Source organism: Camellia sinensis, chromosome 8 (genome assembly GCF_055761805.1).
Source record: "Camellia sinensis isolate YWXY chromosome 8, ASM5576180v1, whole genome shotgun sequence".
Classification (NCBI taxonomy): Eukaryota; Viridiplantae; Streptophyta; class Magnoliopsida; order Ericales; family Theaceae; genus Camellia; species Camellia sinensis.
Genome location: NC_138968.1, coordinates 17,601,516 through 17,713,844, shown reverse-complemented (window position 1 = coordinate 17,713,844; position 112,329 = coordinate 17,601,516). Strand labels below are relative to the sequence as shown.

Here is a 112,329-nt window from a genome sequence, read left to right as displayed (position 1 = left end):
ACGAGGCTTCTTGCGCTCGAGCGAGCCTTGTGTAATTTGCCTCTTCGCTCGAGTAAGGTTTCATGCCCTCGAGCGAGTTTTGAGGGTTCTCAGGTTCCTCTTCCAAATGCAGATTTCCTGGGGGGTAAAGTTCTTCACTCGAGCGAGGTTTCTTGCGCTTGAGCGAGCGTGTGCGTTTGTAAAACTTCTGAAGTTATGCATTCTGCGCTCAAGCAAGGTCACTTGCTGTGTTTGGTCGCTCAAGCGACAACTCCTTCGCTCGAGCGAAGGTTGCGTATATCAGTCCGTAGCTGGGCTATTTTACATCACTTTTGATTTCATTTCTTCCCAAAACCCTAATCCGGCACACTCTTTCTTTAAAGTTTTCTCTCTCTCTCTCTCTCCACAAATACTTCAAGAACCAAGCATCTCTCAACCCTAGTCCATATGTTAAAGAGTTATAGCATCTTGTGAGCTTCTTCTTGATCCGAACAAAACCGAATTTGGAGCATTTTTGAAGTTCTTCATCATCTCCTTTAAGCTTTTACTCTTGAGGTAGGGATATTCTACTTTTTAATATGGGTTTTAACGTAAATATTGGTCATTTTGTATAAATAGTGGAATTTGGGAGGATTTGGAGTGAAGCTAGGGTTTGGGTTGGAATTTTGAAAGAGGCGTTTTCTACATTGGGCTTCTTATATGTATGTGAGGTCTTGAATATAATATTACTTTAGAGTAAATGATGAAGTTTGGCCTTGGGTTTGATATTTAAAAAAAGAGAAGATTGCCCTAATTTGTGTTAAATAATTGTTTTGTATAAATAATGAAATTGACATGGGAAATATGAAATTGGAGAGGTATATAAATGAATGGTGTTGTTAGATTTGTTAAATCACCCACCTATAGAAATTTGATAAATTATCTATTTGATAAATTATATATCTGTTTAGAAATATCTATTTTGGGCTATCAGTGGAGGATATCTATGATTGTTATAGAAACTGCATGCGGATTAGGCGAATTGAAACCTATTTTATAATTTACCTGATTAAATATGATGGTATGATTGATATATTGAAAATGTGTTGTGAATAGTCATTATATATGACGATGTCGTTAAATACATTGTATATGTATTATTGTTTGGGAGAAGATAAGGGATGTACTCCATTGTTTTGGAGGAGATAGGGGATGGACTCCAATTAAAATTAAGTTGGCCGGAGTATCCAAGGTGAAAGTCCCGAAATCTTATATATATATATATATATGGGTGTCGATTCCTTTGGATGAGAATTTCATAAAATGGCAAGAAAATTGAAGTGTTTGAATAATGGTTGCTATTGAAGTATTGATGAATAAGTTGTAGTCTCGTTTGGAATTGTTTAGATAACAAGGGATTATATCTATGGATGGATTTGAATAAATGAATGGAAATAGTTTGAGATATTGATGTCGTTATTGGTTGGTCATGAAAAGATGTCAGTTGGTTTTAAGTATTGCACATTTATCTGATACTTATATCTTAGTTAAATTTCATCTACTATGTTAGTTTATCTCTGTTGGGTTTTGGTTCACTCTACTTGGGAAACCATTTTTCAGGTACAGGTGACATGCCACCTCCAAGGACATAGCTTGAGAGGATTAGGGGCTGAAAGCTCCATTTTTGTTATTTCTTTTGTGTTAAATGTTTATTCAAGGACATAGCTTAAGACTCTTTTGTTATAACCAAGAGATATCTTGGAAAGATATAAGCCCGTAGGGCATTTATTTTGTTGTTATCAATTAGTGTTACATGTTGTAGTTTCAGAATGAACTTTTATGAAAGTGTAATGCATGTAATATCTTTTGTAATATAAACTCTGATGAATGAAAGTATAACAGTTCCATTATGTTCATAGATCCTGTGAATGGTTTATTAATATCATATTTGAAGGCGTTACATTCTTGATTATAGATCTACCCCATTGATTTGGCCTTGGAAATTGTTCATCGACTCCATGAGAGAGGTTATATTGATGTGAAAGTGTGTGAAAAGAGGGTTAAGATGGTGTGCATACAAGTAGGGATGACAATTTAAACCCGACCCGATGGGGACCCGACCCCCCGACCCCGAATTGAGCGAGTTTTTCTTGAAAAATACCCCCGACGGGGCGGGGATGGTATTCAAAAATAAATCCTTGATCCGTTTCGGGCCAGGGATGGGGATAAGTGTTCTAGCCCCGTACCCGGCTTGGCCGTGTCCCTGTCCCCAGCCCCGTTTATCCCCTATGTGAAATTACTATTTTACCCCTATATATATATATATATATATATAAACCAAACCCTTATTTCAATGATCTCACTTTCACTTATCTCTCTTTCTCTCAGTCTCACAGCCGCGTCTCTCATCTCTCTCTCTCTCTCTCTCTCTCAGATCCACCACTACCGCCACCGTCCAGCTCGCACTGCCGCTGCACCTCCGTCGTCGACTCTGCACCTCCGTCCACCTCATCACTCTTGCACCTCTCTTCCACTTCTATCTACCTCGCACCGCCGCTTCACCTCCTTCGTCGTCCATCACGCTGATCTTCTCCATCGTTCGTCACAGTTCTATCACCTCCGTCGTCCTCTCTCTCTCTCAGAGATCTAAGATCTGTTGATAATTTTGTTATTGTTGTTGATGATGATTTGTTGATACACAGATCTGTTGATCTTAGATCTGAGATCTGTTGATGATTTTGTGTTCTTGTTTTGTTATGTGAAGTTGTGATTTGTCTTTTTTTTTTTTTTTAGATCATTGCTTTTTTTTTCTTCATTTAATATCAATGAATTAGACTGTACAATTGAACAAAAACATGTTCCTGAATGTCTACAGATTTTTTAATTTAAAAATTGTTTGACAGATTAAAAAAAAAAAAAAAAAAACAATCTGACCAGCTATTATATTTCGGGGAATTTGTGGGGTCGGGGATACCCGATCCCCGATCGGGGGACGGGGGCGGGGGGGGTGATGGGCTCCCCGTCGGGGATCGGGGGTAGGGGCGGGGAATTTCTTACTGTCGGGGACGGGAAATGTAGTCCTCGGCCCCGGCCCGCTCCGTTGCCATTCTTATGTACAAGATATGAGTTAAGGGTATGATTGAAATATTTGGTGTGTGAAATGAGAACAATAATTAATAATCAAATTACTAGGCCTCGTTTGGGAACATGTTTTTTTAGTAACTTTTGGGCTTTTGGCTAAAATATGATGTAAAAAAACTAGTATGTTTTAGATGACTTTTAAATTTTTTACGAAAAGATGTACAAAAAGTAGAGAGAAAATGAGAATATTTGACTTCTTAGTATAGGTTGTTGTTTTTTTGGTTTTTTAGTGACTTTTTGGCTTTTTGGCTAAAAAGTGATGTTGCCAAACGAGGTCTAAATATGTACACTGAGAAATGATGTGCACTGAGGTAAGTAGGTGTGTGGAAATAGAATTTCCCAAATGGTTAGCTAACATTACCAAAATATTAATTGATGGACAATATTGCCTTTACTGAAATCCCTTTGATAAATCAACAAAATTTACAAAAGAATTACGTTAGATAGAAAAAAAAAATAAGTTTTTGGAACCATATTTGATTTGTTGTTTAGAAAAAAATTTCAAAATTTCAAAATTTAGAACAAAAAATAATTTAATAAAAATAAATATGAAAAAATATATTTAATTTGTAAAAGTTATTTCTAACCACTCAAAAGATAAAATTATATAAAAATAATAATAATTTTTTATTTTTTATTTCCTAGGCAAATTAATTTTTAATTTTTTTAAAAAAAATTAAAAATAAATTTTTGGAAATCAAATCAAACATATTCTAAGAATTTTTTGACAAGCCATTTCTTGTGTTTTTAACTTATTTAATTATTTGTTAATTTTATGATATTTTTACCATCTGACACTACAATATATAAGAGTTTTAGAGACCAATTTTTTTGATCTCTAAAAGTAAAAATTTTGTTGCAACTGACATATAGGGATTAATTTCTATCGTCGTGAGGATAGTCGATAACAAATCGTTCTGAAAAATTAAAAATAAGGCTTTTAGCGATAAAAATTCAAAAATATCAATAATAAATAGACTTTTAGGGACAAAATAATTTGGTCTGAAAATGATTTATTTTTTGAGACAAAAAATTTGATACCAAAAAGATAATAATTAATCTCTAATGTTCAATTTTCGTTGCTAAAAATATAATAACGACACTTTTCGCAACAAAATTATTTGGTCCCCTAAAAATAATTTTGTCCCTAAATTTTGGTCTCTAAAATCTTAATTTTTTGTAGTATAGTAAGTGTTTTTCCATTTTAATTTTGCATTTCATAACTTATTTAAAAATGATAATTTAGCTAAACCTCAGGGGAAAATCTGTAATTTATCTAAACCTCAAGGGGTAGGTAATTTGTCCTTATTTGTCATAAGGGCATTTTAGTCAATTTATGATATCCGTTAATGGCGTTAATTGCAATGGGGTGAAATGTAATTTTTGAAACCTCAAGGGAAAATCTGTTATTTCGTTAAATTTCAAGGGAGATGTAGGTAATTTGCTCTTAAAAAAATTATAATCAAATACTATGGGATATTTTGGAAAGATAGTAAAAACTGATCTTTTTGATTTTTTTTGACTTTTTTTGAAAAAAATGTGTAAAAAATGTGAGAGATGATATGATCTAAAATGAGTTAAAAGTTAGAAGATGACTTTAAGCATCTTTCCAAAATATCCATATAATCAAATATTTCATGAGTCATAATTAAAATAATATCACAATTAAAGAAAAATATTAATCATAACTAAAAAAAAAAAAAACATAACTAGAGACATATATGGCACAATAAAATTTCCCATATTTATATCTCCAGGAGAATGTGAAAATGAGAGGTCTCTCTCTATATCTTCACATACCTAATATTATTATTATTTTTTTAAGAATATGAAAAATATTTATATTAATAAACAACATACATAAATAAAATCCTAAAGGCCATTTTAACCAAACAACAAAACAAAAAAAAAATGAGCAACAAAAAAATAAGTCTGCTAAAAAAATCAATTATGATTTGAAAAAAACTACCGATATTTTTAAAGATGTGATTTAAAAAATAAGAATTACATCAAACCAAGTAAGATCTGTTTAAAAGTCCGCTGCCCAACTCCGTTACCACCACTATCACTGCGAACTTTAGACATTGCCAAAAGTTAAGAGTTGAGAAGGAAGTAGATCTACAATGGTATGGGAGAAGTCCTAACTATTTAAATTGTAGATTTATTTGTTATGTAATTTTAGATTATTTATGAAAAAAAGTTGGAATCATTCAATAATTATAACTTGTGATTTTTTTAGATTTGTATGCATTTATGAAAAAAATAAGATGAATTTGATAATTATAATTAAGGTTTTTTTTTAAAAAAATTTTTTAAATTTTTTCTAAAATTTGTATGCAAAAGATAAACAGTTTATTTTTAAAAATTATCATTGTCTTATACCAAAATATCACTAAAACATCCAGGAATAATTATTGGATTGATATAATTTTTTTACATTAATGTATAACTGAATAAAATGGACAGTTAAGATTGTAGCAGTAGGGCTTGTGGTAGGTCTCATGTGGCCTAATAGTAAGTCGATTGGAGAGAAGATTTTCATTTTTTTTATTTTTCTGGCGTGTACAAACTAACATCAATGTTAAGAATACTGACACCAAACACAAAATGTAATTCACAAAGGGTGAGTTTCACATCATGTGAGGTCTTCTTGTTAGATATTTGTGTCTCATTTTGTATTTGATTTATATATATATAAATTTATTGTCTTCTTATTACACAATTAAAAAATAAAAAATATAATATATATATATATATTTTTTAATATATACATTTTTATAATTAAAATACACATATATTCAACTTCAAAAGCCCTAACTCTAACCATCTCCGACAAACTACTCGAGTCTCATATCTTGACCACTCTCTTCCATAATCTTCTTTGCCATCGTTGTTTTTTTCCCTTTCCCCAACCACCCTAATTCCTCTAAGCTAATATTATCTATCACAACCCCAGTCCAATTCCTATTATAGTTGGCCAGCGAATGTAGAGTTAATGATAGAGAGAGAGAGAGAAAGAGAGAGAGAAAAAAAAGAAATGAGTTCATAGTGGTGGGTGGTTTGTAATGGTGGGATTTTCGACGATAGCGGTTGCCACTAGTGGCAATGGCAGCCAATGGTGTGCGGAGGAGTGTATTGAGAAATTGTATTTTAGGATTTTAATTGTATTTTAGGATTTTGTTTAAAGGAATAATTTAATTAAGAGATAAAACCATAAAAATAAAATTGCATTAAACGCGTGAAGTGAGCATTTTTTATGTGTGAAAATAATTTGGTGAAAAAATAAAATTATTTAAGTTTCGTTTGGTATTGGCTAATATAATTAATTTTTTTGTGTTGAGACTTTTTTAGCCTCATTTGGTTCAAATTTTTTGGTTTTTTTTTAACTTTTGTGAAAGAAAAAATATAATGAGGTTCAATGTGATATTTTATCTTATTAACTTATTTATCCTATTTTGTTATTTTATGCATTTTTAACTCCAAAATGATAACCCAACCAGGACTTAACATGAAATGACGGATATGTCTCTACAAAAATGTTAGAGATCTCAAAAATTTTATCAAATGTCTCACATGGGTGTGAGACCTATATGGGACCCACATTCACACACCCATGTAAGACATTTGATAAAACTTTTGATAGAATATTTAAGATTTCTAGTATTATTCATGTTCCTAATCTAGTTAACGTGGGAAGCATTGAATATGGCTTTGGAAAGTGGTTGAGATTTAAATGTAATTTAATTTGGTGTTAAGTCACATTAAATGTAATTTGATGGACTCTATCTATCGGAAAGTTATTAGGTATTTTTAAAGTACAGTCACATGATATTTTAAAGTATTATAATTGATGGAGAAGATAGAGTTTACGATTTTTGTATTGAGTGATTGAGAAATATGAAGGGATATGATGAATGATAATTAGTGAAGGCGTATAGACATGTATAGTATTCCGAGAATACTCAATAATTTTTCCTACCTTAGACCTATTTCAGTTATCCAAAATTGTTTGTTTTATAAAATCAGTTGAGAAAATCAATTTATGTCAAAAGTAAGTTTAATCAGATATTGACAGTCACATGATCAAATTAAATTTATCTTAAAAAATAAAAATCATAAATTTAATTTTGAGAATAAATTGTTTATATTTAGGGGTCATTTGACAATAGGTAAAATTAGCTAAAAAGTCATTAAAAAAGTTAAAAAATCAAAAAGTTGTAAACAAAAGCTAAATATTCATTTCTATTCTCTTTATTTTTTTGCATGTTTTTTTTTCATAAAAATTAAAAAGTTATTCCAAAACACTTCAATTTTTTTAAACTTATATTTTAATCAAAAAGTCACTAAAAAAAGTTACTCTTCTAAAAAACCCTTAATGTGCAGGGTGATTTCCGCACTATAAAAATGGGTGGAACTTCAGAGAAGACTAGAGTACTCTCTGTTAGGGATCGGGGATCCGCCCAAGACCTTCCAGAAAATATACCAAGCAGTAAAACACACCCACACTCAAGGAAATATCATATTTAACGTGGTTCGGCCTTAATGCCTACGTCCACGGGAGAGGAACCGGTTACCACTATAACAATGGAGAGATTACAGAAAGATTACAATAGAGGAAGAGTTCACACTCTTCTCACTCATCCACTCACCCGTCTCCCTCGCTCACACCAAGAGAGATAGTCTCTTCGCCTCACATCTCTGACTCTCTTTGGTTTGCTCTCTTGGTTCTCTCTCTGATTGGTCTATCTCTCTCAACCCCTCACCTTAATTTATACATAAAAGAGGGAGTGCCTCATGGGTTACCACCTACCCTTCTACTAGCTCCATCCATTAGCTAGTGGGGTAGGTGGAGTGGAAGAACCACCTTCAAGGTGGGTTGGTGCTTGTAATGGGTTGAAATCCAAAAAATCACCCTCTCAACCCATATTGGGTGATCCACAATAGCACCTCCTGCTTGGAGTGCCCAGCACCCTAACAAAATCTCCATAGATAACAAACGGTGAGGCTGCTTGATCGAGGTTTGGTCAGAAACCCCTCCGATGGTAAAGTTAGGGGCTAGGGGAGAAGAAGAAGAGAGAATGCAAAGATCTTTTATATGAAAATGTTGTTTCTCCTCCAAGATCTTCTCTCTCCGCCGTTTGTCTTGCTTGTCCTATTTGTGATTGCCTCCCTTAGAGAAAGATGACCACTCCACCTAACACTTAGGTATAGGTCTATTGTGTGCGCATTTTATCCTTCTACGCTTCCATATCTCCATGTTTTGTTTAGATAGAGGGAGAGGAACAGAGTTGTTTATCTCTTGTTGTCTCAACAAATTCATTTCGGAGTGGTTGTTCCACCAAGAAGTCCAACACATTGCTTAACCTATTTCGGAGCAAGCCGTGCATGTTGGGCTGAGCTACCTTGCTTGCCTTGCTTCAGAGGAGGTGTTCAGTTGTTAGGCTGAGCTCCAAGCTTGTCCCACTTTGGTGCGGGTTTAGCGTTGGACCGAACTCTAAAACTTAGTTGGTTTCTACCCACTTCACTTAAGAAGAATATATAAATTTTTAAATATTTTTCTCATCTTAATGACGCTCATTAAAACTATCATGAACATAACCTCTTAAAAAACTGAAAGTTATACTTGTTCCTTGTTTAAATACTGAGATCAACTTAAAAACTTAAATAAAACCTAGCTTCCCTATTGTATAAGATTAAAACATATTATATTATATATAATTTATAAAACAAATGCAGAATATTTAAATAGGAAGTGAAAGTTCCATATTCGTTAATCTCAAGATCTGTCTAATTTTATAGAAGTTCAAGGAATCATATAGTGGTTGGTGACCAGCACAAAGATGCTAGAACAATTGATGACTAGTCCAATATTCTGGAATAAGTTGATATTTTTATTGTTCTTAAAGGAATTTGGGGAATCTATTTTGTCAATTAAAAAATGAGTTCAGTATGCAGATAGTTATTACAGAATAACAGAATGCTTAATTTATTTTAGTTTTGTTATCTATTATATTGAGAATATGCACCCTCTAGAGGAGTGTATTTCCACAACCTTGTCCTGGGGAAAAATGGAATTATGGCTTTATTTAGGGCTTGTTTGAGAATTAATTTTTTTAGTAATTTTTTTTTTTCTTCTATGAAAATACATATAAGAAGTGGAGAAATTAATTTGATAATTTATAATAAATTTTTAATTAAAATATTTGCTTTCCAAAACATATCTTATTTATTTTTTTAATTTAGTGTTCGGGCTAAAAGTTTAAATTTATATTGTTTCACCAAAAATCTACCAGCTAAAATTGGGAGCCTCTATTTGCACACACCATTTACCCTCTTTACACACACTTAATGAATTTTTTTTTTATTACATTTCAGTCCCAAAATGAAACTACCAAAATAACCTTCCTCTTCTCCCCCAACCCCCGTCTTTTTCAGTCCAAAAACCTAACCCTAACCCTAACCCTAACCATCATCCTCTATGGCCGCCGCCTCTCTTTTCCTCTATCATCGCCGTTACCTTTTCCTTCACCACTGCAACTCCCTTTCATCTGCGAACCCATTGCCTTCCCGCTTCTCTTCCCCACCACGTCGGGCATCATGGAATCTCCTCCGTTCGGACTACCAGTGTCGAACGAATCGCCTCCGTTCGGAAATCAACCATCGAACCAATGAATTTGGTTCGACTATCACCATCCGAACAAAGCACACTGGTTCAACCATCAACATTCGAACCCCTTTTCGTCTGCGAGCCGCCGTCGCCGTTCGTCTGCGAGTCGTCGTCGCCTTCTTTTTCGCAACTGAGAGGAAATAGAGAGAGAGATGGGGGGTCGCCGGTGCTGCATCGCCGTCGGCAAGGTGGTTGCTGCCTAGGGTAAGGGTTAGGGTTTGATCGTTGTTGGCTGGTGTGTGAATTAGGAGTGTGTGTATGGGTATACCTGGAATAAAATTGTGTGTGTTGAGTAAATTGCTTTTTTTTTTTTTTTTTGGTGTGTTAATTAAGAAAGATGTGTAAAAAGAGGAATGTGTGTGTGTAAATAGAACCACCCGCTAAAATTGGTTGTCATAACGACATGTTTAAGTTAAATGACTAAAATATCCCTTATATATATATATCGATTTTTGACAAACAAAAACATTCTCTCGTCTCTCTCTCTCCACCACTACCGTCGTTTGCCCCCACCGTCGTTCTCCCCCTACCATCATTCCCCCAACCACCAGCGCCTTTCCAGATCTGCTCAAATCGAGTTCGATTCGGCCGACACTGTTACCTCCGATCACCATCTCAAAGAAGACGTCATTACTACAGATCACCGTTGCCAGTGTCTCGCCGGACTTCGATCGATCACTCCGCCGGAGACACTGTGTGCTCAGAGTGCGATAGAGAGACGAAATCCCTCCAATCGCCGCGCCACTGTTGTGGCTCTCTTTCCTCCGCTGCGACAGGAGACCATCTCATCTGCCGATGATCTCAAATCTGCAATCTGAGATCTCAAACAAATCTGAGGTTCACTGTTAAGCCATTCTCTCTGTAACAAATCTATAACTCCTAGGTTTGGTGCTCTCTCTCTCTCTTCATTTCACTTTGTTACTCTATTCAATACATATATACATGTGTATATACATATAAATCTATCTATTTTGTGTCTCTCGCTTGCAGATCTGTAGAAAACTAAGGTTTTGAGAGACGAATCTCCCTGGATTTTTCATCACCAATTTCTGTAAATTTCGAATCAAATTTGATATTTTCTAATCGTTGTTTCGTTTTGATGTGTAATTTTTGTCGATCATTGTCTCTGCGCAATTTGTCAATGGAGACTTAGAGGATCGTAGAAATTCCTCACAAATTTATTTATTTTGTATATATACACACAAATATATACATAAATATATATATCTGTATGATAATTTTTTTTTTGGTCGTCGGTGGTAGTGGTTGGTTGTTGATGATGAAACAGATTGCAATAGATAAAAATGAACACTTTTTCTGTGGTGTATGCGCAACCTAAATGAACATATAGAAATGAACAGGTAGAAAATAATCTGAACAGATAAAACAATTAACAAATAGTTTCACAAGATAAAAATTTTTGAACAGATAAATTTAAACAAATAGATTTTATTTGGATAAATATTTGAAAAGATAAGGAAATTTGAATTGAAAAAGATTAAAAATTAAACAGATAGGGGAAAAAAATTAAACAGATAACAAAAAAGTTAAACAAATAGGGGAAAATTTTGAACAAGTAGGGAAATTTTTTAAATAGATTGTCAACAAAAGTCAACAGATAAATTAAGCGGTAAAATTGAAAACAGAATATCTTTTAAAACAAACAAAATGACTTTTCACTAAGCTATTTCACAAAGACTGGATTTAATGTCTTATACCCTTTTTAGGTTAGACTTTTCAACAATTATCTCCTTATTAAATTTGTGCTAGAGTCTTGTTGTAATTTTTATTTATAACTTATGAGACATAAATAATTTAAATAAGTTAAAAAAAATTGATTAATGAGAAATAAAAAAGTACTAAAATTTATACTTTTTGATTTGTAACAAAATACTTGAAAGAAGCAATGCATGGAACCTAAGCCTAGGGGTGGTCATCGACCCATTAGCATGTAAGGCTTATCTATAATTTATACGGTTTAGAATTATAATTTAGGTCCATAGGGGGTTTGGGCAAAATTTTTTAGTGGTACTTATTGACTAGTTCTGTTAAGTAAAATTATTTACCTTTTTGTCTTACTTATTTTTCATATATCTATCAATATTTTCAACGTACCCTCTCCACACATTCTTCATCCATATTATCAATAATATCATAACTCTTCCACTGCCCAATTATCACTTCTGGTTGCTGTTTTCGATAGCCAGAAAATATCTCTGACCGCCATTTCCTCTCTCTGATCGCTGGAGACCTCCAGTCTTCGACAATAATTTTCCAATGACATTTTTTTACAATTCTCCGATCATTTTTTTTGTCAAAAACAATGTCATCTCCACCACCATGACTTCCACCGTCACTGTTTTCTGACAATACTTGTTCGGTCATTTTTTAACAAAAATAACGTCCATCTCCACCACATCACTACCATCACTACTTTCTTAGATCTGATGGCGACAAAAGAATAGAAGAAGGAAAAGAAGAAAAATGAGAGAAACGAAGAGGATGAAGAAGAAAATGAAAGGACATACCAGAAAATATTTTTCCTCTGTGTCGTAGACCAACATAGTCTTACCTTTGCCATATGCTCTTTGTTCTCTTTCTAATGATAAATTTATCACTGTATCAATTCATCAATGATAAATTTATCACTGGTACATTTGTTAAAAAATTTACAGATGGAAAATTTAATTTTTTAGAGAGAGAGAGAGGGGGGCATCACAACATTTTATCATGAAGCACAGTAATCAAATACCAGATTATGCCTACAAAAATTTATATATAGATTAAAAAAATGCACATTCATAAAAGTGATAAATTTATCACTGATGACTTTATTCAGGCTGGTTCTTTCAATTTTTATACGCAGAGAAACTCAACGTTGACGAGGGTTATAATACTAGATTGGCATGTCGAAGTAGTCGATCAGCGTTGGAAATAGCCAAATTTAAAGATTTCAGTGAAGATCAGGGTAGAAAATAATAGATATGTGGTGAAGAATGATGGTGGCAGGGGTGCCAAATATAGTGGACCGATGATGGAAGAGAAGGATGGTGACAACATCGGTGATGGCAACGAGAGAGGAGGGCTAGTGTAAAGAGAGCAACGAAGACGGCGAGGGAGGGAGACGATGACGGCGAGAAAGGAGGATGATGATGATGAAGGAGGAGGAGGATGACGTTTATGGTTGAGTTGAGCGTCGTTGAAGGCGACAAAGGACAATGGTGATTGAGGCAAGCGGCGTTGAAGGTGATGGAAGACGGCGGTGATTGAAGTGATCGACATTAAAGGTAACCATGGCAACGGTGGTGGTTCGGTGATGGTGGTAGCGGTGGTATGAAACTGTTTAGAGAAATGGTAGAGAGAGAAAGAGAAGAGTTTTCTCTGTGTGTGAGAGAGAGTAGGCACAAATGGTGGAGGAAGAGAGAGAACAAAATATTATTTAGGATAATACAAAACACTCAAGGATAAAAAAGAAAAACAATAAATGGGTCATGTATGTGTACATAAAAAGTCATGACCTAATGTGTAATAAGTTCTAAAAGGAAGATCGGCCCATAATAAGTCCAATTTTTTATGCCTAATTATTATGTGGGTCAAGTTGGAAAAGTACTTCAAGCTTAGCCTGGCTAGGCCCACCCACAAATAATATTGGACAAACAATACGTTTTTATAGATATATATATATATATATATACATTTTATTTATATGTTTTACATTATTTAGCTTTCTTTTCTTATAAACATATATTATGTATTACTAGTCATGTAAGAGAATTGGTTAGAAAATTTAAACTACTAAGTTTGAATAGGTTAAACAGACTTTAAACCACTAAACTAATTATATTTTTGATTTTAAAATATATAAAAAATATTAAATAATATCCAAGTCAAATGAATAGATTTTGAATTTTTTATTTGTTTTTAGACGGGCTTAAAAATAAAGCATAGCCTTGATCCCAACTGAAATGTTATTGTATAATATGGCCCGGTCTGAATCAGACCCAGCCTGGCCAGGTCCACCCCCTACACAAGCCCAAACACTAATTTGAACAGTCGATGGACTTTTTAATATGCAGTGTAGGACTTGAATTCAAGTATTCAATCCATTACTGCTCCTGTTGCGGCCCAAGTGACGAATTATTATTATTATTATTTTTGTTTTTGTTTTTGTTTTGGTCTCTTATGCATTTTTAAATAATAACAATGTTTTACTTTTCACATATTTTACACTAAAATTTTAAAAATGATATTTTTAGAAAAATACACAAAAAGAATGAAAAAAATGAGTTAAAAAGCCTAGCATATATATTATGCTACAAATCTGTATATGTAGATCCTATTATATATATTGCTATCTACATACACATTGTACTCTTCACTTTTTCCAGTATAATAAAACTAGTATGAACCGTGAACATAATAAATAATCTTGTCAAACCGTGCAAATATGTGTCTGGTTTCTTGTGTGTAATTTCTCACTATTATTTGTGATTGAAATTTATTCCGCAACACATATATATAGTCAGCTCTTGAGTTGGTTTGAATTAGCTTGAGACTAACCAATGAATCGAAATAAATCATCCATTTGACTAACAGTTATTTTATGTACATATAATTCAATCACAGAATTGAACACCACTCTTTAATCTAAACAAAATCAAGAAATCTTTACGCTGTGTTTGGTTCGGGGATTTGGGAAGAGATTTGGAAAGAAAAAGGAAAAATGTGTGTGAAACTAGGTGAAATATAGGTATGTTTTATTCACATTTCACCTACCTTTACTATTTCTATTTCCAAATCTCTCCTCAAATCCCCCAACCAAACACAGCATTAGTGTTCAAAACTGAGAAATGCCCTGACAAAAGGGTGAATGAAAGAATGAATGAATATAGAGATACATACATATCACTCTCATCACACTCTGCATTTGCCAGAATTATTCAATTCCACCACCACCACCACCGCACTGATATTATCTTTGCTCCCCGAGCCATCTCTAGCTCGGTTAGTACTGCAGCTGCCTCAACAGCATGGCTTTCATTTACGCCCTCACTGAATCTGCTTTCGTTAAGTCTTCTCCTCTTCATTTTGCTATCTAGACATCTCTTGACGACCTAGCATGCAAAGTTGTTTGACACCACGTCCCATAAGCTGTCAGTTGCGAGAATCAGAAATTCATCTGTACTAGTTCTTCTGCTCACTCTGACTTTTGGTTTCGGTATTACAAATGGTTTGAAGTAGTGATCCCCTGAATCAATGGTTCATAATTTAGAAATATTGTTAAGTGTTTACATTTCTACAAAGCACCAAAAAGTATCTAGAAACAATGGTGAAATGGATTAGTGATTTGCTATGGTCTATGGCAATGCCCAACATGAACTCAATATTCAATAAAACCAATTTAAGTGCACAAAAGATTTCACAAAATGAAAAATAGATGAGAAATTGAATGCAATGCCTAACCTAAATGTTTAACATGAATATTTTCTAAAATAGAGATTTGGATGTTGGCATGGTTCTAAATAGAGATAAAAAATATGTTACCAGTTGTTTGTCACCATTTTATATCGCCTATTAACATGAATTCTTATGATTAATTCTCCCGTTTGGAGATAATTATTAAGAAATTAATGAAAACACATAACATCTTCTCATGTAATCTTTTTTTATTTTATTTACAGGTACATCGGAAATAAAAAAGGAGGGAAGAAGGTTAACCCCTCTCTCTCAAAATTCCTAGGATGTTCGTAACCAAGAGGCTGCGTATCTCCGTTGTAGGGTCATTCATTACAAGCAAGTCCTCCGGTTGCTTAGCTTCAAACTTTGTGAGGGTATTGGCATAAACATTGCCTTCTCTCATTGTCGTGTAATTTGGTGACATAAAATGATGGGGAAAAAAAAGGTGATATATGACAGTCCACTTCTAAATATTGGCATACCCATTTGTTTCTTTCGATGTCAATATACTGTAACAACCCCGACCTGTGATAAGCTACTAAACCTTATTTAAGAATGCTTAATCAGTAATTAAAATGAAGTTTTGAGTTAATTGCATGTGCTATGGGTTAATTGTGTTTATATCTATTCATGGTAGAAATATCTGTCTGTGTTTTTGTTTCGGTATGCGAATTGAAGGCCTAGTCGACATTCGATCATGAAATTGTCTAGGCTATGTGTAATTTGAGATTTTTAGAATTTTATGGTAGGTTTAATTAAAATTTGATTCGGAATCAAATTATTAGAATATAATAATGCCAATAGATTAGTCTTAAACCTAGTTTAATTAAACTTCACTAATTGACCTATATAAGGCTTATGTGTACACTTTAGAATCATCTCACCTTCATTTCTTTTAACACTAAAACGTGAGAGAGAGGGAGAGCTAGAGATTGAGACCAAAAAGAGGAAGATTGAGGAATTAGCTTGAACTTGAGCTAAAGACTTGAAATTTGGGAATAGCAACTTGGAATTCTTGCAAATTAAGACTTAAAGGTAAGACTTCAACTCTTTAGTTATGTAATTGAGTTGTTAAGTACATGAAATCAAGTGTAATAGGTGAATTAGCATGGGAATTGAGCTAAAAGAATGGAATTGGGAACCAATTCATGCATGCATGTGCATTCATGAAGTTTTAAAGTTATTTTCAAAAGAATTCTTTCATGCATGTGGTAATTCTAGTTTGGTTTTGAGAATTCGTCACATTCTATGTCATTTTACCTTATTTGATCATGTTTTGGAAGGTTAGAGTTCATACTATTGCATGCATATTATGTTTTCACAATTTCAAGTTTGATTTTGAACAATTGGCATGCTTTTGGGCCTTGATTTTGTGAAATGATCTTTAATTCATGTTGCTTTTTAAGTTTAGACGTGTTTTCTCAAGTTTTGGGCCCAAGGGATGCGTTTTGAAGCTTTGAATTTGAGTTTTGGAGCTTAGAGAGCAATCTGGAATTTCAGAATTCACACTTCTCGTATGAGCAGTGAGAGTTGCACTCGAGCGAAAAATGCAAGCTCCCAGTACTTTTGTAGAGTTTGGGGGTTGACTCGGGCGACAGAATCTGCCCTCGAACGACCACAATTTGTTTTGCACCTTGGCTTAAGCGACCAAGAGTTGTCTTGAGCGTAAAATTCGAGCTCCCAATACTTTTGTAGTCATGGGCCTAGGCTCGAACAACGGAACCTGCGCTCGAGCAACCACCCTTTGTTTTCCTTATTGGCTCGACCGACTAAGCCCTTCGCTCGAGCGTAAAATGAGAGCACTTAGAAGTTTTGCAGACCAAGGGGTCTGCTTGAGCGACCAAAGTTGCGTTCGAGCGAACTGTCCTATTTTTGAAAATTTGACTAAGTGTTTCAATTTACATTTTGGCATCCTCATTGTATCTTAGGCATTTCTAAGCATTAATTAAGACATAATAATGAGGACAAAGATTAGAAACACACCTAGAATGAGTTAAGTGTTTTTCGAGCGTGTGTTTCAATGTGTATCCACTATGTGTTTGTGTAGGTCACGCGCTATAGACTGTCTGATCCGTCTGTTCTGACTATTCTGATACCAGAACTATCTGTGAGTAATAACTCTGTAAAGCTATATTTGATTATAAATAATTTCAAAATGATAAGATATGATATGGTTTATGAAATGCTATTTTGTGAATCATGAATGAATGTCCAATATTCTGAAATGCATTTATGGCATTGTGGGGGCCGAATATTGGGAGTCGTAGAGATTCTGGAGAGTCGAACATTGAAGAATCAAGATTCGAAATATTCGGCCATTGCCACGGAAACTCGGACCCAACCTTATTCGGCTAGATAGTCGATTAAGCAAGGGGCCGAGTGAAGATCGGTTTATTACAAAATATGCCAAATAGGAGGTTGGATTTGGAACTAATCCTGAGGCCCAAAGAAGAAAAGATATAAATAGAAGAGACATCAGCCAGAAAGAGGTATGTGATAATTGTGGTGTTTAACTTAGAATACAAGTAATCTAGAACGAGAGACTGACTTGTCCTTCGGAGTGCTAATTCCGGCACCCCCGACCGGAGTGTTTATTTCCTTTCAGGTGCCTATCGGTGGATCACGAGCGTCCCCCAGGATTAGAAGAGTATTTCCAAAAACCACTTCCCCACAATTGGCACCGTCTGTGGGAATACTCAAGCATATCCATGGCAGACGTAACGGAGGACCCTCTAATAGTCACTGATGAAAACACGCAGGTAGACATTTTTACTCCAACAAACACGCACGGACCGGAGCTTATCCCAGCAAGACGCGTTTTGAACTTTGCCTCACCTTCGACTCCAGACCATGAGGCAATGCAAGCGATCATGGAGCAGGCAAAGCAAAATGAGCAGAGGTTGGAAAGCTTGATCGATGAGAACGAGCGCCTCCATCAGGATTTGGCTTTGGAGGTAGCAAAATCCAAACAAGCCGTGCCCCAAAATCCTAAGCGACCTTTGAAAGCAGGTGATCGACGACCTCGAGCCAGGCTTGAAGACACCGATAGCAGCTCCGACTTATTATCCTCGGATCCCAAGAAGAATGGACGATCTGAAGTTTCCAGTTCCTCCGAAGAAAGTCTGCATATAAAGTGGGCCCTCTCGTTCTACACCAGGCCATCAGAAGCGGTGGCACCTCCCGACACGACAAGAAGGGATAGACGGTGTGAATATCGTGAAGATCACGATCGTGACAGTAGCTATGCCATGAAAGACCTTCAGGAGTTGGCCCGAGATGTTCAGCCCCAGCACCATGCCCAAATGTGCGTAACCAGAGACCTCCGCTTGCAGTCATCCATATGATATACAGCTTGCCAACGCCCTCAGCTGTGTATACAATTCAAACACACCCTGCATCGCAAAAGCAACTCACGCCGGTGAAACGGCCGTATGAAGCTCTGAGTATCACCTTTGACGATTCTGATCTTATCGGCATAACAATCTCCCACATTGATCCACTGGTCATCGAACTACGTGTCAACCGATTTACTATCGAGCGCGTTCTCATAGACCAGGGAAGTACTTCTGAGGTTATGTATTACAAGACCTTCATCAAACTTGGCTTAAACGAATCAGACTTGTCTCCGGTTCCTTATCCATTATTCAGCTTCAACGCAAATCCAGAATATCCATTGGGGAAAATCATACTACCCGTCCGAACAGTGGATGTGGAATTCTTGGTCGTCAGGCTGCCTTCGCCGTACAATCTCATCATGGGGCGAACTTGGTTGCATACTATGTGGGTTGTCCCAAGCACCTATCATCAGTTTCTACGCTTTCCGATAGAATACGGCATCGAGCAGATCCGTGGTTCCCAACAATTGGCACAAGTATGCTATCTTCTCTCCGGAAAGACGCCAAAGGATTTGTAAGTTAATTCCATCAAGGTGATGGATCGTGAAAGCCTCGACGATGTCGGGCGGCTCTCGAATGAGAAAGCCACAGAAGACTTAGACCGAGTTGAGATTGACGGCAATCCAGAGAGATTCTTCATGGTCGGCGCCTCCCTGAATCAAGCCGATAGACAGCAGCTAGTATCCTTCCTGCTCGATAATCTTGATGTATTTGCATGGACTCCATATGAAATGCCGGGCGTCGACCCAACTGTTTTCGAGCATCGTTTGAATGTTGACCCTAAGTGCAAGCCGATCGTTCAGAAAAGCCGGCGATCTGCCGCAGAGCACACTACCGCCGTGATTGAAGAGGTTGACCGGCTGCTTGATGCAGGGACAATCAGGGAAGTTACCTACCCCACATAGCTCTCTAATACTATAGTTGTGAAGAAGAAGAACGGTACATGATGAGTCTGCGTTGATTTCACGAACCTAAACAAAGCCTGCCCCAAAGACTGTTTTCCTCTCCCAAGGATAGACCAACTGGTAGATGCTGCAGCACGCCATCAGCGCATGAGTTTCCTCGATGCTTACAGAGGCTACCATCAAATTGCCATACATCCGGAGGACCAAGAGAAAACCGCATTCATCACCCCAAGAGGAACCTACTGCTATAAGGTTATGCCTTTTGGGCTGAAGAACGCCGGGGCAACCTACCAGAGACTAGTCACCACCATGTTCAAAAAGCAACTCGGTCGCACAATGGAAATGTACATTGACGATATGGTGGTCAAGTCAAAGGTAAAGCAGAATCATATAGCCGATCTTGAAGAAACATTCGGCATCCTACGCAAATATGGAATGAAGCTGAACGCTTCCAAATGTGCCTTTGGAATCGGCTCTGGCAAATTCTTGGGATATATCGTCAATCACCAAGGAATCGAAGCTAACCCAAGGCAGATCACAGCAATCCTAGAGCTCAGCTCCACCCGATCAGTAAAAGAGGTGCAAAAGTTAATGGGGATGGTCGCCGCGCTCAACAGGTTCATCAGCCGTTCCATAGATCGTTGTTGACAATTCTTTCATACACTACGGCAGGGCAAGGCTTTCGAATGGTCCTCCGAATGCGAAGCCGCTTTCAACGGCCTTAAGACATACCTCCACTCAGTACCACTCTTGGCAACGCCCTCTCTTGGTGACCCGCTCATTATGTATCTGCCAATTTTCGACCGGACCGTCAGCGCCGTGTTGATAAAGGAAGAGCTGAGAGAGCAACGGCCGGTGTATTATGTGAGCAAGGCAATGGTTGATGCCGAAACATGCTACCTTCCGCTGGAAAAGCTCATCCTAGCCCTAGTCATGGCGGCGAGGAAACTAATGCATTACTTCTAGGGTCATAGCACTGGGGTGCTAACAGACTATCCCCTCCGGTCTGTACTACGCAGTGCAGAAACTTCCGGACGTGTTTCAAAGTGGGCTCTGGAACTTGGCCAATACGATATTCAATTTCTACCCTGAACCTCAATCAAAGGGTAGGTGCTTGCCGACTTTGTCGCCGAATTCACTGGTGTCCGGACCGGCTTCAAGCCTGACAAAATTCGACCGAAGCCAAACTGGAGGATTTATGTTGGGGATATTTGGCAGTTGTATTGCGATGGATTGTCCAATCAGCGGGGATATCACGATCGGCCAATCAAAGTCTCCGGATTCGGAGTGCCCTTCGTGGTTATCACGATCGGCCAATCAAAGTCTCCGGATTTGGAGTGCCCTTCATGGATATCACGATCGGCCACTCAAAGTCTCCAGATTTAGAGCTCCTTTGGCGTATGACGCCGTTGGGCTGGAAAAGCCTCCAGATTCGGAGCGCCCTTCGTGGATATCACGATCAGCCAATCAAAGTCTCCGGATTCGGGGTGCCCTTCGTGGATATCACGATCGGCCACTCAAAGTCTCTGGATTCGGAGCCCCTTCGGCGCATGACGCCGTTGGGCCGAAAAAACCTCCAAATTCGGAGTGTCCTTTGTGGATATCACGATTGGCCAATCAAAGTCTTCGGATTCGGAGCGCCCTTCGTGGATATCACGATTGGCCACTCAAAGTCTCCGGATTCGGAGCCCCTTCGGCGCATGACGCCGTTGGGCCGAAAAAGCCTCCGGATTTGGAGCGCTCTTCGTGGATATCACGATCGGCCAATCAAAGTCTCCAGATTCGAAGCGCCCTTCGTGGATATCACGATCGGCCACTCAAAGTCTCTGGATTCGGAGCCCCTTCGGCGCATGATGCCGTTGGGCTGAAAAAGCCTCCAGATTCGGAGCACCTTTCGTGGATATCACGATCGGCCAATCAAAGTCTCCGGATTCGGAGCGCCCTTCGTGGATATCACGACTGGCCACTCAAAGTCTCTGGATTCGGAGCCCCTTCGGCGCATGAGATCATCCAAGCCTGAGCTTGGAGCCGAATAAATACCTAAAGAAAATGCCGGATTCGGATTCTTATCAACACCGTTTTTGGGCAATGTAACGAGCATACTGAATAAATATTTAGTGACGTGCTCCATTAGGACGAGCCGACTAAAACCGTTTATTCAAACAATCTCTGTCCAATAAAGGACAAAACATACAAACATATATACGCCAAAGAATTACATAATTACGCAATTTGACAAGTAATTATAAGGCAACAGGAATATTAACAACATAGCATTTTATTCATCTGACAAGTAATTACATAATTTTCGACGCAATCCGCGCTTGAACATTACAACAAATGTTTTTATGCGGTCTCTCCCTCGTCATCGCTCTTTTCAACCTCAAAGGCGGAAAAGGGAAAATGATTGCGTCGATACCGCGGCAACGCCGAATCGACACCCTTTGCTTGAAGAGCCTCTGCGGCCTGATGTGCCGTGATCCAACCGTGCTTAAATCCCCGATTCTCGCATCGGCAGACCTCCTATGTAAGCTTCTCCTTCATTTTGTCGATCCCAACCTTCCGGCTCGCATGAAAGCCTTGCTCATAACCTTTGGATCTCGCATTTTCTATGGCAAACATGCTAGCCGTGTCTCGATCGGCAATGGCATGACTCAATAGCCGTTGGGTCACCCTTTCGTCCATGATTGGATTAGATCGACCCGCCATGTGCAGCTCGGCAGCTTTAGCCATCTTAAGCTCATTAAGTTCGCGCTCGACTTTCTCCACTCGAACCTCCGAACTGCGGACCCTTTCGTCCATCTTCTCTATCTCCTGCCGCGCGGCATGCAGGCGCATGCCGACTTCGTAAGTGGTGTACAGCCCCTTCATCGCCCCGTGGATTTCCTCTCGAAAGACGTCGAAATCTTGTCGGCCAACCATCGACTGCTGCACCTCCGGTGGAAAAATCTGTCGAGCAAATTTGACCGCCACCATTAGGTCCCTGATAATGGAGTCCGCCTCCGTCATCGGTTTGTTCCCCACGAAAATTGTGAAACTCAACGGTCGCGGTCGCGGAGAGCTTCCCCGTTGCTGTTTCTCCTTTTGGGGTGATCTGCTTCGACGACTTGGAGGCTGACATTTTTCCCGTTCTTTGGACACCCCACTTCCCGCACGGGTGGCTTCTCTGCCGCGATTCTTCGCAGTATCAAGCTCAGCCAAAGTTCGACCCTCGCCTCTGCTGTTGAAGAAAATTCTATTTGTCATTCGCAATAAGTTGCCTTGAAAACACAGTAAGCGAAGTTACTGGCGCAAACAGCCACCCCCTATTTGTTTCTAATACTTGCAGCGCCCCCGAGGCAATTTCATTAACGCTACTCTCCAAACGACAGGGTAGATTTATTAATCTAGCCGGCCGCGTACCCTGGCCTCATGCCGATCGATATGTGCCGCAGCCAGTTCACCAATTTTTGGCTTTTAAAACCTCCTAACTATCTAAACGGTATTTTTGATCAATGCCTTTGAAGTTCATGCACTGGTTGGGGCAAGGGCAGATTTATTAATCTAGCTGGCCGTGTACCCTGGCCTCATGCCGATCGATATGTGCCGTAGCCAGTTCATTCACCAATTTTTGGTGATTAAAACGGCCTAACTATCTAAACGGCAATTTTTGATCAATGCCTCTGAAGTTCATGCACTGGTTGGGGCAGGGGCAGATTTATTAATCTAGCCGGCCGCGTACCTTGGCCTCATGCCAATCGATATGTGCCGCAGCCAGTTCATTCACCAATTTTTGGCTTTTAAAATGGCCTAACTATCTAAACGGCAATTTTTGATCAATGCCTTTGAAGTTCATGCACTGGCTGGGGCAAGGGCAGATTTATTAATCTAGCCGGCCACGTACCCTAGCCTCATGCCAATTGATATGTGCCGCAGCCAATTCATTCACCAATTTTTGGCTTTTAAAATGGCCTAACTATCTAAACGGTAATTTTTGATCAATGCCTTTGAAGTTCATGCACTGGCTGGGGTAAGGGCAGATTTATTAATCTAGTCGGCCGTGTACCCTGGCCTCATGCCGATCGATATGTGCCGCAGCCAGTTCATTCACCAATTTTTGGATTTTAAAGCGTCCTAATCATTTAGTCGGTAATTATACCACATTTGACCCAAAGCAATTCCATTCATCAGTAACAGCGAGGTACAAAATGAATTTTCATTAAGTAAATTGGGCACAAATTGTAACCATTTTACATATGAAAATTACTAAGCAAAAAACTGTAAAAAGCTGAAAAATACACACAAATCCTAAAACAAAAAACAAGTGCCTTTGAAATCAGCCATCGGAATCAGACTCCAGCGGCTCAACCACCACTTGCTCATATGGAATTGGTGCAGCCAAAGACACATTAGCGGCAGCAAGGATTTTGAGCCAGCCATGTTTAAAGCCACGATTCTCAAACTTGGGGACTTCGTCTACGTATTCATCATAAGCAGATTTTTTCCCAGCATCAAATGCGCTGGAAGCCTTCAGGTCAGCTGTTTCCTTTGCCGCCTTCATCTCTTCCAACTCAGCCTTCAATTTAGAATTCGCCTCCTAGGCCAATTTAAGCGCGGGTCGCTCGCATTCGCCCTCTCCTCGGCGACCGATCTCAAATCTTCACCATTACGGGCTTTCTCCAACTCGGCCTCGGCACGAGCGCCCTCGATCTGCGCCCTACTCCTTTGGCCCTCAACCTCCGCTTGTAAACGGCCAATCTGCTCCACGGCATCATGATAGCGACGGCCCATGTCGGCTATCCTTCCGACGGTTTGCAAAACCAAAATAATGTGTAAGGAGAAAAGACAGAGTCAAGATATCTACCAAAAGAGCCGATTGCTCGGCCAACGCGATTGCGACCAGATCCGGCTCCGCCCAAAAAGTCGCCTTATCAACAGGCAGTGAAATGGACGTTGCCAAACTAAGTGCAACTGCTGGATCTTTGATTACCGAAGCAACGGAGAAGATCGGTGTATTTTTCATCTTCGGCTGAATAACAAAAGGTACAATCGCATCTGATTTCTCCAAACGAGGCTGTTTGTCGGCGCGATCTTCTTCTGAGCTGGTCTCGACATCGGCAGGTGCTTCTCCACCCTTTGCTCAGCTTCTACACTGGCCTGCACCAAGGGTTCCGTTTCAGTGCTTCCTCATTTTTCCGTCACTTCCTCAATAACGGTCAGGGAGGACTGAGACTGAGACTGAGATTCGGCAGCCTGAATCTCCTCCGCCCTTCGCCGCGCAGCTACCCTTTCCGCGTTCGCTTTCTTGGCAAGCTTAATGAGGCTCAGCCCAGCCATATCTTCTGGGTACGCGCCGGCAAGATCCTCCAGACCCTGAAAAATATCGTCAAGTGGACGGTCCTCTCGACTCGAAGTGGACGGATTATCAGCCGAATTGAGGTCGGCTTCCTCAAATGCTAATTTCAAAGCCTCATCAACCTCTGTTTCGGCTTCGTCTGATTCGGCGGTCTCAGCTATTTCCGATCGCTCCGAATCTGATTCCTCGCAACCGACTTGCCTCAAATTTTTGATGTCAGTCAAGATATGGGCGACAAGAAACTCCTTACCAATCGAAATTGGGATATTTTCTGCCGTCGAAAAGGTTGTATAAGTCGGCTCGTAGCGGAGCAAAACGTGGGCTGCCCTCCCTTGCTTTTGAAGACTCTATCGGCCGAAGTACTTGAGCGCAATCTTGATTTCTGAAAGGACGGCGTCGTCAGTTGAGGTCAAGATTTTCTTCAAATCGTTCCCTGCAAAAGCAAAACCATAAGGTCCCAAAAATGAAGCTTTATAAATTTAACAAATGAATAAAAGATGATACTCGGCCACCTGGTTCACCCCTCCGTCTAGGAATATGATCAAGGCGATCCTCTCCTTCGCCGAATTCCCAGTTTCCTTGGACGACGACCATAACATCATCGACTCGCTTTCCAGAGCTGGAAACATAGTCACTAGTTGATGGTCGATGTCTTTGGCTCTAAGGAAATAACGCCCGTGCCGACCAGAAGACTTAGCCAAGGCGTAGCAATGCCGAATAGCAGGGATGCCAAGGTTAAGCCCAAGGCGGTGGTTTAGTGCGACAATCCCCATCACAATCCTAAAGAAATTGACGTTGGGCTGCGAAGGGATTAACTTCCAATGGCAAAGCACGGCCCTAAGGAGTGGGTGAAAGGGGAAACAGACCCCGCCCTCTGCGATTGATAGAAGAGGGAAGACGATTGTGGTTTCATCAACTGTCACGACCCAAACCCGCCCCTATGGGTTTAGCACCATAACCGGCCAGTAATCCGAGATTCCCGAAGGCCTGCGTAGCAGTAATACAGTAATACAGAGTATAGGGGTTGGCGGAAGCCAAAACAGTAATTAAAAGATGTCCAATGAGTTGTGACAGTCAGCATGCAAAAAGACTTTTCATAACATATATGCATCCAGAACAAAACAGTATTTACATACCTATACAAGCATTCAGGACAGGGACCCAATCCCTATTAAGACAGTACAGTACAAAAACATTCAGTCTATATAGATTATAAACAAACAGAGCCAAAAAGGGGAAATCTAAAACACCCCAAGCAGCCTCAGCTTAAACAGTTCTGGAACCTCAAAGTGAGGCACAAAGGTTGGCTTGACAAAACTGGAGTTTATCCCGACGCTCCTAGCAACGGTCCGGTGCCTGTACACCTACATATATATATATGAGCAGTGAGCTAAAGCCCAGTGAATAACATATGCGTAAAGAGGTTAAGAATGAATGCCCTTTCAATATTAAAAACAGTCATTTAAACAGTATATCAGTCATTTAGTTTGTGGCTCATATTTCAGGCCATAATAGTCATTCAGAAACTATAATAGTCATATGTGGTACATCCAATAGCAAAACAGTACAGTAGGTCTTTTCAGACCGAACAGTCAGTTGATGGCCATCATATCAGTAAACAGTAGTGGTTCCAACATGGGAACCGACAGAGATCTCTGTGACAGTAGCAGTACAGTATAGTAACAGTAGGTTGCTATGGATGCCACGAATACAGTTCACAAATAGGACATCATTCATTCAGCAACAGTATTATTTCAGAAAACAGTACAGTTCAATTGTTCAGAAGGTAATCATTTTTGAACATATCTTTATAACATTGTTACTCACAGAGTTCTGGGCTACAGATAAGCTAGAGCGCGTCTCCGAATGCCAACCCTATACAGTTACAGAATGAACACACACTAAGCTACACAGTTGGAAAACAATAACTTAATCCCTAACTCGACTCGGTGTGGTCCTACATCAATATCCTCATTAAGATGCCTTAAACTAGGCCTAAGAATGTCTAGGATGAAATGAGGATGCAAGGATGCACTTAGAAAACATTTTCAAGATTTTCAGAAAACAGAGGTCCGGTATCAGAGCACTCTGTCATGACCCAAACCCGCCCCTATGGGTTTAGCACCGTAACCGGCCAGTAATCCGAGATTACCGAAGGCCTGCTTAGCAGTAATACAGAGTACAGGGGCTAGCGGAAGCCAAAACAGTAATTAAAAGATGTCCAATGAGCTGTGACAGTCTGTATGCAAAAAGAATTTTCATAACATATATGCATCCAGAATAAAACAGTATTTACATACCTATACAATCATTCAGGACAGGGACCCAATCCTTATTAAGACAGTACAGTACAAAAACATTCAGTCTATATAGATCATAAACAAACAGAGCCAAAAAGGGGAAATCTAAAACACCCCAAGCAGCCTCAGCTTGAACAGTTCTGGAACCTCAAAGTGAGGCACAAAGGTTGGCTTGACAAAACTGGAGTTTATCCCGACGCTCCTAGCAACGGTCCGATGCCTGTACACCTACATATATATATGAGCAGTGAACTAAAGCCCAGTGAGTAACATATGCGTAAAGAGGTTAAGAATGAATGTCCTTTCAATATTGAAAACAATTATTTAAACAGTATATCAGTCATTCAGTTTGTGGCTCATATTTCAGGCCATAACAGTCATTCAGAAACTATAATAGTCATATGTGGTACATCCAATAGCAAAACAGTATAGTAGGTCTTTTCAGACCGAACAGTCAGTTGATGGCCATCATATTAGTAAACAGTAATGGTTCCAACATGGGAACCGACAGAGATCTCTGTGACAGTAGCAGTACAGTACAGTAACAGTAGGTTGCTATGGATGCCACGAATACAGTTCACAAATAGGACATCATTCATTCAGCAATAGTATCATTTCAGAAAACAGTACAGTTCAATTGTTCAGAAGATAATCATTTTTGAACATATCTTTACAACATTGTTACTCACGGAGTTCTGAGCTACAGATAAGCTAGAGCGCGTCTCCGGATGCCAACCCTACACAGTTACAGAATGAACACACACTAAGCTGTACAGTTGGGAAATAATAACTTAATCCCTAACTCGACTCGGTGTGGTCCTACATCAATATCCTCATTAAGATGCCTTAAACTAGGCCTAAGAATGCCTAGGATGAAATGAGGATGCAAGGATGCACTTAGAAAACATTTTCAAGATTTTCAGAAAACAGAGGTCCCGCTCGAGCGTGGGTTTCCCCGCTCGAGCGGACATGCAAACAAAATTCTACGCTCGAGCGTAAACCTTCCCGCTTGAGCGGTCTGCAAAACGTGGCAAAAGTACTGGATGGGTGAAAATCACGCTCGATGGGCGCTCGACACTTGCTCGAGCGTGTGACACAACTCCCCGCTCGAGCGTACATTCTTCCGCTCGAGCGAACTGTAAAACAAATGAAAGTGCTGGGAACACGATTTTCCCGCTCGAGCGCCGGTAACCCCGCTCGAGCGGAAGTCCAAATTCTGGAAATTCCAGATTCGAACCTCAAGCTCAAAACCAAGTTTTAAAACACCAAATTCGATCCTCTTGGGCCAATTTTCTGGAAAACTCTTGTAAACTCATAATATAACATGATTCAAAGCTCAATTTGTAAAATCAAAGCGCAAAGGTAGTTCAATTAAACACAACTTCAAACCAATCTCATGAACATGATGTAAAACATAACATGCATGGATTTAATCAACCTCAAGACTTTTATTACAAGAACAAATGAGCCAATCCTTTCAAAATCATGAGGAATTCATGAACTAGAACTATAATATGAACATGCATGTGGAATTCCATGGACAAAAATCCTCAAAACTCAAGAATGGCAACATGCATGCATGAATTCCTATTCAATTCAACATGTTAAGCTAATTTTGACTCCAATTTTCAATATAACAAGAATCAAGCAAGAACTAACTTAAAGACAAGTTTAAGAAGGTGGATTCTCTACCTTAGACCTTGAATATCAAGTGTAGGAAGCTCAACTATGAAATCAACCTTCAGTTTCTTTAATTTACCAAGCAATTCACAAGATGGAACTCAATTTCTCTCACTCTCTCCCTCTCTTCTCTCTTAGTCGGTTTGTCTCAAGAAAATGGCTGACGAAAAGTGATGCCAACGTATGTAATTGAAGACTAAACAATAGCCTAGCTAAGTCCACTAGATGGCAAATTAGTAAAATGGCCTAACTTATGTAATTTAGCTTATTTAATCTAATTTAATCATATAGAATCACATTTCAATTAAATATACCATAAAATCACATAAATCCTAATTAGCATAAAACATTAATCCATTTCAGATTCAGTTGCCGATAAGGCCTCCAATCTGCAGTTTAAAGCATAAAACATGAATAGATAATTTAACAGTCAACAGATAGATATGCATTTAAACTAGCACATTCAATCGATCAGTTCAGTATTTCAGTCAGTCAGTCAATTAACATGCTTAATCGTAGATTAACACTAATCAGCAGTGTTATCAGTAAACAGTGGTGAGGGTTGTTACATCAACCCTCTCCATATCAAGGGTGTCGTCTGCCACAAAAGACAGACGGACGTCATCAAGGATGGAAAAATGTCATCGGAAGCCAGAAATTCGATCCGGTGAGAGGAGATCTTTTAAATGTTTCGCCATTCTCCCCAGCTAATATGATTATGCTAAGCCAAAGAAAAAAGCAAGGAAAGAAATTCAAAGCAAAGAAGGAGAGAACTTATAAGTGGCGAAGGAGGTAGAGAAGAGTAGGAGGTCGCAGAGGTAGTTCGGAAGGCAATCCAGCGACGGGCGTCTAAAAGCGTGTATCTATTTGAAAAGACGTCGAAATTTTAAATCACAATAAATGAGAGTGTACGAAGAGACGGGAAGTTGAAATGATAACCGAGAAGCGTGTGGACAGACATTCGCGTTGGAATACGGTCAGCTGCCGATTTTCGGCTCTGACTCTTCGAGTTCAAAGCCAAACACTCCGGCCAACTGCCGCTAGTGGAGTGCTTGGAGGGCGATTGTGGGGGCCGAATATTGGGAGTCGTAGAGATTTCGGAGAGTCGAACATTGAAGAATCAAGATTCGAAATATTCGGCCATTGCCACGGAAACTCGGACCCAACCTTATTCGGCTAGATAGTCGATTAAGCAAGGAGCCGAGTGAAGATCGGTTTATTACAAAATATGCCGAATAGGAGGTTGGATTTGGAACTAATCCCAAGGCCCAAAGAAGAAAAGATATAAATAGAAGAGACATCAGCCATAAAGAGGTATGTAATAATTGTGGTGTTTAACTTAGAATACAAGTAATCTAGAACGAGAGACTGACTTGTCCGTCGGAGTGCTAATTCCGGCACCCCCCACCGGAGTGTTTATTTCCTTTTAGGTGCCTATCGGTGGATCACGAGCGTTCCCCAGGATCAGAAGAGTATTTCCAAAAACCATTTCCCCATAGGCATCATTTGCTGACGTAGCCCTCGCTCGAGGGAAACAATACTGTGGCCAATATGCACGTGGCCCTCGCCCGGGGGAAACAATACCGTGGCTTATGATCATATGGCCCTTGCTTGGGGCAAACAATAATGTGGTCTATGTTCACGTGGCCCTCACCTGAGGGATACAATATCATTGCTACTTGTGCACAAGGTTTTGACCTTTATGGTCGTCGGTACCGGCTATACATGTGGGTCTCAGGACCAATTTGATCTGATAGCTAATAGATGTACCATATATAACTGCTTATGACTTTTGGATAAGTATGTGAATCTGAATCTGTTTCTGATATGAACTCTGATTTCTAAATCTGTTTTGGACATCATTCGTAAACCCTTTACTCTATTGTTATTCACTAGGTTCCAACTCACCGTATTATTTATATATGTAGGTGACCAGGTGCGTGACCAAGCTCAGAGTTGATTGCCTGGAGTTTTGTTTTGTTAGCTATCCACTGTGCCTCCTAAGGAGGTTCCTATTTGAGAAGTGGTCCAGTTTAAGACTTGTTTTTGTATTTCTTCTGTTATTGGCTGAGCATATCTTTTGTGTATCTATATATATGGTGACGCGAGGTTGATGTCACAAACTTGTAAATTAAGTTTTAAATTTTCTGTCCCATGTATGTCTGCACAGCTCTATGGATGTGAAATTTGTATATGAGCTTCCGTTAACCCTTTTTTATTTGATTATTGACAAGAGGCCTTCGGTAATCTCAGGATTACTGGCCGGTTACGATGCTAAACCTATAGGGGCAGGTTTGGGTCGTGACATATACTCTGTTATATCAATGAGAATAAAAATGACATGCATATCAGCTGATTTGTAATATGTATGTTCATAGGCAATGCATGATTCAATTCACAACCAATACGATTGGTTCATAGCTGATACAACCGATTTAAATGCTATAAAACTCAATCATGATTTTTCAAAGAATCAGCTCAATAACAGTTATTTCTAGGCAGGGTTTACAAAAAGCAGCTCAAACACAGAGAGCTAATTACATGGAGAACACAAATGTTAAATGGACACCAAGAAGACAATCCAATTTACCTAATCTAAAGCAATCAACCACTCAAAATCACAAAATTAGTTTTTGGTTAATTTGTTGGGAAACATGTATGATCTATGTATCAATGAAATCGTAAACTAAATCTGTAAATCATAACAACGTTTTATATACCTATAGATCTCGATATAGCAAGAACTCAAAAGACTCGACGCCCATTCCAGTTTATAACCCTTCCACCAGCACCTTCGATTCTCTCCAGCTCATCAGGTCTATTAGGCTGTGCAAAAAAATGATCATATCAACAAAAATAGTCTAGAATTGTGAAATAAGTGGGAGATTAAAATAGATCTTTAAAAAAAAATAAATATATAGGACGTTTGATTCATCAAAACCAATATATTGATATCTTGATAAGTTTATGGGTTTAGAGTTATTGATGCAATCTGTCCTTACAGATTAATTGATTATTCAATTTACACAAATCAAATGCATGATTTGTGGCTTGAATTTGGATCATTGATTAGGCTTAATCCCTATAATTACAAGATATGATCGTATTCTTCACCTATAAATATAGGTGTTTTCGTGTATGTAAATTATTTGAGTGAATCAAATATAATGTAACTGACTGACATTTTGGTTTGTGGGCATACACACAATGTGCTCAACTACATAAATTAGCGTTCTTCATTTTTCTTAAAACTTACATAATTAAGATCATGACTCATTCAATGAATAAAAATCTCTCATTCGTAATCACATTAACAAATTTTACAAGTTTTAAATTTTAATAAATATTATAAAATTATGATCTCTATTAAGATCAAAATTATACTACTTCAAATTACCTTATGATCATCGGATAGAGATATTGCAACACCTCCTCGAGACAGCACAACTCTCGAATCGCCGCAAGTCACAACCACAACCTCCTCCTCTCCCACCACCACCACCACCGCCGTCGAACCTACCGTCACCACCAACAACACCGCTGTACTCTTCGGCGCCCTTCCATAATCACACACTTCCTCATCCATCTTTTTAAAACACCCCACTATCACCTTCTTCCAATCTAACGATGTCATTTCCACTCCATCTTCTTCCTCTTCTTCAATCTCTTTCACTAGTAATCGGTGTAACCGGTCACGACAAGCGTGCGCGACACGTGAGCCTCCATGTCCATCGTACACTCCGAAGAAATCAAAATCTCTCGAATATCTGATTAGAAGCCCTAGCTTCACTCTCAGGGCATCCTCTATTTCTCTTCTTCGTCTGATCACCGAAATCGATCTATATGACAAGCACGTAATGCTCCAAGTCGAATCTCAAACACATGCATAAGCTAAGCCCAACACGGTATAGCTTAGCCCAAGCTTAGGATTAAGTACAAGTTAAAGTCTAAGACCAAACCTAGCGTATGCACAAGCACAAGCACAAGCACAAGCCTAGGCTCAATCCAAACCAAGACTAACTCGAAATCTAAGCCCAATTTTATTGATGCCCACTTTATGAAACAATTCTCATTCATAACTTAATAGTTTTGGCCCATCATTTTTATATTGTAATCTTCTTACTTAAGAAAATACAAAACCACTCGGACCCACCTCAATGGGTTGTTCGGTTCCACTTTAATTTAGAGTTAAAGTTGTTGAAAAATCATTCACTGTGTTTGGTTTCAATTTTTTGAATTCAATTTTCTGAAAATTGAGTTTCTTGTTTTTCGTATTTTTTTTTAAATTTTTATTTTTAGTGAATGTTTTAAAAATTGTAAGTATTTTTTTTTTACTTTTTTATATGCACCTTACTTAGATATATTTAAAAAGTAAAATATTTGTAAAAAAATATTTTAAAAAATCAATAAATACACAAGAATCTGAAAAATGTACTGAATTTTTATTTTATTTTATTTTTTATATTTTTGGTATTTAGTGAATTTTTTAAAGATTTTTTTCACAAATATTATACTTTTTAAGTGTATTTATATTAGTTGTATCTAAAAATTAAAAAAATTAAGTAAAAAAAAAAAAAAACATGAAACATAAAAAATTTCAATTTTTTGAAAAGTGAATCTTGAGTTTTAAAACCAAACAAGTTGATTAATTTCCAACACAACTACCATCCACTACCGACCACCCCTCTCTCTCTCTCTCTCTCTCTCTCGCTCTCGACTTCAATTGCTCTCAGCCTCTTTTACCTTCCTTTTCCTTTGATTTTAATGTGAGCAAGAGCCAAGAGATTAATAGAAGAATAAGAAAACAGAGTGGTGTGGATGTAACTATCAGAATTGTGGATAAAATATTTCTTTAAATTTAAATTATTTTAGGTGATGAAATCTCTATTTTGGAGGCAACACAACCCATCTCTGTTTTCTTACTAAGTTCAGTTGAGAGTAGTGGTTCTGCTTCTACAAACTAGGTTAGAGCAAAAAGAAAAAAAAGGTAGTTTTTGTGTGTGGAGGGGAAGGGGAGGAGAGGGGGAAAAATGTGGGTGAAAAGATGTGGAGTTTGTGTCAAAATGGAGGTCTTGTGGGTTTTGATCACTAGAGTTTTAAAGAAAGAGAGTGAACATGGTGCTTTTGAACCCACCATGTCCTACCATTCTTGTTTCTCAGTCTAGTGCAATGACTCGCGATCTACAATAGCAGAAAATGGGGTTCGACTTGCAATGACGAGGTTCATGAAAGAGGGTAGGTGGTTCATGGTGGTTGGTGGAGAAGTGACGGTGATGGTGTAGAGGTCAGTTCTCCAATCACCTATTCTTAAGAGTGTAAAAATGGCCCGTGGCTCGTGTGCGGCCCGAGATGGGCCTGATCCAATTAGACTCGAGCCCAGCTTGGGACAGTGCGCTTGGGCCATCATTTTGAAGCCCGGCCTGACAAATGGTCCTGGCCGAGGTCCAATGTCATTTTTGGTGCAAAAAAATAAAACTTTTGGTGAAAAAAAATAACAAAATAGAAAAAAATGTTCAAGTTGAGCCCAAGCTCGAGCGCAGGCCCACTAGCCAGCCCAAGGCCCAAATATCCCCCGGGCCTAGGCTTGGGCTTAATTTTTTGGCCCGTGGGCCGGCCTGAATTTTGGCGAGAGCTTACGAGGCCCAACATGGGCCTGTTTGAGCTTGGGTCAGGTCAAATTTACACCTCTACCCATTCCCTTCTTTTTTTCTTCACAATTCATATTTGAGAGAGGAGAGAGAGAGAGAGAGAGAGAGAGAGACCACTGTTTGTTTAAGAGAAAGAGAGAAAAGAGGGAGAGAGAACTGCTGGTGTAGACAAACAGAGCAAAGAAATACGTGGGTCTTTTTTTGCTTTTGTTGGTGCCACGTAATTTGGGCATAGTCGGGCTAAGGATTTTGTGTAGACCAAATATTATTGTTAAAATAACTATAATTTTACATTCATTTTTCATAACCATTAGATAAGAAATGAAAATCTTTCATTACATGAATAGAATGGAGAGTAAGTTTATGCAAAATATTGTTTATTTAGCAAAAATTGTTTAATTTGCACCGATTCACTTGGTAATTGCTAGTTAATTTGATATTAATTTCAAATTTATAATCCATCTATGAAATCCTCCCCTTCTACTAGGAGTGTCCACGATGTAGTTTAGTTGGTTTGAGAGTAAAATTATAACTCAAACCGTGAATAGTAGATTGGCAAATAATCAGATCAAGGTTTGGGCAGTTTGGAGCGTTTTCAATTTGCTAGTTTATTGAAGAATATTTTTAAACAATTATCAATTATTTGCATAATATATAACACTAAGTTGCATAATATATTTCATATACATAATACAAACTAATTTTACATATATTTTTCATAAATATAACTACTAATTTGTAATAAATTTCACATAAATCTCTCTCACACTCATTTTTACTTTGATATTTCATTAAGAATTGAAAAAATGTATGTATTAACTATAACAGAGTGGTTTTGAAGGCGAATATAAATTTCAAAGTTTAATCCGTAGTTAGTAGATGAAATGGTGAGAATTGGGCAGTTTTAGCGAATTACAGCCTTACCCTCTGCCATAGTTAATACGTATATACATAATATATATTTATTTATTTCCAATGTAATATAAAATTAAAATTAAATGTGAGTGATATTTGAGATGTAGAATTTGTTTCAAATTAGTATTATATGTATACAAAATATTATGCAAAATAGTGTTATATATTTTTTGCATACGTTTGATAATTGTTTAAAATTATTCTTCAATTAACTAACAAGTAAAACTGCCTAATCTGCAATTTGATTACTGATAATAAATTTGTCACCATCCACAATTTGGTTATAATTTTATCATCAAATTATACCACACTACACCGCAGAGAGTATTGCTATAATAATTATTATTTTTGGACGTTTTTTGAACTCACTAGTGTTGTTTTGAAAATTCAAATAATTCTTCTCTTAAATATTTGAATATAGGTTATTATTGAAAAAAATCATATTAGTAGAGTGATTGGGATGGAATTGTTAAAACTTTAATTCCAAAATAATTTACACTTTTTAAAACTAAAAAATAATATTCATTTAAATAAATTTATTTTTCATTTTTCATTATCCTAAAAACTAAAAAATAAATATTTAAAAAAAAAAATTCTACCGAAACAAACAAGGCGTTAGTGGTGTTGGAGAGTCCAGTACAGACACAGTGCAAGAAGAAGAAAAAAAAGTGAAATCAGCTAACTACTGTAGAAAAAAAGTGTAATCAACTAGCTAAGCAAAGCAAGACCCGTAAATCTGTACAAATTTCCAAGGATTAATGTGGTTAAAAAGAAAAAAATGTAACTAAATATTTTATTAGATATTATCATCCTATAAAATGCTGATCTTTTAAAAGATTTTTTTTTTTTTTTTTTTATGGAAAATTAATCTTTATTTTTTCCAACTTACTTTTTTGGTTTAAGGTGAAAGCTTTTTTTGTGATGTCTTATATTTTTACTACACATTCAAAATTACTATAAGGGGCTTTTTATGGAGGTGGAGGGTTGAAGTTGAAAATTAGAGTAAAAAGCCAAATCATGCTTCACCTAGGCCCATGCAGAGGTCTGAGGCAACACATCTGATCCAAAGTTTTAGAGGTACATGTCATATTTTTTTGTTAGAGCTTTTATTGTAGACTAGTTAAGTTCAGATGTTCAAAGTTCTGCAATTTTTATTCCAAGTAGTGGATTTGCTTTCCTTCCCTCTATGAATGTAACCATATTGACGAATCACGTTTAAATTATATTCTGTGTATTTAATTTATTTCTCTTTATTGTAAATGCCATAACTTACAATTAAAAATTTTAGGTGTTATTGTACAATGTCAAAGCAATATTTCTAAACAATGACAAATGAATCCAAATTAAACAAAAATTTATACTTGCGTAGCTCCAATCAAGCTAGTTTTGACTAAAATCTTTCATGAAAAATTGAAATGCAATCCAAAGGAAGCTATCTAAACGAAATACTAAGTTTTCATACAAAAATTTAATCTAATGATGCACATATAGTTTCCCCATCATATGTTTAATAAGGCGGCCTCAATAATACATAAGCAACAGAGGATACCAACCATTATAATTTACTTAAATATGAAGCATTTGATATGAGACCATTTAAGGTTCACTTACATTCAAAGTGATGGAATTTATGCATTCACCTGATGGCTGTGTCAATTCCATGATCTTCAGTTGGCATCTCTTGTGGGCATAGAAAAGGTTTGGGAGGCATCTGCAATTGTTCAACATTCCCTTCAAGCACTTCTACAACTTTGTTCATCGAAGGACGGTTACTAGGCTTCATTTGTATGCACCACAAAGCCACTATTATCATCTTCTTCACCATCTCCCCTTCCTCCTCATTAGTCTCTCCCATTTCTATGTCCCTTCCTTCTTTGAATTGATCATAAATCCAAGAAGGAAAGTAAATTTGGCTTGTATGATCAGCAAAGGCATTCAAATTCCTTCTCCTACCAGTCATTTCCATCAACAACATACCAAAACTGTAAACATCAGCTTTATATGAAACGCCTCCAATGTTTTTGTAGAATAACTCTGGAGCCATATAGCCCATTGTCCCCCTTGCTGCAGTCAAAGTCACAATGCTATCATCAGTTGAATATAATTTTGCAAGCCCAAAGTCGGAAACTTTTGGAGTAAAATTCTCATCAAGAAGAATGTTGTGAGGCTTGATATCAAAATGCAAAATTTGCATGTCACAACCCCGATGTAAATATTCAATCCCACGAGCCACTCCTAGAGAAATCTCATACATTTGCTTACAACTCAATGGTATATATCCTTCTTGAGAAAATATATACTTTTCTAGAGATCCATTTGGCATGAAGTCATATATAAGAGCTCTCTTAGATCTCTCTGCACAATATCCAATTAGCTGAACCACATTAGCATGATGAATCCTTCCTATGGTAGCAACTTCATTGATAAATTCTTGTCCATTGGCTTTGGGCTTGCCCAATACTTTTATCGCTACAAGATGACCACTTCTAAGCTTTCCTTTGTAGACAGAACCATAGCCTCCTTCTCCCAACTTGTCCTTGAAACCTTTGGCCATCTTTTTAATATCTAAGTAAGAGTAGCTAATTGGCATGAGGTGATTTTGACTTCGTAGATAACTTTCAATGTTATCGAACATCGATAAATGCCTTCTCTTAAACTTCCAGATTAAAAATGCAAATGCACATAAGGCAAATAGAATTCTTGTCAAAAGGATTCCTCCTGTATATAAAAATCACAAGATGACAAATTAAAATTTTTTTGTCCTGCCATTGTTAGAATTTGGAAGTATTTAACCTAGTGGTGGACAAACATCGGGTCAGGTTTAGACTCTGTTGGATTTAAGTTAAGAAATATATAGAAAATTCTTGTGCCCAAGTCCAACCTAGTCTGACTTCGGGCCTAGAAGTCTCAGCCCTAAACTATTACAATCCCGAGCCCACCAAACAAGCCCATATATTAAATAAAAACTAATATTATAAAATTCAGAATTAATAATTTTATATCGACAAAAACTAAATGTCAATCCATATCCTAGGTATAAATTTTCTATAAGTATATACATATTTTTGGGAGACCCCCACAAAAACTAAATGTCAAGCCATATTTTTTGGAGACCCTCACAACCCCCTTTAGATCTTAACCATTGATGGTGTGGGCCCCACACATACATCAATGGTTGAGATCAAAAGGGATTGTGGGGGTCATCAAAAAAAGGGGGTTCCAAGCATTTTTCTACATATTAATAGGTAATATCAAGGTAAAAAGGTGTGAACCATAAACAAGGTATAACATTTGTGGATTTAATACCCATAAATGTCATAACTCAATTCTATGTGAGTTATAATTATAAAAATAAAATAAAATTATAATCAAACATCACATAAGATATAATCAAAGAGTTTTTGGATCATAACTAAAATAATATCATAACTAATATTATAATGAGTCATAACTAACTCCACAATATGTATAACCTAATTATATAATTAAGTCATAATTAATACTGTTAGGTTTTTATTCTTGGCAATCCCCCTTGACAAAACTCATTTCAGTTGTATTTATTTTCGCACTTTTTATTTCAGTGAGGCTATGAGTTTTTAGATGCGAATCCAACCTGGTGTGACTTGCAGAGAAGTTTGTGATGCTAATATTTTCAAGATTGCCACTTTGCTGATTATAACGGGGATCGAGCTGCCCGGTCAGCTCGCGGGGGTCGAGGGGACAGCGCCCCTTGGCGGGTCCGGGGCAGGGCCCAGGCGGGGTCGAGGGGTAGCACCCCCGAAGCAAAATGCAAAACTGCATTTGAAGTTGCATGTCCGCCCTTGCTCGCTCGAGTGAAGTAGTTCTCGCTCGAGCGAAGGCTACGTCCGTATAAAAACCTGAAAGAGATGATTTCACGCTCGAGCGCAGGTTGTTTGGCTCGAGCGAAGCCACTTATGGAAAACACGCGTTTTTGGTTTCTCGCTCGAGCGTTGCGATTCAGATTTCTATAAGTACGTGTTTCTGTCAGATTTTAGGATTACTTTTTCAGATCTTCTTTTTGGATATTAAGGTTTATATCTGAAGATATTTTGCTAGTTTTCTTTGATGTTTAATTGAGTATTCAACTCATGGGTTAAGAAGAATACATCAAAGGCTTGTTTGTTCATTCTATACAAAAGAGAGAGTTGTTCTATGGTGGATTCTGAAGAATTTGAGCCTGAAGCTTTGGTGGATTCTGGAGTGGCTCATCGTCAAGACAATTTCGAGGTGAAGACGGGGTTGGAAGAGACACATAGGGGTTGGTTCAATTCGGGCGTGGATTCGCTAGGTAATTGAGAGTATACCTATGTAATTCCTTTATGTCTTTTTAGTGGATTGTTTTATGGCTTTTGCCCGTGATTTTTTTATCACAATTGGAGGTGTCCAATTGTGGTTTTTCCACGTAAAATCGTTGTGCCGATTTATCTTGATTGTTTGATTGGGATTGTTATATTTTGCTTAAAATTGATACATAATCACAAATCAACATCTAGGGGATTTTTAGATTTTTCAATTGGTATCAGAGCAGGTCGTTCTAATTTTTTTTTTTTTTAAAAATTCTTTTAGAACGAGATCTTGTTTGATTTGTGATAATGGATTCAATTCGTGAGGGAAATTCTATGGTTTGACCACCCCTACTTGGCGGATCCAATTATTCATTTTGGAAAGTTCGGATGAGATCGTTTTTAAAATCTATTGATGAAAAAGTTTGGCAATCTGTCATGTATGGGTGGACTGAACCAACGATTACCGTTGATGGAGTAACTTTCCCCAAACCAATTGATAAGTGGGACACAATTGATTACCAAAATAGTAGCTGGAATAGTAAAGCTATCAATTCTCTCTTTTGCACTATCACACCTGAAGAGTTTAGTCAAATTTGCAATTGTGAAGTCGCAAAAGAGGCTTGGGATAGCTTAGAAACTATTCACGAGGGCACTCCTTTTGTTAAACTCTCAAAACTTCAAAGGCTCATGTCTAGTTTCGAAAACCTTTCAATGAAAGATAGTGAGACCTTTGATGAATTTTATGCGAAGTTGAGTGACATTATAAATTCCAGCTTCAATTTAGGTGAAAAAATACCAGAATCCAAAGTTGTGGAAAAAATTTTGAGATCCTTACCTGATTGGTTCCAACCAAAAGTTACGGCTATTGAGGAGGCTCAAGATGTTGATAACCTCAAGCTAAATCATTTGGTTGGAAATCTCCAAACTTATGAGGCACATAGAAATTTCAAAAAGAAACAAAAAGATACTATTGCTTACAGTAGTGCTCATAAAGTTGGAGAAGATTCTGATGAGGACTGTGAAATAGATTCCAAGATTACAGATGCTTTTGTAAAACAATTTAAAAAATCTTTTTTGAAAAAGAATCCTAATCTTTTGGACTCTACTCATACTCATAAATCCAAAGGCAAAGATAAACTCAAAATTAATTCTATAGCCAAGAAGGAGAAAGGAAAGATACAAGGGAACTCTGAAAGAGTCCAATGCTATGAATGCTAAGGATTTGGCCACTTTGCTTTAAAATGCCCCACTCGTTTGAGGAAGAAGAAAGCCCTCGCTATCACTTGGGATGATGAATCAGAATCTGATGAAGATGAAAGTGACAATGAAGATCAAGGTAAAGAGGGACATAAACAATTCCTTACTTTCATGGCGTCTTTCGAAACTGAAGGACGAACAGAGTATCCGAAGAGGTCGGTTGAGAATGCCACTGATGATGAATCCTGGGAGAGTGATGATGAAGAGCTTGAGCAAACTTATGAAAAATTGTACAAGGAATCTCTTAACTTATCCAAATTGAATGACAAACTCACTACGAAACTCAAAGCATGTGAAAGTGAGAATGTCAAATTAAAGAAAGAGATTTCCGAGGCTAGGAATGATGCCCTTAAGATTTCTAATGATCGACAAGCTCTTTGTGCAAAACTCTTAACTTGTGAGACAGAGAGGAATGAGCTACAGCAAATCTATGCAACATATGAAGCAAAGATTGAAACTCTCGAGATGTCTCAAGTTGCTTTAGACGAACTAATGATCAAGAAAGAGAAAGAACTCAAGTGTGCTATGGCTACCATTGGTCTTTGGAACAGAGAATCAAAGACTTTGGATAATATTATTGGGTCTCAACAAATTTGTTTTGACAAGAGTGGCATTGGCTTTGGTGATAACAAAGAGCAAAAACAGAGTACATCTACATCTCATGATACAAGAACCCAAGGAAAGGGAGAACAAAAAATTCAACATAAGGATGGACTTCTCAAACTTCCTAGAGTTGGTAAGGTAAAACAAAAAAAAGTATACCCTGTACACCCTGTTTTTATTTGTCATCATTGTGGTATGCATGGTTATATTCGCCCTTATTGTTATGAGTTGCATGGAAGAGTGTCTTATAGAGATGGAAGAAATTTCAACATCTCGTTGGGTAGGAGACACTTCATTGGTGTTAATGAGGTTAAAGGTCGTATTAGACCTCGTTATTTTGATATGCTTGAGACCAAACATGGAGCGAGTTTGCATTTGCCTAGACCTAGGAATAGAAAGTTGGAAATCATGTCGAGACGGGTTCTCATTGAAGAGGAAGGGAACCACAATGTCAAGACATCACCCAAGAACCGCAATTCTCACAACTTTGTTCATACCAAAGCGATTTGGGTGAGAAAACTTGACTTATGTTAATCTGTTTATTCGTTTTAGTTTTTGGATTTCTGTGTGTTTTTTTTTTCTTTTTGAGTCGTTTAATGTGTGCCTGTTCGTTTTTTGTCTTGCTTTGTTTAGAAAAAAAATAAATAAAAAAAAAAATCTAAAAAGATTTTCTTAGTCTGGTTTTGCAAGCTTGAAATTTTTGAGTAGTCCTTGGTGCATATTGGAGTTGATGAGAATATCCATTACATGTTAATATGCATGTGCTTTCTGTGGTCATTACTCATTTCGGAGTGTGTGTTCTTTGATTAGTATGTCTCATTCTGTACACACTCTTAGATTAGCAAATTTTGGAGTCTTCCGCCTTAGTGATCATTTTTCTTTATGGACTTCTGGCATTGTATCTTTTGCTTTTCTAGAGGAATTGACCTATACTAGCACATCATGGGTGATGTTGAGTCTCTAAACCATCTTCCATCGTTTTGCATCTCCACGGCTTTCCCCTCTATTCTTTGTAGTCTAGCCATGAGGAAAAGGCTACCTCAGAGTCACCAACCAGGCCATCCTTATTATATCCATGCTTCTCTGGCTCGGTTTCCACACTCTTGAGCGTGTCAACTGTCAATGAGTGTGCAAAAGAAAGAAAAAATGTGCAAAAGAAAGAAACAAAAAAAAAAAATGTGCAAAAGAAAGAAAAGAAAAAGATGTGAAAAAAAAAGAAAAGAAAAAATAAAGGATTCATTGATTGAGGGGGAGCCTCCGTTTTTACTCAACAAATACCCCTTGATTCCTAGTGGTTTGACTTTCCGTAGTTGTGCCGAGATTCTTTTGTCGGAGGTCCAGCTTTCATATCACTACTAGGATTTGAAACTAGTGTTTGTCGAACTCCAAGAGTCACACACATACTTTTATCATGGGATCTATGCTTTTCACATAATACATCACTTTCTTTTATGAGGAATCTTCTAGAGGCTGTGCACATTGTGTTTTCAAGTAATTATGCTTCTTGGATAATCTTGTGTGTTCTAAGGTACAACTCTGAAATTCCTTACTTGCTCCACCATATTATTTTTGTCGTTTTCTTCTTGTTCACTGTTGTCAGTGTTTGTGGTTGCTTTTAGTGAGGGGGAGTTTGGTTAATCGTTATCATGTCATTACTTGGGTGTTTTATGCTTTTACTTTACTTGTTTGAGCTTCCTTCGTCAATTCGTGACAAAAAGGGGCGAAATGTTGTCAGGTGCATGTGTCTTAGTTTTTATATTTTCATGCTACATGTTCTTAATATCTCCAAGTCGCATCTATTCATGTTTTCCATCTCATGCTTCAAGATAATCAAGTTGCATCGATTCATGTTTTCTATCGTATGCTTCAAGATAATCTTGTCATATGTTTATTACTTTTTCATATACTCTTGTGGCACTAATAGTTGTTTTGGAGATTGTGGCACTAATAGCTGTTTTGCAGATCATGACCTTGAGAAAGAAGTTTGTTTTTGTTGGCTGTAATGGGTTGGGGTGATTAGGATTTTATTTGTTAGGTGTGTTTTGTCACGGCATTGCCAAAGGGGGAGATTGTTAGGTTTTTATTCTTGGCAATCCCGTTTGACAAAACTCCTTTCAGTTGTATTTATTTTCGCACTTTTTATTTCAGTGAGGATATGAGTTTTTAGATGCGAATCCAACCCGGTGTGACTTGCAGAGAAGTTTGTGATGTTAATGCTTTCAAGATTGCCGCTTCACTGATCATGATGGGGATCGAGTTGCCCAGTTAGCTCGCGGGGGTCGAGAGGGCAGCGCCCCTTGGCGGGTCCGTGGCAGTGCCCAGTCAGGGTCGAGGGGTAGCGCCCCTGAAGCAAAATGCAAAACTGTATTTGAAGTTGCATGTCCGCCCTTGCTTGCTCGAGCGAAGGAGTTCTCGCTCGAGCGAAGGCTGCGTCCGTGTAAAAACTTGAAAGAGATGATTTCACGCTCGAGCGCAAGTTGTTTGGCTCGAGCGAAGCCACTTATGGAAAACACGCGTTTTTGGTTCCTCGCTCGAGCGAGAGAGTCTTCGCTCGAGCGAGTATCGTGATTCAGATTTCTATAAGTACGTGTTTCTGTCAGATTTTAGGATTACTTTTTTATTTCTTCTTTTTGGATATTAAGGTTTATATCTGGGAATATTTTGCTAGTTTTCTTTGATGTTTAATTGAGTATTCAACTCATGGGTTAAGAAGAATACATCAAAAGTTTGTTTGTTCATTCTATATAAAAGAGAGAGTTGTTCTTCGGTGGATTCTGAAGAATTTGAGCTTGAAACTTTGGTGAATTCTGGAGTGGCTCATCGCCAAGGCAATTCCGAGGTGAAGACGGGGTTGGAAGAGACACATAGGGGTTGGTTCAATTCGGGCGTGGATTTACTAGGTAATTAAGAGTATACCTGTGTAATTCCTTTATGTCTTTTTAGTGGATTGTTTTATGACTTTTGTCCGTGGTTTTTTTTATCACAACTGGAGGTATCCAATTGTGGTTTTTCCACGTAAAATCGTTGTGCCGATTTATTTTGATTGTTTGATTGGGATTGTTATATTCTGCTTAAAATTGATACATAATCACAAATCAACATATAGGGGATTTCTAGATTTTTCAAATACTATAATAGGTCATAATCAAATACTATAAATATTGTAATTACAGGCATATTGTGTATAACATTTCTCATAATATATGTTAACAATTAGGTCAAACCTGGCCACAAGAAACATTCCTAAATCCAACCCATTTAATAAGCAGGCTTAAATAGTCATCCTAACCCAATTTTGTGAGCTTAAATATCAATCTTCAGTCTTAAAAAAACAAGTTTGACAGCCCATCAGGTCGTGCCCAACCCTAATCCACCTTAAAATCAATTGATAAAATAACTTTTTCCAGTTAAAAAGGGGAGTGATTTACCTATGATTGTGACCTCGTAACCGAAATAACGATCTATAAGAAAAATTAAACAAAAATTAGCCGACATGCATAAAATTTACAAATAAATTAAACTAAAATCCAGAAACGAAAAAGGAACTCACATTGACAATACTGAGGATTCATATTTGGAACTTGAACGTGAAAGAGACACACCGTTAAAACTAACCATAATGAAATATTCAATTAGTCTTAATTATCAAAGTGATCAAAAGCGTCTTGATAGGAATGAGAAAAGTAACCGAATGAGATCCAACGATTTGAACATTGGTATGATAAAAGTTCACAGCAACATGTAAGAGTTTTAGGAATTAATATTTTTGATCCTTAAAAGTAAAAATCTTATTGCAAAAAATATTAATTCCTATTATCGCAAGAATAATTGTTAAAATGTTATTCTGAAAAGTCAAAACACATGTTTTTAGCAATAAAATTTTGAAAATGAATAAGGAGCTTTTATTGTTTTCTTCCAAACAACTTTTGAATTAAATAGTATGCGATTGCTCACTACAATAAATAAAGATTTTAAAGATTCAAATATAATGGTAAAAGTACTTGTTAGGGAAGAAACATTTTTTTTGTCAGAAGTGTTATTATTATATTCTCAGCGATGAAATTTGAACATTAGTATTACCATTTTACAACCAAAATTTGTCTCTAAATTTTTTTTTTTTGGATCAAATTATTTTGTCACTAAAATGTATTTATTAGCGACATTTATAAAATTTTTGTCAGTAGAAGCCATGTTTTTGACTTTTCAAAACATCTTTTTAATGACTTTTATTACAACGATATGAATTGGCCCCTAAATATTTTTTGCAACAAAAATTTCGCTCTCTTATAGGTTGTAATGACTTTGAAACAAATATGAATGGAGAAGGGAGAATACTTACAGTAATAGTTAACAGCTGTAAGAGGGGCTAATTTGAGCCCACTAAATTATTTAGGCCCAATAGCCCAAGATTAGTGGGCCCGAATTCATCGCAAGTCCAAGAATCGGTGGACCCAGATTTATCGCCATTAAACGGATTGAATCGCTCTAAGCCTCGAAAGGGTTCGGATCCACGAACCTAGAGACTTACTCGAGCCCGGACTCGAAAGGGTATTAAGCAAGCCTAGAGATCCGAGGCACTCGGACTCAAAAGGATTCGGATCCACGAATCTAGAGATCCGAAGTACTTGGCTTCGAACGGATTCAGACGCAATCTAGAAGTCGCTCCGTTAATGAGTCCCAGAACACTTGCGGGCTCGGAGCTTTCCGGGGTCTACGTACCAGAACCATGGGCGTAATGGAGTCCGAACAAAGGACCCGATCCCGAGGACGGTGAGTGGAGACAAATTCACTCTTCGGTTAAACTAGCCTATACCCGGGTCGAGGTGGCACGACCCCGGGGGGTCCATGAGACTCGGCAATATTTTGCGGCAGGACGTCCTCTGGGACTACCCCTGACCCTTTGGGATGATTGGGGATCATTGGTTAGGTGTGGCTAAGAAGAAGGGTTCGCCGAGGGACTGATCTCCTCTTCGGGGTTTTCTCATCCTCGGAGAAGTAACCTCCTCGGAGAAGTCACCTCCTCGGAGAGGTCACCTCCTCGGACAAGGTGGTTAGAGAGAATATCCCCCATGTGCCTTGCACATGGGCTCCATCCTACATCATGAGGTGCCTATAAATAGCACCCACCCATAGCTTTACAAGGGATGGATTTTGGAGATTTTTAACTCTTGGGAAAGAACTAATTTCCCTTCTCCATTATCGACCTTGAGAGTGAAAGTGGGAGATCAATGGGAGAGCCTTGCCATTATTCTATTCTCTAGCCATTTTGCCTTCTTCTTCACCCAATCTCTTATCTCCATCATCTCCTTTGTTGTCGTGTTCCTAAGTTGAGATTATTGAAGAATCTAAGCCTCTCATCATATTCTAGAGAATTCGAAATTGTTCTTCAAGGATCTTCGAAGATCTTCGAATTTTCTAACTCCTTTCTTGAACCCTCTCCTACATTTTGGCGACTCTGCTGGGGAGGCGGATTGGTTAATGGTTTCAACGAGATCTGGAATCCACACAACTCCAACAAGGATGGTGGGAGAAGATGAAGTTCACCAACAAGGATCCTCTAATGGTGGTGACGACAGGACCATGGCTCCAGATCAACCACTTTTACTTGAAGCCATTCAAGGACTTCAAAATACTCAGCAAGAGATTCTTACCACTCTTCAGAATCTCACTCACACCATGTTGGTGATGAGTTCTAACTTTGCACCGGCGCCAAACGGAAATCAAACTGGTGGTGGAGTTATTCCCGCCGGAGCGCAAAATCAAATCCAAGGAGAAGTAGGCCCCAATCAGCCTATGGCTCATGGCAACACGGCCACAGTAACACATGCTCAAACCACAGTAGGCGGCAGCAGTTTGCCCATGCCCGGGCTCCATGGCGTGCCGAGCCAAGATCCAATGGTGACTAGGGGAGTTTCTGGTGTAATGAACGGCACTCCAACGACTGTTGGTGTCCAGGAAAACATAAGGAGCATGATGGCGCAAAAGGGAGCTATGCCCGTACCTAATCTTGTTACGCCACCAGTGAATGTTACCCAAGCACCAAGCGGGCCTCCTTTGGTGCCAACAACAAATCTGCAAGCACAACCCGGTATAGCGGCGCCGTGCGGTGGACTTTACGGGCCTCAATTCAATATCCCATCACCAACTGGCTTGTCTATAGGCGCTGATGGCCAATATCGTCAAATGTCCTCACCAATGATGAATTCGCAGCACCAGAATGGCCAGGACGCCCCTAGCTCAGTCCTTGGGTACATAAGCCAAGTCCCGGGAATACCACCATCAAACTCTCTCCCTCAACAGTTTCTCACTCTCGCCGATGTGCAGGCCATGTTCGATCTCGAACGGGGCAAGAGGACCTTACCCTCTTTGCCTGATCCAGACATCAAGCCGCCTTACCCCATTGAGATGCTGAGTTATCCATACCCTGAGGGGTATACAGTGCCGAAGTTCATCAAGTTCGACGGCAAACAAGGAAATGCCCGAGAACATGTTGTGCGATTCATCGAGACTCTAGGTATTCATGGTTCAAACCACGTCCTCCGACTGAGAGAATTCTCTAAGTCCCTCACCGACCGAGCATATAGTTGGTATGTTAATTTGGCCCCAAACTCTGTCCGAAGTTGGGAGGAAATGGTTAACAAATTCCACTCCAAGTTCTTTCAAGTGGCGGAGAAGGTGACCACACTTACATTGTGTAAAGAGAAGCAACAAGAAAGTGAAGACATCCTTGACTACGTCAAAAGGTTTCAGGACAAGGCCGTAGATTGTCATGAAGCAGTCGAGGAGAGTTATCTGGTTCAAATCTGTCTAGAAGGGGCATTGAGCAGATACAAAATGTTTCTAGTTAATCACAAGCTACCCACCTTCTCGGCATTAATAGAAGCAGCTCGGAACATTAGCATTCCTCATGATCAGGAGTCCGGATTTAAGGCCAGTTACAAGACTAGTTTCAAATCGTCTCGTGGACCTATTGTTGCTGCTGCCTCTGCCCCAGATACCCGAAATTCACAAGGAGGAGGTCATAGAGGCCAGAAGAGAAAGCAATATAATGGTGAAAAGGGGAATGTTTCTTATCCATGTGGAATCGAGGAAGTGAAAGCTCTAGTTAAGGAATGGGTGGCTGACGGAGAGCTAAAATTGCCTTATGTTGAAGAAATGCCATCAAAGAAAGACCGTGAGAGCCCTGAATTCTGTGTCTACCATCGTACATTGAAACATCCGACAGAGAAGTGTTGGACTCTCAGAAAAATCTTCAGAGATAAAGTCGAGGCAGACGAATTGAGGTTCAAAAAGCAAGGGACTCAAGACATCCGAGAACAACCATATCCTCAACACCGAGACAAGGGCAAGAATGTTGCTATGATAGCTTATGAAGGCCCGATGATTGAGGCTATCGCCAACCTCGATGACGATGATTGTTATTTGGACGACATCCTCGAGCCAGAGGGTGAGCAAGTTTACTATAGAAGTGCTCTCGATCCAGAGGGCAGAACATTTATGACTCATGGCGAAGATCCCTTTGATCCAGAAGGAGGAGGAGGAGAAGAGTACTACGGAAGAGGAGGACACCATGTTTATGTGGCATCTTATTTTGAAGAGACCGAGGAGATGGTTAACTACGAGCCTCCAAGAGTGGAAAAAGATCCGGATCACTATGCCAAAACCTTGCAAGACTGTGTAAAGTTCAAGCAGTTCTTTGACCAGCTTGGACTTTCCAAGGAGGCAAGAACAGAAATCACCAAGTCTATCATTAATATAGCCGAGGCACACCATGAGGGATGCATGTCGACTGAGGGATCTATCCCGAGGAAGGCAAAAGAGCAGTCTAGTGCCATTACTTTCTCCGAGGTTGATCGGAAGTATCTTTTTTCTCACAATCGCCCGCTTTATGTGACTGCTTTTATTAACGGGGTTGAGTTCAAAAGGGCCTTTCTAGATAGTGGAGCCTCTATCAACATTATGACTCGCGCTACTCTAGAAAAGGCCGGAATCTCTGAAGAACGCATTGTGAAGCAGCCAATAGTCATCACTGGCTTCGGTGGAGAAAGGAGAGTTACTATCGGATGCGTAACAGTTGATTTAGCCGTTGGAAAAATTCGCTCGGCCACCAAGTTCCATATTATCGATTCTGAGACAAATTATCACATCATTCTAGGGAGGACCTGGATGCATAGATATGGGGCTGTACCATCGAGTTATCATCAGTGTGTTAAGGCAAAATGGGGAAAGAAGACGGTGACAATTCAGGCTACAGAAAGGCCTTTCGAGATCCATGAAGCTCATTATTCTGATGCCATCTACTTCACCGAACTGGCTGTCGAAGAAGTTCCCACCACCTCTAAGCCTCGAGGGGTCAAAATTCCTCGTTGGGAGAATATCAAAGATGACAAGGAGCTGATGGCAGAGTCAAGTAAGCGGGCAATGTCTAGACCAGAAAGTCCGCCTATTCCTCGGAAGGTGATGAAAGTTCGAGAAGGAGGCAAGATGGTGTACTATTTATGATGGTGCATGATGGCCACAACCCGAGCAGCTGGTGAAAGCTTTCCAAATGATCTTGCAACTCTAGGGGCAAATTTCAACATTCCGTGGAAGAAGTCTATCTATGACATTTACAGTTTGCATTTACTACATTGTCCAAGAAGTTCTATCTTTCTTATGTTATGAAGAAATTTACTTCCTCCATATTATGTATCTCCATTAAAAGTTATTTTTTTTCTACATTGTATATCTTCATTGTGTTATGTTGCTTGAAACAGTTTTCAATTTTTGTTGCCTCTCAAAGAAGAAAAAGGAATGGTAGACTCAGTTACCAACCTGAAGGGAGTTTTCTTGACACAGTAGAAGTATACTTCCACTCGGACCTCCGAAGAGCAGCCATGGCTTCCATCAATGCAAGCTTCGAGGGTCTCTCTTATTGAAGTAGAGTATGTGCTCCCACTCAAACTTTCGAAGAACAAACCTCGCTTCCATCAGTGCGAGCCTCAAGGATCTTTCTTGCTGAAGTAGAGTGTGTTCTCCGCCTCAGACTTTCGAAGAACAGATCTTGCTTCTATCAGTGCGAGCTTCGAGGGATAGCCTTTGCTTCCATTAGCTGCCGAAGTAGAAGTGCACATCCACTCGGACTTCCGAGAGATAGACTTGTTTCTGCTCGGACTTCTGAGGGAGAGCCTTCCGAGGGACAACTCTTGCTCTCATTAGTGCGGGTCTGAAGAACAGCCCTTGATTTCATCAATACGAGCTCCGAGGATCTTTCTTTTCAAAGTAGAATGAACTCTTACTCGAACTCCCGAGGGATAGCCTTTGCTTCCATTAGCTGCCAAAGTAGAAGTGCGCATCCACTCGGACTTCCGAGAGAAAGCCTTGTTTCTGCTCGGACTTCCGAGGGACAGCCTTATTTCTGCTCAGACTTCTGAGGGAGAGCCTTGCCTCCTGCTCGAACTCCCGAGGGATAGCCTTTGCTTCCATTAGCTGCCGAAGTAGAAGTGCACATCCACTCGGACTTCCGAGGGACAGCCTTGTTTCTGCTCAGACTTCCGAGAGACAGCCTTGTTCCTGCTCGGACTTCTGAGGGAGAGCCTCCCGAGGGACAGTCTTGCTTCTGTTCAGACTTCCGAGGAACAGCCCTTGCTTTCATTAGTGCGGGTTCTAAGGGCCCCCGAGGACGTGGATTTCAATCAAGAATTTATTTGTCTGAAATAGTAAAGCCAACAAATGAGACAAACAATATCAATTTCAGATCATGATTCAGGCATTATCAGAATGGGGCAACATCAACAAATAATAATTATCTATTTAAGCTACAACAATTTTATTACTCTGAGCAAGTTCATGAAAATGCAACTATCAAGTTTTTGTCTCTCCGGGCTGGTTCCTCTCGAGCCAACGTAAAACTACAACGGTCACACAAAAATTTTGGCATCAGCTATGTATTTCCCAAGCATCCACAAGTTAAACAAACCACAATATATCATCTTTATTATTCAACGAGGTTCAACCCCGGAAGTCATCAACAATTCTTTTTCTCGGGTATTCTTCAAGCTCAACAAATTACAGTACCAATATGTGTATCAACAACATACAGATTTTCGGTTTTTTATCATCAATAAGAGGTGCAATATCATAGGTCGTTTTGTGATGAAGTTCAATTGGGACAATTTCTCAAAGTCACTATGTTCCATATTAAAGGTCCAATTTATATGGGGCTCAAAATTTGGACAGAGTGAAGTTCAATAGTAAATTTCAGGCCCGAGATCCGAAGTATATTACATTGCTTATCAGTAGCAAGATTCAATGGATCATTATGCAAATTACAAGAATGTCCTTTCCAAAGTCCATATTCATAAGTCCAGGGTTTTCTCTCTCCATGTCAAAAATGAAGCTCAAATATTAGTCAACAAGTTATATTCGGCCTTTCCTCGGTGATAAAGTTCAACAAATTATGTGCAAGCCAAGCACCTCAATGAGGTTTCAAGTGCTAGTGCATGTTTCCATATGGCCAAAATCACGGTGTTTGAGCTAAAAAAAAAAAAATATCATTGGGATTGCCACAAAAATTGAGTCCATATTCAGATTCAGTTTTTTATTTATTTACTTTATTTTTATTTTCATCAGATTGCTTGAGCCCTCTACATTGCCACAAAAATATATTTATATATATTTAAATATATTTACATTCGGAAGAGGGGGCCGAATTTCATACTTACAAATTTGGGCAGTTAGAGAGGTGAAGTCTGAAGCCGATACTGGAAATTTAAGCTGAAATCAGAGAGGCTTTACAGACTGTAATCAACAAGACTAGGCTAGGCTTGGCAGGACCACACACGTTGCGTTGAGAGGGCGAACGTGTGTGGTGTGCGTTGGAACCATCGAAGTCAACAGTGATCGGAACTGGAACCAGTGAGTATGCAAAAACCGAGATTCAAACTCCGAAAAATAGCGCCGGGCTGTGAGACTAACGAGCTGGATGGTGTTAGGCAAAACCACACATCGCGTTGAGTGGGCGACGTGTGGTTCGCGTTGAACAGCCGAAGACGAAGGCAAAGCATCGGGCATCCACTATTTATCTTCCGAGCATCTACAAGATCGACAAGACAATAATTAATTATTCAACATCAAACCTGTATGTATGTCAAAATTATTGTCAAAATTATCGGCATAGGTTCAAGATTCAATAGCATGGATTCAAGACAACAAAGCCAGATTTCTTCAATAAAATTAGCAAGGATTCAACATTGATTATTCCAATATTCACACAAAAAAAAAAGTGTCAAACGAATATGAAATTGGTATTCGGAAGCTCTGGTTTACAAGTGAAGCCTACGATCGAGGACGATCCTATCGCTTGTCATGATCATCTTGAAAATGAACTTGTTGCCAACAGTGCAGGTTCCCTCAGCCTAACGGAGCTCTGTTCAATTAAACTTGAAAGTGAAACACTGACCCAGATTCCACGGGAAGATGAAGCTCTGCAACCAGTGAACAACACTGAGAATGGGAGGGAATTCAACTCCTTAAATCTGCTGAATACTCCGAATAACAATAAACAAAATGAAGAAAGAAACATAAAAAGGAAGTGCATCTCAAATTCTAATGTGTTGATGACAGCCTCGACCTTAGTTGCAGCTTCTACGTATACAAGTATTTTCAATTTGAGCCACTCAGATTCTGAATCTACTGAATATTTCAGCGTTCGAGATATAATATTGTGTCCTGACCGACTGCCCAATTCTTTCTACAACATCATGTTCATGACAGTCGCATTTACTTCGAGTATGGTCGGGCTTGTGATATCATTCTGTTCCCGGGTATTTCTGTTGCTATGCTTGTCTGCATTCTTTTTCAGTTATACTTTCATAATGAAAGATAATCTGCCCAAATTCTGGACATTAAAGCAAGCACCAGCAACCAGCACATTCAAAGCTTTAAAACGAATAAAAAGAGAGGAAGAGAACCAGCGGCAGTATGCGAGAAAGGCCACGGACAGACCCACGCCACGTTGAGGGGGCGGCGTGGTCATCGCTAGTCGGTTACGGTTGACAGGTGCAACGGCGGTGTAAGAACTGCGCGTGAGACAGACGAGCTGCGTGAGTTGAAATGATCACGCAGGGGACAGCACCACGGCGGGTTCGTGCAGAAGCCGACGGTCCGTAGGGTGGTGGCCACTTCAGTAAGAACGGAGAGCTGCCGCAACGCTAGTGGTAGCCGAAGCTTTGGCCGCCGACAGTGTGCAAGAAGGTGCGGGTCTTCGGCTGTTTGTTGAAGGAGGGCACGACAATGGCCTCTGGTATTGTAGCAGCAGACCCTCATTAAAGAAGATGAAGTCTGGGCCTCTAGAGAGAGAGAGGTGAGTGAGAAGTGGGTGTGGCGGCTGTGCAAAAGTTGGTGAGGCTTAGGGTTTTGGCACTTTCCTTAAATAAAAAAAAAAACAAAAAAAAAAAAGAGCATTATCCGTGTGTGCCAAACAACAAAGGCACGTGTGAAAAAAAAAAAAAAAAAAAAAAAAAAAAAAAAAAAAGTACAAAAAAATAAAATTTTCGCTTGTCAATTTTTTCTGTAAATTGAAGTGCGTCATCAACTCTATCCATAGGCTCTGTCGTGACAACATTTTTTTTTTTTTTGGAAAACGTGATGCGAAGCAGGGTCGAAGAAATGACAGTATGCATGTCCGAGAAAATTACAATTTCTCGCACACGCAAGGGGCAAATGTAAGAGGGGCTAATTTGAGCCCACTAAATTATTTAGGCCCAATAGCCCAAGATTAGTGGGCCCGAATTCATCGCAAGTCCAAGAATCGGTGGACCCAGATTTATCGCCATTAAACGGATTGAATCGCTCTAAGCCTCGAAAGGGTTCGGATCCACGAACCTAGAGACTTACTCGAGCCCGGACTCGAAAGGGTATTAAGCAAGCCTAGAGATCCGAGGCACTCGGACTCAAAAGGATTCGGATCCACGAATCTAGAGATCCGAAGTACTTGGCTTCGAACGGATTCAGACGCAATCTAGAAGTCGCTCCGTTAATGAGTCCCAGAACACTTGCGGGCTCGGAGCTTTCCGGGGTCTACGTACCAGAACCATGGGCGTAATGGAGTCCGAACAAAGGACCCGATCCCGAGGACGGTGAGTGGAGACAAATTCACTCTTCGGTTAAACTAGCCTATACCCGGGTCGAGGTGGCACGACCCCGGGGGGTCCATGAGACTCGGCAATATTTTGCGGCAGGACGTCCTCTGGGACTACCCCTGACCCTTTGGGATGATTGGGGATCATTGGTTAGGTGTGGCTAAGAAGAAGGGTTCGCCGAGGGACTGATCTCCTCTTCGGGGTTTTCTCATCCTCGGAGAAGTAACCTCCTCGGAGAAGTCACCTCCTCGGAGAGGTCACCTCCTCGGACAAGGTGGTTAGAGAGAATATCCCCCATGTGCCTTGCACATGGGCTCCATCCTACATCATGAGGTGCCTATAAATAGCACCCACCCATAGCTTTACAAGGGATGGATTTTGGAGATTTTTAACTCTTGGGAAAGAACTAATTTCCCTTCTCCATTATCGACCTTGAGAGTGAAAGTGGGAGATCAATGGGAGAGCCTTGCCATTATTCTATTCTCTAGCCATTTTGCCTTCTTCTTCACCCAATCTCTTATCTCCATCATCTCCTTTGTTGTCGTGTTCCTAAGTTGAGATTATTGAAGAATCTAAGCCTCTCATCATATTCTAGAGAATTCGAAATTGTTCTTCAAGGATCTTCGAAGATCTTCGAATTTTCCAACTCCTTTCTCGAACCCTCTCCTACAACAGCCAACCGATCTGCATTTTTTGAAAGAAATAAATAGTGTTAGAGACCAATGCATTACTATTTCGTGGAATGTAGATAATAGGTCTTATCAATTGCATCTATTTTCAATGCAGTGTTGACACATAATGTGATAGATTAAAAGTGATATAAAAATGTGACAAATCTAACATTATTCGTGTTTGATTCATTGAAATGAAAGTGAAATAAAATGATTATTTTACTAGAATTTTATTTTCACGTAAGCAAAACAATTAAGGGGTGGAAAACAGAACATGAGTCCCCATCAAGAAAAGAAAAAGAAAAAGAAAAAAGAAAAAAAAAGAGCAAGAGACTGATAGAAGCTTGTATAAATTAACTGCTACGAGATTAAAGGTCAATCCCAAAGCCTGATTTCTCCTTTAATTTTACAAGCTAGTGTTCCATTTGGCTTCTTGTTTTTCAATTTGTACAATAAGAATTTTTTACTTTCAAAATGATCTTGCGGATTAACTGCATACCATATATATATATATTTTTATTTTAAAAAACAATCCCCAATGTATATTCCAAGGTAATTACACTCATAGTTTCACTTCGTTTTTGGGGCTGGACTATCCTTCTGTCTAGATACTATTTGGACTCATGAGACCCGTTACAAGTTCTATTTTGATATTTTAAACCATTCATTTTTTAAGATCTTTTATATATATCATCTACCAAATTCAATCCGATAACTCTAACTTGTATAATTTATTGTGTTTGTCACCAGGAAAAAAAAATGAATAATCTATTTTAAAAAATATACTTATCGTCTATTTTTTGGAGACATTTCAATAAATTGAACATATTGTAATTATTAGATTGTTCTTTCTTTCTTTCCTTTTTTTTTTTTATAAATAATATACATGAAGGATTCTACAAAATAAATCATTGAGTGTTAAAACCTACCATCATCTACTCCACCTACTACACCTACCACCACCTACTCCACCCACTTCACCTACTATATCTCCTATATAAGGAGCCCCTCACCATTTGTAATTCACAACATACAATCAATCAATAATACAATTCTCTTTATACATTGAATTTTAACATGGTATCAGAGCAGGTTTAGAACCTAGTATTTTCGCTTCCCCGGCGGGCGGCAACCTCACCTTAGCCGCCCGCCGGACCTCAACCTATTCCGCTTATTTTCTACACATACCTTGACACCACAAACCCACAAAACTGGTCTCATAATTCAACCCAACAACAACTAGCTGTGGCTGACCAAGCCAGAGGACCTCCACCAAGGATCGCCACACCAAAGTCGACGGCCGCGGCCGCCGCATCCGCATGCCAGCAACTTGCGCCGTCCGGGTCTTCCAGCTTACCAGAGAGCTGGGCCACAAATCCGACGGCGAAACCATCGAGTGGTTGCTCCAACAGGCTGAGCCAACGGTCATCGCCGCCACCGGAACCGGGAAGATTGTGTTCCGCAAGCGCTGGAAGGAGCTCATACGGCTGCGCTAGAATCAGGAGGACGTGTTGACCCCTCTCATCAACACCCGAGTGGAATTTGTGAAACAAAGACAACAGGGGAACCATCAAAAAAAAAAAAGAAAAAAAAAAAGATGAAGAAGACAGCTGCAAAGGAGGAGAGAGACAGCTCAATGGTTTGGTTGATGTCTATAGGAAGACGATGAAAACCGATGGTATTGCTGGTCATTACCGCGGGTTTAACATTTCATGTGTTGGGGCACAAACCCCAACTTTATTGTTGGGGCACAGATAAACACATTGTTTTTTATTATCACTTCCTCTCACTCTCTTATAAAATAATACTCGACCTCGACACCAACAGGAAGCATGGGAGCCTCACCATATCTCTAGCAACTTTTTACTTATTTTATAATAATAATACTTATTATTATTATTTTCTTTTCACTCTCTCTCTCTCTCCACTCAAGCACACCCACCATTTTGCCAACTTTCTATTCTTATTATTATTATTATTATACAAAACAAAACAACCCCACACCAACAGTCTACTTTTCACATCTTTATTTTTATCAAACACCTACCTTTAATTTTTATTTTATTTTCTGTTTTTCCTTTCCATCATCGCTTGTTCCAACTTTCCACCGTCACATATTTTTTATTTTTATTTTTTTATACTATATTATATCCCCCTACCATTTATTAGCTCACCGATTCACACGCCTTCTGATATTTCAACTCTTTCTTTTATTTCCTTTCCCAAAAAAAAAAAAAAAAAAAAGAAGACGCAGAACTGCACACCAAACTCATTTTATTCATGTCAGGGGCGATCACCATTTTCCACAAAAAAAAAAAAAAAAAACCACACCCACAGCCGGATTTTTCTTCTCTACTCTGCTGCCGGTCTCTTCTTCTTGCCTCCGTCCTGAGTGGCCCTTGACGGTGCTGCCTCTGTGCTTCCTCCTCCACCGAGCACGTTCACTCCCCCATACTCCTCCACTGCAGCATATGGCGAACCTCCAAATCAGAACATCACGGTGGCTTTCCGCTTCAGCTCCTTATTTTCCGCCTTTAGCACACTTATCTCTGCTCGCGCATCCTTATACATGCGCTGGAGCAGAGACAGTTGGGCGTTTAACTGCTGCACCTCATTTGTCCTACTCTGAAGCCGGTGTGACAAGTTTGTGACCGCCGTCATGGTCTCCACACATGACTTCAATGTATACTGATTGGCCTCAATATCCGTTTGCACTGCCATTTTTTGCTCCATAGACCGCATCGGAAAGTTCAACGGAGCAAAACCAGAGGTGTTTGGTTGAGGTTCACTGGCCACCGCATCAGTTATCTCTCTTGTGGACTCGTTAAGGTCTGGAAAGAGAGTGAGTAGACCACGGGAAGACGAAGCCATTTTCTGGGCAACAGAGTGTTACAGAGTATTACAGAGTTTCTCTCTCAGACAACGAAGAGTTTTTTCAGAGGTTTTTAGCAGGTTTTTGTCTCAGCCTCAGCCTCAGCCTCAGCCTCAGCCTCAGCCTCAGCCTTCGTCTTGGTTAAATAGCCAGGGCAGATACGCGCATCGCGCGCCACTTGACGCCAGACGACAAAACGGGCGCGCAAGCCAAGGTAGTCCCGCGCCTCGCCATCACGTCCGACACACCTTTTTATGGATTGGGGCACGCCTTTTGATGGCACGCCTTTTGACAGATTGGGCACACCTTTTGAGGGTGCGACTTTTCCAACGGTCCGGCATGACCACATAAAACTGTCCCGACATTGATTCCGGTTAGCCTCTACAACGGTCCGGCATGATCACATAAAACTGTCCCGACATTGATTCCGGTTAGCTTTTACAACGGTCCGGCATGACCACATAAAACTGTCCCGACATTGATTCCGGTTAGCTTTTCCAACGGTCCGACATGACCCCATAAACTGTCCCGACATTGATTCTGGTCAGCTTTTACAACGGTCCGACATGACCCCCTAAACTGTCCCGACATTTGATTCCGGTTAGCTTCTCCATCGGTCCGGTGTGACCTCATCAACTGTCCAGACTTTATCTGCTCCAACGGTCTGCCACAACCATACAGTGTCCTCTACAACGTTATGACAACACCATACAGTGTCCTCTACAACGTTATGACACCACCATACAGTGTCTTCACCAATGGTCTGACACGACCATACAGTGTCTCCTATCCTCTTTTATTTTATGTATTAGTCTATTTTCTTGTTTTGTTACTCTCTCCAAACTCAAGTTGGTTAGTTCCTATCTCCCTTGAGTTTGCGGGGGCTGTTAAAACCTACCATCACCTACTCCACCTACTACACCTACCACCACCTACTACACCTACTCCACCCACTTTACCTACTACATCTCCTATATAAGGAGCCCCTCACCATTTGTAATTCACAACATACAATCAATCAATAATACAATTCTCTTTATACATTGAATTTTAACATTGAGATTATCGAAATAAAACTCGGGATGAGCCCCATGGACTCGAACAACGCTCTCTAGTCTAAAGATTTTGAAGTGCAAACAATTTTTTCCCTTGTTTTTTAAAATATCTTCTAATTACATTGATTAAATGTTAGATTTCTAACTCTTGTTTTAATGCCGATGTATGAAAAAAAAAACACTCAAGTTTAATGTGTTTCTCTGTAACAGACTATTTTAAATAAGTAAAAAATAAAACATAAGAATAAAAATAGAAGAATAAAAGTCAGAGGGTGAAAATGATAATTTGCACTTTAAATTTTTAGAACAATTCTAGAATGATCAAATCAAGCACGTCAAATTTAAGTTTCACAAATTTGTGAAATAGTTGAGAAAATGAATCAGTATTACGGAGGCAGTGTCCGGCCCAGGGGAGCTTTTTGTGTTTTCTTCTAGACAAAATTTGAAATAAACGTTGTGTGATTGCTTAGAAATGAAACAGATATAGATGGAGAAGGGGGGAATACTTACACGCCAAGTAAAATGCCAACCAATCTGCAATTATTGAAAGAATAAATAGTGTTAGAGATCAAAAACATTACTAGTCCCCTTGAAATATAGAGGATATTAATGTGAAAACGAGAACATGAGACTGATGGAAACTAGTAGAAATTAACTAGTTAAGCCCAAAGCCTGACTCCTCATTTCAATTTACAACCTTGTATTGTCTATCATTTCAAAATTATGTGTTTCATCAAGCTTTGTTTTGGAGTTTGTACAAATAAACTATGCAGAACTTTGAATTTCTACAAATAAAGATATATCACGCATATCTTTTGTATTTTGTTAAGGGTGACATCAGCTCATCACTAATATGTAGAATAGAAAAACTCACTTTCAAATGTAATTTCTTATATTTCAAAATAAATTCTACACATATACATATAGTGAGGGTTGTTATGCATATATTATAATTTGTTATTGAAGGAATTCCCCCCCCCCCTATCTTTTTCATAATTGTACGTAGATATACATGTATTGAATTTTATTGAAATATAGAAAAAATGTACAATGTGTATCTCTAAAAAGGTGTATATGGTAAGAAATGAAGGTTATGAATGTTTGTAGTATGTAATATGATACTTTGTGATAAAGTTACGAATAGTAAATTTATGGTGTGCACATTAAAATTATGAATTGTGAAATTGTGATACTTTGTGATTTTTTTTTTGACATTTTATAATTTTTGTTATTACATTTTAGGGATAGAAAAGTTATAGTAACTTTTGCTATAAGAAAAGTTATGACATTTTATAATCCTGGTTACGAAATTTTGTGTAAAAATAATGAAGCATATAGCATATGCACCTTTTTAGAGATGTAAACTATAAGCAACTTCTTAGCGGCCCTGAGTTATTAGGGGCCTAATGCGAATTTTTTAAATTGGGTCTTTCATATATCATTATCCAAAAAAAAAAAAAAAATTGTTTGGATAAATCAAAAAGGATAAAAATTTATTTCTATTGCATTACAATTTAACAAAATTTAGATAACAAATATATATATATATATAATACTTGAACTTTAATTAGTTGAATCGAATCTTTATTTTTTAGCTTACCAATGCTATAATAACTAAAATTAATTGGGGGTAAGGATGAGAATTTTCGACACAACTCAAGCAATATTTAAAATTAGCAAGTTTGGGTTGACTATTTTTCAACATGAATCCAAGTATGACACGACTCAATAACATGAATTATTAGTTATATATTTTAATGTTCATCATGGGATGTCATAATATTTTTTTAATCTTTTATTTAACTCCATCTAACTGAATAAAAAAGTATGTAAAATAATAATTAAGGCTAATATCTTTTTTTCATTTAAAATATGTATTTTTTTGTTACCTTTGAGAGTCAATCTAGTAAAAAATATAAAGTAATAAGGTACAATTTTTTTAATTAGAAAAATGCAATTGAATTAAAATCAAACATTCTATGAATAATTTCATTTAGTAGAAATAAATTTTATAAAATTCAACTTATGGGAAAAATTTTAATCTCTCTATACACTTGCTAAGTTATTTTTAACTAAAAGTGAAAGTTTTCACATTGAATATCAGTCGAATACGAATCAAAATAACACCTTACGGCAACATGAAAATAAATGAATTGAGCTAATATTGAAATAATTATGAAATAACATGACATGATACACTTTCCTAATTAGGGGCCCTAAATTTTGTTCAAAATTGAGGGCCTGAGGCGACCGCCTTAGTCGCCTCACCTCAGGGCCAGCCCGGTAAGCAACTCCATTTAACATTTTTTTGAAAAAACTATATATAAAAAAAAAACTTAGGGTTCTACTCTTATAACAAATAAATTCTGAATTTTTAATTTTATTAATTTAAATTTAAAATTTAAAATTTTTAATTTATTTTTAATCTAAATTATCTGCATAATTTTGATAAGTACAATTGAGGGGAAAAAAGAGTTATTTGTACATTTTATATACATCTATATCAATTTCAATGATTAAAATATTATTTCCTGTCAATTTTTCCTAACAAAAATTGGGGAATTGTTTAGATTGAGAAAAAATTATTAAAAAATTAAGATATAAATTGATAAAATTAAAAAATCAAATTTTATTTTGTTACCAGAGAGTCAAACTTTAGAGTTTTATTATTTATATATTTTTATTATTGTTGTAATTTTTCCATATTTTTTTATTTGATAATAATATAATGCTCATTATAAAAATTAAAATAATAAAAAATAGGAAAATTTAGTCAAAAGTCCTTTAAGATAATTGTATGGTGTTAAACAAATATTTTTTAGGGTAAATTACACTGACACTCTTTAAGATTTCTGTTTAATACTGATTCTCCCATCACATTTGAAAAATTACATTCCGTACCTTGAGATTTATAATCTCATTACAAATTGCCTTTGGATTGCTGAGATCATGCCCTAAAATTCTTTAAATAACTATTTTACCATTTTTCTTACCATTTATTCTTTCTATCATCATGACTACATTCTATAACATTTAATTATTAAATTTTACCTGAATATATTCTTATTGAGTGATGATATACAAACATAAATTTTATATAAAATTTTCAAACATAATGATAAAGTTTAATGGTGAACTCTTATTTTAAAACAAAATACCCATAAACATGATTTATATTTACAACATCATTATCATAATAGTTTTATGATTTTTTTTTTTGATATAAATTTTTATATATGAATAGAATTTTTCATTTTTATTTTTACCATCAATTTTCTTTCTTGTCTACTCACCCACATTTATTACATTATTACCAAGTACTGTCATTCACATTTATTATAGGTCTTGTTTGGGAAGTTGGCTATTTTAGTTTTTGACTATTTTAGTAGGCTAAAATTTGTGTTTGGAAAAATGGTTGATTTTTTTAATTAGATGTGATGTTTGTGAGAGAACAAGTGAAGTGATTATGAGTTTGATATGATATTTTGTTTTATTAACTATTTTAGCCTATTTTATCTTTTTGTGAATTTTAGCCTAAAATAAGCTAAAATAGCCCTTGCCAAACAAGGCCACAGTATTATTGAATTTTTGTATTTTTATATTTTTTGTATTTAGTGAATTTTAAAAATAAAATCACAAAATATTATATTTTTTTATGTATATTTAGATTAAGTGTATCTAAAAATAAAAAATAAAAAAATTGCTTAAAATATTAAAAAAATTCAGTAAAAATAAAAAATTCAATTTTTTGTGTGAATTAAACCAAAAAATATGATTGTTATTTATCTTAAAATGATATGAACAAAATATCAGTATTATTTTATTATTTTATATGTATGAAGGTTAAAGGATAAATATGTCATTTTAATCTGACAAGAGATAAATGTAATTTTTCAAATATGAAAAAAGAGTGTATATTAAATAAAAATCTCAAAAAATGTTAGTATAATTTATCCCATTTTCTAATGCATAAAATCCTTTAAAATTTATCAATAAAGATTAATAGCTCGAATTTAAGCCCCCGAATGGCCCGAATGATTTGGCACTCTCTCTATTTTGGACTCACGTGCATTGCTTTTTATCTCTCTCTCTCTCTCTCTCTCTCAGACCCAAACATCTGTGAATATTAAGTGATTACTATTGTTATAGAGTTTTCTCATCTCTATATTTCAATGGTGGTTTCGAAGGATGATTAATAATAGTAATAGTAATTGAAGAACCAGTAACATATGATCCCACCAAGTGCTTGCTTAGATGAGAAAACTCTATAACAAACAAGACATTCATGGATTTTTCTCTTCAGAAACACCTACATTTCGATTTTCAACAATCTCCGATTCTCCTTCATGGGTTTGATTTGAAACTCCATTGTTGTGAGCTCGAGCTTTTTTGTGACTCGCTCTATGCCTACCAAGTACTTGATAAGATCGAAACACTTTTGTGATAGAGTTCAATCTCATCAGACTCCTTTGTTTCATCATCATTATCTTCATACTTTGGTTTTGGTTCTTGTTCTTCGTCTCTCATCCATTTGTTTGTCGACATCATTATCAAACAATACGTAATGTCTTCTTTTGGAGTAGTGTCGAAGATTGAACTCACCGCCTCTGGCTCGGAGCACACGGCGGCGGAGGATGCTGTTGCTCCGGCCAGCCCAATTTTCACGATTTAGGCTTGGTTCTGCCAATGGTGATTGTGATGGTGATATGGAATTTCTGATTTACAAATTCGTTTGGATCGGCGGTAAATTGCGTTCTTTGAAGACTTGGTCCCGCTCTCTCTGTCTTGAAGCATTAATTACAAAGCCATCAGAGCCAGCAACATCGATTGCAAAAGAGAAATCGGGATCTACTAAGTGAATGCTCTTTTTTGGATTCTCTCTCATCCTATAAGACAATAATACTTTCTCGTTATTCTCTTCTTCTGAAGATGATAATGAAGAAGAAGAAGACCCATTTCATTGGATTGTGATTGTTGTTCTGGCTTTGGTGGAACATAGAGATTCAACGCGTGGGTTTCACGCAGGTTTGGGCAACTAGGCCAAAGACTACAACTAGCACTGCTAACACATTCGGGCCATTCGAGGCATAATTTTGAGCTACATAGCATAACTGAAAATTTATTTAGAGAAATATTTAATCCACACAAAAAGGAGCCCCCGACTAGCTCGAATTCGCTGGCACCAATTTTGCAAACACTCAACCTATGCTCACCTCTCTCTCTCACAGAGACCCACTCTCTCTCTCTCTCTCTCTCCCTCCCTCCTCACTTCTCTGTGTCACAGCTCTCTCTCTTTTCTATCTTCTCACCGACGCCCATCACTGCTGACAACCAAACACTCTCTATCTCAGCAAACAATCCCATTTTTGCATATATAGAGTGGGTTTCTATCATCTCCAAAGTACAGTTATTATCATCTCTAGCCTCATTCCCTTTGTCTTTTCCCTCATTTTCCACTTGTTCATGGCTTAATAACCTCTGGGTTTTCTTTATCTTCCCATTTCCGTCTCTCCCTCCTTCTTTCCTGTGTTTAATTGTTTGATTTCACTCTTAAAATGCCCTTTTTTGTGAGATACTCCCTCTCCCTCTCTCTCTCTCTCTCATGTGTTTAATTGTTTGGTTTCACTCTCAAAATGCCCTTTTTGTGAGATATCTGAATCTCACACCATGATCCTTTCAGTTTCCTAATTCCAATTTTTAGACCTCGTTTTGAATTCTCCAAACTTTCCCAATCTAAACCAACTCATTTTTCAATCTTGAAAAGTAAAGTGTGCGTTCCTTTAAAAAAAATCCCAAATTGGGTTTTTAGCTCTATTTTCAATCTTTAATTGTATTCCTCTCAAAAAGTTCAATCTCATTCCTCAAACCAGTCAACTCTATCCAATTCTTGTTTCTTTTTTCAATCTTGAAAAAGTAAAGTAAGTTTTTCTTTTAAAAAAATTCCAAACTGGGTTTTGTTCTATTTTCAATCATTGCTAAAAAACAGTGGGTTTCTATTCTAGTAAAATGGTAGCTCTGGGATAGCTTTAGAGAAACCCATTTCTCTCTTTACAAATAGAGACTACTTCCGGCGGCGTGGTTCGTGAAAAGAGGTGGGTGGTTCTGTTGAGAGTCATTACTAACTTTCCTCACACTTTATAATCTTCTCATTGTAATATTTTAGAAGTTTCTACATAAATATAGAAAATTTTGAAAAGATCTACAAGACTCTGGAAAGACCTAGAGAAACCCAGAATATTTTAGAATATCATAGAAGATTCCAAAACATTGGAGAAGTTTGGAAAAATCTAGAGAAATTTAGAAAGTTCTGAAAAGCTCTAGAATATTTTAGAGAACTATAGACACTCTATTATATACTAGAGTAGTTTAGATAGTTCTAGAGTGTAGTGAAAGTATGAGTTTATTCTAGAAAGTTCATCAACTTGTATAAGTATAAGATGAGTGGATGTACTAGGTATTGGACAATTGCGTGAAAGAAGAGTGAGTTCAGAGTGAGTGGTCAAGCACTACAAGACTGATCTAGTGTGAGGTATCTTAAGGTCTTGTGTGAGGAAGACACAAAGTGTGAGTGCTTGAATGTATGCGTGAATGGATAAGTGAAGTATATTAGTGTGTGATTGTGTACAAGTGTTTTGTATACTAGAGTGTTATCAATAAATGTTGTATTTCTGGGTTCACTAGTGTGTCAAACTCAACAATTTGGTATCAGAGCTTGGTCGTTCAAGGACCAACACAAAGAGTGTTTGAGATTGATATAAGAGATTGTTGAAGTCAACGAGCATAGTTGTTATGGTGAATTTCGGAAACTTCACTGGAGGTATGGAAAAATTAAATTATTATAATTATGATTATTGGCGAACATGTATCGAGGCATAGCTTCAAGGACAAAATCTATGGGAGATTGTTGACGGCAAAGAAACTGTGTCACCTAGAAGAAAATGCAGATGCTCTGTGAAAATGGCGGATCAAGGCTGGAAAAGCGATGTTCGTGTTAAGGACAGCTATTCAGAAAGAGTTATTGGAGTATGTTCGGGAGGTTACTACTTTAAAAGCAGTCTGGGATACATTTGCGGTGTTATTTTCAAAGACAAACAATGCACGACTTTAGTAGCTAGAGAACAAGCTTGCAATGGTGACACAAGGATCAATGACTATTATCCAATATTTTCTCAAGGTAAAGACAATTTGCAATGAAATTTCACAACTTGATCCTGAGTAAAAAATTAGCGAGTCCAGAATGAGGTGCATTATTACTCGAGGTTTAAGACCCGAGTAGAGTGGGCTTATGGCTGCCATTAGAGGATAGTCCACTCAGCCATATCTGTTTGAGTTGGAAAGTTTATTGGCGAATCAAGAAACTCTAGCAAAGTAAATGGATGGAGTCACACTGAAGAATGAACGTGAAGAAGAGGCGTTGTTCAGTAATAAGAGAAGAAATGGACTGAAGTGGCAAAAATATGCAAGATTGAATAAAGAAGAAGATGAACAATCACATGATGATCGAAGCTATCAACGAAGGGGAGTTCGACATGACGAAAATGATTGAAGAGCTGTTAGATTTAGACAACACAACATAGAGTGCTTCAACTGTGGCAAGATTGGCCACTATGCAAAAGACTGTCAGCTAAGAAGAAGACCAATCGAAGGTAATATGGTAACAACCAACGGTTACCAAGATAATAGCGAAGAATAATGGGATTTCCAAGTTTCATGTGCAATGTTCGAGACCGTGAAACTAGGATACTTAGAAGAAGAGCCAAAATTTGAAGAAGAATGAGATTTTAAAGAATCTTCTACAATGTTTGTTGTCACTGAAACAGATTCACAAGAGGACATAGGTCTTGATAAAGCCATATACGAGCAGTGCAATGCAATTATCAAGAAAGTGGATGCATACTCTATCACAAATGAGTTAGTTCTTGCAGGTGAGTCTCAATCTTCAGAAGTTAAAGATCCAGAAGCTCACCTATCAGAGAAGTTGGGAGAGCAAACCCAAGAAGAAGAAGAAGTGATAAAGTTGTAGTAACCAATATCTGCAAGGCAATGTCAACCCAATCCAAGGTATGTTGATGAATCAACATAGATTCAAATGTGGCATTCACTATCCAAATTGGAGGATGAGAATCCTACAGTTGACCAAGGACGTGGTGTTCCATGAAAGACTATATCACTTCAAAAGAGAGAAGTCAATATTGGAAGAGATTGAGACAAGTTTATCGTGGCAAAGGACCATGTTGCAGATATACTCGTGAAAAGTTCCTGAAATAACGTAGCATGGTTACATAATCCAAAAATGAGAGTTAGTACTGAGGGGGGAGTGTTGAGAATTATCACTAACTCTCTTCACTTTCTAGAATCTTCTCTATGGAATATTCTAGAAGTTTTCACATGAATCTTGAAGATTCCAGAATGATTTAGAAGACTCTAGAAAGACCTAAAGAAATTCGAAAGATTCTAGAATATCATAGAAGATTTCGAAACATTAGAGAAGTTCGGAGAAATCTACCGAAATTTAGAAAGTTCTGGAAGGTTCTAGAATATTTTAAAGAAGTATAGAAACTCTGTTATATACTAGAGCAGTTTAAATAGCTCTAGAGTGTAGTGAAAGTATGCGTGTATTCTAGAATGTTCTTCAACTAGTATAAATATGAGATGAGTGGATGTACTAGGTATTGGACAATTGGAAAATTGAGTGAAAGAAGAATGAGTCTAAAGTGAGTGGTCAAGCATTACAAGAGTGATCTAGTGTGAGGTATCTCTAGGTCTTGTGTGAGAAAGACACAAAGTGTGAGTGCTTGAATGTATGCGTGAGTGAATAAGTGAAGTATATTAGTGTGTGATTGGGTATAAGTGTTTTGTATACTAGAGTATTATCAATAAAGGTTATATTTCTGGGTTCACCAATGTGTTAAACTTAATAGGTTCAAGGTGATGATTGACGACAGATCTAGGAAGGTAAAGGTTTTGGGTGGCGATCTGGGGCGTGGCCTTGGTTGGGCATGGCTGACGGTGTGGTTTAGATGAAGAAGGAAGACTGTATCGATGATTGGTGACTGTGGAGGCGTGACAGTGGTCGGCAAGGAAGTGTCGGTGAGGATGTGGAGTCGGTTCTCTAATCACCCTTTCCGTTCTTTTTTTTTTTTCTTCCTTAAATCAAAGGGCGGTGATGGAGGCGAGTATCAACAAAAAAGGAAGAAGGAGAAGAAAAAAGAAGAGGAAGAATGGGAAGAAGAGAGTGCGAGAAAGAGAGAAGGGGGTTTCGTTTGGAAACGTGATTCCACACACTTTGGGCAACTGGAATTTTGTTTTTTCACATTGAAGCCACGTTAGTCGGGCTAGTTAGAGGGGCAAATTTTGTGTGGAGGTAGTGAAATGCATTTATTTATTATGGATTAAAGACATAAAAGATATAGGAAATTCTATTTATACATCGTTTTTACTCTCAGTTCACACTATTATTTTATATTTTTTTATTACCATTGTGCCCCTCAATGAAATTACCTGTTAGGACAAAACCCTAAATCCCCTCAACACACACCAGACACCACCACCATCAACTCCAGCCACTGGCACCATCAACATTAGCCACTGGTCCTCTTCCCTACTTAGCTTCATCGCTACGGCACTGGTTCTCTCTCTTCTCAACTTCGTTGCTCCAGCCGTTGCCGTCTTCCCAACCACATCCTTACCTCCACCTCCCTACAACCACTATCTCCGATAACCTACCATCATCGCAATTTCAAACTCTAATGACCCACCATTATCGCAACTCACCTCCGATCGGTGACCGATCACGTGCACTCTAGAGAGAAATATTTGTTGAAGAAAAGGAGAAGGAAATATTAGTGGTGCTAGGAGGTGACAACGGGGTAGGCTTCTAGCGGTTGTGCGTCGCGGTAATGGATGGTTGTGATGGTGGTGAGGTAATGGTGATGAAGGTGTTGAGATAGTAGTGAGGCAACGATAGTGACTGGAGGGGGTTGAGTAGGGGCACCGAGGGAGGGGGGAGTAGAGTGGCAGCCAGTGGGCAAGTGTTAGGGTTAGGGTTTGTTGAGGGAGATGAAGGGGATGAGGGTAATATGGTATTATATGAAAATCATTGGTGTGTATTGAGACAAAATCAACATATTCAATTTGTGTGTGGTGTGAACTTAGTAAATAGTATGTACGGAGAATAATAGTAGTATGTAAATAGAATCACCCAAAAAATATGTCTTTTTATTTCATACAACGTTGTCCTTTTATCTTTCATTACTTCTCACTTCCTATTTTAACCATATAAACACACACGCACACACACACACACACACACACTCTCTCTCTCTCTCTCTCTCTCTCCATATATATATATATATATATATATATTGTCTTCAATAGTTCAAGTTAAAATATCCTATTAGATAGCAAGAGATAGTTCCACAATCGAGCCATAGAACTTTAATAATTGTTGTATTTCGAACTTTATTTGTTGTATTTTGATAATTATTTAGATCGAAACTTACGATTGAGCCATAAAAGAGATGTGTATATCGTTTTGTTTCTTTGAATAAAAAAGTGAATAGCTCGCTGAAAGTTTTTTTTTTTTTTTTGGTAAGAATGAAGATTGAATAATGTGTATTTCGTTTGTTATGATTATTTTTTATTAAACCTGATTGAACAACGATGTTTTTGTTCGTTGTTATATTAAATTTACTTTTGTTCGCTTTAATAATATGTGGCTTGTGTTTTATTGGCTGATATGCTCTATTTTAATGATAGTGAAATTTTACTCTAGTTTGCTATGACATATGTAATCCGACTTTTGTTGGTTGACTCTGTTTTAAATTAACAGCAAAAACTCTATTAACATTATCATTTTATTGTTTTAATAAAAATTTTATTCAATATTTCTACTTGTGACGGTAACAATTATAGTGATTATGGTATTTAGTGATTATGATGGTATTTCACTATTTAAATACTAAAATTCACAGTAAAATTTACTGTGAATTAGAGTAAAATTATATTGTCGACGTTAATTTCAATGTTCAAAATTTTGATTTTCTTTTAAAAAGAATTTCATAACCAATATGAATCTTATTTAATAGATCTTAACGAGAAAATTATAAAAATATCAAATTTATTAAAAACAGACACATAAATTTAAAGTTATATCATTTTAAAATTTAAAATACTCATTCAGTGTTAAAATATTAGTCTCTTATTCTATTTTTTATTATCTCAAAATACTATTTTTTTTTCAAAAATCGAAGTTTAAAATAATATGAATTTTTTATTTTGCCCCTTTTTAAAATTCATTAACAACACAAAAAATACAATTATGATAATTGATATTTTCAAAAAAATATACTATTAAAGGGTAATTTTAAAAAATTAACATTCTTAATGTGTAATAATTGTATTACTAAAAAAATAAATTCTTTAAAAATGACTATTATTTTGAGACGAATAAAGTATTAAATTAGTTATTGAGGATTTTTTTTGTGCTTGTTCATGGATGAAAGTGTTATTATGATGAGTTTTTGATAAAATTTTCTTAAAAAATAAGATTAAAAATAAATTTTAAAAAGGGTGATTTGGACGGACGCACCTAGGACCGCCCAAATTCCGTATGGACGACCACTGCAAGCGCCGACGGTGGCATTTTGATCATAATTAGAGAAGCAATGGGCCTGACGTATGCATTGTTTGTAGTCGTAGAAACCCCAGGAAAGATCAAATCCATCAGCCAATGCGTTGTGGACCTCCAACAAGCTCGTAATGTTACGTCTCCTTGTCGGAAAAACCATGTCGACGCTGCACAAGTCTTCAACATCTGACCAATTAAGAGAATAGTAGCTTCCGACCAGAACATATGAATGCTTTTTCGCCGATGACGAACTGACCCCTTCTCCTTTGATTTCACAGGAAGCAGGAGTACTAATATTGCTACTAGTGTCTATGTAGAGAGGAGATTTCACTGGTTTTTCACAACTCACGAACGCTGCAAATTCATTCAAATAAGCATCATACGGATCAACTTTATGAGAAAAGTGTTGGGATCTGGGATCCCGCCCAAGATCTTATAGAAATCAAAACAAGCAGAAAAACACACCCACACACAAGGAGACACAATATTTTACGTGGTTCGGCCCAATGCCTACGTCCACGGGAGAGTAACCGGTTATCACTATACCAATGAGGAGATTACAGAAAGATTACAATAGAGGAGGAGCTCACACTCTCCTCACTCAGCCACTCACCCGTCTCCCTCGCTCACACCGAGGGTGACGGTCTCTCCGCCTCACATCTCTCGCACTCTTTGGTTCACGGTTTTCTTTCTCACATTTTGCTCTCTCCTCTCAACCTCCATTTATAGGTGAGGAAATAGGTGGGAGAGCCTTTGGGCAGCCTCCATCCTTGACTCTTCAAGATGGTTGGTGGCCGCCAAGGTGGACTTTGGTTGGTTGCCTTCCCATTGTTGCCAACCAAACTTGACTTGGATGATCACCCCTTTCACACATGGGTGAATTCAACAAATCACCCCCTCAACCCATGTGAGGTGATCCACTGCACACACTGCTGCTAATCTTGTCACGCCCAAATTCAACATAGTCTGCATCTCTTCACTGAGACGCTGCATCCCCTGAAGCTAGAGATAAAACACCAGAGATACAAGAGGAGGAGGGAATCCGACATCCTCAACTCAACTCACACCACTCTCTGATTTGGAGAGAGCTACTGCTCCTATCTCCCACAGATCTCTTCCATGCTTCCTGTCTCGGATGTCTATACCTGCTATGCTTGAACTTGCGCAACCAAGATATCCGACACCCCCTGATTGGATGTCCTGCACCCCCTGCTTGGATGCCCTTGACTATCATGCAACTCCTTGCATGATGAACACTGGAGCAACTAGAAAACTTCAGAGTTTGACACATCAACATCCTCAAGTTTCCTTGCTCGGAGCTTATTTCTGAACAACCAGCCTTTGCCCTTCTGCACTTCTGAACAACCTCCTGGCGTTTCCACATACGCTTGTTGTCTGTGCTGCAATCCCTGATGTTCGGTTCTGTCTTACTTGTCCGTACTGATGTTTGACAGTTAGCCCTTCTGTCAAGACAACTTCCACCGGTCTGTACAAGTTACCACTATGCAACTCCGTGCATAGTGCTCGCACCCATGGCTTCTGGTCTCCCTGCGTCAAGCTTGCTTGAGAGATCTGCATCAACTCTATCATCTGCTGCCATGGAACTAAAGAAACCACCATAGAGAAATAAGACTTGCCACTCCTTGGCACGCACTCTTGCGTTTTACCTGTCTCAATTTCTCTGTCTGGAAGTTCCTGTGAACTGTCAACAACCCGCTGCTGCACACTCTTCTCGCACCTCTGTACGACACTCTAGCGTACCCTTGCACTGTTGCACGTCTGCAATTGTACTTCTGCGCTTAGTATGCTCCTCTGCAACTATTGTTCTACATGTCCACATACCATTAGTACCTTCTCGTATACAGTAGCTCCAATAGCCACAGTATTTCCCTGAGCCTGTACTGGTTGCCAAATCATCTATCCGTCGATGAATGGTCTTCTCTTTTGATTGAACCAGATCCTCCGATCACCTCAACAACCAGGAAAGTTCCCAGGAAAGACTGGTGGGGTCACAACCGGTCCCACTTAAGAACCAGTCTCCTTAGACAGTGTCTTTTTGACAGAACTTTCCTAGACCTTTGATCTTGAGATAATCATGTCTGCAATCCTCTGATCGCCCCTGACCAATCCTGATCTCCCTCGATCTGCCATTTGATCAAGCCTGATCTCCTCTGGTCTTCAATGATCTATCTCAATCTGTATTTGGTTGTCCAATCTGGTCAGAATCTGTCCATTCTAACCTCTTCAGTGAATCCCCAGCGTTCCACAATATCCGACAACCTTCCTTCGAGTATTGAAGATGGCAAACACCCATGTTTTGACAATCTTTCCAAACCGTTCAGAATTTCACTATTCTGACCTCGCGGTTGCGTCCGGAGCGGTCCGTTTAGCTAGGACCAACCTTCGCTGCACTTCCAGGGACCTCACTGAAAACTATCCCCGAAAGCTGGGCCACACCACAATTTTCTAAAAATGTTGGGCCAAATTGCAATTTTCAGAAGTTCAGGGAATATTCCGTGTTCCAACAGAATATTCCATCCACTACCCCTGACGCCGTCTGCCACTTTAATTTGCCTTCTTTTTACAGAAACTCCGTCTCCAAAATCTGACCGTACGGATGTGTCCGGAATACTCCAAATAATCGGAAACCACTATTGGATCACCAAAAACGGACTCCAAATGGCTTCGATCTAGCCAAAACATTTTGTACGCCTCAGATCTGCGGCTGTACCTTCGCCGTGAAACACAGGATTCTTCCTCCTGCGGATGACGTGGCAGATGACGTGGCTGCTGACGTGGCACGCGCGTGCCATACACGCGCCTCCCCCACTCGTCTTCTTCCTTCATCCGCGCGTGGGGAGCGTGCCTGAGACTGGGCCGACGCGCCAGCTGCCTTCACGGTGCGTGGAGGCGCGTGCCGTGACTGGGCCTCACGCGCCTTCTTCAGGAGGCGCGTGAGAGCGCGTGCCGACTCCTCTGGGTGTCTGCTTTATATGGTTGGACTCCTCTTCTCGAGCCCTTGCTCCTGGTATGCTCAAAACCTGATTTCGAGCAACTTGATTTCTGGGCAGTTTCGGACAACACGCTGTTTTTGTTTCGAAACGCCACCGACGAGGCTCTGATACCACTTGTTGGGATCTGGGATCCCGCCCAAGATCTTATAGAAATCAAAACAAGCAGAAAAACACACCCACACACAAGGAGACACAATATTTTACGTGGTTCGGCCCAATGCCTACGTCCACGGGAGAGTAACCGGTTATCACTATACCAATGAGGAGATTACAGAAAGATTACAATAGAGGAGGAGCTCACACTCTCCTCACTCAGCCACTCACCCGTCTCCCTCGCTCACACCGAGGGTGACGGTCTCTCCGCCTCACATCTCTCGCACTCTTTGGTTCACGGTTTTCTTCCTCACATTTTGCTCTCTCCTCTCAACCTCCATTTATAGGTGAGGAAATAGGTGGGAGAGCCTTTGGGCAGCCTCCATCCTTGACTCTTCAAGATGGTTGGTGGCCGCCAAGGTGGACTTTGGTATGCCTTCCCATTGTTGCCAACCAAACTTGACTTGGATGATCACCCCTTTCACACATGGGTGAATTCAACAAAAAGTTGTGAGGAGATAAAGAATGAAGAGGAAGAGAGGAGCAACTATTCCTCTGTATCCCCACATCCACCACGCTGATAACTTGACGGCTGTAGTTGATCGCCTGGACGTAGTATTTACCAGAATACAAGTATAGTAATGTCCGATTGTTCTGGCACTCAAGCTCGAAATTCTTGTCTCCACAATTATCAAGTGGGTCGGATTTGAGTCGAAACGGGAAACTGATGTTATGGACGTCACCGCAAGAATTCTTGTGGAGGAGTTGCTGCTGCTGATTTTGATTATTAGTATCGCAATTCACACAAAACAAAAAATGAACATGAAAAACAAGAAGGGCTATGTAACAAGCAGCGAAGAGGAACATTCCCCTAAACATGATGGAGACAGAGACAGAGAGAGGAGAGAGGACAGAGGGGAGGAGGGGGGGTGTTGTTTAACAAGAAAACAAAACCATATATTTCTCATGCCACTCTACACCTAACATCGTTTTGGAATCACTGCAGGAAGTATAGCAGGTTTTCACGGTAGCGGATTCAGATTCCTTTACACCCTCCCAACTAATTGACATTATAATCAAGAGTTATACTAAGTATCTCAAATAATATATTTTTTACCAAACCTCTCACATGGGTATGAGATCACACACATTTAAATTTGTGTGAATCTCACACCCATGTGAGAAGCTTGGTAAAAAATTTGATAAATTATTTGAGATTAATAACATTTTCTTTATAACCAAACCAATGATGTAAGGGAAAATGACACTCACATTTCTTAAGGATTAGAAAACATACAGTTGATTCTACATTTTTAACATAAATACATAGGTTTTCTTAAAACTTTAATTACTGGTTTTCTTAAAGTAAGGCTAATTACTATTTTTTTGGGACTTTGTTGAAATTGGTTAATTACTCTATTTTTTTTTGGTCTACTTTGTTGAAGAATGTTGATTACTTCGTATTTTGTTTAATGGACTTTTCTTAAGTGTGCAACTTACACCTTACACTTACGCCTTCTGTTTGCTGTCCTACTTTATGTTTATACCTTCCATTTACACCCTTTGTGTTGGTTGCATATGGTGTGCAACCTTAAGGGGTTGCACACCATAACAGCACCCTTGTTTAATTTGTTAAAAAGTGTTGATTTTTTTGTTTATTTTGTTTACTTTATTAACAAATGTTGATTCCTCTGTATCCCCACATCCACCAGGATGATGCTGCCGCTGACGTAAGTTTTATAGTTGATGTAAATGTCATAGTTGATGGCCTGCACGTAGTATTTACCAGAATACAAGTGTAGTACTTGTTAGTTCCAACCCCATGCATACAAATGAGAGAGTCAAAGAAGATGGCATGAGAAGACTTCCACCTCTAGAGAAGGAAGGCTGAGCTGGGCATTTGGAAGATCAGCTCTCCCTTCTCTTCCCATTGTTGTCTTTGTTGATTTTCACCATTCACCATTAAAGAGGGTAGACATTTTTGGTGGGTTGGTATCTCTCTCTCCCTCTCTTTGTGTATAAATAGAGATGAGAGGGAGATGATGAATTATATATAAGAAAATAGAGAGAGAGAGAGCTGTGAGTTGAGTGAGAATTTTTATCTCCTCCTCTGTATATGTATTTTGCTCCATTTTAGTGAAATTCTCTTTTCTGCTCCGTGGATGTAGGCATTGGGCTGAACCACGTAAATATTGTGTTCTATGTGTGTGTGAGATAATTTTCTAGGTGTGTTTGATCCTAACAAAGTGGTATCAGAGCTCAATTTTGTGCGTTTTTGAAAAACCAGAGCGTGTTTTCAAAACTTGCCCAGAAATCAAAGTGGTCGAAATCCACTTTTGATCACATCATCTTGAAGGTCTCGACCAGAAGAGCACAACAGTGAAAATCGCGTCGCAAACGGCCACCGGAGGAGTCCTCACGCGCCTTGTGATGCCGTGATTACGCGCTATGACGCGCTACCACGCGCTGCACGTGTCTTCTCCGTTCATCCAGGCGCTGACGTCATCCACCGCCATTTGCTAACGTCATAACGACGGCAGTTGACGTTGCCTGAGCTGCCATGAGCCAAGCCTCTGAGCTGTTGATCAAGCCGTCAAGTCGCTGACCAAGTCGAGCTAAGCCGAGCAGGGCCAAAACCGAAGTCGCTGATCGAGTCGTTGACTGAGCCGCTGACGTCAGCTTAACGCCAGTTGAACCGGAGAAATAATATGGTGCTTCTCAGCCGCACCAGATTCTGCTGATCTGAACCATTCAATCTGGTTTGGCTTGATCTAAGCCATTTGAAGTCCGATTTGGGTGATCCAATAGTGCTTTCTAACTATTTGAAATATTTTGGACACATCTGTATGGTCAGATTTTACAAATCAGCTTTTAAAATTTACAGTCTTTCTTTTGGCAATCCGAAGTGCTTTTCCGGCTAATTTGACCAGTCCGGACTCAACAATAAAGCTTGTTTTTCAAATAGAGATCACTTTTTGCATGATGGAGGAATCAACGTCGACTTCAGGTTCCATAATAAAGTTTAATGCTTCCAATTATGCCATTTAGAAGCCCATAATGGAGGATGTCCTATATTGCCGAGATTTGTTTGACCCTATTGAGCTTAATGGAGCTAAACCAGCAACGAAAAAAGATGAAGACTGGAAGCGGAAGAATCGAAAGAACATTGGCCAGATCAGACAATGGATCGATCACATTGTCTTCCACTATGTCGCCCAAGAGACTAATGCCTATGCTCTTTGGACGAAGTTAGAAGGCATGTACTAGTCGAAGACTACTTGGAACAAAGCCCTTCTGATGAGAAGACTTGTGAGTTTGAAGTTGAAAGGCGGTATCTCTGTTGCTGAACACACCAGTAAGTTTCAAAATCTGGTGAACCAATTGGCAACTGTCAACATGGAGTTAGATGATGAGATGCAGGCCCTATTACTGCTCAATTCTTTGCCAGACAGTTGGGAGACGTTGGTGGTGTCCCTCAGTAACTCTGCCTTAGAAGGGAAACTGACCATGAGCATGGTTACATATGCTTTATTTAGTGAAGAGGCAAGAAAGAAAGAGATGGGTGGAGATCAATCCCATGCCCTCGTCACAGAAAATAAAAGTAGAAGTAAAGGCAGGGAAAGAAGAAAAAGTAGAGGACACAGCAGAGGAAGATCTCAAGACAGAGGGAAATCTAGAGAAGGTACGAGTCGGCCAAGGTTCAAATGTTACCATTGTGGCCAAGAGGGTCACATAAAGAAGTATTGATATGCCTTGAAGGGAGAACAAAAACAAGGAAATAGACAGCCAAAGACCGAAGATGGGAACACTGCAGTTACTGTCTCAGAGGATATTGCATTATTCTCTATTGAAGAAGAAGAATGTCTTCATATGTCAGACAACGACACCGAGTGGGTGGTAGATACAGCAGCTTCCTACCATGCTACATCCTAGAAGGAGTTCTTTAATACGTACCAAGCTGGAGATTTTGGTACAGTGAAGATGGTAACTCTAGTTTTTTGAAGATTGTGGGAATCGGAGATGTTTTGCATCCAAACCAAAGTTGGGTGCACGATGGTGTTGAAAGATGTCAGGCATGTTCCCGATTTACGCCTGAATCTTATCTTAGGAATAGCCTTAGATCGACAAAGCTATGAGAACTACTTCGGCAAAGGCATATGGAAGTTGAAAAAAAGATCTCTGGTGGTAGCCAAAGGATAGGCAATTGGCACACTGTACAAGACTCGTGTAGAGCTGAGTTCAGACAGCCTCAGTGCAATAGAAGATGAGGCGACACCAAATTTGTGGCACAAAAGGCTGGGTCACATGAGTGAGAAAGGGTTGCAGATTTTGGCAAAGAAGTCGTTTATTTCTTTTGTCAAAGATGCGAAATTGAATCCTTGTGACAACTGCTTATTTGGGAAGCATCATAGAGTCGCTTTCCATTCATCATCTAGAAGATAATCAGAGTTGTTGAGCAGAGTATACTCTGATGTTTGCGGTCCCATAGAAGTGGAATCTTTGGGTGGCAGAAAATACTTCTTGACGTTTATTGATGATGCATCATGGAAAGTATGGGTTTATGTCCTAAAGACCAAAACTGAGGTATTCCAGCATTTTCAAGCATTCCATGCCATGGTGGAAAGGGAGACCAGAAAGAAGTTGAAAAGTCTTTGAACAAACAATAGAGGCGAGTACACGTCAAAGGAGTTTGAAGCTTACTGTGTTACTCGCGGTATTCGGCATGAGAAGACTGTTCCTGGAACCGCACAACACAATGGTGTAGCTGAGAGAATGAACCAGACCATTGTAGAGAAGCTCAGATGTATGCTCAAAATGACAAAGCTACCAAAGCCTTTTTGGGGAGAAGTTGTTCGTGTTGCTTGTTATTTGATCAACAGATCACCATCTGTTCCACTGAATTTTTAGATTCTAGAAGAAGTATGGTTTGGAACGGAGATTTCTTACTCTCACTTAAGAGTGCTTGGGTGTAAAGCATTTGCACATGTATCCAAAGAGCACAGAGAGAAGCTGGATGACAAAGCCACTCCATGCATCTTTATTGGCTATGGAGATGAAGAATTTGGATACAGATTGTGGGATCCGAAAAACAAGAAGGTCATTCGAAGCCGAGATGTGGTGTTTCAAGAAGGCTAGACCTTAGAAGACTTTGGGCAACCAGCCAAACCCAAAGTTGATGATGTTTCAGAAACTATTCCCAATTCTACACCACCATAGCATGCCACTGATGAGGAAGAGCTACCACAGCATGCAGTCAATGATGTAGAGTTACAGGATGGATTTCCAGAAGAAGAAGATCTAGAAGCAGAGGGTGTTGAGCAGGGAGAGCCATAACGCCCTCCACCAGAGACTGTTGGTCCACAGTTACGAAGATCAACAAGAGAGTCTAAGCCGTCATCCAAATACCCTACTTCTGAGTATATTTTGCTCACTGATGGGGGGAGCCAGAAAGTTTTCAAGAAGCTCAGAATCATAAGGAGAAGAATAGTTGGCAGCAAGCTATGCAAGAAGAGATGCAGTCCTTACAGAAAAATCAAACTTATGATTTGGTGAAACTTTCCCAGGGTCGAAAAGCATTGCAGAACAAATGGGTGTTCAAGTTGAAGAAAGATGGCAGCGGAAAGCTAGTCAAGTATAAGGCTCGATTGGTTGTCAAAGGTTTTGGACAAAAGAAAGATATTGATTTTGATGAAATCTTCTCGCTAGTTGTGAAAATGACATCCATTTGAGTAGTTTTGGGAGTAGTTTTGGGACTAGCGGCCAGTTTGAATTTGGAACTTGAACAGATGGATGTGAAAACGGCATTTCTCCATGGTGATCTGAAGAAAGAAATTTACATGGCGCAGCTAGAAGGTTTTGAAGTCAAAGGGAAAACGGGTGATTGAGAAGTTCAACATGAAAGATGCCAAGCCAGTCAGTACTCCGCTGGCTAATCATTTCAAGCTAAGCAAGAGTTCTTGTCCCTCATCTATAAAAGAAAGAGAAGAGATGGAGGCTATTCCCTACTCATCCACCGTAGGGAGTTTGATGTATGCAATGGTGTCTACTCGACCAGATATTGCTCATGCTGTTGGAGTAGTAAGCAGATTCTCTTCCAATCCAGGGAAAGAGCATTGGAAAACAGTCAAGTGGATTTTGAGGTACCTCAAGGGTACGACAAAAATGTGTTTGTGCTTTAGAAATGCTAAACCAGTCTTGGAAGGCTATAAGGATTTAGATGTGGCAGGAGATCTTGATGGTAGAAAATCTACATTTCTGTTCACTTTCACAGGGGGAGCTGTGTCTTGGTAGTTCAAGCTGTAGAAGTGTGTTGCTTTATCCACAACTGAGGTAGAGTATATTGCCGCAGCGGAAGCTGGGAAAAAGATGTTGTGGTTGAAGCGGTTTCTCCAAGAGTTTGGAGTAAAGCAAGAAAATTTCACGGTATATTGTGATAGCCAGAGTGCTATAGACCTGAGCAAGAATTCTATATACCATTCTCGCACAAAACACATTGATGTTCGGTATCACTGGATATGCGAAGTGATGGAAAAGCAGTTATTAGAACTGATCAAGATCCACACACATAAAAATCCAGCTGACATGCTTACAAAGGTGGTCTCGAGAGGCAAACTCAAAATTTGCAGAGACATTGCCGGGATGGACTTTAAGTGAGAAGTCAGTCATGCATGTGGGTATGGAGGGAGAGAATTGTTAGTTCCAACCCCATGCATGCAAAGAAGAGAGTCAAAGAAGATGGCATGAGAAGACTTCCACCTCCAGAGAAGGAGGTCTGAGCTGGGCATCTGGAAGATCAGCTCTCCCTTCTCTTCTCCTTGTTGTCTTTGTTGATTTTCACCATTCAGCATTAAAGAGGGTAGACATTTTTGGTGGGTTGGTATCTCTCTCTCCTTCTCGTTGTATGTAAATAGAGATGGGAGGGAGAGGATGAATTATATATCAGAAAATAGAGAGAGACAGAGCTGTGAGTTGAGTGAGAATTTTTATCTTCTCCTCTGCATTTGTATTTTGCTCTATTTTAGTGAAATTCTCTTTTCTGCTCCGTGGATGTAGGCATTGGGTCGAACCACGTAAATATTGTGTTCTATATGTGTGTGATCAAACAGTACCGTCTGATTGTTCTCACACTCAAGTTCCAAATTCCTGTATCCACAATTATCAACTGGGTTGGATTTGAGTCAAAAGGGGAAACTGATGTTATGGGGATGTCCACAAGAAGAAGAACTACAACAATTTACACAAAAGAGAACATGAACAAGAAGGCTTAGGTAACCAGCAGCAAAGAGCAGTCTTTCCCTGAAGATGGATACACACACACACACACAGGTTTAACAAGTGAACAGAACCATAAATTTCTGTTGGTCACCCCGAGAGTTATAGGGACTTACAAATGTAAAGAAGGCTTACAATACAAGTAGCCACTTTGGTTCATGACACCATTTGTCTCCTAATTGAGATTAGAATAATGTTAGGGATCATGAAAAAAATTATAAAAATAATCATGAAAGATTCTTCACATTTGGATTATATATACAATAAAACACTACACTCTAATAAAAGGATGAGAAATCTTCATGATGCATTTCATGATATTTTTTTCATGATTTTTAATATTATTCTTGAGATTATAACCAAAACAATAATGTTACGGTAAATTACACTCACCTCTTCTAAAGCTTTTTTTAATTTTTTAGTTAATTCAACTCTTTCGGCATAATTACACTATTCTCTCTTCATACTTTAATTATTGGTTTTTCTTGAAAAAGTGTTAATTACGTGTGGTTTTTTTTTTTTTTTAAATTTATTTATTTTTATTTAAATTTTTGGACTTCATTAAAAAATTTGTTAGTTACTCTGTTTTTTGTTTACTTTGTTAACAAATGTTGATTACTTGTATTTTGTTTAATTTGTTAAGAACGGTTGATTATTTTTTGTTTTATTTGTTTACTTTGTTAACAAATGTCATGTCGATTACTCTTTATTTTGTTAACAAGTGTCGATTAGCCCTTTTTTTTACAGGTAAAAAAGCGATACTCATTTTTATAACAATTTTCTGTCTGCTATGTGGACTAGCAGATGTGTTGGATTGAAATTTGACCAAAAGTCTAGCGTTTGGTTTGGGATATTCAGAAAAAATTAAAAAGTTAAAAAATTATTATTATTTATTAAAAAAAAAATTTATCCACAAAATTACAATTTAGTCTGACCGGTTCAGAGGTTGTGGTTGCGTTTTTTAGAAAAATTGCACAGTTGGGGTGTAATTTTAACACACTCCTGTTTGCTCTGTGGAGGCTCATCACGGGTCCCGTTTTGATAATCTGAACCGTTCAATGTGTAGAACTCGTTGAGTACTATTTGTTAGAAAACACATTGATCGGATATCGTTAAATACATGATCAAATCAGTTTTGTATAAAAAAATGGATGGTGCTATAGTTAACGGTTAAAAAAAAAACAAATCTGATTAGATAACTATCGATATCCGATCACTGTGATTTTCTACAGGCATATAATATTCGACGAGTTCTACACATTGAACGGTTCAAATTATCAAAATGGGACCTGTGATGGCCCCCATGGGCCGAACAGTACCGTCCAGTGTAATGTCCAAAAAGTAGGCAACTGCTTCTTAGCATCAATTCGGCATGCCAAATAGTAGTGCCGTACAACTCACAGTCCTAATCTTCCCCTAGATACTAATTTATATAATTTTTTAATATATATTTTTCCATAAAAAGTTAAAAAGTTAACCCAAATAACTATTTATTTTTTCTCAACTTTTTAGTCTAAAAAATCAAAAAGTACAGTTATTTAGGATACCTCAAACAACTCCTAAGTAGTTGACCATCACTTTTTAAATGTCATGAGATAAAGTGGAGGGTTTCCAAGTGTAATTTCCTCATAATGTTATGATAACTTATTTCCTTATCTTATTTTATTTACTATTTTGTTTTTTGGATAACCAGGTATCCAATTAAATTTACTCACACCTTAACTAATTATGGACGATCAATCCTATCGTCCACTTGCAGAGACTCTATTTAAAGTCAAAACAAATGCTTTATATGGACTGGACTAAAAAAAAAAAAGTACCCCAAGTTAAATTCACTGGGCTAACCCCTTGATGTATCACCACAATATTAGTAGAAATCATATTCAATATTAGTAAAAATCATAAATGGTAAGACCTCTCCAATACTATAATGTTAAAATGGATAGGCACAGTTAAATTTTGATATTATTATAGTATCAAAATGTTGAATTTTAGTAATGTAACTTCATTGGTGTACCAAGTATTTCTTTTATTTAAAAAAAAAATTCAAATTAAAATGCCATTAGTAAGTTTCGTTGTGAATGAGAAAAATATGTCAAAATTTGGCATTTATCACCCAAAAAAATAAAAAGAAATTAAAAAGGTAATAGAAGAAAATACAGAAAGAAAAGTCAATGAAATAATCATCTGACTGCAAATGCAATAATGAAGACGAGTGTAAACACTATACGGTCAATTTCACATTTTGTGTGTGATCAATCAATCCATTATTGATTCAATCAATGGAGAAGTCTATTTTGTTCAAGCTACATGAACAAGTACCAAACATTGGGAATTATCCCGGAAAGAGTTAGGAGCATAAACACGGAGGAGTAAGAACCCTTAAATGAAGGAGTTGATTGTATTTTGTCCTTTATTCCCCACTCTGACTGATACTCTTCTAGACAACTCGAGAAGATTTAAACCATTTCGTGGATGCACACCTCCTTCGGTCAATTTCTCATTTTGTGTGGGATCAATCCATTATTAATTCAATCAATGGAAAAATCTATTTTGTTCAAGCTACGTGAACAACCAGACGTTGGGAATTATCTTAGAAAGAGTTAGGAACATGAAAGAAGTAAGAACCAGTTAAATGTAGGAATCGTTTGTATTTTGTCCTTTATTTCTCTTGTAGACAAGTTAAAGAAGACATGAGAAGACTAAACCTTATCACCACACCAACATGCACACCTCATTCTCAAGTTGTACAAAAATTATTAAATGCTTTGACGTCAATTATTAACTAGTGGTCCTGTTATATGTATGGAATAAAATAATATATTATTTATTAAAATTATGATATTTATGTTTAATTTTTTGTATTTGTCTTTCGTAAATAAAATTTATATATAAGTTTAAGAGTTTTATTTCAAATGTTCCTTTACTATAATATATAGTATAAATAGATTAAAATTGTTGTATTAACAATTAACAATTAAAATTATGCTTTGTTATAAAAAAATGACATAGTTCTAATACTTCACTATTTTAAAATAAAAATATATGAATTTTAAAAAATTGTTATATTGATTTTTGAAAGGGAAATAATTAAAGAAATTTTAAAAACTTAATGAGTAAGAAGGAATGGGAGATTGACTAAGAAGTCTTATATTATGAACTTGTGATCCACATAGTCCCATATATATATTATACGGGAAAGAAATAAACCTTCTCGTATAATCCTGTTGACCAAGTTTGCGCTCCTCCGTACGACGTCGCTTTATCACCTGAAAACACAGACGTGAGCTAGCCGGCGGGTGTGTGCCGGAAACCTCTTCGATGCCTAAGTCAGTAAGCTTGACAAATGGACAAAAGCTCTGTGTATTCAGAAAGCAAAGTTGTGTGTTACCTCTCCAAAGGTGATGTTTGTGAGCTTTTATAGGTTTCGTGTGGCACAATCCTAGTGGAACTTCTATTCCTCCATGCAGAGTCCTCCTAGGATTTAACCTCCTGAAGGATAATCCTTATCCTCCAACACCCCCCTCACTGCTTAAACCAAGTGAGATGGTTATTACCATGGCCGAACTCCAACATGACCGAAGTAATCATAGCTATGCTGAGCCGCAGAGTAGGCCGAACTATCCTTAGTTCGGTTCTTCCTTTTACTCCTCCTCATCTCGGTGCTCTCATGCACAAACCATGGTATGTTTAGACCGAGCTACCGAGTAGCAAGGTTCTGACCGTTCTAAACACAATACGTCATGACCGGACTAACTCTGAGACCGGCCTAACTCCAAGTCGCTTCCGGACCGGAGTAACTTTACATTTCTCTCGGGCCGGAGTAATCTTTTACCTCTCTTGGGCCGGAGTAATTTTACGGCCTTTTTACCCAGCCCTTCGTACTTTGGGCCATAATGACCATCTCATAGCTCGGCCCAATTTTCACTAAAATTACTCTCTTAATTGCCCCTTAATCCCATCTGCACAGCGTGATTGGGATTACCTGTCTGTCAGCCAAGCTCAAGTTTTTAAGCCTTTCCAGCCGAGCTAAAACTCTTAAGCCTTTCAGCCGAGCTAATTTTACACCGGGCTCTGCTTGTCCGGTCAAAACGTCTCTTCAATCACAGCGACTGAATCGTTTCTCCTTCCCAGGACACGTGGCACGCTCTGATTGACTGAGGACGGCTGTCACGCCGTCTTCGTACTTCGTGAAATTTGAACAGTCCCGCCCTTTTTTCCTTTACCTAAAACGAGTCTCTTCATTTTGCCATATCTTGTAACCTTTCCTTATCTGAGCCTCCATTGCTTCTTCATTTTGACACTCTTTGCAATTTCTCCCTCTCTGTGCCTCTACTGCTTCTTCAATCTTCTGAGCTTGTGTTCTTCATAACTGTTAGTCTCCCTCCAACCTTTGCCTCTTCGTCAGGTAAGCACTGCACTTTTACTTTGTTTTCGTATTTTGTTTTCTGTGCTTTGTTTTCTGTGTTTTTGCAAAACGTATTTTTCCATTTTGCTTCGCTCAGTACTTTTATGGAAAAAAACTTAACAGTAGAACATATGAGTATATGATATATCCTGTAGAAAACTGGTTTTTGATCCAAAATCATGGTGCAACCGAACTAGGATACTGTTTAAGCTAGGTAAAAGTCTAGTCAGCTTATAACTGGACTAACACTTCATGTTTACACCAGTAGCTTTGAATAAGTCAAACCACTTCTTGATAGACCTTAGCCGAGGTAACCAACCGAACTAGGCCTTTTGGGGCTAAACCAGCTTTCTTAGTTTTTTAGACGGAACTCAGAAAGCTGCCCCTAGACGATCAACCGGTCAAACAGAATTGTTTCCACAACCGAGATATCTAGACGCTTGCCAAGCCCGAACTAACAAAGCCCTGCTCAAACCGAGCTACCAATCACCTTGCAGAAACCGAGATAAGATCTGTACCATCCACATAGCCGAAGTAGGGCTCCTATTTTTTACTTTTATTTTGTAGCACGGTCCAATGATCTGTGCTTAACCCCTTTGTTTTCTACTTTGCAGACTTAGGTTGCCCAGGCACTCCTCTGCACGCTCAACCGAGCTACTGAGACAATTTTGTGGACCGAACTTTAATTTATTCATAAATTATACAATAAATGGGGAAGTATAGGTATCTAGTAAATACTCCGGGCGGCCTAGCCGAATTCAGAAAAGACTACAATATACCCGATGATGTCCACTTGATTTTAGCCGAAAAAGATGTCATACCCTGGGGAAATGAAGGCTTTGTCCCCTTCACCCTTTTGTCCATAATTGAAACCGGACTACGATTTTCAGTCCAACCCTTAATTTGTGAGTTTCTTAGGCAAACTAGACTATGCCCAACCCAACTATCCACCAACTCATACCGTATCATAATGGGAATAGCCGAATTAAACCGCCAAGCCGGTCTCAACCTCGGTCTGGCCGAAATCTTCCACCAATACTCCATTGGTTCAAAAGAAGATGGGTGGGTCTACTATTTAAGAATACGTCGTCGCCGAGAGAAGATAATAAAATATACACCGGATAAAGACATAAACGATGACGATTTTTTCTGGGTGTCTGGGAACTTTGAGGATCACCAAGCCCAAATTCCTGACCGACGTATAAACTGGAAAAAAGGAGAACCCGGTATATTTACTTCGGTTTTCTTGCATGCTTTACTGTATTTCGGTTTTTCAATCTTTCAGCCGAACTAACAGTGTCTTCTTTCGCAGATTCTGCCCACCTTCATTCTCTATACAGCTACCCCGATCTACCGACCTTGCGCGCCGCACTACGATATCCAGAATGTAGTTGGGCCAAGCTGCTAAAGTTCGAGCCGACCTACAGATACAGCGGCCGCTGAAAAGCGAGAGTGACCGACTTTCTGCTAGAGGAGGCCCCAGAACCGGACCCAACCTTGCCAGAAATCAGACTAATCCCACTGACCGCTGAAGAAGAAATGGCTAAGAGAAACAGAGTCAGGGCCCACTTGACCGAGACCAACAGACCCGAAGTACCGCCACCAAGCCAAATGACTGAGACCGTGGTAACCCTTCCATCCCAGCAGCCATCTTCATCTCGGGCGAACAAGTGTGCCCGGACAAGCCAAACCGGGCAACGCCTAGTCGACGAAGACGAGTCCATCCTTCCACCAAGCCCTCAACCCAGCCTTCAACCGGAGCAATCTGACTGAGTTGACGCCTCCAAATGGGCTCCAATTCTCACCTTTCAAAACAGAAATATCCAGGAAACTGACTCAGTTGTTGTTGAGAAGGATCACTTGATGGCTTTCAATCTAGCCAAGAGTGTTTGCCTTCCAAAAGATATGGAGCACCACAACAAGCAACTAAACACCGAGCTGAAGGCCATCCGGTCATCAACAAAATCAATGATCCTGGTAGGTGGCTCTCTGTTTTCTTTGTCTAACTTTTTCCCAACTGTTAGTTCGGCTAAAGAGAGTTATTATTTTGCAGGCCATTCAGAAGAACAACATTGCACATAGGAAAGTGCTGGAGCTCCGGAAAACAACGAGACAGGCAATGGCGGAAGCCGAAGCCAAGACTGCCGAACTAAAACGATCTCAACAAAGGATGGCTGAGCTGGAGGCCGAGGTAACACGTCTAATCGGACTAGTTGCCTCGGCTGACAGTGATAAACGGCGAGCTGTTACCGAAGTGAAAGACAAATATTTGTGGGAGATGGCACAGCTTGAGGGCGCTAAAGACGCCGAAATAACGGTTCTGAAGAAGAAGGCTGAGGACGCCGTGGTGAAGGGTTTCAAGGATGGCGAGGCTGCGTACATCCAACAGTGTGAAGCTGCGAAGGACTTGTTCTTCAAATGCGGCTGGAGGGGTGCTGTGGAGCAGCTCGGTTGTGGGCCTGACACCGATGTCTACAATGCTTCGCAGTATTTCATTCCAGCCTCACTGGCGGAGTATGCTGCCGACCTCCAGAAACAATTTCTTGATGCGTCTGACGATGAAGAAGAAGATGAGCAAATTGAGACTCCAGTTGTCAACGCGGCAGTCAACGATCAATTAGCTCGGTTGGAACCAGTAGTTGAAGACTTGACGACCGAAAATGTGCTTCCAACAGAGACCATGCTTCTAACTGAGACTGTTCGTCCCTCTGAAACCGGAGTCGGTGTTGAAATTGAAGCCGATCTCGATGATCTTTTTGACTAATTTTTTATTTTTCTTTTTCTTGGACTTGTAACCGGGCTAAGGTCCCCCATTTGAATTTGCTCTTTGATGAATGAAAATTTTCTTGAACTCTTACTTCGGTTGATCTGTATGTTTGTACTTGTGATGATTTTTCCATGATCTTTTTACTTCCAACTGTTATCTCGGTTTTAGCTGGTCAATCTAACTACGCTTACTAGCCAACCACTCTTTAGCCGACATAATTACTTCGGCTGAGGAGTACAAAGAGTTAAAAGCCAGCCAACCACTCTTCAGCCATACCCTTACTTCGGCTGAAGAGTACAAAGAGTTGGTTTAATCCAGCCAACCACTTTTCATCCATACCCTTACTTCGGCTAAAGAGTACAAAGAGTTGGTTTAATCCAGCCAACCACTCTTCAGTCATACCCTTACTTCGGCTGAAGAGTACAAAGAGTTGGTTTAATCCAGCCAACCTCTAAGTTAGTTTTTCCAGCCAACTTAGAATAATGTTTGGTTATTCCGACCAAACGTCCTGCAGCCTGGATCCTTATCCTGGGCTTAGGAAGGGTGTTGGTTTAATCCAGCCAATCTCTAAGTTAGTTTTTCCAGCCAACTTAGAATAATGTTTGGTTATTTCGACCAAACGTCCTGCAGCCTGGATCCTTATCCTGGGCTTAGGAAGGGTGTTGGTTTAATCCAGCCAACCTCTAAGTTAGTTTTTCTAGCCAACTTAGAATAATGTTTGGCTATTTCGACCAAACATCCTGCAGCCTGGATCCTTATCCTGGGTTTAGGAGGGGTGTTGGTTTAATCCAGCCAACCTCTAAGTTAGTTTTTCCAGCCAACTTAGAATAATGTTTGTTTATTTCGACCAAACGTCCTGCAACCTGGATCCTTATCCTGGGCTTAGGAGGGGTGTTGGTTTAATCTAGCCAACCTCTAAGTTAGTTTTTTCAGCCAACTTAGAATAATGTTTGCAATATTCCTAACTTCACTAAAGCTAACTTTTACAGAGAACAACTCATGCTGAAAAGAATCGATTTATTTTATTGAGGAAAGAAAAAATTACACGTGTTTGAAAGAGGAAAGCTAAAAATAAAATAACTTGAGATTGGCGGTGTTCCATGGTCTAAGGATTGCTTTTCCGTCCTTGTCTTCTAGGTGGTATGCCCCTTTGCCTGCTAACCCAACCACTTTGTAAGGACCTTCCCAATTAGGCCCTAGCTTGCCATCTCCTGGTATCAAGGTGTTTTCCATCACTTTGCGCAGTACCCAATCTCCGATCTTGAATTGTCTTGGATGTACCGTTTTGTTGTATTTTCTGGATAACTCTTGTTGGTATGAGGCAATGTGAACCAGTGCTCTTTCTCTTCTTTCTTCCGCAAGGTTGAGCTCCAATGTTATGGCTTCTCCATTCAAGTCGGGATCAAAATTTTCGCTTCGAATTGTGGGGAGGCCAACTTCCAGTGGGATTGCTGCTTCCATTCCGTAGGCTAAGGAGAATGGTGTTTCTCTTGTTGATCGTCGAGGTGTGGTGCGGTAAGCCCATAAAACATGAGGAAGTTCTTCCGCCCACTTGCCTTTTGCCTTTTCTAACCTTTTCTTCAGTCCATCCAAGACAACTTTATTTGATGCTTCTGCTTGGCCATTTGCTTGAGGATACGCTGGTGTAGAATTATAGAACTCTATCTTGTACTCTTCACAAAAGCCTCTGAAGATTCTGCCGTCGAATTGAGTGCCATTGTTTGAGATTAGGGCTTTTGGTATTCCAAACCGAGTGATGATATTTTGCCAGACAAACTTCTTCACATCTTTTTCCTTGATTGATGCCAATGCTTCTGCTTTCACCCACTTTGTGAAGTAGTCTGTTGCTGCGAGAAAGAACTTCCTGTTGCCGGGTGCTATTGGAAGTGGTCCTACTATGTCCAAGCCCCACATTGCGAAAGGCCATGGGCTAGTTAATGGTAGGAGTTCTCTAGCTGGTTGATGTATTTGGTGTGCGAATTTTTGGCATTTCTCGCACTTCTTCACATATTTCTCTGAGTCTGCCTGCATGTATGGCCACCAGTATCCTTGTGAAATGGCCCTGTAAGCTAGCGATCTTCCTCCTTGATGGTTTCCACACACCCCTTCGTGTATCTCATACAAGAATGCTTCCACTTTGCTGGGGTGGACACACTTTAGATAGCGTCCTGAGAACGACTTTTTATATAATGCCAAAGATGGGGAGAGCCAAAATCGCTGTGACTTTGCTCTAATTTTGTTGGCTTCTTTCTTTTCTTCCGGTAGGATGCCGTCTTTCAAGAATAGTATAATGGGATCCATCCATGAGGGGCCTAGTTCTGCGCAACATACCTCTTCTGCTTCGGGGTCCTCAATGCTTGGTCTAGGTAGGTAGTCAATCGGTAGTGGATGAGGGATGGAGGTGTCTGCCATTGAGGCGAAGCCTGCTAGTTCGTCTGCTCTGCTGTTCTCCTCCCTACCTATCTGTTCTATCCTCACTACTTCAAATTTCTTGATTTCTGTTCTGACCAATTCTTGGTACTTGGCCATCCTATCATCCTTTGCTTCATAATCGCCAGAAATTTGGTTTACCACCAACTGTGAGTCGCCGTAGACCATTAATTCGGTGGCCTTCATGTGGTATGCTGATTTGAGTCCTGCTAGAAGTGTTTCATATTCTGCTTCGTTGTTTGATGCTGGGAAGCCAAGGTTGATTGCTTACTCCACAACCAGGCCGTCTGGTGAGATGAGGACTATGCCAAGTCCTGCACCATGCTGGTTGGAAGCTCCATCCATAAAGAGCTTCCACATCTCACCAACGAACAACTTCCAGCAAGTGGAGGGGTCGGATGATGTCGTGGGGTCAAGAATGTTGCTAGTGTTTTTTTTCAAGGTTCATGTTTGCTGTCTGCCCCTCGCTATCTGATTGAACCAAGTCTTTATTTATTGGTGAGTCTTGGTTTGTTTCTTCCTTGCTGTCTTTAGTCTGGTCTGCCTTGGAGTCTGACGAGTACCTTCTGCTAGGGGTTGCGCTATTCCGGCGTCAACTTCCATCCCTAGTTCGATTGTGTCAGTTAGGTCGACTGGGCAGATATGATGACTTCCAGGAGTAAACTCTGCGACGACGTCTGCCAAAGATTGGGCCTTTACTGCGGTCCTGGGTTGGAACTTGATGTCAAATTGTCCCAACTCTACTGTCCACTTCCAGATTCGCCTAGAAAAGTTCGCCCTCTCAAACAAAGCTTTTAGTGGAAAAGCTGTGAGGACAACTATGGCGTGGGCGTGAAAGTAGTGTGCCAATTTCCTGGAGGCCATCATCAAAGCTAATGCTAGTTTTTCCAGTGGTAAATACCTTGTTTCGGCTCCCAGCAATGTCTTGCTGACATAATAGATGGGCAGATGTTGAATTCCTTCCGCACGGACCAACACTGCGCTAATTGCGTGCTGGGAGACTGCTAGGTACAGGAAGAGTTCTTCTCCTGGTATTGGGATGACCAGCAATGGTGGAGAGGACATGTATTCTTTTAGGTTTTCCAGAGCTTGGTCGCATTCTTCGTCCCATTCAAACTTGGCTTTTAAAGCTTGAAAGAAGTAGTCTGTTTGACGATCGGCTGATGAATCGGTTGAGTGCAGCCGCCATGCTGGTGAGATGCTGTACTTCTTTTACTGAGTTTGGTCTCTCCAAGTCCTGGATTGCTTTGATCTGGAAGGGGTCTGCTTCTATTCCCCGGTTGGTCACAAGGAAGCCCAGGAATTTGCCAGATCCTACTCCGAATGCACACTTAGATGTATTGAGGCGCAACTTGTGCTTCTTTAGGATTTCAAACATCTCTCCTAGGTCCTTGAGATGGTCATTCTCATCCTTTCTTTTGACCACCATGTCGTCGATGTAAGCCTCCATCGTTCTTCCTAACAATGGTTCAAACATCTTGGTGACCATTCGTTGGAATGTTGCCCCTGCGTTCTTCAGGCCAAAGGGCATGACCTTATAACAGTATAGTCCTCTTGGAGTTGTAAAGGATGTGACCTCCTGGTCTGGTTCATGCATGGCGATTTGGTGGTAGCCTCTGTATGCATCCAGAAAGCTAAGTCGGTTGTGCCCTGCTGTTAGGTCTACCAGTTGATCTATCCGTGGTAGAGGAAAGCTGTCTTTTGGGCACGCCTTGTTGACTGTTTTGTAGTCGACGCAGACACGCCATTTGCCATTCTTCTTTGGCACTACGACCGTGTTGGAGATCCATTTTGGGTAGTGCACCTCTCTAATTGCTCCTACCTCCAGCAGGTTACCTACTTCTTCCGCCACTATTTCATCATGGTGAAGTGCCGATCTGCAAGTGCGCTGAATGACTGGTCTGACGGATGGGTGGACATTGAGTTGGTGACAGATGAAGTTTGGATCAATGCCTGGCATGTCGTAGGGTGTCCAGGCGAACACTTCGATGTTAGAGGTTAAGAATTCCAAGACCTCTAATCTCTCAGTGCTGGACAACGATGAACCGAGCAAAAAGAACTTATCCGGGTTCTTTTCATCTATTTTTACCTCTACCAAGTCCTCCACTGCTTTTTGATCCGCCGCTTTGCCGACATCTGCGAATAGCTCATTACTCTCAGGTTCTTCCACCGAATGAACGTATCCTTTGGCAGCGCGGCTGCCATTCACCGTGACGAAGCATTGCTTCGACATGATCTGATCTCCATAGCCTTCTTCAATTACACCGGTGTCGTTGGGGAACCGCATTACTTGGTGGTAGGATGACGCCACCGATCGCATGGCATGCAGCCATGTTCTGCCCAAGATGATGTTATAAGTGGAGGGGACCTTCAATACCTAGAACTCCACTTGTTTCGTCACGCTTCCTGCTCTAACTGAAAGAATTATTTTGCCAACGGGCCATTCTGGCATAGAGTTGAATCCAATTAGGGGTGATACAACAGGCGCCAAGTCTTTGTCTTGTAGCTTTAGTTGTTTAAATGTTTCGTAGTACATGATTTCACATGAACTACCCTGGTCAATCAGAATCCGCTTGACGTCAAAATCCTTGACTCGGAGAGTGACGACCAGGGTATCATTGTGAGGGCAATATATCTGTTCTAAGTCTTTATCCGAAAAAAACATGACATTTGTTGCCTCTATCTTCCCCTTCTTGGTGGCAGGTTGGGCACTTAGCACCTCTCTTAAGTGTTCAGCCTTTTTGATTGATCCCCTAAGCTCGCATACACGCTCAGGTTCAAAAACTCCATGTATCGCATTGATAATGCCTTGAGGCGGGGCGTCGATTGGCATCCCATTGGGGTTATTATGGTCCTAGGGGGCTGGCTGCGTCCCTCCTTCAATGTATTTATCTAAGTGACTTGTCGCCACCAACTCCTCCAAGTGCTGTCTCAATGGTGTGGAATTCTCAGTGCGGTGCCTCTTTTCTTTATGGAAGGTGCACCGCGATCTTTCGTCGTAGTCGTTCTGTGCTTCTCCCAGCTTAGCTGGCCACTTGACGAAAGGCTCATCTCTTATTTCGCTCAGAATCTGATATATCGGTTTCTTGAACACCGTGGTTATGGCAGTGCAGATTCTCAACCATCTTTTATCTGGGTCTTCTCCGTTATCTCGTCTGCCACGTCCGTTTCTGTTCGGTCGATCTACCGTATTAACCTTTGCTGAGGTCTTCTTTTCTGGTACTGTGGTCGCCCCAGATTTTGCTTTGGCACGTGCGCCATCCTCTTCTACCCTGATGTGCTGATGCACTTTTTCCATCAGGGCTTCCATGGTGAGGGGTGGCGTCATGGTGATCGAGTCCCTTAGTCTGTTCCCGACTGGAAGGCCTCTTTTATACTGCGTAATGGCGAGATTGGTGGGGCAGTCCCCAATCTGATTGAATGTCTCCCAATAGCGATTATTGTAGGATCTTAGGGTCTCTTTATCGCCCATGTCGATGGAGAGCAATTGGTTAATCTCCACCGGGGTTTTAGTGTTCGTTCGGAACCTTGTTACGAACACCTCTGCCAATTGCGCCCAAGAGGCTATGTTGCCCGCTAGAAGTTTCTCGAACCAAGTCAAGCCTAGGTCGCCAAGGCTAGATGGGAAGAGTATGCACATTAAGGCCTCGTTTTGCCTGTATACAGCCATGACCTGGCGAAAGTGGCTCAAGTGTGAGTAGGGGTCCGTCTTCCCTTCATATGTAGTGAATTTGGGCTGAAGGAAGCCTGATGGTAGGGGCGCATTTTCAATCGCCGGAACAAACGGCAAAGTCTGTAGCCTTGCTAATGCTTTGTCCGTTGGTTTGTAGGCAGGGCGCGGTATTGGCATTCCAACCTCGACGCTTCCATGCGTCCGAGGAGCCAACCGCTGTAAAGCAGAAACTCTGTGTGGATCCCGTGCCCTGGCATCCTCCTTGCATCGTGCTTTTTCTTCGAGCATGGCTCGTAATTCGGATGATCTGGGTAACTCCGTCTGCCTAGATCTGGTTTGGTGCGTATGTGAGGGCCAATACGTGCTTCCTTCAGTGTATGATCTTTCAGACCTCGTCCTCTCAGACCTGGAGTGACGAGTTCTGGAAGACCTGGATTGAGTATCGCTTGTCCTGAGGCTTCTACTCTCTCCTTGCGAGGGTGTGGTATTCCTACTATGATTTTCTGAGTGGCGAGGGGGCGTCTTGTTTTTGCGCCCCTCTCCTGTCGCCACTTCTTTTTTCTTCATCTGGCGCTTCAAGGCCTCCATGTCCGCCGCCATCTTCCTTATCAATTCGTCTTGCTCCTTTACGCGGTCCTCCAGAACTTGAGGATCAATCTTCCGCCTGTGCCTGTCAGGACTTTGTGAATGAGAGTGACGGGGGCTGTGAGTCTGTCTCCCCCTAGTATCCCTCCTGGTGTTATGTCGTTGGGACTCCAAGTCTGCCATGGGAGGGATAGAAGGTAATCCCTCACGCCTTGCACCCCCATTTGGAGTTTGCCCGTCGATGGCGGACTGTGGCAATTCTTCAATGTGTGCCATTGTTTCTAAAGAGGTAAAACTTGATCAAGAGGTTTTGTCCTGTCTGTTACTTCCCACAGACGGCGCCAATTGTACGGGAAAGAAATAAACCTTCTCGTATAATCCTGTTGATCAAGTCTGCGCTCCTCCGTACGACGTCGCTTTATCACATGAAAACACAGACGTGAGCTAGCCGGCGGGTGTGTGCCGGAAACCTCTCCGATGCCTAAGTCAGTAAGCTTGACAAATGGACAAAAGCTCTGTGTATTCAGAAAGCAAAGTTGTGTGTTACCTCTCCAAAGGTGATGTTTGTGAGCTTTTATAGGTTTCGTGTGGCACAATCCTAGTAGGACTTCTATTCCTCCATCCAGAGTCCTCCTAGGATTTAACCTCCTGAAGGATAATCCTTATCCTCCAACACCCCCCTCACTGCTTAAACCAAGTGAGATGGTTATTACCATGGCCGAACTCCAACATGACCGAAGTAATCATAGCTATGCTGAGCCACAGAGTAGGCCGAACTATCCTTAGTTCGGTTCTTCCTTTTACTCCTCCTCATCTCGGTGCTCTCATGCACAAACCATGGTATGTTTAGACCGAGCTATCGAGTAGCAAGGTTTTGACCGTTCTAAACACAATACGTCATGACCGGACTAACTCTGAGATCGGCCTAACTCCAAGTCGCTTCCGGACCGGAGTAACTTTACATTTCTCTCAGGCCGGAGTAATCTTTTACCTCTCTTGGGCCGGAGTAATTTTACGGCCTTTTTACCCAGCTCTTCGTACTTTGGGCCATAATGACCATCTCATAGCTCGGCCCAATTTTCACTAAAATTACCCTCTCATATATATATATATATTTTTGTAATCTATTTAGTCTTTTTAGATTTGTAATGACTCATTTTCCTGTCACATTGGAGAGTCACGTTGGGGTGTTACGTTTAAAAAAAATACACTAAGGAATTTTTTAGTGTGTTAGTGTTTTGGAGTGTTACGTTTGAAAAAAGTACAATAAAGAATCTTTTAGTGTGTTACATCAAAGTGTTACATTTGAGGAATTTTTTGGTATGCTACATTGAAGGAGTGTTACGATTGTAAAAAGTACACAGGAGTTTTTTAGTATAGTGTGTAACATTGGAGTATTACGTTGGAGGAGTTTTTCAATATGTTATGTTGGAATAGAGTTACGTTTGTGAAAAGTACACTAATGAGTTTTTAGGTATGTTAATGTTACATTGGAGTATTACGTTTTGTAAAAATACACTAAGAAGTATTTTAGTGTGTTACGTTGGAGTGTTATGTTTTGTCAAAAGTACACTGAGGAGTTTTTTAACGTGTTACGTTGGAGGAGTGTTACATTTGGAAAAAGTACACTAAGGAATTTTTTAGTGTAGTGTGTTACGTTGGAAAAGTTTTTTTAGTGTATTACGTTGGAGGAGTGTTACATTTGTGAAAAAGTATACTAAGGAGTATTTTAGTGTGTTACGTTTGAGTGTTGGAGTGTTACGTTGGGAAAAAAATACACTAAGGGTCTTTTAGTGTGTTACATTAGAGTGTTGGAGGAGTCTTTTAGTGCCACGTTGGAGGAGTGTTACGTTTTTAAAAGTATACGAGTTTTTTAGTGTGTTACGTTATTACATTTAAGTGACGAAAACGTGATCCAAAAATTAGATCCAACTTCCCTAAGATGGCGTCCCCTAATGAGGAAGGGTAGAAACATCCATCAAATCATACCAAAATTTAAAATAGAATCTCATGGTAAGGTTGTCAAAACAAGGAGGACCTATCAGGCCCCGTTTGGGAACATGCTAATTTAGTAACTTTTTAACTATTTGGCTAAAATACGAGCTGAAGAAAACTAGTATGTTTGGGATGACTTTTTAGCTTTTTACGAAAAGATATGCAAAAAGTAAAGAGAAAAAAGAATCTTTGACTTTTTGGTATGGGTTGTTGGCTTTTTGGCTTTTTTAGTAACTTTTTGGCTTTTTGGCTAAACCGGCCTGTTGCCAAACGAGGCCTCAGTGTATTAGAAATTTCATCGGACTATTTGGAGTAATTGATTCCCATATGGGACTTTCTGATAATTTTTCCAGAGAGGATCATCGTAACATGTAATTTAAAATATAAAAAAAAAGGTTAAAAAATGAATAAAGACTTTAAAAAGACGTGATTACAATTAAAACTAATTCCATATTTATTAATAAGTATAATTTTATTTGGATATATTTATACTTTAACATGCTTATTTAAAACAAAAATAAAAATAAATAAAAATATTAACAATTTTGAGTTTTAAAATATGATTGTGTAGACTTGCTATATTAACTTATGGAAAGAATATATTGGAATTTTTTTACAAAATTTGAATATTAGTCATTGAACAAATCTTGTAAGATTTAAAATATAATTTATAATATGAAGAAATTAATGATATTTCAACATATGCATTTTAAAAATTTTAAATTTTGAAAAAAAAAATAGATTAGGACTTTAAACTTCAATTATCGTACAACATTTTTATTTATATAATAATATAAATAGGGATAGGTAATAGATAGATTAAAATTAATTATAAATATAGCAATATTTAAAAGGATATGGTTTTGTATAGCTATATTTTAAATTCCAAAATTTATTTTTTAACTTTCTATATAAAAAGATTCAAAATTTTAAATAAAGGCTTGATTTATTTTGAGAGGGGGTAGGAATGGCAATGGGACGGGGTGGGGCGAGGCCAGGGATCACACTCTCCGTCCCTGATCCCCAATCCCTGACGGTAAAAATTTTTCCGTCCCTGGCTCCGATCCCCGAGAAGGAACCTATCACCGTTCCTGTTCCCGCCCCCCAATGGGGATCGAGTTTCCCCAGCCGCGAAATTTCCCAGACCAAAAAAAAAAAAAAACAAACAGTAGCAACAACAACAATGATTCAACAACAACATCAACATACAGAGAGGGAGAGAGATCTGAGTAGAGAGAGAGAGAGAAAGAGAGAGAGAGAGAGAGAGAGAGAGAGATCTGTTCAGCTCAGATGTGGCGGAGGGAACCAACGTTAGCGGAGGAGGAGATGGAGCTCGGCAACGATGTTCGGTGGTTTCTTTCTCTCTCTCTTTGCTCTCTGCTCTCTTTGCTTAGAGGAGGAGGAGGAGGTGGCGCCGATTCGGTGAGAGACGGTGAGGAAAAGAGAGATTAAAGATGGTGAGGAATAGAGAGAGTGAGAGTAGAGGGAAGAGAGAGAGAGAGTAGATATGAAATGAAATGAAATAAAAAAGATGAAATGAAAGAGAGAGAGAGAAACAAAACAGTTAATCAAAAAAGTATATATATATATATATATCACTTTGAGGACAAACAGGGCGGGGCTGGAGTCAGGGCTTGGGCACTTATCACCGTCCCCGGCCCGAAATTGATCGGAGATTGATTTTTTAATACCATCCCCGTCCCGTCGAGGGTATTTTTCGGGAAAAATCCATTCAAATCGGGGTCGGAGAATCGGGTCCCCGTCGGGTCGGTTTCAAATTGCCATCCCTAAGAGGGAGAGGATGGTTGAGAATTGTGTGCTTTTCTTTCTTTCTTTCTTTCTACCGGCAATATATTTGTATTAAATAATTTTAAAGGTTAATATTTATGTCTTTGGCATAGCCAATAGATGTTTTAATTTTTTTTTAAAAAAATCAAAAATTCAAAAAATTAAACTTAAGGCTTTGAAACGCTTAGGACTTCCAAGCTGAAAAGTCACTTTGCTATAATATAGCATAGATAGATAGATTATGAGATTTAGGAAAGAGATAAATATTAGGGAAGAGATTTTAGAAACTTGTAATTCAATTATTATTTTTTAAATCTATAATTAGTTTGTTAGCGAATAGTATTATTTTTATATATTTTCAAAATTACAAAAATTAGCAATTTTAGTTTTTATTTTTAATCTATAGTTACTTTATTAGACAACATCACTATTTTTAAATATTTTTAAAATTATAAAAATTAATAGTTGTGGTTTTACGTTCTCTTTAATCTATAATTTTTTTTTAAAAAAAACATATAATTACTTTGTGTGTGTTTTTTTAATGTATAATGTTTTTTTAATGGATAGTTACTTTATTATGAGATGAGATTTAGGAAAGAGAGAAATATTGGGGGGAGAGATTTTAGGAACTTGTAATTCAAAATTTTAGGTGGTTTTTTGTTTTTTGTTTTTTAAAAAATAATCTATAATTACTTTGTTAGCCAATAGAATTATTTTTAAATATTTTGAAAATTACAAAAATTAGTAATTGTGGAATTATAGTTTGGAGCTCTCACAAACCTTCTCACTAAAAATTTTCGTTTCCTTATATAATACTAGCCTATCACCCGTGCTATACACATGATAATTATAGATATTTATATTTTTTAATTTTTTTTTAATTAAGATTTTTTATAAAAATAATATAACAATCTTATCACTAATCATAGTATATAGGAGAAATTAAAAAGGTTGCTATAGTAACCATGCACAGGCTGTATCTATAATTATTTGTATAAGGAGATTTTAAATGCTGATCAGAGATTTTGACCAAATCAATAAATGCAGGCATGTGGATTGGAAAAAGTTAATAAATGCTGATCAGGGGATTTTGACCAAATCAATAAATGCTAAATTTTTTTTTTAATAAAAATTTAGAAAATTCATATTGGGATATTGAAGCTCCCACAGGCCTTGGGGGTTAAAAATCCCATTCTTCTTAATATATAGTATAGATACTAGTGGTCACCTGTGCGATGCACAAAATTTTAAAAAGTCAATAATCACTAAAAAAAATTTTGCTATTTGATTGTATTTCTTAATATTTTTATTTAGTTTGGGTATATAAATCTTATTTCACACCATTAAAAATATTTAATATTTCACATTATTAAAAATTCTTAAAAAACTATCATACATTAAGTAAATCATCGCATAAATAATAGCTAATTAATCTAAGAATTACTTCAGACAACCAAAAGCAGAGTAACAAAGACATATTATAATTAATCAAAATAACTAATATTAAATAAAAGTAACACTAATTTTGTTTAATCAATAGTAGTTATTACATTAATCATCCCATATAATACACTGAATTAAAATAAAATTAATTTTAATTCCCATTATATTCAGTTAGTGTTTAAATTTTTTTTTACGTGCTATTTGTTTTTAGTATATTGATTCATTAAACATAAATAGGTTTGGAATGATTATTAAAAAAAAAAAAGGTTTGAAAATGCATTAAAGTTGAATTGACAAACATAAAGAATATAAATATTTAAATTATTCAAAAAAAAAATTTAACATTTTTTATATGAGATCTCTTCCATTTGCTCAAATTCTGAATCTGCATAAAATCTATGATTTCAATTGGACGGTGTTGTTTAGGCGCATGCAACTCCCTGTTTTGTTTCGTTTTGTTAATTTAAATTGTTCATTTTGTAAGGTTTTTTGTGTATGTTGTCTATGGAAAAAAAAAAAAAGAAGTTGATCTTATAATAAAAGCTTTTTCATTTTATGACTTTTGTCTCTGAAAAAAATAGACAGCAAGTGCATTTTTAAAAATAAACTATATATATATATATATTTTTGAGATAAACACACAAAAAAAGAAAAGAAAAAAGAGTGAGTTACTTTTATCAGATCAATCTAATTTCTCGAGCAACACCCTCTAATCCAGAGGAGGACAAGAGGGAAGCTAACCCATTATTAATTATTATGTTTGTGTTTCATATTATCTTTCCAAATATTAAGACTCTAAAAATCAAGCAAATTTAAATTAATAAGAGAAATTCTATTATACATATCTCAATTGTTTTTTGGATATATCATCATATAGAGAGGATATGGCATTTTTTAGTCTTGATAAAACTTTGTTGTATAATCTTTCCAGTTCCAATTATAACCAAAGTACTATAATGGATCATAACTAAACGAGTGTTGTTAACAGCACCCAAATTGTTTTTAAAAAAAACTCTCACCCTTTTATATTTTTTTTGTATTACAATTTTATCCCATTGTAAAATTTCAATTTAGTTCTTATTACTAATTTCTCAAACCTTAATCCTAAACCTTATCTACTCCCACAAATTAGCTTTGACTACGACACTTCCTACCTTTGGCAATCCACTTGAAACATAATCTAATAACTCTTGGTAACTAAAATAAATATTACAATAAATTATATCTAATACTACAATGATTCATAACTCAAAAAAATTTACACCCGACAACCACATTGAGTCATAGTTACACATTACTTAATTTGTAATGAAATGATTACAAAAGATTGAACCAAGAGGGAGGCACGGGAGAGCCTCTCTCTATAGGCAATTTCCGACTTCCCTCTGAGAACTTTCCGGCATGTCTTCAGCGAGCTTCCAAAATGCTTTCAAAGTGTGGATCTAAGTTTTTTTTTTTATACCTAGGAAGGAGGATTTAAGAGTTTCTCCCCCAATTTTGGCAAAATTTTCCAGATTTTTGACACTTGCAATAGTTCACTCTTCTTTAAATCCTCCTCTTATGTATTGTGGATTTTCTTCTTCTTCAACTATGACTTTTGGTAGTGACTGAAGTACGGCAGCGGCAGCAGCAGAGTTGACTAGTGGCGCTAGGGACAACGTTCATGGCGATCGCGGGTTTGATCTAGATCTCACTTTTTCAAATTGAAAAATTTAAAATCCCTGAGATATTGATTCGTGCTTATGCTTCAATTAAATAGTGAATACCAATTCCAATCAAACAATCAATAGCAAATTGACACAACGATTTAACGTGGAAAGAAACCACAATTGAAGCACCTCCAATTGTGATAAAAAATCATGGGCCAAAGCCATAAAAAATCCATTAAGATGACAAAAATGAATTACACATGTGTATCCTCAATTACTTAACAAATCCACACCCGAATTGAACTGACCTTGATGTGCCTCTTCCACCACTGTCTTCACCTCGGAATTGTCTTGCCCAATGTTGAATCTACAACACTGATGTCGAATCTATAACGATGAGCCACTTCGGAATTCACCAAAGCTTCAGGCCCAAGTTCTCCAGAATTCACCAAAGAACACATCTCTCTTTTGTGAATAAAAACATAAAGACAAACCCCTTGATGGTACCAATATGAAACTCGTAGATCTACCGATCACTCTCAAACCATCAAGGAAACACTTATAAAAACACCCTATAATATAAAAAAACCTTGGTAGCTTTGCTCTCCTAGAATTTGGACGGCTTAAACCTTAAAAAAAGTAAACAGCGCGCTTTATAATAAACAAATTCACGAGGACCACTAGCACACACTTCACCACTTGAGCGGTGTGAGTAAAGGCAGTGAAAAAAACATAGGCTGATTTCTTGAGCGATAAAACTTGCTTCCCAAAAGTTCAGTTCGCAAGTAGAGATACTGGATGCTCTTCTTCACCGCTCAAGCACACGAATGACAGCTCGAGTGGTCAAACAACTTTGGATGCTTAAGATAGTTAATGAAGTGGCAAACAAAGGATGCTTAAGATACGGAATGCTAGCACAAACTCTTCCACACAAGCATAACTCGGGTTGGATTTGCATCTAAATATTCACAGTCTCACTAAAACAAAAGAGAGAATAAAATTACGACTGAAAGGAGTTTTGTCAAACTGGATTTCCAATTACAAAAACCTTACACAAATCATATATGTGAGAAGATTAGCAGTTTTTGTAATTGTTTTTTTGGCAGTTTTGTTTTTGTTGTGTATAGTTTTCCTTTAAAGTCTTACTGTATTTTTTTTGATATATATGTTTATTTATTTTAATATAACTGCTTTAAAACTTTCTAAAAGAAAATATTACAAAACATCATAATAAAAAATATGTACACCTAAAATGAGAATATGGATAATAGAATTTCAAATTATGCCAAGACCCACCCAAATACTTTTCGAAGTGGTGGCTAAGCAATTGAACTTTGACGCGGTTTGATTTGTTGTCTCTACTCATCCACAGATCCATGAAATGTTAAAGCTAGCCCTTTTGAAAAATGTGTAGTTAAAGACAAGTCTACACATTTATATAAGGGTTAATATTCAAGTCTAATCTAGAAAAGAAAAATTAAAATTTTAAAAATAAAATAAAATTTGAGAGAATATGGATAATAGAATTTCAAATTATATCAAGACCCACCAAATACTTCTCAAAGTGGTGGCTAAGAAATTGAACTTCGACGTCGTTTGATTTGTCATTTTCGTTCAACCACTAATCCATGAAATGTTAAAGCTAGTCCTTCTGAAAAATGTGTGGTTAAAGACAAGTCTACACATTTATGAGATGGTTCATAGTCAAGTCCAATTTAGAAAAGAAAAAAGAAAAATAAAATAAAATAAAATAAAATAAAATAAAATATGAGAGAATATGGATAATAGAATTTCAAATTATATCAAGACCTACCCAAATACTTCTCGAAGTAGTGGCTAAGCAATTGAACTTCGACGGTTTGATTTGTCATCTCTGCTTAGCCACCAATCCACGAAATGTTAAGGCTAGCCTTTCTAAAAAATGTGTGGTTAAAGACAAGTCTACACATTTATATAAGGGTTCATAGTCAAGTCTAATTTAGTTTTAGTCCTTAAAGTATGGTTTTCTTGTTATTTTAGTTCCTTAAGTTCTAATTTTTTCATTTCTGTTAGGTTTTTGAAATTGCAATCCTGTTTGACAAAACTTCTTTCAATTGTAATTTTATTTGCTCTTTTATTTAAGTGAGGCTGTAAGTGTTTAGATGCGACTCTAACTTGAATTGTGCTTGTGGAGAGGAGTTTGTGCTGACATTTCTAGTCTTGAGCAATCGCTGTTTGCCACTTTGTTGACTATGCACGGGGATTGAGCTGTTGTTTGATAGCTCGAGCGGTCAATTGTGCGCTTGAGTGGTGATATGGTACATCCAGTATCTCTGCCTACAAATTGAACTTCTGGGATGCAAGTTTTATCGCTCGAGCAGTGAATGTTGTGCTCGAGCAGTTGGCGTATATATTTTGCATCACCTTTACTCATATTGCTCAAATGGTGAAGTGTGCGCTCAAACGGTCTTCGCGACTCTATTTTCTATAAAGTGTGTCGTTTGCTGTTTTTAGGGTTTAACCCGTCCAGATTCTTAGAGATGAAGAGAAAACAAAGTGTTTTATATTAGATGGTGTTTTATAAGTATTTCCTTGATGATTTGAGAGTAATCAATGGATCTACGAACTTCATATTAACATCATCAAAGGATATGTTTTCATTATTTCATTCACAAAGGAGAGAGGTGTTCTTCAGCAGATTATGAGGAACTTGGGCCCAAAGCTTTGGTGTATTTCAGAGTGGCTCATCACCATGGATTCGACATTGGCGTTGTGGATTCAATGTTGGGTAAGACAATTCCAAGGTGAAGACGGTGGTGGAAGAGGCACATCGGGGCTAGTTCAATTCGGGAGTGGATTTGCTAGGTAATTAAGGGTACACTTGTGTAAATTCTTTTTGTCTTCTTAATGGATTGTTTTGTGGCTTTGGCCTGTGGTTTTTTTTTTTTTTTTTTTTTTTTTTTTTTATTTTTAAATTGGAGGTACTCCAATTATGATTTTTTCCGTGTTATATTGTTGTGCAGATTTGTCTTTGATTGTTTAATTGGGATTGGTATTCATTGTTTAAATTTGAAACATAATCACAAATCAATAGCTCGAGAGATTTTATATTTTTCAATTGGTATCAAAGCAGGTCGCTCAATCTTTGTTTTTTAAAACTATAGGAGTGAGATCTTGTTTGTTTTGTGATAAAGGATACAATTCGTGAGGGGAATTCTACAGTGCAACCACCCCTACTTGACTACTGTTTTTGGAAAGCTTGGATGAGAACATTGTTGAAATCTATTGATCAAAAAGTTTGGCAATCTGTCATGTGTGGGTGGACTGAACCAACACTTACCATTGATGGAGTAACATTCCCCAAACCAATTAACAAATTGTTGGAAAATGGCTTTGAAAAACCTTATTTTCTACTAACTTTAAGCATTAATTAAGGTAGGACCCAAGCGTTATTTTTAACGTTACTAATTGCGTTCATGTTTAATGTCGCGTAGTGAATAACATCATGTATTTGATGCTCAAAACCATTTCCGGATGAATGAGAATTCAACGTGCATTTTTGGGTTCGTGGAAATGACTTTAGGTGAGTTTTCTACACATTTGTAAAATGTTCTTGTCCCTTTGTCCCACATTGGAAAGGCTTAAGGATTTAAATGGGTATATAAACTCTAGCTTGGGATACTTAGGATACTTGGGATGAGCCCCAAAGGGTACCTAAGTTTGTGAAAGGGTGAGGTTATGGGTAAAGTGGGCTAGACCCATTAGACCCAAAACAAAAACACATGCGCACGCCGCCGCCGCCGTCTGTCTGGTCAGGCAGGTTGGATTGGGCTTGGGCGTGGGTGCATGGTGTGAGGTTGGGTTGGGCTTGTCCGATCTAATACTTATCTTTTTGGGCAAAAAACATTTGTATTTTATTTATTTAATTTTGAATTTCGGTTTCAAAATTCAAAATAAATCTGTCCAAATTTTTTTCTCCACCTTAACAGGTTCATACCTGTCAGAATCCACTCGAATAAGTTCATACCTATTGAAATTCCACCCGAACAGATCTGTTTCCATTCAAATATGTCCAAACAAGTTTTCTACCTGTTGAATCTGTCTGAACATGTTGACACCTGTTCTGAAAAGCCATATGACCTCCTATAAATAGCCTTCCGTCCAACAATTCATTTTATCTAAATTTTTTTCCTGAGCATTTCATATTTCTTCTTCCCTTTCCATCTTCCTGTTTTCTGCATTTGTTCTGCACTTATTTTTAGGAAGAAAAAGAGAGAGTCACAACATAGTTTTGGTTCGCCAGACTTGAGTTTGTAGTGCTGCAAGCCAAGTAGTAATCGTTGCATCCTGAGAAGTAAACACTGGTAAATCTCGAAGCACCGGAGCGAGGGCGAAATCTACTTTTAAGTAGATTGTGTCCTATATAAGCCTTGGCGTTTAAAGTTTCTGTAAGCATTTAATTTAGAATTTAATTTGTTGAGTTAATTTTTGAATTATTTAATTTCCTTTGTTGTTTATTTTATTTATGCATCTTTTTGCACATACACACAACCATTGTGGGAATAACAATCTTAAAGTAGATTTTTGTTTTGTTTTATTTGTGTGTTAGACAGACGAATATTTTGTTTCGGGAAATTAAATAATAGTCATATACTGTTTAATAATTTATTTGATAACATAATCGTCATATACTGTTTATCATTGAAATTTTGTTACAAAATATTATTCTGTATATTTTGTGTATATTAAATTCTGTATAAATTTGTAAATGATGCATTATTATTTCGTCAGAAATATGACTACTGAAACAAACAATATTGAGATTGTTCGTACTTTGACCCTCACACTTGTTGTGCCAGTGATGATTTCGGCAGTATTGGTAAATCATGAGGAGAAGCTAGAAAAATTTAATAGAAATGATTTTAAAAGATGGCTACAAAAGATGATGTTTTATCTTACTACATTGAATTTGGTTCACTTCACTCATGAAAAAGCTCTGGCACTGAACGAGGGAGAAACTGACCAGCAAGTGGTTGCCGCAGTTGATGCATGGAACATGGTGATTTTCTGTGTCGGAATTATTGCTCAATGGGTTGGACAATACACTGTACAATGTGTATAGTGTCATAAGCACTGCAAAAGAATTGTGGGAATCCCTAGATCATAAATATAAGACAGAGGATGCCGATAGAAAGAAATTTGTTGTCGGCCGTTTTCTGAATTTTAAAATGATAGATTCCAAGACGATTATTAACTAGGTTCAAGATCTCCGATTAATTCTCCATGACATACATGCGGAAGGGATGGTTCTTAGTGAATCTTTCCAAGTAGCGGCAATCATTGAAAAATTGCCACTATCCTATAAAGAATTCAAGAATTTTCTGAAGCATAAGCGCAAGGAGATGAAATTGGAGGAACTGATAGTGTGGTTCAGAATTGAGGAGGACAACCATGGTTCCGACAAAAAGTCAGGAAACCATATCATGCAGGCTAAAGAAAATGTTGTGGAACATGGAAAGGGTCAAAATTCAACAACAAGAAGCGGAAACATGATGGAAATGGTCTCGAACAAGGATCCACTAGTAAGATCAACAAAGGGATCAACAACGGGTTCAAAGTCAAGTGTTTTGTGTACGGAAAAGATGGACATCACGCTAAGGATTGTCACATTTGCAAGAATGGAGGGTGTTCAAGCAAAAAGCCAGTACAAGCCAACATAGCCGAGGATTTTTATCCTTTTGATGAAGTCGCAGACATCAATCTTGCTGCAGTAGTTTCTGAGGCAAATTTGGTGGGCAATCCCAAGGAGTGGTGGGTGGATACTGGAGCAACCCGCTATATCTGTGTAGATAAAAAGATGTTCACAACCTACAAAGTGGTAGAAAGTGGGGAATAACTTTTTATGGGAAACTCCTCCACGTCAACTGTAGAAGGACAAGAAAAGATCGTGCTGAAAATGACCTCGGGGAAAGAACTCACTCTTAACAATGTACTCCATGTGCCGAATCTCCATGTGCCGGAGATTCGTGAGAATTTGATTTCTGGGTCATTATTGATCAAGAATGGGTTTAGATTAGTCTTTGAATCTGATATGGTTGTACTCTCGAAGAGTGGAATGTATGTGGGGTGAGGTTACATGAGTGATGTGCTTTTTAAGCTCAATGTACTAACTGTTGTACCAAATTTGGCTATTAATACATCTTCGGTTTATATTGCTGAGTCTTCTTTTTTATGGCATGGTAGATTAGGACATGTAAATTTTAATTCTTTGCGTAGACTTGTTTCTTTCGAATGTTTGCCAAACTTAGAGTTTGATCCTAATCATAAATGTGAGATTTGTGTTGAGGCAAAACTCACTAAGGCATCATTTAATAAAGTAGAAAGAAGTTCTGAACCTCTAAGTTTAATTCACATAGATATCTGTGATTTAAAATTTGTTCAAATTAGAGGAGATAAAAAGTACTTTATTACTTTTATTGATGATTGTACTCGATATTGTTATGTTTACTTATTGAGAAGTAAAGATGAAGAGTTAGAAGTTTTTAAGCAATATAAGCTTGAGGTTGAAAATCAACTTGGCAAAACTATTGAGGTAGTGAGAAGTGACAGAGGTGGTGAGTATGATGTACCATTTGAGGAATTTTGTTCTGAACATGATGTTATTCACCAAACTACTACACCCTATTCTTCTTAGTCAAATGGAGTTGTTGGGAGAAAAAAATCGAACTCTTAAAGAGATGATGAATGCCATGTTAATTAGTGAGGTTACCTCAGAACTTGTGGGGGAAGGCGATTTTGTCTGCTAACTTTATCCTTAATAGGGTATCCCACAAGAAAATCAATCAAACACCTTATGAAATATGGAAAGGTCAATGACCTACCTACAATTACCTCAAAGTATGGGGGTGTTGGGCCAAAGTGGCAGTCCCTAGTCCTAAAACAACTAGGATAGGACCAAAAACCATTGATTGTGTGTTAATTGGTTATGCAAATAATAGTAGTGCATACAAATTTTTAGTTCATAGATCTAAAAATCCTGATATGCATGTAAACACTATTATTGAGTCAAGGAATGCGTCATTTTTCGAACACATTTTTCCTTGCAAGGAAACTAAAGAGACAAGTTCAAATAAAAGACTTTTGATACTGCTATAGGCAGTAGTAAAGACCAAAATGATAATGAGGAAGATGAACCTAGACCTAGCAAGAGGGCTAGGATCTCTAAATCATTTTATCTCAATTTTCTGACATACCTGTTAGAAAATGAGCCTAAAAACTTCAAGGAAACAATGCCAAGTCCTGAAGCTCTATTGTGGAAAGAGGTTGTGAATAGTGAAATTGAATCTATTCTGCAAAATCATACTTGGAAACTGGTGGACCTTCAAACAGGATGTAAACCTCTTGGATAGAAGTGGATATTCAAGAGAAAAATGAAAACAAATTGTTCAATAGATAAATACGAGGCTAGGCTGGTTGTTAAGGGATACAGGAAGCATGAAGGCCTTGATTATTTTGATACCTATTCACCATTGACAAGAATAGCATCTATTTGTATGCTAATTGCGACTGCAACTTTGTATAATCTGGAGATACATCAAATGGATGTTAAAACGGCCTTTTTGAATGATAAGTTAGATAAGGAAATCTATATGGAACAACTGGAAGGGTTTCAAGTTCCCGGCCAAGAGAAAAAGGTTTGTAAACTTGTCAAATCCCTTTATGGATTAAAACAAGCTCCGAATCAATTGCATGAAAAATTTGATCATGTTATGCTTTCGGATGGTTTTATGATAAACGAATGTAACAAATACGTCTATGTTAAGCACACAGACAAAGGCTATGTCATAGTCTGTCTTTATATGGACGACATGCTCATTATTGGAAGCAATAATGACATGATTAAATCCACAAAGAAAATGTTGAACAAGAAGTTTAACATGAAAGATCTGGGCGTAGTAGATATAATTCTAGGAATTAAAATTACTAGAACATCTGAAGGATATGCTTTATCTCAGTCTCATTATGTTGAGAAGATTCTGGAGAAATTTGGAAAGCATGACGACCGTCTTGCTATGACACCTGTTGACATTAGTCTTCATTTGTCAAAAAAAATACAAGTGTAGACATATCACAGTTAGAGTACTCTCGGATAATCGGAAGCTTGATGTACTTAATGAATTACACTAGGCCAAATATAGCCTATGTTGTAAGCAAATTGAGTAGGTACACAAGTAATCCAGGGTACGATCATTGGAAAATGATAATTAGGGTACTTAGGTATCTAAGACATACATAGAATTATGGCTTATATTATACCAAATATCCAGTAGTACTCGAGGGGTACAACAATGCAAATTGGATATTGGATACTAAAGATTGAAAATCCACTAGTGGATATGTCTTTACCCTGGGAGGTGCTGCAATCTCTTGAAAATTCTCCAAGCAGACATGCATAGCAAGGTCGCTAATGGAATTTGAGTTTATCGCATTAGATAAAATAAGAGAAGAAGTAGAATGACTTCGTAATTTCTTAGAAAACATTCCAATGTGGCCTAAACCTGTGCTAGCTATATGTATTCACTGTGACAGTGAAACAGCAATAGGACGGGCACAAAATCATATATATAATGGTAAGTCTCGATACATTTATCAAAGATATAATACCGTTCAATATTTTCTCTCATATAGAATAATTTCCATAGAATATGTAAAGTCAAAGGAGAATATTGCGGATCCATTGACTAAAGGGCTAGCCAGAGAGCAAGTGTACCATTTATCGAGGGAAATGGGATTAAAGCCTATTACTTAAAAGTCGCTATAATGGCAACCCAACCTAGTTTACTGGAGATCCCAAGATCTAGATTCAAAGGGACAACCGAATTATGGATGACTTCACGTATCACTAAGAAGGTTTTCTCCTACCTATTTCTATGATAAGAAGAGTGATACTTACAGCGTTAGTAGGATAAGCTTTGCTTTTAATGGTTTTTATAGCTTGGACATCCAAGCGGGGTGTGGCATGATACTCTTAATAAGAAGTCACCTATATGAGTGTGAATTGGGCCGGTTCTGTGAGAATTGAGAAGGCTAAATTCTCTAGAGCACTCATGAATTACCAGGTGTTGTTCAGAGCCAAAATAAACACAACCATAAGAACCAAATTGTGTCTGCGGATACACTATGTGTAGTCTATTGTCTTGGCTTATACAAATAGCTGAACAGTTCAAGGCATCGTGTACACTGATTAACCAATAAATTCGATAGGTTTTCACTAGAGGAGGTTCAAAGCCAAAAGCTACCTATCTCGATGTGGTGTATCTTCTTAATGTACTCTTTCTTTATCTGCATCTTGTTGCATGTTCCTTATCGTGAATTTTATTCATGTGGGGATTGTTGGAAAATGGCTTTGAAAAACCTTACTTTTTGCTAACTTTGAGCATTAATTAAGGTAGGGCCCAAGCATTATTTTTAACGTTACTAATTGCGTTCATGTTTAATGCTGCATAGTGAATAACATCGTGTATTTGGTTGCTCAAAAGCAATTCCGGATGAATGAGAATTCAACACACATTTTCGGGTTTGTGAAAATGACTTTAGGTGGGTTTCCTACACATTTATGAAATGTGCTTGTCCCACATGGGAAAGACTTAAGGATTTAAATGGGTATATAAACTCTAGCTTGGGATACTTGGGAAAGAGTACCCAAGTTTGTGGAAGGGTGAGGTTATGGATAAAGTGGGCTAGATTCATTGGACCCAAAACAAAAACACACACGCACGCCGCCGCCGACCGTCAGTCTGGTTAGTCGGGCAGGCTGGGATTGGGCTTGGGTTTGGGCGTGGATGTGTGGTGTGAGGTTGGGTTAGGTTTGTCCGACCCAATACTTATCTTTTGGGAAAAAAACATTTGTATTTTATCTATTTAATTTTGAATTTCGGTTTCAAAATTCAAAATAAATCTGTCCAAATTTTTTTCTCCACTTTAACAGGTTTATACCTGTTAGAATCCACCCGAACAGGTTCATACTTGTTTAAATTCCACCCGAACAGATTTGTTTCTGTTCAAATCTGTCCAAACAAGTTTTCTACCTATTAAATCTGTTCGAATAGGTTTTCTATCTGTTGACACCTGTTCTGAAAAGCCACATGACCTCCTATAAATAGCCTTCCATCAATCAATTCATTTTATCTAATTGTTTTACTGAGCATTTCGTTTTTCTTCTTTCATTTCAATCTTTCTGTTTTCTGCATCTGTTTTGCACTTATTTTTAGGAAGAAAAAGAGAGAGTCACAGCATAGTTTTGGTTCTCCAGACTTG

The 112,329-nt window shown here is 38.5% G+C and overlaps 2 protein-coding genes and 1 pseudogene across 2 annotated transcripts; all 3 read right to left on the bottom strand.

Annotated features, from left to right (window-relative positions):
- Positions 1-14,680: 14,680 nt before the first annotated feature.
- LOC145797598 (protein phosphatase 2C 51-like) lies at positions 14,681-35,420 on the bottom strand (annotated as a pseudogene).
- Positions 35,421-36,838: 1,418 nt separating this feature from the next.
- On the bottom strand, positions 36,839-45,917 carry LOC145796836 (rust resistance kinase Lr10-like). The gene is made up of 4 exons (XM_082882137.1): positions 45,908-45,917; positions 45,119-45,178; positions 44,997-45,029; positions 36,839-38,119 (listed from the first exon to the last, which is right to left on the bottom strand). The coding sequence occupies exons 2-4, from the start codon at positions 45,138-45,140 to the stop codon at positions 37,038-37,040; spliced, it is 1,137 nt and encodes a 378-aa protein (XP_082738263.1). The 5' UTR covers positions 45,141-45,178; positions 45,908-45,917; the 3' UTR covers positions 36,839-37,037.
- Positions 45,918-59,304: 13,387 nt separating this feature from the next.
- LOC114285753 (uncharacterized) lies at positions 59,305-75,057 on the bottom strand. The gene is made up of 3 exons (XM_082882138.1): positions 74,647-75,057; positions 70,878-71,270; positions 59,305-59,821 (listed from the first exon to the last, which is right to left on the bottom strand). The coding sequence occupies exons 1-3, from the start codon at positions 74,900-74,902 to the stop codon at positions 59,754-59,756; spliced, it is 717 nt and encodes a 238-aa protein (XP_082738264.1). The 5' UTR covers positions 74,903-75,057; the 3' UTR covers positions 59,305-59,753.
- Positions 75,058-112,329: the final 37,272 nt, after the last annotated feature.

Bases quoted from the DNA above. Each gene is read 5' to 3' on its own strand.
- LOC114285753 (XM_082882138.1), bottom strand. From the start codon at position 74,902: ATGTTTAGGGGAATGTTCCTCTTCGCTGCTTGTTACATAGCCCTTCTT. The intron at 71,271-74,646 runs GTAAATACTACG...ATGAATTTGCAG, and splicing joins ATTACTATACTTGTATTCTG to CGTTCGTGAGTTGTGAAAAA. The intron at 59,822-70,877 runs GTGCGTCCGTCC...CAATAATTGCAG, and splicing joins CGGAATTTGGGCGGTCCTAG to ATTGGTTGGCATTTTACTTG.
- LOC145796836 (XM_082882137.1), bottom strand. From the start codon at position 45,140: ATGAATCCTCAGTATTGTCAAT. The intron at 45,030-45,118 runs GTGAGTTCCTTT...TTTTTCTTATAG, and splicing joins GAATCCTCAGTATTGTCAAT to ATCGTTATTTCGGTTACGAG. The intron at 38,120-44,996 runs GTAAATCACTCC...TTTTATATACAG, and splicing joins TTACGAGGTCACAATCATAG to GAGGAATCCTTTTGACAAGA.